Below are 105,338 nucleotides of genomic sequence, written 5' to 3'. Positions count from 1 at the left end.
TAGCAATGTTGATCTTATAATTGTGTAGAATTTTCCTTTTAGGGTCTGTTTGGTTCACGGTCAGAACCGGAATCGGAATTGGAATGGTCTATTCCCAGTCTGTTTGGTTCAGACGGGAATGAGAATGATAATTGGAAAATGGGATTTCCTTCCCAAGGGAGGAGGATGGAATGGTCATTCCCTCAAATGGAGGAATGCCATTCCACCAGGACTGGGAATGGGTTTTCGATTCTGCCCAACCAAATAATTGGAATCAGACCGATTCCAGACCCCTATTCCCACGAACCAAATGGGGGCTTAGTTTTTATTGGTATGTGATAATCAAATTTCACCTCTCCATTTCAACTACCTTACACTAATTCTTTTCATAACATGTTATTCTCCCTCATTGTGAATGGTTGATCCAAGGTACTTGAAGTAGTTAGTTTAGGGTAATTTCCATCATCAATCTTAATTGCACTATCGTTATTACTAATGCTTCTATTAAAATTGCAATATATGTATTTTTAGTTCCACTTTTCTTAAATTGATTCTAAAATATGTCTGCTGGTCTAGCTTTCCATTCAGCTATCTTTATCATCAGCAAACAACATTACCATGAGACCTCCTCTTATAAGTGTTCTCATTCCGGGTAAAGGATGTAACTTTGCTAAATATTAGGCAAATAATGCAAATTAAGGGCCTTATGCTGTCCCTACGAATATTGGAAACATGGGGTCCAACCTTTGCAACTGCAGGCATGGTGAGGTGTTTGGACCTCATATTCACCCTGCTTCATCCCACCCTTCACACCCCCTGATATGTAATACCAAAAAGCAATTTAACGGGCCATGCCGCAAGCAAGCTTAGGCTCGTATTGTTAGTTGAGGCTATTCTTGTGGGGTGTGCCTTGTCTGAATCCAAATGCGCATCACCTGGCTTATTGCTGCGTTTTGATGAATCAAACCTTAAATTTGATGTTGACACATAAGTTACTATAATCGTGATGTACAACTGTGATATCAGAAACAGCTTAGTTTATGTAGGGATTAATGTGCAAGCCCGCAATATGATATGCTAATCAATTGTGTTGATGGGCATTTTTTTAACTACGTTTGTATATTCTTGCATATTATGTTTTTATAAAACTGGTGTTTCACTTATTCGTTCAACACTCATCTTAGAGTTTTTCTCTTTATTTGTGCTTCTTGCTTCGCAGAGATGGCATGGATGATGGAGAATATTTGAAAATCTTGAACTGTATCCAAAAAGATGGTGTTGCCTTGCAGTTGTGTTTTGGGAAAGGTTCGAAATTTTGATATTGGGCTGTATCGGCCAATAAGTATTATATCAGGGGCTTTCTGGTACAGTGTTTTGGGGTTTAACCCGGTTTAGGGGGTATACAGGCCTTAAACCGATCCTTCTGAATCAGGTTTTAAAAAAACTAAAAAAAAAAAAAGAGAGAGAGAAAAATGAGTTTCGATACAGGCCAATACGTCCCTACCAGCATATCGATTGTGTCGATATTTTGAACCTTGGTTTTGGGTTTATCAATACAATTTTGTGAGAAAAATGCATTGCCATGTCATATATGAATGCCATTTCAACTAGAAAAATGCATTCATTAAAAACATCAAAATTTACTTTTGGATAGAAATAGCAAACAATTAAGTCAAAACATTTGAGTAAAAAAATCTCTCACACAAACGCCTCCAAAGTTTATAGTTTCTGTCATACACGATGAGCCTTCTTATTTGTACCATTTTACATGTAAAATGAAGAGATTCCCATGGATTATGCAAGTATATATAAAGGGATACATATCGCCATAGTGTGAAGTGTCCTCGAGTGGGTTACCCATTGCTAAAGTGAGAGCTGACTAGACTCTAGAATGAAGCCGCTAAGATGTTGGTTGCAAAAAAGCATGGTGGTATGTTATAGTCTTAAATGTTAAAGTGTTTGGTTTGACGTGTTCCATCGGTCTTAAGGCTTTTGGCATATTGGTTAACAAAAAAATTCTAATTCAAAGTTTGAAGGTCCATATTGGCTACACCATCAACCCGAGTTTCCCCATTTGCATGATGGTCCACATTGACTGCACCATTTTACTCAAAAGATGCTACTTACCAACATCTGAATTATAAAATTTGACTGCAACCATGGTTTGAAATATTGGAAACGCCAAGTATATTAGAAAATACAATTTTAAGAGTTGTATTATGATATGCCTTGAATATGTATGTATTTGGAGAAAAATTAAGATATGCATGGAAATACTATAAATATTTTAATAAATCATAAAAAAATCAATAACACTAACAATAAGGTCTTAATGAGATATACATACATTAAATTAATATATTTTAATGTGTTTTAAGAAATGCATTGCAGTTAATTATAATTTCATTAAAAACCTTATATTTAACTAAATTTATAAATTATAATTCTTTAGTTTTTAGGGATGGAATAAACCCAACTATCATATCCAACCATAAAGCATGCATTGGCACAACTTTAAGTGAATATATAATTAATATTTTTTTCTTATTTAAATAGTTACTACTTATTTTTTATTTTCCAAAGTTACAAAAAATGAAAACTAAATAAACATTCTATAATATATTCAAACAAATTATTGAAGAAGAAATCTTTAATTTCTCTATGGATATTGTTAATTTTGACTATATAGGGGTATTCTTGTCTTTATGCTTATGTTGAGGTTGCTTTTGTGTAAGATTATGTTAGAACTAGTGTCCCTCATTTAAGCAGGGGCACATGTGTCTTTTTCCATTATGTTAGTAATATAAAATACATATGGTCGAATGGGAGAAGTAATATTTTCTCTCGTTCAAACCATAACTTTCTCCCCCTCTCTTCTCTTCTTTTCTTCTCCTTTCTCTCTTTCTTTATTCTTCCTTCTTCTCTCTTTTCGACTGTTATCAGACTAATAGGACTCAAGGGAAGGCCGGATCATAATATGGTAATAAAGCTCAACTAAGCAATTCATATTTGCTTAGATTTATGTTTTCTATGCACCCAATTTAGGGTTTTCTTTTGGTTTCTTTGCCATCAGTTGGAGATAAGGGAAATGGTTGAAAAAGAGTGGTCACCCTCTTCCCTTCTAGGTTTCTATGCCTCTAGTTGTGTTGTTCGTGGTTGGTTGCTGTCGTTTCTGAGAAGCCCTCCCCTAATGTTCCCAAACCCTTTTGGAGTGATGCGGTGCTTACTTCTTATTCTTGATTAATTGGATGCCCAAGTATATCTTTGATGGTCATTCTCTATTCATTACTTTGTTTCCTACCTTGTCTCTATTCCCTCATTCTCCTTGAGTTTTTTGGTGTGTTTGCTTCATCTATAATTTGGGCCATGGGAGCATCTTCTTTGGCTATTCCCAGACTCATAAAGGGTATAAGTGTTATCATCATAATTCTCGATGTTCCTTTGTGTGTGTTGATGTTATCTTCTTTGAGTTTACTTCGTTTTTCTTGGGGTCTGGTGATGTTTATTCCTCCTCATCACCTCATCATTTTCCTATTCCTCTTCCAGTTGCGGATTTTGTTCATCTTGTTCCAACTGTGACCAAATCCTTGCCTCCGGTGCTACTACATGTTGAACGGCCACTTATTTGTCAAGTGTATACACATCATCGACGGGAGGGACAAGTTAGATCCACCTCCATCAACATCGATTGATCCGGAAGTTATCCCCACACCAGCCCCATCCCCAATATTTGATATTGATATTCCCATTGCCTTGTGGAAAGGTAAATGCATTTGTACCTTTCATCTTATTTCTAATTATGTTTCATTCACTAACATTTCTGTTTCTCATCACTAGTTTATCTCTTTGTTATCCTCTATTGTTGTCTCTAATAATGTCCAATAAGCATTTGCCTCTACAGGATGACACCGTGCAATGGAATATGAACTCTTAGCTCTAATTCATAATCATACTTGGGACCTTACCAATCTTCCTCCCGAGAACCAGGCTGTCGGTTGTAAGCAGGTTTATACTGTTAAATACTTGATGGTAGTGTAGAGCGGTTGAAAGTTAGAATGGTTGCAAAAGAGTACTCCAAAACCTATGGTATTGACTACACAATGACCTTTTCCCCAATTGCTAAGATTGGTTCGGTTCATGTTGTGTTCTCTCTTGCTGCTATGTATGATTGGCCCCTCAATCAGCTCGATATCAATAATGCCTTCTTGCATGGTGATTTACTCAATGAGGTCTATATGGAGCAATCACCAGGGTTTGTTGCTAAGGGGGAGGATGGTAAGGTATGTGGACTAAAGAAGGCAATTTATTGGTTTAAACAGTTTCCTCAAGCATGGTTTGGTAGGTTCAATGAAGTGGTAAAGATGTTTGGTATGAAACAGTGCCAAGTTGACCATTCAGTATTCAGTCATGACTCTTAGGCAGGAAAGATCCTATTGGTAGTGTATGTAGATAATATTGTTATTAATAGGAATGATAAGATGGGCATTGACAGGTTTAACACTTTTTTTGCAGGAACATTTTCAGACAATGGACCTTGGTAAATTAAAATATTTTTGGGAATAGAAGTAGCAATATCTAAGCATGGTATTAACTTGTGTTAGAGGAAATATGTTATTGATTTGCTGAAAGAAACATGTTTGTTAGGTGCTAAATCAACTAAAACACCTATGGAAACAAACACTAAGGTGAATAGTGATATGGGTGGAAGTGTTTGAGGACCCTGGCAGATATCGGCGAATTGTAAGTAAACTGAATTACCTAACCATTACTCGGCTAGACATTTCATTTGCGGTTAATGTGGTAAGTCAGTTCATGCATAAACCTCTAATTCCTCATTATAATGTAGTTCTAAGAATTGCGAGGTATTTAAAGGGGGCTCCTAGTCATGGTTTGATATACAAAAGTGGTAGAAAAATTTAAATATAAGGATATACTGATGCTGATTGGGCCGGTTTTATCTCTGATAGGAGATCTACCATAAGCTATTGCACTTTTCTTGGGGGTAATCTGATGACATGGAAAAGTAAGAAAGCAGACAATTGTAGCAAGAAACAGTGCGGAGACATAATATAGAGCTATGGCACATACTAATTGTGAATTAGTGTGGCTAAGGAATCTTCTACAGGAGATGGGGTACAATGTTAACACTCCAATGAAGCACTACTGTAACAATCATCTGCAATTCATATTTCTTCTAAGTCGGTATTTCTTGGAAGAACCAAGCACATAGAAGTTGACTGTTATTTTGTGAGAGAGAAGATGTTGAGTGGAGTGATAGACATTGCATATGCTAACATAGGGAACCAGTGGGCAAACTTATTTACTAAATGGTTGGGTCGAGGAAAAGTGAACTACATATGTAACAAGATGTGATTATATGATATATATTCCCCAGTTTAAGGGAGAGTGTTAGTGTCGAGTATATAAGGGTATTTATGCCTTTATGCTTATGTGTAAGATTATGTTAGAACTAGTGTCCCACACTTAAGTTGGGGTTCATGTGTCTTTTCCATTATGTTAGTTATATAAAACACATATGGCTGAATGTGAGAGGTAATCTTTTATCTCATTCGAACTAGAACTTTATCTCCCTTTATTCTCTTATTTTCTTATCCTTTCTCTCTCTATCTCTCTCACTCTCTTTCTTCTTCATTATTCTCTCTTACCAACTGTTATCAGACAAATAGGACTCAAGGGCAGGCCGAATCATAATAGATATGATAGATCATCTATAGATTTATAATATATTTGGTCATTGTGCTTAGATCATAAAATAAAATTAATTATTATTATTATTTTATAAATTCTAAAAAAATAAACAAATGAGAATTTATTGAAGAAAAAATTTTAATTACTTTATGGATATGATAGATAATGCATGTATCTAAATAAAAATAGATTTTAGAAATCACAAGATATTATGAAATATTGAAAAAACTTATTTGTATATTTTTTTCCATAGCATATTGATTGATAATACACCCTAAATTCGTGCTTTATAATGCTCTAACATGGTGAAAAAAGGGCAGTGTGATCAATTTTTCCACCGTATCTCATGTTGAATTTTAAAATGTACGGTACGATATCCCTTGGTTGGGTGTATCATTTAAAGGTTTGAAACATTTACTACAACCCCATCCACTAGATCTCATTTGCATGCAACTCGTGTACATTGCCAACCAATCGCTGCCATCATCAGCTTTCACCTCCCAAATATCCCCAACCTTATTTTTCCTTGTATTTTTTGAATGTATTTATAATATGTATATTTGTATTTGCACTTTTTTCCAATTTGAGCCTAAGAGGCACCTTTTTTTCCCACTTGACATTACTATGCTGTTGCAAATCATCCTTCGCACCCACTCCATCATCTTCATCCCCAAATAATCTGAAAATAAGGTTGTCAATGGACCGAATATTGGTTAAATATGATCAATTCCAATACGAGTCTATTACAAATGACCTGGTCAATCCAATTTTGTTGAATTCTTTAGACCACCTTCAACTAGTCCAATTCAATGTCTAAACCGTCCAATAAGTTAAAGATATTTTTGTTTTAGGTTTGTTCCAATTCATACATATTCAAGTGACACTTATATTCTCAAATACTATTAATTAATGGACCAAATATTGGTTCAATCCAACCCAATCCAATCCAATCCAATCAAAACACATTGGACTATTAAGTATATATTGGTCAAATTCAATGCCTTTACAGTCTGTCCAATCTATCCAAATTGATTTTGATTTGAAAGGAGTCCAACTAAAACTAGTGTGTTGACACCCTAATCCAAACGTGTCTGCCAATCTATCATCTTCATTTCCATCATATTCAACCAATTTGTTATCTGATTAGAATACTTGGACAACCAATGACAAAACTTTCATATACAAGGTAGAACAATCTGAACTTGTTTTTACTCAATGGGACTACACAATGAGGGTAGCCCATTCCCCAAAACCATAACTACAACCTAAACACAGACATTGTTTGACCAAACCTCTGCTACAACCAACACGAGACCTTAGCAATTACCAAGTTGTTAAATGATGATATAATTGGATTTTCTTTTCAACCCTAATTATCAACCATCATAAATTAGCCACCTTGTTCCACCCAAAGTGAGTAAGGCCAACTCCCTATTCTTCACCAAACACTCTCAATCAAAAGGAAGGAGAAAAAGAATACATAATTTATTTTATTATTTACTGTTGAGGGCATTAGGAGTGTAAAATGCAAAAAGTAATTTCAAGCCAGATATACATATTTTGTTTCTTTAAAAAAATAAGAAAGTTCTATTTTTTTGGGGGTTTTTAAAAAATAGGAGAATTCCAATTATTAATTGGTATGGTCAATTTCTAACATATTACAAACTTACTCGTGCCATGTTCCAATGAAAGGAGCGGCTTAGGTAAGATGACCGTTAAACTTAAACAAATGCAGTTGGGCCCCTTGTTCATTCCTTTCTGTATACTTCGAAATGAACCCGGGTGATGCCTAACGAATCAGAGGATTTTCCCGCCACTTGCTCGTACCAACAAAGTTAATACCAGTAGAAGCCCGTAAGCCACCAATAGCGCGTCCTTCGTATGGGGTTACTTCGCTGAACTTTACTTGCCCCTTTCCGGGTTGACTCACTTGTGCCGAGCCAACCCGGATTCTACATTTTCTCTAAGGATTGACAAATGTTTATCAAAATTGATTTAAACCTTATTACACCATTAATATAAATTTTGCTTTCTTTGTAGGCACACATAGAAAAAAGAACGTTGGTTTTCGGTTCTTAAGAAATAATTATATTTTGGTTTTAAAGAGGAACGAGTCTGATGAGTGAACTCAGGCGGGTTGATGTGAGTTCACATGAACCGCGTGGTGTAACTTTTGGCGGTAAAGGGGGTTTCACCCGGTGGAAGAGTATGTAGGAGGCCGTTGGTCTTCCCCTCCAATTAGGGCAGCAATGAGTAACGACACAAACACCCTCACCCCCCCAAAAACTCGTTATTCCCAAATCTCTTTCTCTCTTTGCATCCGAGAAGCTTCAGTCACGTCGTTAATGGCGATATCCGAACCCTAACTAGGTAATAGCACGAAACTCGACGAACCCTTTTGATTATTCTACTTTATCGTTTCCGTGGATTTATGTTTCGTGCTGAAGAAGCGGCACTAGGTTAGCAGGCCTTGTTCCCTTTTCGGGAAATTTGATGGTATTTGATTTCCTTGATACTATTAGGGTGTGGTTTTGCTCAGGAGGATCTGCGAAAACCCTAAGTTAAGAGATTTATTCTAGGGTTTTATCTTTTTATATGTATTTTCAGGGAGGCAGGAACATAAAGAGGATTGCTCCGGAAGAAGGGTTGTCTTGAGCACTGGTTATTTCAAGGAAGCGGATTTCAGTTTAAGGCTTTTCGAGTAGCTGAAAATGGAGTCAGAGGAGCCAACAACGGAGGATCGGGCGAGGAAGAGGAGAAAAAAGGGAAACCAATATGATTGTCTTGATAGTAGAGGGAGGGTTGAGACAAGGGCTAAGGCCCTGGTAGGAAGATATGTGAAGAAGTTCTTTGAAGGGAACGGGGTTTTCCTAGGGAAGGTTGTTTCTTATAGTAGTGGATTGTACAGAGTTGATTACGAGGATGGGGATTCTGAGGACCTGGACTGCGGGGAAATTCGCGAGTTCCTTGTTGCAGTGGGTGATTTTGATGACGATCTTAATACCAGGAAGATGAAATTGGACAACTTGATTTCTTCGGGTGATTCAAGGACGCCAAGCAGGATAACTGAGCAGAAGGCAGTGACATCTGCAAACGGATTTGATAGCTATGAAGCACTTACTGCCAGTAAGTTGAATTCTGAACTCGAATCGGGTTCCAGGAAAAGTCTTGAATCAGGAGGGATTCAGCTTCATGAAGATGCTGACTCTTTCAGTGATTCGTGTGAATATGTTCCAGTACGGGAATCTTTCTTAGAGGTGGAGAGCCCTTTTATTCCATCACCATTATTGCCTCCTTCCTCGGGTAATTTAGGTGTTCCAGAGGAGATTGCTTCTCACCTGTTTTCTGTGTACAATTTCTTGCGTTCATTTAGTATACAGCTATTTTTAAGTCCATTCGGACTAGATGATTTTGTTGGTTCGCTTAATTGTGTCGTCCCCAACACTTTGCTGGATGCCATTCATGTTGCCCTTTTGCGTGCATTGAGGCGACATCTTGAGATGCTTTCTTCTGATGGTGCAGAGTGTGCATCAAAATGCTTGAGGTATCTCTCTTTCTCTCTATCATCCAGCCAGGTAGATTGTATAATTTGAACCATCATATTTGGTTTGCTTTTGCAACTCTGGAGCAATCATATGATTGTATGCTACAGTGTGTGTTTTCATTTTCTATCATTCTCTATGTTATTTTTTTTTGAGAAAAGCGTTACTTTCGTTGCCAACAAAAAGAAGAGGGTATTTTTTTCTATATTCCTTTATGATATTTTTATTCATAGATCAATGCTTAGAACTGATGTACCTGCAATATCTATAGGCGCATCAATTGGAGCTTGCTTGACACAATGACATGGCCAGTTTACTTGATTGAGTATCTTCTGGTAATGGGGTATACAAATGGGCCAGAATGGAAAGGATTTTATGCTGATGTCTTAAACAGGGAATACTACACCTTGTCTGTGACTAAGAAGCTGATGATCTTGCAGATTGTGTGTGATGATGTCTTAGAATCTGCAGAACTAAGAACAGAAATTGATATGAGGGAAAGCTTGGAAGTGGGGGCAGAGTTGGGTGAGATTCCGAGCATTACTCCTGAAAATGGGCCAAGAAGGGTCCATCCTAGATATGCCAAGACTTCAGCTTGCAAAGACTTAGAAGCTATGGAGATAATATCTGATAAGCCTCATGATTCAAAGTCACCATCTCATTCAAACCATTTGGGGATTAATGCTCCTGGAGTGGATGCAAATGTCATTGATATTGATCAGGATGGGAATAGTGACGAATGTCGCCTTTGTGGCATGGATGGGACATTGATTTGCTGTGATGGTTGTCCTTCAGCTTACCATTCAAGATGCATTGGTCTGAATAAAATCAATTTACCTGAAGGGTCATGGTTTTGCCCAGAATGTATGATACACAAGGAAGGACCAGATCTCAGAGTAGGAATGGGGTTAAGGGGAGCAGAGTTTTTTGGTATTGATCCATATGAACAGGTCTTTTTGGGCACTTGTAATCACTTACTTGTGTAAGTATCTTAATTATTTGCTTTTTTTTTTTTTGATCCTTAATCTAGTTGACAGTTTGACATAACTGGAATGAAAAATAGCTGTTAGCACTTCTCTCTTCTTTCTTTGAAGATGGTGTTATATCTGATTGTGAAGCCCTATCTCATTTGCTAAAATTTCTCATATCTTTAGCTGCTCTACTAAATTTTGGCTTGCTTATTTATGAACACTTGGAATCAACATTTGCAGGCTCAAGGCCTCAATCCATGCAGGACCAACTTCCAGGTACTACAATAAGAATGATATTCCAAATGTCCTGCGGGTACTTTGTTCATCTGCAGAGCATACTACCATGTACTCAGCAATCTGTAAAAACGTATTAAAATATTGGGAAATCCCAGAAGACAAAAAAGATTTTCTTCCTGAAGGAAGTATGCAAACTATAGGCAAAAAAGAAGATCCCATGTTTTCTACTTTGTCTGACACCCTTTCTCATAAGGGTAATCCAAGTAGTACAACTGAAAGTAACATGGAGAGCAAAGCATTATCAGGATGGGAGAATGATTTCCGAGAAGCTGGGTTTACTTCCTTGGGTGGGGTTAACCATGCAGGACTTCAGAGTCATGGGAGAGGTGATGGTGCTACAAGTGAACAGGTTTGTGAAGTCACAAATACAAAACCCCATGAACAGTCTGCTGGGTCAATCTGCCATCAAGCTGACTCTTCTGAATTGACACACCAAAGCTCAGCTAGTAGGTCAGCTATGCTAGAATTTGCTAACTATAACTCAGGAAGTAAGAAGGGTCCTAAAAAAGATGAAGATGATCTGACTCTGACAACAAGTAATGGTTTTGTGAATGTGTCCTCTGAAATCAAAGAAGAAAAACATAGTGATAGTGGGACAAGGAAAGGAAAAATGACCAATGATTCCCCTTACATGGGCTCTGCATTTAAACCTCAGGCTTACATGAATCTGTATATCCTTGGTGATGTTGCAGCAACTGCAGCTGCAAATCTGGCTGTCCTTTCATCTGAAGAAAAACATGTTTCTGGTTCACAAGTTCCAGTTGTTCCCAGGAATTTTGTTTCTTCAAATGTCTCTCTGCAAGTTAAAGCATTCTCGTCAGCAGTCTTCAGTTTTTGCTGGCCAAATTCTGAAAAGAAACTTACTGAGGTCCAAAGGGGAAGATGTGGTTGGTGTCTTTCATGCAAGGCTCTCACTACATGCAAGAAAGGATGCTTATTGAATTTAGCTGCCTCAAATACTCTCAAAGGACCTGGAAGGATTCTAAGTGGTCTTCGTTCCCTAAAGAATGTAGATGGAAACATTCATGGTATTGCAACATATATCTTATACATGGAGGAGAGTTTACGTGGCCTTCTACTTGGGCCTTTTCTGGCTACAAATTATAGAAAACAGTGGCGCAAACAGGTTGAACAAGCTTCAAGTTGCACTTCAGTAAAGCCTCTCTTGCTGAAAGTAAGCATTTCTTTTCCTGGTTACAATTTTGCGTCTGTTGTGTCAACATTATTTCCATTTTTTTTTTAATTATGAAGAGAGGTACCTGCTCTATTATAGAATTGAGGGGCTAATGGATTTTTCTTGTTAGCCACTTGAACTGTTTCATCACATTTCTATAGACCCATAATACCTTTTCCTCCTTCAGCAACCATCTTATCACCACCTTTGAGTCTCCCTCAATGATTAATTTTTCCGCCTTTATTTCAATATCTTTTTACACCCCATAGACTTCCACCATAAGTTTTTACAATAACAGCATTTAAACAGAGGTGCGAGATACAGCCCCCTTTACATGAACTGAATTACAATTGAGCCACTAACAATTCAGACTTATACACCCCCTGTTTTGCCAAAAAAAAAAACTTATAAAAAAAAACAGCCAAACCCATTTGCTGATCACAGATCACCTTTCTCATTCAACAATGGTTATCTTATCTCTAATTGGCCATTTAAATCTTTTAATAAAATCCCTACATTTCTAAACCAATGTTTCTAGTTCCCTCAGTCACCCTAGTACCAATTTGGAGTCACCTTCAATTACCAATCTGTCATAATTGAAGTCTTTGGCAAATTGTACTCCTTGAAAAACTGCTTTGAATTCAGCATACACCAAATCTCCTTCTCCAGCAGGGCCTAAAAATACAGCAAGAATGTGTCCATCGAAATTTCTAAATACTCTGATGCTAGCTGGCCCTGGGTTTCCAATACAACTGCCATAAAAATTTAGTTTAATAAAACCTTCTTCCAGAGGAGTCCAGGCTACAACCGGTTTATCCTTCATAACAGAACTTCTTGATATTGCTTCCCAACGAATGGCCCTATTTACAATACATTCCCACATTGCCACCTCATTCCTTTCTATACCATTGAAAATTCTGTTGTTCCTCTCCTCCCAAACTGTCCAAATCAATGCATCCCAAACATATCTCCATATAACTCTACCTCTTTTCTTCGGCCAACTGAAGGTCATAGGGTCAAAGAGACTATCCACTTGAAGGGGCAAACTCCACCTAGTACCAAAAAGACCAAAAATCTTTTTCCAGATACCTACAACAAAGGGGTAGAAGATTAGAAGGTGGTAACAACTTTCTCCATTTGCTTTGCAAATTGCAGAGGATACACTGATGTGGGGAAACACACAAGTCAGGCCCTTTTTTTTTGTAGGACATCCAAAGTGTTTATTTTTCCATGAAAAACTTCCCGACACAAAGCCCTTACTTTGGGAGAAATGGGTTTGGACCAAATTTCTTTCACAGGAAAAGGCTAATAGGTAGGGGAAGAGCACAAGGAAGAGAAAAAAAGAGGCACAAGAAAAAACTCCCTTAGTGTGTGGGATTCAAACCCGACTGTCTAGTTTAGAAAAATTTAGAAAGACAATCAAGGATTTGTCGTTGCACTCCCAAGCTTATGGTCTCTCAAATCTCTTGTTAGACCCAAGTTCCAACTAACCCCAATCAATGAGGAGGACACAAATCAGTGACAAGGAGATAGAGAGAGCTTTAAAGGTTGAGTTGGGTCTAGTTGTTTTTATTCTTATTTTAAGTTATTTAGTTAGGAAGTTGTTGGGCTTTAGGCCCATTAGTTTATGTTTTTAAGTTGTCACTGTTTAGCTACATTAGTAGCCGCCCTACTAAGGGCATCCTTGTAATATCTCATCCTTTAAGTTAAGTATAAATTATAATGAGGGGTTGGCGGCTAGGGTTAATTTAAGAATCCTGGTTGATTTCCTACTCTTTTCTCCTCCTCTTTTCTTCTTTGCTGTTGAAATCTTCATCTTCCTCTTCTTTCCCTTCACAAGGAATTCAACTAAATTTGCAATCAGTGATTTCTATTTGGTATTAGAGCAGACTGAAGATTCCTTGAGTTGTTTTCTCATGCAGCCCTAGATTGGCCGACTGCACGGTGATTTAAGAGGCTAATCAAAGATCTTAGGTAAGTCCAATTTTTGGATTTTTTGGTGGATCTGTTTGCCCTGTAGCTGGTCTAGTGTTTCTCAACAAAATCAGGAAAAACTAGAGAAAGGGGAAGTGTCCTATTTCTGTTGGACTCTTCAATTTTGACCTAGGAAGTGGCGCCCTAATATTTTAGGGTTCCTTGGAGTTTTTTGTGAGGGGCGGTTCAAGTCTTGCCTAATTTGGAGGCTTCTAGAGAGAGCGGTTGCCTCTTCTCTCTCTTCTTTCGTCTTGTAGAAAATGAATCTTTTGTGGAAAGACAGTCTAGGACACCAGAAAGGTGTTGTTGGTTCCAGAAGTGTTTTGTTTGATCTTCTTGCATATTTCAGTTATTTTCTTTACACATTTTGAGAAGCATGGAGGGTCACGGAATTGAAAATAAGCCCGAGAGTGAAATGAGACCAATGGGAGGAGGTGCTGGAGACCTTTTTGGGACTGGGATCATTATTATAGTTAGGTTGGATGGTGCAAATTACTTAGAATGGTCACAATTTGCAAAGATGGCCATTGGTGCTCGTGGGAAATTAGGGTATATCATTGGTGAAGAAATGAAACTCGAAACTAGCAACTCCCAGTGGGTACAGGAGAATTATATGGTGATGACTTGGTTGTGTAATTCCATGTTGCCCCATATAAGTAAATTTTTTTATAGGCAAATACAATGAAGGAAATATGAGATGGGGTTGCAGAAACCTATTCACAGAGGGAGAATGTTGCTAGGGCTTATTAGTTGAGAAATCAGATTATTTCTACAAGGCAGGGAGATAAACCTGTTGTAGCTTATTTTTCAGCCCTTAAAATCTTGTGGCAGGAGATTGACCATTTAGAGACATTTGCTTGGGAAACTATCAATGACGCAACTACCTATTAGAAACATCTAGAGAAGTATAGGGTGTTTGAATTTCTTGCTGGCCTTAATCCTGAGTATGATATTGTAAGACAACATCCAAGGACAGTGTTACCCTCTCCTAGGCATATGCTTTTGTGTCAAGGGAGGAGAGTAGGAGAGATGTGATGATGAAAAATCCTATTTTTAATCAGTTTTCCATGGTGAATATTGTGAAACCTAAACAAAGTGGAGATTGGGGTGGTAGTGAAATCAAGAAGGAAGATAAAAAGAGATTTGATTTGTGACTGCTGTAAGAAGCCTAAACACACAAGAGATACTTGCTGGAAGCTTCACCCACATCTTGTGCCGACTAGACTGAAAAATAAGAGGGGAAATGCTCACATGGCAATTACTGGTGACATTTTGACCCCTCCTACTATAGCTGCTCTAGAGTCTGTTGCAACTACTGCAGCAAGGGCTGAACTTGAGAGGTATGGGCAAATTCTGAACCAACGAGATACAGTCAGTTCCAGTTTAGCAGCAAGCGGACAACAAGGTACAAGTGATATTGGTGGAGCCCACTCTACTTCCTTTGCTCAGACAGGTAGTTCACATGTCAATGCGAATAATGTTTCTACTTCAGGTAAGGAGGGACCTTCTTGGATTATAGATTCTGGAGCCTCAGCGCACGTGACCCATAGCTCTACTATTTTTTTCTCTTACTAGCTCTGCTATGGCAGAGATAGGGTCTCCACAGTTGATGGATCCCATGTTCCCATTGCTGGAAGGGATCTGTCAAGATTAGTGATTCTATTTCTCTTCCCTCTGTCCTTCATGTTCTCAGATTGAGAAATAATTTGTTATCTGTTAGTAGTTTGATTAAGAACCTGAACTGCTCAGTCATTTTTTCTCTTGGTCATTGTCTTTTGCAGGATCTGGATTCAAAGAGGACGATTGTCTACCTCTTGAATGTGCTTCCTCCTCATCAAAGTCATCATTGTCAGCAGGGATAGTGAGTCAGGGTCTGTGGGTCAAATTATGCTTTGGCATAATCGTTTGGGCCATTTACCTTTTTCTTCTTTGAGTCTTTTGTTTCCAAAACTTTTTGAGTCTGTTAGTTTGTCAAGTCTGAAGTGTGAAGGTTGTCAACTTGGAAAGCATTGTAGACATTCATTTAAACATAGTAATAAAGTGTGTTCTTTTTCTTTTGATGTTATTCATTCTGATGTGTGGGGACCTTACCATGTTCCTTCTATGGGAGATTATCGATATTTTCTGTTATTTGTGGATGATTTCTCACGATACTCTTGGATTTACCTGATGAGATCTCGCGATGGAGTACCATCCTTGGTGAGGCAATTTCATCAGATGGTGCTAATATAGTTTGGAACAAGAATAAAGGTGTTCAGATTAGACAATGCCATAGAATATTTTGAAAAATACATTGCCTTCTGTTAGAATATGGTGTTGTCCATCAGAGCAGTTGTCCCTACAATCCACAACAGAATGGTGTTGCAGAAAGGAAGAAAAGACATTGTTGAGATTGCAAGAAGCATGATGATTACATCTACAGTTCTAGTTCGGTTTTGGGGTGATGCAGTTCTCACAACAGTATATCTGATTAACAGGGTGCCCTCTCGTATACTTGGATTCAGCACCCCATTTAGTCTCATTTTTCCTGAGGGGGAGATGCTTCATATTCCTCTCAAGGTGTTTGGGTGTGTCTGCTTTGCACATATCCTTGGTCCTCACCGCTCGAAGCTTGATCACAAAGTAAAGAAGTGTGTCTTCCTTGGATATGCAGAAAATCAGAAATGGTACTGTTGCTATGATTCAGTCTCTGGGAGCTGGTGTGTTACCATGGATGTCACCTTTTTTGAATCCACGTACTTCTTATCAAAGAATCCTTCTCAGGGGGAGTGTTTTGGGGAAATGATTCAACAGTCTATTCCTCTCCCAGTTCCAGTACCTGTGTCTACTTCTGTGCTTGACCCTCTTGTGTCACCTACCTTACAACCTCCTTTGCGTCCTGCTTCTCAGCATTACTTACGACAGAGACTTTACAAGGAGGTTGATTCCATTACAACAGAACTCACCTCACTTCCTGTTAGTTCCTTGGAGACTCCAAATTCAGCTGACATGGATTCTGGTATTCTTCTTGGTCTCGCTACTGTTTCAGTTCCCATTGATTCTATTAACCCTGTTACAGATAATCTCGATCTTCCTATTGCTCTTAGAAAAGGGAAGAGAAAGTGTACTGTTCATTGTATTTCACAGTACTTATCCTACAATGGACTTTCTCCTTCTTGCTGTGATTTTCTTTCCCCTCTTGACTCTGTGTCTACACCCAAGGGTGTTAGTGAGGCTATTTCCAAACTTGAGTCGAAGACAACTATGCAGGAAGAGATGGAAATTTTGATAAAAAATCAGACATGGGACATTGTGGATTTACCAGAGGGCTAGGAGGCAGTTGGATGCAGATGGGTTTACACAGTAAAATATAAGGTAGATGGAAGTATAGAAAAGTACAAGGCAAGATTTATTGCAAATGGGAACACACAGACCTATGACATTGATTACTTAAAGACCTTTGCACTAAGTGCAAAGATGACCTCTATTCAGATATTTCTTTCTCTTGCTGCCTTGTACTCTTGGTCATTGTTTCAACTTGATGTGAAGAATGCTTTTCTAATTGGGGATCTGCAAGAGGAAGTGTATATGGATCTTCCTGCTGGCTTTTACAGTGATGCTAAAAAAGGAAAAGTATGCAGGTTTAAGAAGTCACTTTATGGCTTAAAACAATCTTCTAGAGCATGGTTTGATATATTCAGAAAGGCCTTGATTGCTTTTGGCTACACTCAGACTCAATCCGACCATACATTGTTTGTGAAGTGAAGGGGATCTTTGGTGTCAGTCCTAATTGTTTATGTGGATGATATTGTTGTCACGGGGAATGACCTAAGTGAGATTGATTGTCTGAAAAGGAATCTACATAAAGAATTTGAAATTAAGAATCTTGGAGAATTAGGATACTTCTTAGGCATTGAAGTTGTAAGATCAAAACATGGAATTTTTATCTCTTAAATGAAGTATGTCTTGGATCTTCTTCAAGAGATAGGGAAGTTTGGAACAAAGGCAATTAGTACCCCTATTAATCAGAACCATAGAATCAATGCATCAGTAGGTGAGCCAGTAAAGGACATTGGGAGATATCAGAGACTAGTGGGTTGGCTGCTATACTTGTGTATGACAAGACCAGACATTTCCTATGTAGTAAGTGTGGTAAGTCAATACATGCATGCTCCACGAGTCTAGCATTGGGAGGTAGTTGATAGGATTCTTGCTTATCTGAAGGGACACTCAGGCAGAGGTATATTGTTTACTGATCATGGACAGTTGAAACTAGAGTACAGATGCAGATTGGGTAGGATGCCTTGATGATAGGAGATCAACTTCAAGAGTGTGCACCCTTGTTGGGGGTAACCTTGTCTTGTGGAAGAGTAAGAAACAAACAGTGGTGGCAAGATCAAGTGCTGAAGCTGAATACAGGGCCATGGCACATGGAGTTTCAGAACTTCTCTGGATCCGTTTCCAATTAGAAGAAATTGGTGTACAGGCAGAAGAACCTATGATGTTGTACTGCGATAACCATGTAGCAATTAACATTGCCCATAACCCAGTCAAACATAACCGAACTAAGCACATTGAAGTTGATAGACATTTTATCAGAGAAAGAGTGACTTTTGGAGAGGTTTGTCTTCCATACATTGTTTCTGATCTGCACTCGCTGATGTTCTCACAAAAGGTGTTGCAAAGAACAAGCTGGAGCATGATCTACGCAAGTTGGGAATGTGTGACATTTACTCCCAACTTGAGGGGGAGTGTTGAGTTGGGCCTAGTTGTTTTTATTCTTATTTTAAGTTATTTAGTTAGGAAGTTGTTGGGCTTTAGGCCCATTGGTTTATGTTTTTAAGTTGTGATTGTTCAACTACATTAGTAGCCACCCTACTAAGGGCATCCTTGTAATATCGCATCCTTTAAGTTAAGTATAAATTATAATGAGGGGTTGGCGGCTAGGGTTAATCTTAGAATCCTGGTTGACTTCCTACTCTTTTTTCCTTCCCTTTTCTTCTCCACTGCTGAAATCTTCATCTTCCTCTTCTTTCCCTTCACAAGGAATTCACCTAAATATGCAATTAGTGATTTCTACTAGTTGCCTATCCAAAGGTCCTCCCAAAAGAGAAATTTGTCTCTAGAGCAAACATCATACTTGATAAGGCTTAGAAATTGAGGATACACTCCACAAATTGGCTTTCATGGGGAAGCCAAAGTAGCCCTTGAAGAGAGACCTCTTTGTCCTAACCATTGCCTACACTTCCATGAACACTACCAATAACCTCTTGCCAAAGTCTCCCCCTCTCCAAAGGCCAACTCGATAGCCATTTGCTTTTTAGGGATAAACTCTTCCCTAAATGACCAATCCCTAAGCTCCCTGCTCTTTGCTTTTGCACACCAACTCGCATTTAGTCAAGTGAACCTTCCTACCTTCTCCCAACTCCCACAAGAAGTCTCTCATCTGTTTTTCTAAGTTTTTTGGATATCCCTCTATGGCATTTTAAAAACCGACAAGTAATAAATTGGCAAGTTTGCTAAGGTGGATTTTATTAAGGTAATTCTAGCCTCAAAAGAAATGTAGTTCCTCTTCCAAGTTGCCAATTTCTAAGAACAATTCTCTACTATTGGATTCCAAAATCTACTTTCCTTCGGATTGTCTCCTAGGGGCATATGCAGATATCTCAAAGGCTGAAAGGCCAACTAGTAGTTTGGTAGTAGGACAACCTAGGACCTCCCATACCTAGGTATCTACCAATACCCTAGCATTTCTTTCCTCTCATATTGTTGAAACCACTTAGCCCTTATAAACTTCTGCAGTATTCATGCCCTTATAAGCTGGGCACACATGCAGAAAAGTTTGACCTGCATCCAAAAAGAGAAAAGAATGACTCCCAAATGCATATAGCGAAAGGATAGGAGATTAGTAAGTGGTAACAAGACTCACAATTTGATCTACACAATGTAGACAAGTTAGGGGACAAATTCCAATAATGCCTCCTCCTTTGTAGGAGATCACAAGACTCATGAAAATCTTCCCAATAGAACACCCCTATTTTGGGAGGAATAGGTTTACACCACACTTTCACAGGAAAAAATTGCAAATTAGGATTAACCAAGGACAAAGCCTTGAAGAAGGAAGCACAATAGGAGCCCCCATAGGAACGAGGTGTCCTAATATGCAAATCCTTTTTCCCAGTATCAAGGAAAATCCCTTCTAGGGTGTTTAGCAAATTGGTCGTCGGCTGGATTTTCAACGCTCTAAGGTTTCTCCTAAATCCCTAAGGTCCTTTGGATTTTCATCTCTAAAGAAACCTTACATGGTAACAAACAAATCTTTAGAGATGAATTGCCAATCCAAAGGTCCTTCCAAAAATTAATCTTATTTCTAGAAGAAACATCATGCTTTACAAAATTGTTTAAAGTAGGAGGGGTATCGTGAATAGCCTTCCATGGTAAAGCAAGAGTAGCCATGTTGGAGATTTTAGCATCCTATCCATTACCGAAGAGCCCATTTGGCACAATTTATCTTTTCCCCTACATTGCCTAATCCCAACCCTCACTCCTCTTGCAAACCATTTCCCATCTAACTAAATGACCCCTCTTCCTTTCCTTTGATTCCCACAAGAAACCTCTCATAATCTTCTTAACTTTCTTTACGATAGCCTATGGCATATTAAAAATTGAAAAGTAGTACATCGGAAGATTAGCTAGGCTAGGCTTAGGTTGTGTTGGTTTGAAAGAAAGGGTAGGGAAACCTATACAGTGTTGTATAAATTTCACTACCTTTTCTTTCAAACCAAACACAACATTAGTGAGAATCATTCTACCATCGATTGATATGTAATTCATTTTCCATATAGTTTGCTTCTTCATTATCTTTTTCTACAGCATGGTTCCAAAAATTATTGATCCTGGGTTTGTCACCTCAATACTTTATTGACCTAGAGACAATGTTCAATTGTATCAGAAAGACAATTTTAAGGGACATATTGGGATGCGCTTTATGCTTTGGATATGCATAGATATGGATGGAAAATTAAGATACGTATAAATATGCTAGGAAATTCAAATATATCCTAAAAAATATATTACTAACAACAATTACAAGTCTTAAATGATTGTAAATAAGTTATTTAAATGTAAAAATCCATATTTACAATAATTTAATTGTAAATAATTACAATTAATAATTGTTGAAAAATAATGGAATAAATAAAATGTGAGAAAACAAAAAAACTAAAATATGAATGTGTATACATCAATTTTCAAATAAGCAATATAAATGTTAGTTTATATTAATATTTATTAGTATATAAGTTTTAATAATTAATTCTAACATTTATTAATAAATATCCATTAAGAAAATAGAAAATTTACTTAAGAATAATAATGCATACGACCATAACAAGCAAATGGGTATGTCCAAGTGGTGACTTACGGTTGTTAAAACCTAATGACTAAGGTTCGAATTTTGCCATTGTTTAAAGTTTATAGTTTTTATACTAACAAAACGAAATTAATGAGACATGCTCATTAATTAGCGGAATTAGTGAGAGAGTATCATTAATTAGTGGAATTAATAAGAGAATTCGAATTAAGCGCTGAAATTCAAATTTAAATTTAAAGTAGGAGTAATTGACTAATTAATGAAAGAAAAGTTAGAAATAAATATAAAAGCAATTTTTTTTTTTGGATCAATAACACTTTCATTAAATCATAAGTAGAAAGTTCGTAGGAGGAAGACAAACACACTTATCTTCCAAGAGCCACAAAGAGCCTCATAAGTGGAAAAAAAGAAGAAGAAGAGAAACGAAGAAAAGAAGACACTAAAGTTACAGCTTAGCCCAAAACAGTGAATCCCTTTCTGCCCCTTGTTTAGCTAAATTGTCAGCTAGGGAATTTGCCTATCTTTTAACCCAATATGTCTTAACTTCCATCTCCCACGCTAGCCACATGAATTTCCTCCTCTCATTATTGTACTTCCATAAACCATTTTGATCTTTAGTCAGCCACCCTATCACCACCTCTGAATCCCTTTCAATTATGAGTTTCTTGATGTTCAACTCCTTGGCTTTTCGGACTCCTTCCATAACTGCAAAGATCTCAGCTCTAAGGGAGTCACCCACTCCAATTGGGCCTGAGAACATGGCAAAGATGACCCCATTTTCGTCCCTAAAAACACCTCCAATCCCCGATTGCCCTGGATTTCTCCTACTGCATCCATCAAAGTTTAATTTCAAGAATCCACTAGGTGGGGGAGTCCAAGCCACATTCATTACTGACTTGGTTTGTGTGCAATTTGCAATTTCACCCCACTTCCTCAACATGTCATCCACTGTGTAATATGTGATATAGAAGCAATTAAAGAGATTAATGAACGAAGGGCACTAAAAAAATCAAGTGTATCGGGCTTTTTGGGCCCGTATCGACTGATATAGAGCTGAAACAGTCTGATACGGGCCTGTATTTGTTCAATACATACAAAAAGAAACGAAATAGATGATTTTTACATGTTTCGCGTTTTGGGCTCTTGTTGGAACGATACGTATTGGCTGATACGGTCTGATACGTTGTGAAATTTTGAACCTTGCCTAGAGATTGTAGCACATCCCAAAATTTATGCAAAAGAAGCTACCTTCCCTTCCTCCATATTGATTTGACTCTATGTTCACCTTTAAATTTGAAATCTATTTAATCCACAAACCCAAGTTTCTATTGGTTGGTTTCACCCTCAATATTTTTCTATCATTTACAAACTTCAAATGAGCGATTCCCACATTTTTTTGGTAATAAATAAAATTTATTAAAAGAAAAAAGAAAGGTGATCAAGAGTCACTTGAGAGAAGAAACAAACAACCCCCCAAAACCAAGGTTCAAAGTATCGGAAACGCAAGGTGTATCGGAAAGGTACTTTTAAGAAACGTATCGAGATATGCTTTGGAAATGTATAGATACAGACGAAAAATCAAGATTGCATGGATACACTAGAAAATCCAAAAAAACAATCCTTAAAAATATGAACAATAATAAAAATGAGTTTTATGTGAGTATAATTAATTTATTTAAACATAAAAACCATTCTTTAATGATTTATATAAAGTATCGGGATATAGTTAGTAACCATTGAAAAATAATAGAACTAAAATGTGTGTATATATAGTAATATTTATTATATATAGATTTAGATAATATTTATTATGTATACAAGTTAATATATACCTTAATTTTTAATAAATAAATATAACTTGTATTCATCTAATTATTATATAAATATTAATAATCAAATTTATAGCATTTGTTGGGAAACATCCACCAAGGCAAGAAAGATTACTTTAAGTATAAAAAAACATGTCATTCTAATAAGTAATTAAGGTTGGTATAATGGTTAATTAATTATTGTTATAAGCAAATGACTTGGGTTCGAAACTTGTTACCTTTGGTTTGTGATTTTTAACAAGTTATTCACTTAAATAACATTTAATGACATATTAAATGCTGGAATCAAAGGTAACTTAAATGAGCATTTAATTAAATTATATTAGCATTTAGTAACATCTCAAACTTTAAGACTTAATTAAAATTGATATTAATGAGAGAGAGAAGAGATTATTTAAATTTAAAAAGAAGAGGGAAATTAAATTCGGCTGATACATAATGCATATCGGCCCGTTTCGGGTATTTATCAGCACGTTTCGAGTTGTATTGGCCGATACATACCCGAAATGGTCTGATACAAATCCTTATCGGTCCCATACAGATGAAAAAATATAAAACCATGTAATTATACATGTTTCGTGTATCGGAACTCTTCCGAAACGATATGTATTGGCCCGTATTGGTCGATACATTGCGAAATTTAAAACCTTGCCCAAAACAATCCAACTCCAAGCTTACAATTCAATCTCCCAAAGACAAACTCCCCAAACCAGAAAAAACTTGTACCAACAAAAACTTCCAACAAACTTGAAACCATACCAAAGTACCAAACCACCAAAACACAAAACACCTCAAGGGTGTGTTTGGTTTAAGATCAAGATTGGAATTGAAAACCCCTAGAATCAAAATTGGAATCACCTATTCTTTATGCTTGTTTGGTTCAAATGGGAGTCAAGGCTGGATTCCGGATGTTGCTATTTGGTTCATGTGGAACCGAAATTGGAATAAATCAAAATTTTTATGTATCAATTTATTAATATTTTATTATTTATTCTTACTTTTAACAATGTTATATTAATATTGGTATTTAATAATTAATATATTAGTATTTTATATTACATTTTTTATATTTATTAACATTTATTACTATTTTATTTTCACTCTTTAGTTATTTTATTATTAATATGTTATTATTTTATTACTTTAGTTATGTTAATATTATATTAGTAATTATTATTATTATTATTATATTTTATGATTAATATATTTGTAGTTCATTATTAAATTATTAAAATTTTATTACAATACTATTATTATATTACTATTTTACTAGTATTTTATTTATATATGTTACTAATGATTTATTATTTTATTAATTTTTACAAATATTTTATTAAGTTTTCATTATTATTGTATTATTATCATTTTATCATTTACTTATTAATATATTATTATTATTTTATGACCTTATTAATATTCTATTACTATATTATTATTATTTTAATAATATTTTATTAATATAAAGGTTTTTTTGTTAGGAGTTCTTTACTTTTTGAGAAACTCTAGAATGGGAATCCCATCCCCGGGGGCCTGGAATGGTCATTCCCCATATGGGAGAATCCCGTTCTGCCAAGAATGGGAATTGGAATCCCTTTCTGACTAAACAAATGGATGGAATCAGAATTCCAATTTCAGGCACCTATTCCGGGAAATCAAATGGACCCTAAATTCTGACCCCACTTTAAAATCACCCCATACAATTCAAAACTCCACATCGTCAGAGGTTAGTACAATAACCTCATTGGCTGGATTCCATTTTTCATTTTGATGTGAAGGCCAATGAAATAAATCTAAACTTTTCCTATTTTTATGTATTTATATTTGTGAATACTAAGATTGTTGCTTCAAGTATATAGAAGTTATTTTCTTTTTTTTTTTTTTTTTTTGAGCCATTACTCACTTTACTACTTGCATTAGAAGTTAAAGGAATGGTTAAGATTGCACAATGGTTTAAGGTTAGTCTGTAGCCAAAAAAGGTACAAGTTAGTTGACCATTATACTTCCACTTGTATTTTTTAATAAAAGTTTATGTTACTAATAAAAAAAATCTTTGCAAAAAGTGTTTTGAAACCCAGACCAGGCATCAATCTGGAAAGGGGCTCGTTTTGGTTTTCCTGGTTTAATTGGGCAATTCAACTTCACAATGTTTCCTGAACCAACTGTTTTCTGTTGAACCAGTTTTTGGTCAATGCCCTGTTCGTACCTGTTCAACCAGTTGGTCTGGTCCAGTTTTAAAAACATTGATTGTGAAAAGTTTGTAATATCAAGTAACAGTAAACATCAGATGTATGCATATGTATCCATGTTAATATACACGCCATGCTCCTGGCATGTACTGGTATACATACCAAGCTCCATTGATTTTTCTGTTTTGCAGCTTGAGGAAAACATTCGCCCAATTGCCTTTTCTGCTGAGTGGGCTAAACTTGTGGATGATAGGTCAGTTGAGTCTTCTGTTGCCCAAAGTGCAAGTCATCTTGGTGGATCAACTCAGAAGCGTGGACCAGGGAGGCGAAAGAGGAAACAATCTACAGCATCTGAAATCATCACTGATCCTTCCCAGGACAATCTGAGGGATGTAAACAGGTGGCGAGGAGGAAAACTCTCAAAGCTTGTATTTCAGAAAGGAATTTTACCATGTTCTGTAGTTAAAAGGGCAGCTAGGCAGGGTAAAGATTAACTTTAAACATACTTTAAACATTTGACATTGCTTCTCCTGGTTCTCTTGTAAATTTTATTTACATTCGTGTAACATCAGGTGGTTCTCGGAAGATTTCTGGTATTTATTATGCTGAAGGTTCTGAGATCCCTAGAAGAAGCAGGCAGTTTGCTTGGAGAACTGCAGTAGAAATGAGTAAGAATGCATCACAGCTTGCACTTCAGGTTTGTCATTCAATTTTCATTCACGTTCCTGGTTCTAAGTTCATTTGTTCTCTTTCCCTATTCTGCCTCTAGCTATAAATACTGTTTGATTGGTTTCTCTCTGATATTTTTTTTTCTAGCATTTATGCCTGCATATGTGGCTTATACTGCTCAGGGCAATCTAATTTGTGTTCAATTTTGTTATTTGCATCAGGTCAGATACCTTGATCTTCATTTAAGATGGAGTGATCTGGACAAGAACTTTCAAGATGGAAAGGGACCAGAAACTGAAACTTCTGCTTACAGAAATGCAGTCATTTGTGATAAGAAAATTCAGGAAAACAAGATAAGATATGGACTAGCTTTTGGTAACCAGAAGCACCTCCCTTCCCGTGTTTTGAAAAATATTCTAGAAGTAGAGCATGTCCAGGATGGAGAGGACAAGTTTTGGTTTTCTGAAGCTCAGGTCCCGCTATATCTAATTAAAGAATATGAAGAGAAGATGGAAAAGGTTCCTTTGCCATCAGTTAAGGAGGGCTCACATTTATTGTCCATGTTACAAATAAGACAATTAAGAACTTCTCGGAGGGATATATTCACATATCTTGTGTGTAAGGCAGAGAAACTAGAGAAGTGTTCTTGTGCTTCATGTCAACAAGATGTCTTACTCGGGTATTTATTTGTTTACTTATCATCCTTTTCATATTTGGTTTTGTACTGCTTTCATTTTGTAGCCTTTTACCATGTAATTTACTGCCAATTCATCTGATAGCATTTTTCTTGGTTTACAGGAATGCAGTCAAGTGTAGTTCATGTAAAGGTATTAAAATCTCTCAGTTATACTCGTTTCTTCCATATAATAATAGATTAGGGAAACCTTTTCTCTTTCCCTACCATTTCTCCTCTCTTTCCTTCTCTCTATACTTCTCTCCTTCCAACTTTGCAGCCCTACTGCATCAGGGTGGGCTTTTTTTTGAGGTCCTAAAGGGTTGGACATGTACAGCATCACATTGTATAGAGGACCAGGCACTTCTTTATGGTTTTAATACTGATGTACTTTACCTTAAAAAGAAGAGTTGCTTGTTGCTCTGGCAGACATGTGGACAAACAAGAAATTCAGTAGATTGGTTTTTCCCAGTTAATAAGAGTAGATCTTGGTGCATGGGGTCTGAATAAGGTTGAAACCAAGGTTCAAAGTATTGATATGTTACGCCCCGTATCGGGTGTATCGTATCGTATCTTTTGGTCTCGATACACCTATTTACAGGTGTTTCGGGACCCTGGTTTATTTCAGTAAAAAGCCATTAAAAACATCTTTAAAAATCATATTTTGAAAAAAAACTAAAAAAAACCATCGAGTGTGTATTTTTAAGTACCGATACACAGGGGCGTATCGATACTTTGAACCTTGGTTGAAACTCCTACCTGTCTGATGCCTGTCATATACAAGTGGGATCTGCACGATGAACAAGCTGTGAATAAAACCTTATGCTTTTTTTTCCCCCAGTAGTACATGACGTAGCATATATCTCCAAGTACTTAATTCTTTTATAGCAACTAGTGTATATTAACATTTGGACTACTGAAAATAATTTTCTTATTATATTCTAGTGTTTTAAAAGCGCAAGGCGCAGGGGTCAATTTGTGCCTGAGGCACAAGGTGCAAGGCAAGGTGCAAAAATAAAAAAAGGCTAAAAAATAAAAAATGCAAAAAATAAAAAAATATTAAACATGATATTAATAAAAATATACTTTAATTTTAAAATAAATGTTTTAAAAAACCTATTATCTAATATGAAGAAACATAAATATAACATGTAAAGCATATTCGAATGAGAATTTAAAAATAAAATCAAATATATAAAACATTTTCAAGCATATAAAACCCACAATCTCTTTTTTTCTCAACTGCATTACTTCAAGTAGCTAATGTGATGTAAAACATATTACATTCCTAATTCTATGAGCCGCCTTTGTACCACGCCCCTCGAGGCAAATCCAAACAAGTCCATGTTAGGTCTTAATTTCTTAGTTCTCACACAAAAATAATGATTTTATTGCTTTTTAAGAAGACATTTTATTAGGATGAATGAATGAACAACAGAATTAATTTTGAAATCCCTTTTCCAGTTTTGGAAGTTTGGGGTAGACCAATTCCTCCTAGTATTAGTGTTTTTTTGTTGGGAAGTTTTCCTTGAAAAGTGTAACACTTGCGATTTACTTCAAAGAAAAAGGCCTTATTGGTGTTTATCCCCACACTGGTGCATCCTTTGTAAGAAGAATGGTGGGACTTGCTATCACTTATTGGTTTCTTGCCCATTTGTTTCAGAAATCTGGTGTTGGTTTTTCTTTCTTTTTGGTGGCAGGTGGACCCCTCCCCCAAATGTACAAAGCCTATTTCATTCTACTATTGTTAGGGGGGCTGAGAAGAAGAGAGGGAAAATTCTGTGGTGTGTAAGAGCAGCTGTATGTTGGACAGTCTGGGAGGAAAGGAATCAACTGACCTTTCATGGGAAAGAAAGAAATAAGGGTGTAATCATTGAACTGATTTTTATAAGGGTGATCCATTGGATTAAAACTTTGCAAATTTTTGAAAATTATTTAGAAGGAGATCCAGGTCTGTCAGGTATAGGGGAGCCTTCAGGGATGATGAAGGTCGAATTATTGCATTGTATTCTGGTTCTATTGGATGGGGGGACTCTCTTAGAGCTGAAATATTGGCTGTCTTGGAAGGGTTAAAAAGAGCTCAAGAGTTAACTATCAGAAAATTGATAGTGGAAGGTGACTCTAAGTTGGCTGTAAATTGGTTAATGAAGGATACTTCTAGTCTGTGGAAGTTTCTGAATGAAAAAAAGAAAGTTAGACATCCCACCCAAAATATGGAAGTCAAGTTTCAATGGATAAAGAGGTGCGCCAACTCCTTGGCAGATTCATTGGCCAAACAAGGGGTGGGAAGAGTTAATTTTTTCTGGGCAACATTGTAATCTGAATTGCTTTCTTGGGAGGGTTAAGAATTTTTACCCCTCCTTTTGTACCTTTTCTATTATTATCTTTTAATAAAAGTCTGTTATTTATCAAAAAAAAAAAAAGAACAACAGTACCAAATAGGGGGTTCTCGAATCTCCGGTTGTGTGAGAACTAAGAATTTAAGACCTAATGTGGATTTGTTTGGGCTTGCCTTGAGGGGCGTGGCACAGGGGTCCGGGGGCGGAGCCCCTGGCCCAGCCACTAGACACAAAAAAAGCAAAACAGCGGCAAAGTTTCAAAGGGTGCATGCCTGAGCTGAGGTGCAAGGTGCACCAGGCGAGGCACCTACCCTGAAATGCGCCTCGCCTGTGCGCCTAGGCGTGCCTTTTAAATCACTGTTATATTCTTTTGGATGGACATACCATCATATTGGTTTAAATGTCAGTCCAGCTCTATGAACTCTCTTGCTGCTGCATTTCTGGTCAGGTTATTGTCACAAGGATTGTGTCGTATCTTCGACAGTTCATGCAAAAGATGAGGTGGAATTTTTGATCACATGCAACAAGTGTTACCGTGCCGAAATTGTCACTTTGAATGAGGTTAGTAAGAAGTCCCTGATCACTCAAGTGTCACTGCAAGCACAAGAAAAGCAGGAGTTTACAATCACAGAAGGCACAAAGCAAAATGGTTATCTTCAGCCATTTCTGTTCACTGGAAATATGGACACCCATCAAGAGATGAAGGCACCTACTCCTAAGTCTAAGTCAGCAACCAAAGTTCGACGTATGACTAATCCTACCTATGGTCTTATATGGAGGAAGAAGAATGCCGAGGACACTGGTACCAACTTCAGGTTAAGCAACATTTTGTGTAAAGGGAATTCACACATGGACCCACCAAGGGCACCCATTTGTCGTCTCTGCCGCACGCCATATAATCCTGATCTGATGTATATCTGCTGTGAAACTTGCAGAAGTAAGCCTCTGCCTCTACAAGATTTTTCACCCTGGAATTTCTTTCTTTTCATTTTTTTTTTGTGTTGACACACTGGATTTGTTTTTCTTTGCAGATTGGTATCATGCTGATGCCCTCCAGCTGGAGGAGTCCAAAATATTTGATGTTGTGGGGTTTCGGTGCTGCAAGTGCCGTAGGAATCGTGCACCCATATGCCCCTATATGGTTCAAGAATGCAGGAAGCCACCACGTATGAGAGCTTCAAAGCAATCAAGTACAGGAATGGGCCGTGTCTCTGGAAGCAGCTGTGGGCAAATTGGAGAATGTGAAATTAATAGACCAGACACAAAGATGGAAGAGGTAATCATAGAGGAGAATGATCCACTTGGTTTCTCTATTGAAATGGTTGAGCCGACCGCAGAACCTTCATTAGAAGTTGGCCCTGAATGGAGTAGTGCTGGACCACAGAAACTCCCAGTCAGAAGACAAAAACATGAGAAGGATGCAGATGTTCTTAATCCGAGCCCAGTTCCATCGTATGTGGTGTCCACTTTTCTTGAACCAAGCAACCATTTAAATGCTACTGAGAAAGCATCATCTCCTCGAGTGGAAAACGTTGAGTGGGAGTTCTCTGCTGATGGCTTAACAAGTGAGATGATCAACTATGGAGGCTTGAACTATGAGGACATGGAATTTGAACCTCAGACATACTTCTCTTTTACTGAGTTGCTGGCATCAGATGATGACCAATTGGATCTATTTGATGCGCCAATGGACATTTCGGGGGGTTTGGGAAATTCTTCTGGTAGTGGTGCATTGACATCCTACAATCCACCTGAACAATATAGAACTGATACCGTAGAGGGTAATCATGATTTAGCCACAGCTTTGGAACCCACTGTTAACAAGATACCTTGTGATATATGTTCTAACACAGAGCCAGCTACAGACCTTTCTTGTGAGGTTTGTGGGATGTGGATACATAGCCATTGTTCACCGTGGGTGGAGCCTTCTTGGGGAGATAGATGGAAGTGTGGTAACTGCCGGGATTGGCGATAGTTGAGATGCCTGTCTGTTTTGCAATTTGGGGTTTGACTACTCTGTCCTTTTGCGGCTTGAGGTATAGAAACAGGCCATAACTGATCCTTAAGCAATGACAAACCAAGGCTTTGAGTTATTACTCTGGCAGCAACGGTGGGGATGAACAAAATTGAAAGATAAGTTGTCCTTTGCTTGGCACCAACAAGTTTCAGAAGAGTACCTCATGGATAACTATTGGTTCCAAGGGTCCTTTAGGGCCATTACCAAATGTTGGTCCTGGTTATCTGGGGTTTTGGGAGGGGTGGACTGGATTTGGGCCTAGCCTTCAACATTTTTTTTTTTTTGCATGAAGTGGCCATTTTTCAGACTCAAATCTGCGTCTCATGCTTGTCAGCTAGATATTTTACTACTGCACCAAGCAGTTTCCCCTCTTCAGAGGTCCCTTCATTTTTCTGAATAAATCAGAGCTTCAAGTACTCAGGTGCATGCCAAGGTGATTCTTACTGCTTGAAAATAACCTATTTTTTGGGGCCTATCTATTGTTTTTGTTTTTGTTTCCTGTTAATGGGGACGTGGGAATTTACCAACCGGTCTAAAAGTTTGATCTACAAGAACTAGCAGTGATTCTTATCCTGCATTTGCTAATTGGTGGCATTGAATCATATACATGGGGAATTGAATTGATATTTGATTTACCATGATCTTGATTTCAGTGTCAAAGGATAAGCAGGTTTTTTGGTGCTTATCCCATATGAATTATGTGAATCAATTCTTTTACAGTTTTGTTAGGTTAGTGGGAGTTGGTGATCTGAAGGGTTTTTTTCTTTTTTTTTTTTGGGGGGGGGGGGGGGGTAGGGTCGTAGGGATCTGTTATATGGCATCACTTGGCCTTAATAGATGTATCAGTTGTTGCAAAAACAGTTCATCCTACAAGAGTGTTAGCTATTTTAAAAACGCTTGTGTGCAACTGAAGCCACTACGGACAGTTTCTCCTCAAATGTCCTATCGCAGGTCTACATGCTAGTACGGCAATACCTGGGTGTGGTGTAACCGTGTAGGATATGATAGCCCTTACCTTCTTTTCCCAGAGTAAGGATCTTTAGGCTTAGTTTAATTGTACCGAATTTATAAATTCATTGCTTGATCTCTCTTTGCATAATCATCGCGTTCTTCCGGAGGGGATGGAGTCATTCGAGCCACGTGCCTGTATCAATGCCTTTACACTGTTGATACGAAGAAAATGAGATAAAAGAAATATAAGGGGAGAGCTTGTCATATAGGACCCAGTTTTGGTTCTTACCATTCACTCTCTTTCTAGAAAAACCCTTTTCTTCCTTCCCCTACCAAAACTACCGCTGCAAACGGATCGGATCGAGACTAGGCATTCCAAATTTGATTTGTTAACATTTGGATTTGAATGGGATCATATCTATCGAATATTTGGTGGATTCAAATCGAATTTGGATTATAATCGGATATTAAATAGTGTAAATAAGTTAAATTAAAAATAATTAAAATATTATATATTATCAATAAGATGAGCTAAAAATGACTAATAATATCTTTCATGAACAAAATGGATTGAAAATTACTTGTATAAAACTTGAGCATATGACAATTTAGTGAAAATTCAACATTAAGAACAACTTCAATGATAAATATAATATATATATATGATATATATATATATATATCCAACTATGAATGGAGTGAATTTGGATCTTGCTTAATAGGATTGAATTTAAATTTGGAATCGGATAATCGGATACTGTTTGCAGCCCTACCCAAAACATTTTACCGGATCTACTTGAAATGGTTATCGAAAACCATTTTCACTTTTTTCCTTTAACCAAGGGCTCTTTTGGCACTTCCCTATTCTCTACTTCTTCCTCCAACCTATTTTTCGCCTTGTAAGAATTTTACTGCATCATAAAGGTTAATGAGATGACCAAATTGAGTGATTTCCAACCTTGGGCCTCCACATTCTACTGGGTGTTAGATTCCTGAATGATATCTATCTATACTGATTGGAGGGCCCGTGTGATGCACAGGGAAACCCTATATCCAATATGATGACAGAAGGGATTAAAAGGAAATGTAAACCCTATATCATTTGCCCTAAAAATAAATAATGGAAAAATCATAAATTAATGTAATAATGTATTTTAAATTTGAAATCAATGCAAGTCAGGTTACATTGCTCTTGGAAAGAAATGATGTATTTCAAATGCATATGATTTTTTTTGTTATTTACTTTTTATTATTTATAAAGTTATATTTAATAATTATTATTTTTAAATAATAAAAAAGAAATTATTTTTATAATAAGATTATTATTTAGAAGAATAATATAATAGTTTTTATATGGATTGTAAATGGGTTGTTTTTATTTGACTTGGCTTGGCCTGCGCAATGGAATGTCTTGTTAAATAAAATTGAAGTAGAAAGGATCTTATAACATCTTTATTATTTTCGAATTCAATATAAATGTGCTATAATTTTATTTTATTAAATAAATTTAAAATTTTATAAATGTTAGTTATTTTTAAATGGATTTTAATTTTAATTTATGAATTGCTATTTTTATTGATTCCTTATTCTTTAATTATTGGTAGATAAAACTTAGTTATTTTTTAATCATTTTAACTTGGTAATATTTCTAAGTGGAATTTAAATTATTTTTTTCATATTTAATTAAATTTTATTCTATTTTAATTAATACTTTTATTGGTTATTGTTAGACAAATATTTACTAATTTTTATTTGGGTCATTTACAAAAACACCCTCTATATTAATTCGTAACTGATTTACTTAATTGACCACCTAAACCACCTGAATATCGAGCTTTTAGAAAAACCCTCTCCCCACAACAAAACTTGGATGGAGGACATTAGATGTGTTTGGTCTTTGATCAAGGCATCATGTTTTAGGTAGAGGTAATTTCAAAATGATTCTCAACTCGTGTCATAATAAAAGACTACAAAATTGGTCATGGTTATAATGATAAGTTAACAAATGAGAATTACTGTTATCAATGACGGAAATGGCTAAAAATAAAAAGAAAAAAGCACATACAAAAATTGCAAATAAAACAAATGAGTTTTGTTTTACACTAACAATTCTAAGCTTGCACAAAGGAGAATGGTTGGATTAGGTAGGTTGGTAGTTGGTACTTGATGAGGGCAAATTTGGCCTTCCACTGACATAGCATATCAGAATAGTTGGACTACATCCCAACATCACCTAGGCAACAATTTGCCTTAGCCAAAATGGGGTCCTAGTTGGCGATCTGCCTCTGCCGCTGACCTACTTCTACTATCGACCTGGCGACCTGCCTCTGCCGTCGACTTGGCGACCTACGTCTGTTGCCGACCTGGTGACCTAACTCTGCCATTGACTTGGCGATCTGCCTCTGTCGCCAACCTGGTGACCTACCTCTCTAGAAGCTTGCCAGTTGTCTCCGAACCTTTCGGGATCACGTCGCATAACCGTAGGCCTTATCCTCATCTTGCCCAAATTGGAGGGAAACAGTAAGCCTTATTAACTGGCAAGTTATCCTCATTCCAAAGCGGAACGGACCCCTACGTCGTGGGCCGAGGATTTTGGGAGCATTTTGTGAGACCCATGGTAGTCCAACTATATAAGGGCATCAGCCCCTGAGACCCAGTAGATGCGCAATTTTTAGTTGTCGCAGCTCTCCAGGTCTCTCACATTTAACTATCTTAAAATCTCTGATTCACATCACAACCACCTCTCCAGTTCGTCACCATTCAGCTAGACATTAGAGCCACCTCTCCAATTCGTCACCACTTAGTTAGGCATCAGAACCACCTCTCCAGCTCGTCACCATTCAGTTAGGCATCAGAGCCACATCTCCAACTCGTCACTATTCAGCTAAGCATCCAAGCCACATTTCCAACCCGTCACCACTCAGTTAGGCATCAGAGCCACTTCTCCATATTGTCACAATTCAGCTAGGCATCAGAGCCACCTCTCCAGTTCGTCACCATTCAGCTAGGTGAAAGAATGGTAGGATCCATCTAATGGACGCCATGAAGGGTGCGGAATGAGTGGGCGAATTTCAAAAAAAAATTCCTACATTCTTCCAACTGGGAACCATATTCCCTAAATTTAGAATACGTTATTCAAGGATTCTACTTGAACCATAATCAAACCAGATCTGAACCAAAAGGAAACATGAAGGATTATACCTGATCCAGAGAAACAATATCTCCCAAAGTTGGTGTTCATGCCCAAAAAAGAAACCAAGATCCGCTCCTGCTGAAGATGACACAACTGTGGATGGAACGGAACCAGCAGGGTGCGTCCTACACACTGGATTCTTCGCAAGAACCCTCTGGAAACACCGAATTTTTTTGGTCTTTCTAGCAAGACTGTTGTCAAGAACTGATTTCTTGACTTCCTATTGCCGTAAAGATCCAATATTGCAACAGGGAATGGCGGTTGCTGGAGGAGGAGAAATCCAGGGACCAAGAGGGCTGAACTGTCTCTTCTCTCTGGAATCTGTGAGAGATCAAATCTCAATTTGCAAGAGGTATCTCTTGCATACAAACTCTAGTTCGAAATTTGATATTTTTGTTAGGGTTTCTCCTCTTTCTTCTTGATTAACAAATCTCCTAATTTTTGGGAGTTATCCCAATCCAAATCAGTATTTAGATAGGGGATAATCTTAATTCTATCTGTAGATTAAGTTAGCTGACTCCTAATTTTATCTGGAGGTTACCAGATTCAAATCTAATTTGAATTTGGTCTCTTAGAGTGGATGAGGTTAAAGACCCAATCATTTTACTAACACTAATCTCAGATTCGCCCCATGAATAGGTGATCATATCAGCCCAGTTCGAGATGGGCTTTTGGCCCATTAAGTGTTCAGTGTTTAACTAGTTTTCAATCTGCTGCCCAGTTGGGCTTCTTTGTATGGCGTGGGACCCAAGCATTGATCTACACAGCAGCCACATGGGTTCGGCCCAACCTTTATTACAAGGCTCAACCGAATTCACTGAAAAACTCAGTGACCCCCTTGAGCCCATCACATGGACCCTATGGGCCCAACACTTACATTAAGTGGTCCCTAGGCCAAGCCATCTTGTAAAAACCTAGGGACTGTGGGTAGGTGCAAGATTAGCCCATCAACTATTATCCTAAATGGTCTTACACTTAACCTTTCAGCCCTTAATGATCAAGCACTACCCGACAAGAGAAGAACTCTCCCTTGGCTGCAAGGAACAGTGCCACACTCTCTACTCACATGGATCCCGAGAATTAAAACCTTTCGCAAATCTTTTGAAACCGTACATATGCATATATATTAATTTTGCGAAACAAAATTCCAACGATTGAAATCAACTATCGATAGTTTGGTTTCCATCAGAGAGTGCATTCCCGATCATTACCATTGTCCAACAAAGGGGCTGATCTTGTCACTATGATCACTCACTCAGATGAATTCTCAGACTGCTCCAACATGTCCAGGTTTTGTCCCCTACTAAGGATCTCACTGATTGACACATCAGAGACAGTCCGATCCGACACCTAGTGATGTGTCATAATCGAGTCTAGGGGTCAGGTGTAACTTTTCAGTTTTGTCCATCTGTCTACAAGGTCTAGGGCAATACTGAAAATCTGGTCTGGTTCAAGGGTTCAAGCAATCCCATACTGCATATGCCTTGGGTCTTACCCTAATGGCCGAAACAAACCATCCCAACACTTGGTGGTACATCAGTATCAGCCTTGGCAGGATAAATCTCCCCAGACTTATCCAATGGTTGTGAACATTTAAAACTAACACAAGTTTCTATAAGTGTCCAGTTTTAGGGTCTTACACAGAATTATACCAAATAACATGAATCAAACATGTACTTTATTTATTTACACTAAATGTCAAAAGTACATCAAAATGGATTGAAGCTAAGGGCATACAAAACTGTCTAACACTAGGCATCAGAGCCACCTCTTCAGCTCGTTACCATTTAGCTAGGCGTCCAAGCCACATTCCAGGTAGGAATCATTCAGGTAGGCATCTAAACTACTTTCCAGGTATGGATTATTCGACCAAGTATCTAAATCACTAGCTAGTCGGAAAATGCCAAAACGCCCATAATCAATACTAAAAACTTTTGTCAAACCATGATCATGGATGGGATGAAGGTAGTTGAAATTAAAAATAGAGGATATCTTATGATTGAAAAGAAAGAGGTTTAATGTGCAACCTATGACCTATTGATTTATTGGAATTGCTTCATGGTTCAACCACATGGATGATTATCAGCTGGTCAAGTCAATATTTTATATAGAAAATTGGTTTAGGGGTGAATGGATTCGACGCTAGAGCCGTCAATGGTTCGTGTCTGATTGAGAACAGGGTGTATTAAGTCCCAAACCGATTCTTTATGATAGATATGAAACCATCCCTATTATTAATTGGGGCAATCGGGTTTGACTTTATTAGACCCAATTATACTTAAAGATCTATAATTACCTATATAATCATCATCATCATCATCCAAGCCTTATACAAATTGAATTAACATCAGAATCCATGTCATGACAGTTTGACAAGTATTAGTACAAGCTGCCAATTGACACAATTCTCCTCCTTTGACCTAGCAGTTCATACTAGTAGAGTTAATTACCTATAATAATAACAATATAAAACTTTATTTTTGATAACCTTGAGGCATCGTGCATGTGAGGCCGGGCTGGCAATCGAATGTGTTCTTAGGCATTGTTGCTTTTAGTGCATGAAGAGGGGTTTGGGAAATGACTTTTTGTTCATTTCCCACATACGACGCCAATCTGATGCTATTTGATCTGAGGTATTCCAAACCGATGTTACAATCAGATAGTCTTGTCAACCAGACGAGGCCGAGGTGGAAGGGTGAAGCTACGTACTGAGATCTACAACCAAGAAGGATGTGGCTGGGCCGAACATGTTGAAATAGCATTGGTTTGGGCCGAAGAGATAGTGCAAAGAGGTATTCAAAGAGTGTAGTTTTAAAAGTCCCTTACCTCGAGTGGGGGATACTTATTTATAGTTGGGTGTCTGTGTCCTAAATGGATAGGGCTCCCGGGGGTTGTCAAGATGAAGGCATCCCGCTGAGGTCTTTGGGAGGTTTCCTTTTCCTCGGACTTCCTTGTCTGTGTGGAACACTCCTTCTTAGTCATGCTCTTTCGTTACACATGGTGTTGACGTGGCTTGATAGGGGAACAACTACGAAGATAGCCATGTGACATCCTTGGCCGGCTCAACCATCACCCGAACATTTTTGATAACCTTAATAGAAATGGTTATAAAATAATAATCTGCTTATATGATGATAAAAAGTGATTTAACCAAAATTATCTTATATACTTTATATCAAATTTATCTTTTTGGATAAAAATTCAAAAAAAAACCAGATGGCCTTTATATATTATTAATTATATAATTGGTTCGAGTTAACAACAAAACCCGGTCCCAATCCAATTATTAATTGGGAAAAAGCCATACTGTGGGTAGACCTAATCCATAGAATGGAATCAAAATCTTCGCTGGGTGATGGGCCAATTGGCCCGACCGGCCAGATAAATGACGGGTTAATAACGTTGGAAAAACTTACTCAGCCTTAAGGCCCTTAACCCAAGTATTTGGAAATTGGAATCACTAATCAGTAATATCGTGTTGTCCGTGTTCCAATCAGGCGAGATACGCCGCCAGGAGGTGAGGGGAAGAAATGGCGGGAGACAAGGGGAAGTTGGTATACATGGTGTACAGAGCAGTGAGCTACGGCCTCTCTCCTTTGCTATATCTTCACCTTCAATGGCGAAGACTTCGAGCGCTTGAACACCCTCTGAGATGGCGGGAGCGCTTCGGTCGTCCTTCGCTCCCTCGCCCTCCAGGCCCTCTCCTCTGGTTCCACGCCGTTTCGTTAGGTTTGTTCTATCGGTTCTTCTTGTTCTTTTTGATTTGTCTTCCTGGAAGAGCTCCTGTTGTGGGTGGTTAAGAAGTAAGTTGTTTCGGTTAATTATGGCTTGTATTCTGGTACCCATCTCATAATCAGGTGAAGGAATGGCTGCTATCCCAGTTATCAAGCATTGTATTCAGCAACGACCCGATCTCACCATTTTGATGACGACCACCACAACCTCAGCATTGTAAGATGAAATCAGGCTCCTTTTTTTTTTTTTTTTTTTTCCCGTCACGTAGGAACAAATGAAGATCTAAATGGCATTGCAAAACGAGGAAACTCGTCTCTTAGTCCTAATTTACAGATGGAATAAGTTTAAGTTCCATTGTATGAATTGGATACTCTTTATTTGATAATATTTCCTTCTTGCTTGCTTGCTGTCTTTTATTTTCATGGTTGATGATGCCATGTCGAGTAGATTCATTTATTCTCATATGAATTGGATACTCTTTATTTGATAATAGTGGTGCATTCTTCGTGTTTGCAGTAAAGTAATAAAGGACGATCTTCCGGTTGGTGTCATATATCAGGTACCTTTTTAATGAATTGGTGGTAATGGCCATTGTGTGAAGGGCTTTCACTGCAGAACTGCCTGTGGTTGAACTTTCAAATCATGGTCGAGCATTGAAAAACTAGGATAACCTTTTTTTTTAACGTTTTCTTTGATAAATAAAAGATAAAGATGTACTTTTTTCTTGTTTTTTAAATTTGCACAATAAAGAAAGACAATTAGAGTCAGTACTTTTAATTGTATTTTATGTCATTCCTTATTGTAGTGACATTCATGTACTCTTTTGGGCCCTTAATATCCCACCTTACAGTTCCTTGTACAATTCAGAATATCTTTTCAGTACCATGGGGATCACCTGTTGATTGAAGTCACATAACACCATCACTTTCCACCAGTGTAATGTTTGCTTAGATTTACTGATCATACAGTATTATAACTTCATATTAACTTAATCCAATCTTGTTGGCTTTTGGTTGATGAATAAACCTTCTTGTTTGGATTATCATCCCCTGCTCTGCTAAAATATTTTGAGTCCTAGAAAAAAGAATTATTTGGACCGAAGGGGTTAGCTTCTTATCCTTGATAAGACTTGACCTTCCATGTTATAGTGACCTAGTAATGTTATTTTGCCAGTTTTCCTAATATAGTGTGTTTGGGTTCTGCAGTTTGCCCCTATTGATACTCCTGCTGCTATGGATGCTTTCCTTGGTTATTGGAACCCAAATGCAATATTTCTCATTGAAAGTGAACTCTGGCCAAATCTTATATTGGGAGCTTCAAGAAAAGGAGTAAGTGATTCTTTTCACAGTGACCAGTTTCCATTATATGGAGCATGCAGTTGAGAATAAGGCCAAAATAGTCTGCTTCCAAAAGGAGTAGCTAATTCTTTCACAATGACCACTTTACTTCTTTATAGGAAGCATGTATTTGAGAACAAGGTAACTATATATAGTCTGCTTCCAAAAGGATAAGTGATTTTTTTCACAACGACCTACTTACTTTTATAGGGATCATGCATTTCAGTTTGCTATATGTGGTGTGTTTCCAGTTAGAAGATATTTCCTCTAAGTTAATGGTAGTTGAATGCTTCAAGTCATTTTATAATTTTTTGTTGCCTGTATTGAACTTCTTAGCATTAGTATATTACCTATCATGCAGCCATTTGGCTCCTACTTTCTGACCGTTGTTCTTTGTATATATGTATATATCTTTTATTGCTCTTACTGTGTGCTCTTTAGTATTTCTTATTTCTGGCTCCATGTGACTTTCATTCTTTCAAATTCTCTTCAGATCACATTGGCATTGTTAAATGCACGGATGTCTTCTAAATCCTTCAAGTGCTGGTCAGGACCAGTGACACTGCCCTTGATTTCATTGATGCTTTCAAAATTTTCATTGATTGCCCCATTAGTATGGACCTTCACTCTCCTGCCATAGTTGTATATCATGCATCGGCTTTTGCTGATCTTTTTCTATGTTGCAGAGCACATTAGAGGCTATCCATTTTCAGCTGCTGCAGGCCCCACCATTTTGCATCAACTTTGCTGGTGATTTGAAATATGGTACAGTGGTTTATTTGGATGAATAATTATTAGTGAATGTTATCATGAAGGTGCTTACATGTTGCTTTAAAGTTCAGAAATGGCTTGCAACCAGCTTCATCTTGTATTTGAAGGTTTTACTTCATGGAACAAAGTGCCCTTAGACTTTCGTTAATTCACTCATGGTGAGGGCATTTTGGCTTTTCAAAATGAAACTTTAGAACAAGACAGTTGCACTTCATTTCTTGAGTTAGAGGTAGCTCAAATCAATAACTTTGTAACAAGAAGCAGATGGTAGTTATACTGTACAGCCTTGTGCACAAAGGCTCCCGTAAATGTGGGTCTAGGGAGGGACAGATGTACGCAGCCTTACCCCTTAACATACAGAGAGGCTGTTTCCAAGATTTGAACCTTGGTCCTCTAGGTCACGATGGAGTAACCCAACCATTGCGCCTAGAGATGTAAAATGGGCTGTGCCAGCCTGTGCCTCCCTCCCTTGGGATATTTTGGGGGGTCGGCCCGGCATGGCCCATGGCCCGAGTCCGTGCGGGCTCGTGCCGGGCCACTGGCTGGTCTGGTCTGTGGGCTGAGCCTTGGGCCAGGCCAGGCTGTGGACCAGATCAAAGTTATTTATTTAAAAAAACTTAAAAAATTAATTTTATATGAATTTTGATGTATACAATTGCTTATATATGCAATAATTTAATAAATTAGTATAATAAAATTGGAAAAAATTGTTTATTTTATTAATATATTATATACTATATAATATAATATAATATATGGGCCGACACGACAGTGTAGGTTGTGCCGGCCAGGCTTGCTGACCTGAAACCCCAAGCCCAACACAGCCAATGGCCCATAAAATTGTGCCGGGCCGTGGGCGGCACAGCCCAGTTTACACCTCTAATTGCGCCAAGGTCCACCCTCAAGCAGATGGTAGTTTTACTGATCCAAAAAAAGCAGATGGTAATTTCCCTGCTTATCATTTTCTAGCTTCAAAAAACTCCCCTGCTTATCATGAAAAGAAGGGACAAAGGAAATATTGGTGCTTAATGTGGAGATGAGAACAAATTTGTCCTTTTTGCATTCTTATCCCAAACTATACAAGTTTAGTTGCACAATCCTGCTTCTCCACTCCACTTTTTCAATTGATTTCTTACCACATCCTGCTGTCAATGTGGTGCATCACTTGCAAGGAATGCCCTAGCATGAACTTGATACAACAATTCAGGACTTATGTTCACAAGTTAGTGTTTGGCAAATTATTTCCCCCAGCTGCCAGCCTGACACAAGCCTTCCTTTATCTGGGTTTGGGCTTTGGCAGTGCATGACAAGAATGTTTGAATTTTCAAGCATGGGGTACAGGAGTAGTTCCCAAATCCCATGGATCTATAGACATGCTTTTTGGGAAATAGAGATCATAACAAGGGAGCTAAATGTTGTCTTTAAATGGGTGGGAAGATCAGCAAATGGGATGGTGGATGTCTTGGCTAAACAAGTGACATCTAGGCACCAAATGTTTTGGGAAAAATTATAAACGAAAAAGTTGCCTCTAGGGTGCAAAAAACCCCACCTAATTTGTAATACTTGAACTTGATATTAATGAAATCTCTTTTTTACTGATAAAAAAATGCATGTGGTACAGCAGTTGCCTTCCAGTTCTAGTCATGGAAGAAGGGTCAAGAAACAAATAGTGTCTTCAAACACACGTGTTGTCTGCTATCTAGAGCTGTATCTTCTTTGTGTTAGTAGTGTCTTCAAACACACATGTTGTCTGCTATCTAGAGCTGTATCTTCTTTGTGTTTATCTTCTTAATATACAATATTTGAACAGTTTTCAAAGAAGATAAATGGCTTTATAGTGATTTATTTTTAATGGAGATCTTCAAATATTATGTTAATATTCTCTTCTATGCAGCTGTTGGAGATGTATGTTTCTCCAAGAAAGAGATTAGAAATGTGGAAGATTTACAACTAAAGCTTGTTAATAGGCCAGTTTGGATGGCTGCCTCTATACATAAGGGTGAAGAAGAAGGTTGCCACTTGGTACTTTACAGCTTGTTAATGTTAAGTTGTTCTTTATAGATATGGCATTGCCTCTGCTTTTGAGTATTGTTATTCCTATTTGGTTTGTTTATAAGTTGCATCTTTTTCTTAATACCTTGTATTGAACCTCCTTAAACTTCTGATGCCAGTTGCTTTTCTGCATCATCTGCATTTAAGGAATAATGAATATCAAGCTTTCTCTTAATTATTTCTTGGTTTAGTATTGTATGAATGAAGAGAATTTCCTTAATGAGGAGGTTTATTTGAACTTCCTTGTTTTCTCTTTTCTATGTAGCTTGCGAGAGTTTGAAAGTTTCCTAGTTTTCTCTTTTCCTGTTAAGGAGGTTTGCTTTAAACCTATTCCTCCAAGGATTATAGGCTTTTGTTGGGAGGTCTTCTTGGAAAGAATAAATACTTGTGATCTACTCCAAATTAAAAGACCCAATTGGTGCTTATCCCCACACTGGTGTGTTCTATGTGCGGCTAATGGAGAAATTTGTTTCCACTTATTAGTCTCCTGCCCCTGTGTTAAATCTGTTTAAGAATGGTTTTTGTCTTTGTTTGGGTGTAGGTGGACTCCCCCACCTAATGTTCAAAGCCTGTTTACCTCTTCTTTGTTTAGGTGGCCTAAGAATAGGGGAAGAGTGTTTTGGAGATGTATAAGAGCTGTGGTAAGCTGGACCATTTGGGAAAAAAAGAAATTCCAGATTTTTCTCAAACAAGGAAAGAAGCAAAGAGGGAATTATTGAAACCATTCTGATTAGAGTGGTTCACTGGGTGAAGGCTTTGGAGCTGTTTGCTGACTTCTCTTCAGGTGATATTTGAATAACTGAAGGAAGTGGCTAGTTCAGATTGTCATAAGACTGATGTAAAACCTCTTTAGACTACCAGATAATGCTTTTATCAAGTTAAATTTCGATGGGAGTAGTGCAAGTAACCCAGATCCTGGTATTGGTGGGGCATTTAGGAATAAGGATGGAAAGGTTATCGGGTTATTATCAGGTCCAATTGGTGTGGGAGGCTCACTAAGAGCTGAGATTCTGGCTGTTATAGAAGGTGTGCAAAAGGCAAAAGATATGAATGTGAGAAGCTGATTATAGAAGATGACTCAAAACTAGTATTGTATTGGTTGAAAAAGGGAGGAAATGGCTTCTGGATATTCAATAGCAAGAGGAATAAATTCAAGTGGATGACACAAAATATGGAAGTGGAATTAAGTTGGGTTAAAAGGACTGCTAATGCTTTTGCTGACGTACTAGCAAAGCAAGGGGTGAGAAGAAATTAAATATTTTGGGCACAATTGTAATCTGTACTATGCTTATAATTCTGGTGAGGAGAGGTAAGAAAGATTACCTCTCCTCTGTTGTATAACTTTCCTCTATTTTAGTGAAGTTCTGTTATCAATAAAAAAAAAGCATGCATAAGCAGAGCTGAGGGCTTTTCATTTTAAAGAGGTTTGGGATAATGTGGTTCCTTCTAAAATTAAGTTCTCCACTTGGTGGTGGTGCTGGATAACTATCAGACTAAAGATTATTTGAGGAGGAAAGGCATGGGTCTGGACAACTTTGCATGTAGCCTATGTGACGAGCACATGGAATCGTCTAGCCATTTGTTCATTCACTGCAAATTCATGAGCAGATTGTGGGCTCACTTTCAGAATGCAGTTCATTGGAAAGGGTGTCATCCTAATTCTGTGGCAGATCTTTTAAGAGGATGACATGTCCAGAACATGAGTAAGAAAGGCAGATCAGCTTGGGCGGTAATCCCTTTGGCCATAATATGGAAGGAAAGAAATTCTCGGCTTTTTGACAACAAGAACTCAGTGGAATCTGTAATTAGTTCAATTTTTGGCATGACTGGGGACTGTCTCTCCACTAGCAATATTTACAGCAGAGTTTTGTCATTCTTTTTTTTGGGCCTTCGTAATACCCTTTGTTATGATGCACAGAATCTCATTGTACAGGGGTGTTCACAGTGGTTATTAGTACTGTTTTCTTGGTAAACACGCAGCAGGATCTCAGAATAGTGAGAGAAGAGGAGGGAGAAGAGAGAAGAGAGAAGAGAGAAAAGAGAAAAAAGGTTTTGGAGAGAAAAACATCAGCTGGCGGCACCAGCCTTTTTTATATTTATATTAGGGTGACCATTCAAATAATAAAACAATGTAAAATTACATATGTGCCCTTGCAGCACTAAACTAAAGTTAGACCAGCTTATTCAACAAGTACATAATGAGAGCCTTCAATCTAAACTTTCGGTAGAAAGCTTTGTTATCACTGTGTCTTGAGGCTTTTGTTGGATTTTGGCATTCGTTTACTATCAGTTAGATGGTTAAAATCTGTTGCACTGTCATATGATACATCATTTTTTTTTTCTTTTTTCTCTTTTTTTCTATGGCATCTGGTTTCTTCTGTTAATGAGGTTCCAATATATTTCAATTGCAGTCATGCTAGGGGTTCATAAAGTACTAATGCGGATGTACCCTAACATGTTAACAATTATTGTACCTAGACATCCACGACAAGGACAACAAATTGCCATTGTATGGTTCTTATCCTTTTCATTTGATCTTCCAGTATGATTATATTTTTCTGCTTCCAGTATTTAATTTGTCTCTTGTATTTCTATCATTTTGATGTGTATAAAATGATTATCTGATTTCTGCTATCATGTCAATGCCAACCTACCTGCTAAGGGCATGGACACGTGCCATGTGAATTTGTCAAGCTTCTTTCAGTGGGGGGAAGTATATGGAAAAAGGACTCTTAATCTGGTCAAGAAGGGAAGTTCCCTACATGACTTATCCTCTTTCTGCCACATAGAGGGATGATGTGGCTAATCAAAACCATCCACAAGGTACAGGGTCCTTTGGAGTATGGATTGTCACATGTTCATTTTTTCTGTTTATGTCCACCCTATATCCTACCTTGTATTGGTGTTTTTCCCAACTAATATTAACCATTCAAAGTTTTATTATTTATTACAAAATTTGACCACTCAAAAATGCCTATTTTGGACATATAGGCTATAGTGAGGGATTTTTGGTTGAAAATTTCCTTGTAAATGGAGGGAAAACACCAATTCAAGTTGGGGTATAGGTTGATGCGGAATGGAGGATTAAACATGTGGTCAGTGGAAGAATTGGGGTAAATTGCGAAGAGAATCTCCCTAGTCCCTACATGACCCAATTAGAAAACCTTTTTCCTATTTACCTTATATTTAATATTATAGATTTTGTTAGTTGGTGTATGATCTACCCATGGAGACATGGCATCACATCTTGCATCCAACTTCATAAATACTTGTGCAAAATCAGTACACTTGCCTAATACTATTAGAATCATTCGTCATACATAAACTGCATGGCATGTCTGGTTCCTTGCTGACCACATTTCATGGGTAGCTTTATATCTTATTAGCTTTTGAATTTTAATATTTTCTTATTTGTGCAGGAAGTGCAGAAAGAAGGATTAAATGTTTCCTTGAGGTCTCGTGATGAAAGGATATGCCAAAGGACAAATATCTATGTGGTTGATACATTAGGTCCATATTTTCTTGAAGTGCACATTGTAGTTTCTGGCTTTGAACTACTGGCATCTTTAGATTTGAGGATTATTAGTGACACTTCTTTCCTATGCATCCAAATTCATGCAACATACATCAATGACATATATAGTAGCCAGTGATTTAAAAGGCATGCCTAGGTGCTCAGGCGAGGTGCATTTCGCTTAGGCCCTAGGTGCAACACTTTCAAAAGGGAGCATTTGGTGTGCCTAGGTGAGAACCCCCTATTTGCCAATGTTGTTCATTCCTTAATCCTAATAAAATATCTTCTTAAAAGGCAATTAAAATTATAAATCATTTTTTTTTGCGTAAGGATTAAGAATTTAAGACCCTAACATGGATTTCTTTGGGTTTGCCTCAAGGGGCTTGGTACAAAGGCGGCTCGTAGAATCAGGAATGCAAGATGTTTTACATCACATTAGCTATTTGAAGTAATGCAATTGAAGAAAAAAAAAGATTGTGGGTTTTACATGCTTGAAAATGTTTTATATGTTTGATTTTATTTTTAAATTTTAATTTGAATACGCTTTATGTGTTATTTTTATTTATTTTAATGTTAGATAATAGGCTTTTTAAAACTTAACAATAAAAAATATTATGAGGAATATATTATGGTAGACTTGTTTACAAAGTTGTAACAATCAAAAATACCAGTTGACAATTGTACAGGAGCCGGATCTTAGAGGTATTTCTTTTCAGTCAATTTTTTGTTTTTAGTCCTATTGATGGGGATAATGCCCCAACCTTGTGGGAATGGATCTGACCTTATATATACCCTTAATGATCTTATTCTTTATTTGGGCTATAGTTTGGATAAGTCCTTGCTGGTGAATCGCCTATTATCATGGGTAAGGATCACTCAAAGCTCTCTCTTTATGATGGATTTCTGATACTCTTTTCAATCATAAATGGTGGTACTTCAATGATGGTGAAAGAAAGTGGGTATTTCCGGATGACTTAGCTTTATTTATTCGAGCATGGCAAGAGAAAGATTATAGAAAGCATGGACATGTTTACAGAACTTATCTCCTCATATATTAGAGTTAATGAAGGAAATGAAATAGACCCCACCTTTGAAGATGGAATTAGCATGCACACTATTCCTGCTTTTGTGGAAATATATCTGTCATCATTGACTCTCTCTCAACCCTCTTATAGGTGAACTAAGGAGTTTGTATAAGTTGACTCCAATAGCTGTTATAGGTGGTTCTTTCCTGCCTGGTTTAGCTGGACATAATATTTCAGAGGCTGCTGCAGCTGGTTGTGCTGTTTTGACTGGTAATTATTTGCTACATCTGCTTGCTCACTTCATGTGGTCTACCTTTTTCTTCTGTAAATTTGTAATTTATGATTGTGATTTGCTGCATGGGGCTAATTTTCAGGTCATTATGTTGGACATTTCTCTCACATGGTAGTGAAAATGCAACAATCTAATCCTTTATCAGTTTTGAAGGTGAGGTGAAACTCTTTTTATATTCCTTTTGGTGAGCTTTATTTTGTTGCCGTTTCTTGGTGTTTTTTTCATCCACTCTGGCATAATGTTTGCACCACACTATGATGCCATGTGCTTGAACCTTCTTGACCATCTCAAGGTCACATGGTTCTTGTTCTTGTACAAAACAGTAATTATGGATTTTCCTATTCAAACCCTCTAGTACCTGTAATTTATGCTTAATCTCTAAACTATGGTGAGCCTGGTATTGGACACTTTGGTTTCATCTCTTTTTTTTTTGGTAGGATATATACCATGTCCTGGAGCCTGAGGCTTTAAATTATAATTGGTCTTAGTTAAATTGCTAGACAATTATAGGGTCTTCCTTTATTATTATTATTATTATTATTATTATTTATTTTGGGTCTGAAAGAAGTGGAGATTTCCCGAGGTTTCTTGCTTGAGCTCTTGGTTCAAAATTTGGTCTATTATTCCCCTTGTTGGTAGAGGACCATAGCTCACCTCTGCAAAAATGTTAAAGCATTTTTTTTCAAAAGTGAATATTAAAGCAATATTAAGCATACAGATTCAATTTATTATATGCCTTAGATATGCATTGTGCACCACTCTAGAACATCATTTCAAGTGACTTGTCCAACTGTCAGTACAGGTTGGTCCCACACAGTATTAAGGCCTACAAGAAAAAAAAAAGTTTGTATTTCAAGTTGACTTTTAGTGATATTTATACAGCAGTATGTTTTCGTTAGGAGCCTTTGACATGGAACTCTAGTACCAGATGTTGTGGTAATGTTTGGAAAGTTTTAGAAGTTCAGTTGGTTGAATTTGATATTATGGGATAATTAATAGAAATTTATCAGCTGATTCAGATCAACATTGGCTTAGAACATAGAAAGCAGGTTCAGTGCAATAACTTAATAGGGTATTTGGTTACTAAACATTCACTCAAATAAGTCCTTATATCCACTCTTCCTATTAACTATAACCTTCTTCTGAACTTTTATTTCACATATTTAAGATTTACCTTAACTAGGACTAGTTCAATCCTGTTTCTGGAGCTTTTAATGCCATATCTCTTGCAGGTTTCTGGAGAAGGAGAGCTCATTGAAGCCCTCAGTGAACTATTTGATGATGCTGAAGTCTTGGGAGCACATCGCATGGCTGCAAAACAAGCATTTCTTTCTCTATCAAGTAGGGTTCTTACAAATATTTGGAATCTAATAAATTCCTATGTTCTTGAAAAGACATTTTGCCCTGAAATTAGATGAACGCGTGCACCAAAACTAATGCAATGCCAAGTTGGGAAACCCCACGCATCAGAGTCCTTGAAAATTGACAGCATTTCGGCATGAGTAATGCCTTTAAATTACACCCACCCTTCACCCGGCATAGACATCCCCCTTGTTCACCAGGTGAACCCCTCTGGTTCAGTTACGAACCAGCTTCCATGATTGAAAGATCCAAAGGGGTAAAATCTTGCCAATAGTTGCATCTTGATTACCTATAAGATTCAGACAACTGGGTCATTTCAGGGATTTGATAGGACATATTTTCTTATTCATTTGGTGTATGGTACCTCATCCCAACCCCAAATAGTTGGGTTTTCAGGGGTCTGTCATTACCCCAAAAGTACAAGGTGGCAATCTGCAAGGTAAAGTACCTTCGTTTTGTAATTTGAAGTTAGTCCAGGCATTAGATCAGCACGCAAGATTTAAAGTGGGCCTCACAGTGATAACTGAAAGTAACCTGTGCTTCTTGATTGTCATATAAAGTTTCAGTTTTCGAAGTTTGGCAATCAAAACATGAATCACAAAACCAAAACTGCCATACTGATTTTGTATGTGTTTGGTATAGCTTCTGTTTATAAAATAAACGTTTGCACTTGATTTTTTTCAAAACTGAAAAAAGTGCTTGATAAACCATTCATTGACAACTAGACACCACATCAGCAAGACAATGAATAAACACTCAACCATTGGGGGAAACGTTAAAATGAAGGTTCCCCCAACGATTGATGCACATGTAAATTAAGACCAGTTTTTGTGAATATCAATACATATAAATGAACATAAGAGATACTGATTTGGCAATGACATGGTGGAATTGCTCCTTTTAAAATAAAATCATGTACATTGGTAAAAACCCCCTAACGATAACAAAACCACTCCGAGCATTTGGACTGCCATGCTTCCATGACTACAATGAAATTAGCAACCAAGAGTACAATCAAGGGCTCACCGCTCATGGCAACATTTCCTCTTATCTATGCTTTTCCATTTTGTCGCTTTTATTATTATTGATTGAATTATTAAATAAACATATGGATTATCAAAACTTTCGTGCATGTTCCAACTTCCAATATAAGAAGCTGCAATATCAAAACATTTTCTTACTTTTTCCTGTTCTTATTCAATATATAAATATGCATAGATCACAAATGAAAACTTTTACAATGACTTCATCCATTGGCTTATACATTTCTATTATCAGATTACAGAAACCAGCGAAACATACAAAAGAAAAAGAAGAGGAAAAAAAAATTATCACCCAACATATCATCATCTCACCAATAGGCACCAAGAAAATGCCCTGAAAGAATCTAGAATTCCCGACCGAACTCGGAAAAAAAAATACACTCAGATACTAAGCTAATCACAATGAGCTCTGATTCCCGCCAGCCCTTGCATTGTACCATGCCCCTAACCCTACCTCAAAATCCGAGGCACCGATGGGTAGGTTTTGTAAATCAGGTACAACCGAAGTAAGCAAATTTGCGAATCTGCACAATCACATATGTTCCAATTTTCAAAGCAAACCAGCAAGCATGGCACCAGGATCCAGAGAACCCGCAGCTGGACTGACTGGCTGCACCTGGGGCGGCGCTGGGGCAGGTGCAATGGATGGTTTGGGAATGCTAACTAATTGTTCCTTGATGAACTCCTTCAACCTGTCCAGATATGGTCATAGAAGCTCCTTAAGCTAGGCATATAAAAGCTTAAAACGAATAAACTTGAAAAAAGTCAAAGACTTACTCAAAAGTTAGTACTGGATCTCCCGAGGCAACTGTCATTCGAAGTTGGGTTCTGTCCGATGGATCTGTTTCAATCCTAATCTGAGATGCACAGACACAAACAAAGTGGGTTTTTTGGTACTGTGGTGTTTTACATCTTAACATTTGAATTTAAATAATTACTTTGGGAATCAAGGATGTTTTTCCACAAACATTGCAGAGTAGTTTATTATGGTTTCAAATACGCATAAGACAATCAAAGAGGGAATATGCCTCCCAAATAATGAAGCATCTTTATGGCGGTTCCCCCAACACTCCCATTAACATAACCAATCTAAAAAGTGGTGCAGCCATCTGAAGTTAAATCTGCCCACCAAATATGTTTTTCATATGTTAAAAGTCAAATTTTCTATGCGGCACTTATGTGGATTCAAAATGAGAGTGGGCACCATGGTTCCAAACACCACTGAAGTTTATATCAATCTACAACGGAGACACAAAGTCTTTTAGGTTATTAATTTGACAGATTAACCTGGCCAAGCAATGAGAGTTTGTTAATCATCAGCCTCGTTCACCGGAACTAACTGAACAGTCTGGTTAGATGAGAAGTTGGATCACGTAAACTTAAAAGTGAGATTTATGAGTGGTGCAAGGTTTTCAGAGCCAACTGGCATGATGTTTCTGTCACAAGTATATTATGAGATAGCAGGGGGATCATCTCGATGACAAACTTATTATCTCTTACCAAGCAAAGCATGGCACGAGTGCTCTCGGAGTAGAACATTGTGCTTGCAACCAGATTGTTTGGATTTGGATCCTGGAAAAAAAAGAGAGAAATAAAAACACCCAAAAGGGACGATTGATAGGGAGAAGATGAAGGCACAGCAATAATAGTAACTTACAAGTCCTGGTGCAACCATCAACTGAAAGCTCTTGAACAAGTTGGCCATTTCTGGAAGAAATAATGGTCTTACTCCTCTAACCTGATCATGTCATGAACAATAAAAGGCAATCAAAATAAAAATAGATATTCTCTTCAGTATAAAAACTAGTTTGTTATCTATCAAAAATTAAATAAAAACATGTCTGACAGCAAAAATATAACGAGTGATATGTTACCACTTCTTGAAGCTTCAAAGGGGGTCCAGAAAGTGATCTCCATTGGGAAAAGAATTCTTCTGCAGTCACAGATATAGGCTGAAGAAATTTATTCAAGACAGCTGGAAGGCGAAGCTTGGCATTGACCTATAGAAATGAGAGAGAAAAAAAAACAATGATACAAGGAATCATAGAGAAAACATCCCATTAAAGATCATAAAGTTGATAAAAAAGGGATGCAGATCTAGAATCACACCATTGTAGTTCCAAACTTATAAGAGAAATCGAGAACAGCTACATCTCTGCTGGGGCGAAGATTCACAACTTCTAGCGGGCATTGCACCTATATAAAAGAAGAGAAACAACCAGAAATAAAGTAGTCTAGAGATTATCATAAAACCAAAGAATAAACATTTGCACAAAATGCATAGAAGTCTCAACCTGTGCCCTTGGAGGAATAGTTTCAGGTACTAATGAGAGCTCCATCTTCAAATGGGAAGCTGGCAATATTAGAGCTTGAGCTGAAACAAGAGGGGATGTATTTTTATTCCCCAAGAAAAGCACGAGACGTCCATGGTGGGCCCGCCATTCAGCTTTTATTCCAATCTAAGAAAGTGAATTGCAAACACATCACTGAATGTGTAAGAAAGCCCAGAAAGAGAGTAAAATAAAATCAACTTAAGAAGCTTGAAAATTTTTGCCACGGATGTAAAGGCCCTTGACGAGGTAAAACCTGAATATAAGGGTCTTCATATAGTACACCACTATCCTTCAGGCATAAAGCATGAAACCTTTCAGCAATATTTCCTATGGGCTGCAAACATGTTAACAGAATTAGTTCCTCGAACACATAATTTTATAAAAAGGAAAGTGCATCTCATTTTCTCCCAAAGCATGGCAGCCGAGCCTAACCTTTTAAATAAGGAAAACCAGAAATACTAGCAATACTAATATGTTGGGCTAGCAGTATTTATATGTCAGAGAGACATGCAACTTATAATCAGACCTATGTTATTCTGTGGTATTACTCTCATTCCCAGTTGTTATTGCCAAAATGGAATATTAGATGTGAAAAAGCTAAATTTGCAAGTATAAGAAGATAACATCCTTTACATACTCCTCACAAAAGTTATAGAATTAACATCCTGTTCATTGAACAGCATGCACCATTCCCTAGGAAAGAACCTACATGTGCACAAACCCTCGGAAACATCCATAATCCACCCTGTCTTCAAAAATTATTCTGTCCTCTTTTTCATACACATATTATCAACATCAGATTCAAGCGTAATATTTCTGTAAATTACCAAAAAAGAAAAAAGTACATTATTTCCATCCATGATTTGCAGCTAGGCAGCCCCTGAAAAGTTTCAAAGATACCTATAATTTTTGTGGTAAGTATATGAAATTCATCCAATTCACACACAAACGGCAGTGAAAATTGAGAATGTGTGTAAAATATTCCAATCCCTGGTTTTAGTTCATCAATAAAATGATAAATATAACCTAATAGTTATAGCCACCTATGTTGCAGTCTGAAAAAAGAGAAGAAAAACAGAATTACACTATAGACATGAATACGAGTAAAAAATAGACATGAAATATGATTACAAAAAGAAGCACCTGAACTGAATTTGACTGCTCTTCAACAGGAGCAAGAGCTAAGGCATCCATTGCATTTGAAACACCCTCTAATCCTGATCCTGAAATAAGATTTTGTTCAGAAGGGGCTACAGCACTGGGAGGACCTTCAATGGCCAGTGGACCCAAAAGATCGCCAAGGAGATCTGCTGAAGGTGTGGCAGGTTGGGGATCTGCAATGCTTAAGGTTCCATTTGTGTTGGTCAACCCTTGGCCCGCTACATTAGCATCCTACATGTTTAATCAATTTCCATATCATAAACTGAGTGTAAACTAACGAACTACAATATATGCAATACAAAGAAGGGGAAACGGGCTTATACCACATTACTGCTCATACTAGGCATCTTGACAAGACTAAGTTGACCAACAGGTAAAGATCCATTGGCAGGACGTTGGTCAGTAACAACCAAAGCATTCGAAGCCTGCTGCTGCTGCTGGGCACGCAACTTGATTGCACTTTGCTCCGCAGTATCAAGTTCGGTATCTTCAGCTTTTTTCAGCAAGGAAGACTAATTTTGATAGAAGTTAGTAATGGTTACAATCAAGGACCTAGAAAATTTTTCTTCAGAAAAGAAACCCAAGCTTTTGAATACTTTCACATGATAAAACTAGAGCCTTCTTCTTCCTCTGTTTTTCTCCTTGAAGGAGTGAACCTCTTTGAAGATTAAACAAGAGGAAAAGCTTTATTTGATGAGGTGATCCAACATTCCTATGATGAAATGAATTATTTTCAAATGAGATTTTAATAAATCCACACATACATACCTGACGCTCAGGGAACTTGGGTTTTTCAGCCAATATATCCATTAAAGCCACACCCTTCCTACTTAATGAAAAATATTCAACAGCTCGCTGTTGTATCTCAGCATCAATGCAACTCTCGTATCTGAAAGAATGCAAAAATAAATTAAGAACTCCACAAGTAGTTACTAACAATGTAATAGAAATACCACCTTAAAAAGTCAAGGAAAAAGATAATATATGCATGCATAAACATATTAATGTGTAAATCTCACTTGTTGAATATTGCCCAGATTTGGTTCTGTAATTCTGGGTCAGGTGGTTGAGTGTGCATCAAAATCTTAGCATATGTCGAAAGAAGAATGGCAACAGTAGAAGTCCTGGAAAGCATGCCATTTTAGTTATTGGAATTAAAAGAATAATATTTCCATCAAAGTAAAAATAAATAAACAAAGTAATAAACAAACAACTGATATCAGTAAGCTACTGCCTGCGATTCAAAGGTGAAGAAATCTTACGATACAGTAGGTAGCTTCTCATGTATGATGCTAAAGATTTCTTTAGGGCTACAACCAGGCCGTCTTGCCAAAAGATGGCTGTACTCCCCAAGGATGTATGCACTGACCTGCCACACACTTCGCAATTTGATCAGCAACAGTTGAATTTTATTAATTTTGAAAGAAATAATAAATTACATACAGAAAATTGCCCAAGCACTCCTTTGTTTCAGATGAGTATATGTTGTTACTGCTCTTAACTTTTTTTAACATCTACATATCATGCTTTGATTGGACAAACCAAGTTTTGGGATGGATCTATAATAAATAATATGCCCGGATGCTGCTACTCAGGGACATAGAACATACAAATAAAAGAGAAAACATTGCTAGGAATTAAGAAATTGAAATCCTCTTTCCTCCTTATCCAAAAAAAAACTTTTTTTATAAGCAACTACTGATTTCATTGATTAATGATAAAAAAGATCACAGATCTACTGGATAGGTCAATTCAGGCACCCATAAGCTCAATAACAGAAATTACAATTCAGCCCAAAACAATTGATCTTTGTGCACTCCATGTTTAGCCATATAATCAGCCAATCCATTTTCTGATCCCCTAACCATATTGAAGGTAGCTCCTACATCCTTAGCTATAGACTGAATTTCCTTCATTGTCTGCCCAAACCCCATACTCCTGGGATACTACTGCTCAAAAAAGTAATTTTTGATAATAGATAAAAAATCATTAAAGATTCAAAAGAAAATTACAATATACTATGGTGATGACCGATGACAGATCGTCCAAAGGAAAAGACAAAATTACAATTCAGCACCTGTCTTGTTCTATAACTATCCAAAACCCACATAAAAACTTCTTTAGTAAACCCACAAATTCAGATAATAGCAAGATCCACTCCAAAACCTTATTTCCCATTTCTGAACCGAGCTTCTCCTTGCTTTTTTTTATGGGTAACTATCAAAAGTACAAAGGTTATCTTAGACCTCAAAAAAAGGTGGTTAGCCTCGGCTAACACTACCCAAGAAAACAAAAACAATTACTAGGACAGAAACATTTACATTACTTGGCCCTAAAAATATACTGTCCCACATGTCCCCTTGTTTTATCCACTCATTGCTACTCTCAATTCCCCCATCATCTTTTTGATTTCTCAAAATAGCATATTTGTATTTCAATGAGATCATGTAGGTTCCACTTAGCCATATCCAATTAACCCTTGAATCTCCTTCAATAAACAGATGTCGGAAGCTCATGGATTTTGTCCTTCCTGTACCATGAATGATTGTTCAAGTTTCTGCCTTAATTGAGTCTCCAATCCATATAGCTATAGGTCCCAAAATGCCCACCATACTTGGAATTCCTAGGTTACAGCCATACAAAATGTAGCTTTATAATATAGCCTGTTCTAGAAGAACCCATCTAGCTATGGACTGATCTAGAGGAAGACCAATCAGCCATCTGTTTCCAATTCCTAATGATATTTTCTGTTGTAAAAGGCTAGAATATATCCAATGCCTTCACCCAATGAGTAAATTTGATAGAGATATCATCAATGAATTCCTCAACAAACCTCCCCTTATTGCTGAACAGATGGGCATTTCTTTCTTCCCAGATGCTCCATAAAGTAGCAGGCTCATGCACCCTAAGAGAATCTTACCTTGCTTCTTTGGTGGAGAGAAAACCCATTGTTTTTTTTTTTTTTTTTTGATCAGCAAGAAAACCTTATTAATTGTATTAAAATGTGAAACAAGTAATTACAGTGGAAAATCGAAAGAGTTACAATAATGCCCAGAACAACTGCTGCCTATAGACCCCCTGTTTGCTAATATATCAGCCAACCCATTTGCAGTCCTTTAAACCCAATATTACTTCAAGTTTAACATTAAAGGTGACATTTTCATTCTTATTTCCCTTGATAAAAATTTTCGGTTATACATAACATAGTTGTCAACACAACGCCTCACTTAATCATTTAGCTATTTCGTACATGACGCTACTATATTCTTTTATATTCTTAACTTTTGAGATCATAATAATAGAACAAACATTATTAAACGAAATTATTCAGTTAATCGGTTTGTGAGTTAAAACAGTAGTTTCCTTTTATTATTTTCTTATTTGTTAGAATACTGCAAGAGGCATCGCAGCCCCAGCAAAAACAAACAAATGGATATACAACTTTAGAACAAACCCCAAAAATAAAACATGCACCCAAGAACCAGAATAAATAAGAGCTTACAGCTATTCAGCCCCAACACTCCTGATTAAACCCAATAACTCCAAGAGGCATTAGAAACCCTGTCTTTTGCCTCAGTTATCACTTACCAGTACACCTACCTCTTGTGCTTTTGACAGACCCCTCAAATGCTTGGACCCCACTTCCTTGTACAAGCCCCTTCTTTCTTTTCCCTATCCCTTTCTATTTCTATTTCTGGATGGGACCATCAACCTTAACAATTGCAGCTTCCCACTCATCCATATCCGTAGGCTCCATCTCCAAATCAGTATTCGGAAGGCTTGAATCCTTAAGCTATTAAATTTGAGCCTTCTCCTTTTGTACTTCCTACCAGAATAAATCAAAATTAATTACAATAGCAGCTCGGATTTACTTTTGTGTATATGTAACTTCTGAGAGGGGGAAGGATGTTGCAGATAAAAGTAGTTTCTCTGCAGCCTGCAACAAACTGACAACTTCATGTCCACCATGCATATGGCCTATCCAAGACAGTCTAGGTTTGGGATCTCTCTGTCAGTTGCAGTACAGTCAGCTTGATTTTGGTTCTATATCACAAGTCCTATAATCCATACTATCCAATATGAACACCAGTGCCAAGACAATTATAGCACACATACTTTTCAACAAAGGAAAAGTTTGATGTAAATTATAGGCAAAATCACACCTTAACCATTGTCTCGTGTACAGCAGGCTTGTCAAGATAATCTCTTGCCTTTGCAGCTGCATAAGGCTGAAATAACACAATAAGGGTCAGCAAGCGTGTTAATGTATGATATTTTTCAAAACGGATTTCAAAAAGATCAAATGCAGCATATGATAGAAGATCAGAAACACCTGAAGATCCTCGTTGTTTGTAACGAACTGAACAACACGATACCATATGTCATCACTTACAAAATCTCCTGCCTTGTCAATCAGCTGAAGAATCACATCCACATACCTATGCAACAAAAGAAGGATGAAGTATTCATCAGCAATTCAGGGTAGATTCAGGTCTATACCTATGAAATTATGAACATGATTAATAACAGGAAGATCAATATGTGAATGCATCACAGCTAACTAAAACAAGATGCCATGAAGCAAAGATACATACACAAAACAAGCAATCAACCCAACAAAAAGCCCCTTACAGTAGACCCACCTTCAATACTCAAAACAAAAAGCCAACCACATGCAATGCTCCATCTTTTTCACTAAGAAAAATCCTTTAAGGCCAAACCCAGGTCCATGTAACTAGCATCAACACAAATATACAAGCAAGGTATCTCAGACAAAGATCCAATTCTGTTCATCTCTTTCCAATTACTCCAGTAAACAACCCTAAGCTACTGAACAACATTTTGAAGCTCAGATTGATCTAAGTAACATTATCAGATCAGAAGATATCAAAAGACTCATCATTGGCATCTTAGGATTCATGGATTATCCAGTAATCATGGCCAATGTATGAAGAGAAAGATGGAAGAAGGGAACACAAAAGAGCATAAAAAACCCCTAGATGAACCCAAAGGAATTCTGGAGCTTGACCTTAAGAATGGACATAGGAATGGCATATGAGCATATAAGAGTATTTATTTATTGTGTCTTCTCAATGTATAAATGAATCTAAAGGGAAATGATGGCATGAATATTGATTCCAACAATTATTTAGACACAAAGCAATAGAAGAGTGCATAAAGATACAAGCAGCATGCATGATTGAGAATCATGTCTACTTTCTGATTCCCCAGAACAAAATAAATCATCACTCGCCAAGAGAATTTATGCTCACCATGATAGATCAGGGGCAAATTTCTCAGCAAGAATAGCAGCTTTCAATGCCAATTCCTCACGCATTGCGAAATCTGCTGTGCTCAGATACTGAAAAAATGTAAAGATATCAGTAGCATGTCCATTTCATTACTCAGAGTGTTCTTTTTCTTTTTTTTTTTTTAGTTACCTGTAACAACTCTTCAACTATGTCCTTTGCATTTGTAACATCACACATACCATATAGCAAATCAAGAGCACGTCTCCGAATGCTGCAAAAAGAAGTGGTAGTGACTCCATTAAGGATATTTTCATATGAATTGTTATATAGTTGGAAACATAAACCATGCAGTCCGTAGAAGATGATGTAATTATACAGCTCACGAACAAGGGCCAAATCACAATTTGCAATATTAACCATCATGAGCAGCTACCGATAGATATTTGACAAACCATTGATAGACCAGTATACCTAATGACATTTTAATTAGTAAAGCCAATTCGCCAGGGAATAGTTGCTTATTTCCCAGATTAATGTGTTTCTTTTCATTTCTACCCCTGTTACATCTGTGGAACATAGGGTGCTCATTTGGGCACATCACATTTTGATAAACAGAGAACATCCCCAGTGAAAAGACACAAGGAATCTTGTAAGGATAAAGTTAAATACATGGGGGCTCTTGTCTTTTACAACATCAAAGTTAGACTAGCAATTAGGGATATGTCCCCCTTTATCAAAAATTAGATGTGCCTCAATTAAACCCTTGGTATATATCACAAGATGAACATTTTGTGATTAGGTGAAGTCACATTCAGGCATCACATTTACCATATGCCTTCCTGCATAAGCTTATCTTAGCAAATATTCCTTTGCTTTGCTTGTTTCTCATTTGCTGCATGCATAGAGTAAATATTTAATTGATAACTTAAAAGGTGCAAAAGATTAAGACTTCCTGGTACACGCCCTCTCTCCCATTCTAAAGGCCTCAATGGGAAATTAAAAAGGGCAGCCCAGTGCACAAGGCTCCCTCAATGGGAAATTCTATTGCAGAAAAATAAAATAAACAGAAACATAGAAACAGAAGGGTGGATTTGAGTGCGTGATATTTTTTTAATTAATGGAGCATTCCCAGTGAAAAACAATAATTAAGTACTCTTCAACATAAAAGTTCTTTTCACTACTTAGTTAGGGGCATAACCGCTTTATCAAAAACAAGTGCCAAAAGCACATCCCAATAGGAACAGAAAATCACAGCACCCAAGCGTCTAATATCTCATGGGATATCATAGATGAAGTACACTATAAGCATGAAGAGAAGCCAGAATGCAATTAAGGGAGGGATAAAATTATTTGAAATTTATGAGTGACAAATTAGAACACAAGGCAACTGAGCTTAACCTGATATCAGGATCCTTCAATGAGGTGATGATCTGAGCTTGATGTCTCTTAATAATGTCCTGCACATCTGTTACCATCAACATCCTAGTCATGTTCTCCTGCACCAGAGCAACAGGGCATTAAACAACAAGAACTGTATCTGAAATACATAATTCAACAATGTATGCTTGCCATGCAGTTTCCAGTTTCCACTTATCTGGCAGTCAAAAGAACACTTACAAGACCAAGATATCGAATATTTGGTTCACGAACAGCAATAAATTTCCCAAGCAATGCAACACATTGAGACATCATCTCCTTTTCAGCATCAAGATGCATGACCTATAATAGGACATTTAGAACACACAACCATAAGAATAAGGGAAACTACAAAGATCAATATTTACATCCCAGGCATTTTAGTGTATTATATTACAAGAAAACAGGTGGGATACAAGATAATTATCTAATCGGTGTACCATCAACCTCAAAAGCCTTTTCAAATCCAGTCCAATAGGAAGATGAAAATATAGTGTCCATAGATGTTTGTGTATGTGTATCTGTTGCGGTGATTCTTGCTTCTACACAATTTTGACACATAGGAGACGAGATGGCATCACAAAATGGGGTCACATGTTCCGACATGACATTTAATGTGACTAGCTAAAGCTAGAACAAACCTCTCTGCTACATGGCAAAATGACTCAACTTTTCTATTCAAAATTTTGAGATAATTTAAGGGCTACTACTCAAGGAAAAGAGTGGGGGAAATGTGGGATATAAGCTGATGTAGACAAGGACACTATACACTTAAAACATTCAGAGGGTTGTCATAGGATGTACAATCTGGATATGCCACATCATACATCAAAGTAGCTAAAACCCCCGAAACCACAAAACAAAGCTTTCACTTAACAACATGTATTCTCTGTATTTATAGGCTATAATAAGGAGTATATATATATTTTTTAATATACTTGTTTGGGAATAGAGAAATAAATAGAAGACTGTTCAAGAGAAAAAGGAGTATTGAGACAATATGTGCTAATATTGGAAACATGATCATGGGCTGAATTATGACTTCAACAAATCTTTCCAGTATGCCCAGATCATCCTTGGGTTCTAGCATTAGGATACTCTTGAAATGGCTTCATGTTATATACAGAGGGTTTTATCTGAAAGTTTTGTATCTCTTCTATTTTGTAATTTTTGGTGGATTGGGGCGTTATCTCATCACCCTACCTGGCATTATATTCTTTTATTTTATTTTAATGAAGTTCCACTTTGATTATTCTCAAAAAATATATATTCACTTTCTTGCCAACTCCACTTCCAAAAAAAGATTGTTCCTTAAAAGACCAAATATATTGTAAGGAAGCCCCATTTACTTTTTACAACAGAGCTCATTTGGACTTGGAAATCCAGTCACCAATTTTCAGCATCTCCAGAGACATGTTTGATTGAAAACCTGCATTTCTGAAATAATCCTTCTGGATGGTGGTCATCAATTTAAATATTCTTTCATTTCTTTTAGATTTGTGTTCCCCCTTGATCCTTAAAAATCAATTTACTACAAATCTGGCTGCAACTTCCATACACAACGCAGGAGAAGGAATCCAAGCGCCAAACTAACCAGTGCAAGGGCCTCAAAAAGAACAGCATGTGATGCATTGTTCTTGTTGACATTTTTCACAACATCAGTTCCCATTAGAATACGTTGTAAAACCTGCAGTCACCAATGAAGTAGATAATCAGAATCTTCAAAAAGAATAAGTTTTTTATCAGCAAAATAAATAAGTTCAAAATGTTCTTCCAGTCAGTAGTGCATTTCATCATTATCATATGAGAAAAGAGATACCTCAAACAATGATCTTCTAGTATTTGGATCTTCAATGGTAGGAAAATACTGAAGAGCCCTCATTGTCTTAACCTGCAACAGCCAATTTTTTACAACTTATTTAGAACATCAAGAAGTAAACAAGTACACAAGGATATCACCTCCAAATGATCTGTTTGGATGGATCGACTAACCAATGTGTAAATATAAGGGCAATCGCTAACTAGGAACACTCAGTTAACAAGTTCAAGAGGAAAGAATCAAGTGTCACACCAATTATTCCATTGTGAATTCACCACTAAGGTTCACTCTTCCTTTATATTAGAAACCTTACTGTTCCCATTAAGTCTAGACAGAGGATAGATGCATTTTTTTTTCCTTTTGAGAAGAGGTAAAGTAAGAATTTCATTAAAAAGACGGGAGATGTGGGAGGAATTGGGGGACATTAGTGGACTTTGGGACAGATCATGGTGTATAGGTGGAGACTATAATGTAATCAGATTCATAGAAGAGACTATAAGGTGAGACAATGTGTCAACACAAGCATGAGGAAATTCAATGACTTTATCAATAATTTTGAGTTAAAAGAAGTGTTTCTCTTGCAATAATAACTATACCTGGTCTAACCTTCAGGCAAGTCCTATATGTTCTAAACTTGACAGATTTTTGTTCACTACCAAATGAGAGAAACATTGGGGAGATGTAATTTCCAAGGCTTTGCCTAGGGTCTAATCATTGGCCTATTACTATGGATAAAGAAGAGTTGAGTAATAGAGGTCCAGCCCCTTTTAGATTTGAGAATATGTGGTTGTCTCACCCTGGATTTGTTGATAAGGTGAAGAATTGGTGGAATGATAGTAATCCAAGGGTAAATTGGGAGGGTATGAAATTCCATTGGAAATTAAAGGAATTAAAAGCCAAGTCAAAGACTAGAACATTCAACAATTTGGAAGGATTGAAGAGAGGAAACATGAGATTATTAGTCAAATTGGGGATTTGGATGTGTTGAAAATTAATTAGTTTTATGATGTTTTTCTGAGTAGATGTTTCATGTTAGTTGTTAGATAGGAGGTGGGGACCACAATAGTTATGTGAGTCCAAATTTTATTATGTTTTTGAGTGTTACTTATGCTGTTTTATGTTTTGCTGCCCTATAAGGGCATAGTTGTCTTTGTACTATTCTATTATTTTAGTATAAATAATAAGTGAAGGGGGCGGCCAGATCATTGCTCTCTTTTCTTTCCATCTCTTCTTCCCCTTCTCTCTTCAAGAAACTATTTTTCTTTTATATTTTTTTAATTCAGCAGATTTCTAGTTGGTATCAGAGCACCGGCTAGGGTTTCTTGAAGCATTCTCATGGAGCCCTAGATCAGCCGGCTGCATGAAGTAGTAAAGGGTTGATCAATCTGCTATAAATTGCCCAGCTCTTGGAGTTTTTGTGGGATCTACTCATCAGGAAAGTGATCTACTGTTCGGCATCAAAATCAGGAAGAACTAGAATACGGGGAAGAGTCCCAGAAAAGTTGGACTCTTTGTTTTTGATCTGATCTTGGGCGCCCAGGTATTGTTAGAAATCAGGTGATAAGTATGAAACAGGGAGAAAAACCTTTTGCGGTGTATTTCTCCATGCTGGAAACCCTATGGCAGGAAATAGATCACTTAGAAACTGTGGTATGGGAAAGTGTAAATGATGCAGCAACTTATCGCAAACTGGTAGAGAGGAATAGGGTTTTTGAGCTCTTGACAGGGCTGAACCCTGAACTTGACATTGCTAGGCATCATATTTTTTCTATGGAGGGTGTGTCACTCTCTCAGGCCTATGCCTTTGTCTCTGGAGAGGAGAGTAGGAGGATTGTAATGCTGAGACAGCCTAGGATTGACCAGTTAGCTATGGTTGGTACAACGAAACCTAAGCCGAATGGAATTTCATTCATAAATTGGAGATTGACGGTGTGACACTCAGGATTGTTGGGTCCATATGGATAGATCTAAAAGGCATTGGGTCCATATGGATTTACAATGGCCTTCTATCAGGATTGTTGGGACTTTCTTAAGCTGGACATTCAAAAGGTTTTTAATGAGTTTTTTGAGAGAGGGATGACCAATCCAGGGCTGAATTCTACTTTTGTTGCATTGATCCCTAAGAAATCTGATGCAAGTCATCCAAAGAAGTTCAGGCATATTAGTTTGGTGAATAGTGTAAAAATCATTGCCAATGTGCTATCTCGAAGAATTAGAGTTGTGATGAATAGACAAATAGTTGATGATTGTCGCACCGAGTGTCTCATAATCAAGATGCCTTTGTGATGAATAGAAAAATAGTTGATCAGATCCTGGTCGGAAATGAGAGTGTGGAGGATTTAAAGAGAACTAGAAACAAGGGGGTTAGTGTATAAGTTGGATTTGGAAAAGGCATAAGATATGGTGAATTGGTCTTTCCTAATACAAGTGATGGAGACTTGGTTTTGGGGAGGGATGGTGTAAATGGATACAGGGGTGTATTGAAACTTGCCATTGCTCAATTCTAGAAAATAGAACAGCGGTAAATCACTTCTTGGTAGTTAGGGGGATTAGGCAAGCCCCCCCCCCCCCTCACTCTAATTGCTAAAGTGTTGGGCAAACTAATAGAGAGGGCAGATTCCAGAAGTCTAGTGAGGGGGTTGGTGGGTTTGTAAGGATAGGATATCTCTTACTCACAGTCTGTCTATGACACTATTTTGTTCTATGTGGGTCAAGAATTTGAAGTTGGCGGTGTAGTTATTTGAGAAGATGTCTAACTTGAAAGTGAATTTTGATAAAAGTTGTGTTATGAGGATAAATATGGATGAGAGGGAGACGACAGAGAGGGCTGAAGTTATGGGATGTGTGGTTTCTCTATGGGCTTTGAATTATTTGGGGATGCCTTTAGGGGATAATCCAAGAAATAAGAATTTTTGGGACCTAGAGGTTTACTAACATGTTAGCTTCTTGGAAGAAAAATTATTTGTACATGTCTGGGAGGATCACATTGATAAAATTTATATTGGCAAACTTGTCTGTCTACTTTTTATCTATTTTTGGGATCCCAGAGAAAGTGGGTAGAATATTGGAGAAATTGATGAGAGATTTCTTGTGGGAACCAAGGGAATGAAAAGAGATCATAGAGTTAATTGGGAGATGGTCACTAAACACATGACTAATGATGGATTAGGCTTTGGAAACATTCAAAAGAGAAATCAGGCATTATTCGAGAAATGGTTGTGGAAACTAGTAGAGGATAAGGACAAGTTGTGGGCCAAGGTAATTTTGAGCATTAGTGAGCAAGCAACTAATGGTTGGGGCGTGGGAATATTGGCAAGAACCACAAATAGCTTCTCCATGGAAATCCATTCATGCCTTTCTTCCTTCCTCCATGCCTTTTATCAAGTATGACCTTTGCTCTAGTTTAGGTGTAAAATTCTGGGAACATATATGGGTGGGGGATGTGCCTTTGAAAGATCAATTCCCTTCCTTGTACTCTCTCATGACTCAAAAAGGAGCCTGTGAATACTTTCTTGGCCCCTTCAGAATTAGGGTACGGATTTGATAGGGATTTGGGCCTCAAGAGTGGTCTTAGGGACTCTAAAGCTGAGAATGTCTTGGCTATGCTTCAGATACTGGGTGAGGTGGCTTTGGATCCTTCAAATGAAGATAGAAGGATTTGGACTTTGAGTTTGGCTAGTGAGTTCTCTTGTGCCTCTTTCTTCAAAACATTGGTCCAATCCTCTGCTAGTAATGGCCAAACTTTTCCTTCTCTTGAGATATGAGGTAAACCAATTCCTCCTAGGGTTGGAGCTTTTTGTTGGGAAGCCTAATGTGCAATAACTGTGTTTTGCTTCAAAGGAAAAGACCTACTTGGTGCTTATCCCTTAGTTGATGCATACTTTGCAAGGCCAATGGTTATCACTTATTAATCTCCTGCACTTTTGCTTCTGTTATTTGGGATTGGTTCTGTTCTTTGTTTGGTTGCAAGTGGACTCCATCGCCAAATATACAAGGTTGGTTTGCTTCTTCCATTGCTAGGTGGTCAAAGAAAAGGGGCAGAGTAATGTGGAGATGTGCATGGGTTACCATTTGTTGGACAATCTGGGAAGAAAGGAACTCATGGATTTTTACTGAAAAGGAAAGAAATAAAGAGGCAATAATTGAAGTTGTAACCATCAGAGTGGTGCAGTAGGTAAAATCTTCAGAGCTGTTTCAAGATATATCTACAAATGTATTGATGGGAAACTGGAAGGAAGTAGCTAATTCAGCTCCAGTCCAAGTGAATTCCAGCCCCATCTGGTCTACACAGGCTCCTAGATTTATTAAACTAAACTTTGATGGGAGCAATAATGGTAATCCAAGACCTTTAGGAATTGGAGGAACATTCAAAGATGAGGAAGGGGAAGTTATTGTGTTGTATTCCTGACCTATTGTAGTAGGGGATTCTCTTAGAGCTGAAATCATGGCAGCAGCATTGGAAGGTTAAGGTGAAAGAATTGAATCTGCATAAGATTATTGTTGAGGGAGTAGAGGTTGAGATAGTGCCAACTCATTCGTGGATGCTCTTGCTAAGCAAGGAGTGGGAAGGGAATAAATGTTCTGGGCAGTGTTGTAACCTGTTTTTTATTTCTTGGGGAGGGTTAAGAGAATTTACCTCTCCCCAAAACTAACTGTTGTACCCTGCTTAATATTATCATTAATAAAACGTTCTATTATTGATCTATATATATATATATATATATATATATATATATATAGCAAGCTAAAATAAGTTACCTCAAGGGACTGCTAAGGGGTTCAACAAGAAGGGACACAACACACTGTCTGGAACTTGGCTCCCTTTGCCATCTCTACAAGTCAACAGGCAGGAGGGAAAAGCCATATCTTTGGATACAAGGTGTGTCCCTAATTGACTGTATTCAGAAAAATGGAGCAGTTGAACACTTGAACTACCTTCAGTAATTCATTTTGGTGAAGTTCGGTAGCTTCAATTTCTCTCATTTTTGTCAAAACTGAATTGATATCATATTTTCTAGTTCTTGTGGATAATGATGTAAATCCTATATGTAACGCTGAAACAATTTAAAAAAAATCAAAAACAAAAAAAAATCCTCTTGCAAACCCCTATTCACACCACTTTGAGTCTGGCAGTCTGACTAAACAAGGTAGATGAGATATCTATAAGCCAAAAACAAAACCTATTTGTCTTTATGCTTCTCCTAAAGATTCAGAACATTTGATGAGCACACATGCAGGAGCACAAAGACGAGATTTGTAAAGAGGAAAGGACATTTGAAATTTTCAAGCTCGGTATAGTGAGATCAGAACTTGTCATTGACATTACATCCTCAATCTACCATGTTTTTGCGAAGTAATGTGGCAATGAACACCTTGGAAAAGAAAGGAACCTAGTGCTTTCATCAGTATTTCACACTCGTCTCCTTTCTCCCTGATAGAGTTGCCAGTAGCTCATGAGAGAGAGAAAATGGGAAACAAAAAAAGCACAAACCTGTAGCCAGGGAGATGGGATGCCATAGTAGGTGTAATCTTGTGGAACATCTTGGTTCCTAGCAAGCCTCTCCAAAATCCTTACACATTTTGGAAGACAACTCCAATATGCATCATGGTTAGTTGATACTAATGCAACAAGGAGGCTCGTAACAGATGTCAGAACACCCAAATCACGTTCATCTAGAAGTTGTGACATGCGATCAGACCTGAAAAAGTATAGGGAAAAACCAAGGTTAACCAGAAGAACACCTAGAACTGAATCTAGGAAATGAGTAAAATAGAAAGTGTAATCTAAACTTACCAGCCATCCACATTGACAACATCAGGACTTTTCCTATACAAGCGTAATAGACATAAAGCAGCCTTCTTTCTCACAAGTGGTCTACAGCTACTGGAAATCTGATGCAGAAAATGCAATTCATGTCATCTATGTTCTGCTTAATGCTAAGAAAGAAAAAGCTTTTTTTTTCTCTTACAAGTAATTTTTGGACATCAGGTGCCAATGACTCTGCGAACTCTCTCCCACCAATATTGCCAACCTGTAAATAGTAAAGGATAACAAAGGCTTTGAAAATGTACTTCGGCAATAACCAGCAACCAGATTCCAAGTCCTAACATTTATCTCTTGCCATATGCAGCAAAATACCACTGGTGGAACCATGTTCCAGACCAACCTTCCACTTCTTATCATGAACCAGACCACCAAACTAAATATACTCAACTATTTTTGAAGTAGCCTACCAGCTTACAGAAGTGTCTAAAATACAGGAAATGCAACTTAGGCTGCTTAAGCATGAATGCAATAGGAAAGTATTGAATAGTGAATATAAATTTTATTGAAAACCCATATGCAGACGAAAAAACATTGTACTCTAGGTAACTATGTATGAATCTAATTACAAATTCAAAAACTCTATTAGGAATAGGATTTGGTTTAAAATAGCATAACAAATTGGAATTTAAAATTAAAGCATTTATCCGGATGGCATACCATCGTCAAGGCCAAACACTGGAAAGTTTCATTACGCCCAATAATATCATTGCGCACAGTATTTATCACCAATCTTAGAAAGTCATGGTTCTCATTTAGCAAGCACGATGTAACTATGTATCCAACCTGCATTGAGATGTAGTAAAGAAACTAGTTAGATGGTAATAGCAGTCACATGCCATTGTTTCCCAACACAGAAATTAGAGCATGATGGGTATGCACGTCTTCCACAAGTGCTGCATTTGGTAAAATCATAGTTTTCAATATAGAAGAATATCATATCACAGATTTAGTATAATTTTCACTATAGAAGGGATACCATATTTCAGTTCAAGTACTTTTAATATATAAAATATTAAAATAAATTACAAAAAAAGAAGCAACTGTCAAGCATCCAAGCCCAAACAAAATCAGATGCCCAAAATAAGAGATGAATGAATTCAAAATCCCATAAGTGCTTACCCAGTAACCACTAACATTAAATCCCAGACATAAAATGAAAATACTAATCTTTTCAATAACCAGATTAAAGATAACTATTGAAATGAAGGGAAATATTCACACAAACAATAGATTCATCATAAAAAAAAATGTTGATTTCTGACCCCATAATCCCAGCATTCTGGAAACAATGCCCCATTCCTTTCTTTTACATAAAAATTCTGTCAATTTGTTAGTCATGCAAAAAAAATCATCAAAAAAATTGTTTAGGGAAAAAATAGGTACTGATAGAAGCTGACCTAGTAAGTTTAAAACACAGGCTCAGAGACAAAACAAAGGACCTGGAAACCTTCCCAAGTAGTGTTGGCAATCTTGGATTGATGTCTTCTAGATGGGAGTGAGACTTCCTCCAATTAAAATTTTCTCAGATCCTTTATTGAATCGTGCAGTGAATTTCAAACCAAGTCACCAAACTCCCCCAAGACTTCTAAAATCAAGTCTTGCATAGAGGGTTTAACTAGCAACGAAACCTCTATTAAAGATGCATAAAGAATACAAGATTTGTATACCTTAAAATAGAAATAAGAAGAGATTAATACTGTTAAAAGAACAAATGTCAAGCACCAAAAATAACACAACAAAGCTGGTGACCCTCCTCTTATGTCTTCATCCCATGCTTGAAGAGTGGAGATGTAAATACCTATTCATCTACTTGATTTTCACTTTGAGAGGTAAGGAACCACTTCCCCCTCATTGGTGCTACTTGGAATCCTCCATTGGATATCATGGACTTGTTCTCATCTCACTTGATCCTCTTGCCTTTTTTTTATCAATAAAGGAACTCATTTATTAATTTAAATCGGAATTTAAATTAGCTCATCTATTAGCTCCCTGGTTGCCTAACATATCTGCTAACCCATTAGCTTCCCTTTTAACCCAATTGAAAGTAGAGTTAAATCTCTTTGCAAGTTGATCAATCTCTTGGCAAGTTGATCAATCTGTCAATTTCCAGCTCTCTTGCCCCTCACTGTTCAGCAAGCTTCAGTCCTTGCCATAGATAGAGCCTTTGACTCAGCTTGAATCAAGTCCGCAAACCCAATTGGTCCTCAGAACAAGGCCAGCACTACTCCATGATGGTCTTGAAAGACTCCCCCTACTCCTGCTCTTCCCGGGTTTCCAAATGAACTCCCATCGAAGTTTAGTTTCAGTTTATTTGCCCCATTCCACTCTTATAGTTTCTCTTTGTGGTTCTGAGAATGCCACTTCTGTCCAATTTCTTAAGAAGTCATCCGTGGGAATACCTTTGAACAATTCCAAGGCTTTGACCCAATTGGTCCACTCTTATATTTTGATGGCTTCAATCATCTCGTCTAAGGACTTACTTTTTCAATTGAAGATCCTCTGATTTCTCTCTTCCCAAATAGACCAAACGACAGTACCATGTACTGTCTTCCACATGCATCTACCCCTTTTCTCCTGTTGCCTTAGGAAGGTAAACTCATGTTGTGTTGCAAAAGCACCAGTTTTGTGGAGTATTCATTATGAAAGGAATGCTAAAATATTTGAGAACAAGATGCATAAAGTTAAAATCATCATCAACCTCAACATGGTAAGAGTTGCAATTAGCTGGTGACTAGAGATAAAATCAAAGGGGGAAGTGGATTCTATCCTGAGATTTTGATAGATGGCTGGTTTGGCTTCCTACAAGAGGGCAGATATCCGTAGATTGGGTAATTCCTGGTATGGGCAAGATCAAAATGAACTTTGATAGATGCTGCCAGCATAACCCCAGGGCTTTGGGGACTGGTGGCATATTCAAAGACAATTCTGGTTCAAACTGAAAGAGTCAACATGTCCTCTCCCATTCGGCCAGTAAGAATTTATATTAATATTAAAACATAACTGAAAAGACCTATGTGCCCTTACTTAAGTTAAGAGCACATATTTCAACACAACATTACAGATCAGCAACATCAATCAAGGTATAAAGACATAAATACCCCTACGCTAACACTCCCCCTCAAGCTGGTGAGTATATATATCATATACTCCCAGCTTGTTACATATGTAGTCCACTCTTCCCCGACTCAAACCTTTTGTAAATAAGTCAGCCCATTGATTTCCTGTATTAACATGTGTAGTGTCTAGCTCTCCATTCAGCACCTTCTCCCTCACAAAGTGACAGTCAACCTCAATATGCTCGGTTCTTTCATGAAACACAGGATTCGAGGAGATATGAACTGCAGCCTGATTATCACAGTGGAGCTTCATTGGAGTGTTAATGTTGTACCCTACTTCCTGTAGAAAGTTCCTTAGCCACACTAACTCACAAGCGGTATGCGCCATAGCCCTATATTCTGCCTCTGCACTGCTTCTTGCCACAACCGTCTGCTTCTTACTTTTCCATGTCACCAGGTTACCTCCGAGAAACGTGCAATAACCTATAGTAGACCGCCTATCAGACATAGAACCGGCCCAATCAGCATCAGAATACCCTTCTATTTCAATTTTTCCCCCACTCTTGTATATTAGACCGCGACCCGGGGCCCCTTTTAGATACTTCACAATTCTAAGAACCACATTCTAGTGAGGAGTCAGAGGTTTTTGCATGAACTGGCTTACCACACTAACTGCAAATGAGATGTCTGGTCTAGTAATGGTTAGGTAGTTCAGTTTGCCCACAAGTCGTCGATATCTGCCAGGGCCTTCAAACACTTCACCCATATCACTGCTTAGCTTGGTATTTGTGTCCATGGGTGTTTCAGCTAGTTTGGCACCCAACAAGCCTGTTTCATCTAGCAAATCAAGCACATACTTCCTCTGGCACAGATTAATCCCATACTTGGATCTCGCTACCTCTATCCCCAAGAAGTATTTTAGTTTACCCAGATCCTTTGTCTGAAAGTGATCCTGCAAATAAGTCTTCAGCCTATCAATACCAATGTTATCATTCCCAGTAATAACAATATCATCTACATACACCACCTGTGTATTTTTCCTCCCGAAGAGTCATGACTAAATACAGAATGCTCAACCTTGCACTGTTTCATGCCAAACTTCTTTACCACCTCACTGAACCTACCAAACTATGCTCGAGGAGACTATTTAAGCCCATATATAGCCTTCCTTAGTCGGCACACCTTACCATCCTCCCCCTGAGCAACAAACCCTGGAGGTTGCTCCATGTAGACCTCCTCGAGTAAGTCACCATGCAAAAAGGCATTCTTGATATCAAGTTGATATAGTGGCCACTCATACATGGCTGCAAGAGAGATCACAACACGAACTGACCCGATCTTAGCAACCGGTGAGAAGGTCTCTGTGTAGTCAATGCCATAGGTTTGAGAATACCCTTTTGCAACTAATCACGCTTTCAGGCGTTCAACACTACCATCAGGCAAGTACTTAACCGTATAAACCCACTTACAACCAACAGCTTGCTTCCCAGGAGGAAGAGCAGCGAGGTCCCAAGTATGATTATGATGAAGGGCTGAGAGTTCTTCTTCCATGGCACGGCACCACCCTGGAGAGGCAAGGGCTTCCTGGACATCTTTAGGAACAATAACTGATGATAACAAACTGGCGATGGGAAGCGGAAAGGTGAGTAAGAGAAACATAATTAGAAATGGGATGAAGGGTGCAAGTACGTTTACCTTTCCGCAAAGCAATGGGTAGATCAATCTCAAATGCCAAGTGGGGTTCTGGTGCCGGATCCGTCGACAGAGATATAGCTGGAGGAGGAGGAGTAGCCGGTGCACGTGGGCGATGTGTATACACATGACGAATAGGTGGGCGTTCAACAGGTGGTGGCACCGGAGGCAAGGATTTGGTCATAACTGGAACAAACTGAGGATCGACAACGGGAAGTGGAAGGGGAGGAGGTGATGAGAAGGAAGAAGCATCACGAGACCCCAAAAAGAACGGAGTAGACTCAAAGAAACTAACACCAGCACACACAAAGGACCGTCGAGAACCAGGATGGTAACACCTATACCCTTTCTGGGTCCAAGAATAGCCAAGGAAGATGCACTTGAGAGAACGGGCATCAAACTTGTTGTTCCCAGGACCCAGATGATGGACAAAACAGACACACCCAAAAACTCTTGCGTAAGAGGGAATGGAGACAAAGAGGGAAACAAGACCTGAAACGGAGACTGACCATCAAGGATGAACGTGGGCATCCGATTAATCAGAAAACAAGAGGTAAGCATTGCATCACTCCAAAAAGGTTTGGGAACATGCATGTGATGCATTAGGGATCTTGTTGTTTCAAGGAGATGGCGATTCTTTCTCTCAGCCACCCCGTTTTGTTGTGGGGTGTAGGTACACGAGGTCTGATGTATAATGTCGTGTTGGTCCAGGTATTCCTAAAATGATGAGGATAAATATTCGCGACCATTATCAGAACGAAAAACTTTGATATGGGTACCAAATTGGTTACGAATTTCAGCATAAAATTTTTGGAAAATGGTAAACAATTCACTTCTTTCTTTCATTAAATAGAGCCACGTCATCCTTGAAAACTCATCCACAAAAATGACAAAATATTTGTATCCATTATATGACATTACTTTATAAGGACCTCAAACATCTGAATGAACTAAAGAAAAAGGACTCGACACACGGTTATCAACCCTAGAACTAAATGGAACACGATGGTGTTTCCCAAACTGACACGACTCACAATCCAAAACAGAAAGCTGACTCAAGGACGGAACCAAGGACTTCAAGACTTTGAGCGACGGATGACCAAATCGGCAATGCCACTAGAGAGGAGAAAGAGATGATTGGAGAGCTGTTGAAGTTCTACCACCACCACCGCCAAGATAATACAGTCCACCTGCTTCATGCCGTCCACCAATCTTCATCCCCGTCTTGAGATCCTGAAAGACACACATAGAAGGATAAAAGGTAATGGAGCAGCTAAGTGATTTGGTCAGCTTACTAACAGACATAAGGTTAAAAGGCAATTTAGGAACATACAAAACTGATGAGAGGTATACAGGATCTAGGTCAACATTACCAACACCACAAATTGAGGATGTGGAACCATTAGCAAGGGTGACAGATTGTGATGTTGAGCAATGAGACAAGGAGGAAAACACACCTGGAGTTCCAGTCATGTGATCGGAGGCTCCAGAGTCAATGATCCAGGAATTGGGTGTAGATGCCAAACAAGCCATACCTGAGTGAGCAAAAGTTGTCGTGTTCTATTGTGATTGGATAAACCTCTCATATTCATCACGGGGAACACTCACCATCTCCTTCATGGGACCATATGTGGATGTAGGAGGCAACTAGTCAGATGAATGATTCTCTTGTTTAAAGCTGGAACTTAAGTCACCGGTCGCGGCATGATTGGCCCAGGTTGAGGGAGGACCATGTAAATCATAACAACAGTTGATGCTATGTCCATCCATACCACAATGAGTGCACTTCCTCGGGCCTGAGCTACGTCCTCTACCACGGGCTCCCCTGAATCTCCTGCTCCCAGTACAACCACCACCACAATTATAAGTAGACCCACCATTGCCACTTCGGCCATATTAGAGTTCTCAGTAGATCCGATAGAAATCCTCCGAAGTCGAGCAAATACCTCTTCGAGGGACGGAAGAGCTGATCCCCCTAATATCTGACCCCGTACTGGTTCATATTCAGACATTAGTCCCACAAAAAATCTAGTCACATCAAGTTGCTCTCTCTGTTGTTGCTGAATCTTGACATCAGAAGTGAGAGGATGATAGACATTCAACTCATTACGTATGTTCCTCATGTTGGCATAGTACTCCTCAAGACTCTGATTGCCCTGTTGCAGATTAAAGTACTATTGATAAAGCTGATAAACTCTGGTTGTATTGTCCTGCCCCGAATACAATTTTTTCGCATGGTCCCACACGTCTTTGGCAGTATCAAGGAACATGAAGTTCACACTAATCCTGGGTTCCATACTGTTCCACAACCATGTGATGATCTGAGCGTCCTCTTGCTCCCAATCTTCATACTCGTGAGAGTCAGAGGAAGGTTTCTCCTCTCTGATATGTTTTACCTTCTTCTTTGTCTTTAGAAAGACTTCAACGGATTTAGTCCAAGGCACATAATTCTCTTCATTTAACTTAATGGAGGTCATCTGAACATTCAAGTAGTCTGTAGGCACCATCACACTAGGTTTATAATCATTACTGTCTCCCATTATGTTATCACCAATACTGCACATTTGCTGAATTCTATTATCACTAAGATCTGCACACTACACACCACTAGGTCACACCTGTCACACTGATTGCAGCACTAATTGTTGTTGGAATGTGTGTGCTCTTTACACCACAAACCCTGCTCCTACAACTACCTGAAATCTCACCACTATATGATCATATCTCTTCCTTCAACATGCGCAAAGAAACTAGCATAAACCCTAGCACTGACTGGCCGAAACACTAGCAAATGATCTGAAACACACCTCCTATTAAATCCATAAACCAGAACTGAAATCTCTTACCTTATCGCTGAAGTAACACACATGCGAGCAGGAGAGCAGTCCACACACAACAGCCGCTTCACACACAACAGCCACACACTGTTTGGCCCTCTATTCCTCCTCTACTAGGAGAGGGCAATCTCAGAAATCACAGCAACCGAATAGAGACCCCCAAGGGAAGAGGGCGATCACTCCTTTTCAGCCATTTCCCTTATCTCCAATCGAACACAGAAAAAAAAGGAAAACCCTAGATAGGGTGCACAGAGAATGAACCCTAGGCAAGCAGAAATCTAGGCAGATTTAACCTGCTTTGATACCATGATAGAATTCAGGTCTGCCTTAGAGTTTGGCCTGACTGAGTTCAGTTATGTTGAAAGAGAAAGAGAGAAAGAGAGAAAGAGAGAAGAGAGAATTCTGGTCCAAACTGAAAGAGTCAACCTGTCCTCTCCCATTCGGCCAGTAAGAATTTATATTAATATTAAAACATAACTGAAAAGACCTATGTGCCCTTACTTAAGTTAAGAGCACATATTTCAACACAACATTACAGATCAGCAACATCAATCAAGGTATAAAGACAGAAATACCCCTACGCTAACAGAGATAAAGGTTTTCACTGAAATATCAAACTACTCATTCAGGTTAATTGCAAGAGCAGCAAACAGTACAGAAGACGCTCTAGCAAGTTGAGAAGCCACAGCCAACAAGAAAATGAAGCACATCTTCCTCTGCACTTCCACAAAAGTATCTTCTCTGCTAACCAATTGAATTCCTCTGCTTTTCAAATCACCATGGTTGGGTAAGAATACTGTCCAGCGCAACAAGCCAAGCAAAGTACTCAATCCTAAACCAGATTTCCCCACACACCTTCAGTTTGGGTTCTTCCCACCTGGTTTCTTGCCAAGACTATAAAAGAATTTTACCATAAAAATGCCATTCCTGCACTCTTTCCACCATCTTGAATCAGTTCTGTCAACCTGCATGACAACAGCATGTAACTTAGACAACTGCCTTAAGCATTCATCCACCTCCCTATCTAACGGTAATCTTCTAAAAATAGGACACCAAACAACAGCACCTTGATTAACTTCAAAACTTTGGGAAATTGAAGTATTCTTCTCACTCAACCTATACAACCTGAGGCAAATATTACATAGCCTCCCAATCTCTATACAGTCATCCTCCCAAAATGTTATCCTTGCACCATCCCCAACCTGAAAAATCACATAATTTAAGAATGCTAAACGAAAACTCATAATTCCCTTCACACACAAACCCCATAAGATGACCTCACCTCCTCCGACTCCCACCCAAGACTTGCCACACCATATTTTCAGAGGTTTAAGCCCCAACCTTGGGAAGGGTGACAGGCTGTCCTTCTGGAAAGATCCCTGGTGTGGAACACTCCTCTTTCAGAGTTATTCCCACATCTATTTCAGTTAGCAGATCATCAAGATGCAATGATTGCTGAATGTTTTGGGGTGGTGGGGAACTCAGTAGCCTGGTGCCCTTCTTTCAGAAGAAACTTTCAGGATTGGGAAATTCCTGCCCTGGCTGATCTACTTGATCTGCTCTCCCTTCAACCCCTAAATCTGCTCAAAGAAGACAGCTGGTCCTGGATTTGGAGTACAGATGGCCTCTTCTCAGTTAACTCATTTGCCACTCACCTGACAATGAGTGCTTCAGAAGACATGCCTACTTCCAGAATCTGGAATCCAACCTCTTCCTCAAAAATCAATGCTCTAGTGTGGGCTGCAGTTCTAGACAGGTGTTTAACTAAAGCCCACCTTTGTAAGAGAGGAGTTCATATTCATAATCAGAATTGTGTGCTATGTGGTCAAGGAGTGGAAGATAACAGTCATCTGTTTCTGCACTGCTCAATATCTGCTAGAATTTGGAATCATTTTCTTGGTTCAGTGGGTCTTGCCTGGTCAGTGCCGGCTTTGGTGAAGGAAATGTTGTGGAGCTGGGGATTACAGGGATTGTCAAAGCTTGCTTCAGCTGTGCGGATGTCCATTCCAGCTGCGGTCATCAGTACCATTTGGGCAGAATGGAACAAAAGACTATTTCAGAATATCTATAAGGATCCGGAAGACCTGATATCTATTTCTTTTGGAAAGCTGACTTCATGGGTCTCAGCTTCGAAGGGAATTCAGGCTGCTCAGTTGGGGGCTAGGCTAAATTCTAGGAGCCTATGGCATCTGCAATTTTGCTATGTTTGGGTTGTTTCCCCATCTAAAGTGCTTAGTTGGGGGGGCCTTTGTACTAGTATTTCCTATCAATAAAGATTACGATACCTTTTCTCAAAAAAAAAAAAAAAAAATCTTCTCCACAAATACTGCCTCTCTGTTTTTTTATCAGCAAAAAGATTTTATTTGTTAATTTAAAAACAGATAACAAGTGCTTAGCTACACTGCTGTCCACAGTATAGCAATATACAATTTGTCCCAGATTACAAGGATCATCATCTCTCTGTTTTGCTACAACCAGCTATAGTCTTGCCCAAAATAGAATAGGCCTATCAACTCCCTGTTTTGCTAGGGTATCTGCCAATCCCTTTACTGTTCTTTTAACACACCCAAATTACTCTTAGCAAGAAGGTCAATCTCCCTAGTGCTTCTATTAAGCTAATATCATCAGCTGCAGTGAAAGAAATGGGGTGGGGCAATTAAAAGTTCCTTCCCACCATCAGATGTAACTAGAAATTTTTTTAATAAAAAACAGAAAAGATGCAGAAAAGAGAAAAGTTTAAAATAAAAATGCTAGGGAGATTAGATTCCCGCCTTATTTCTGTCTTCAAATTTAACATGCATCCAATCCAAAAAAAAAAAAAAAACTTCAGCTGAAAAACCAAGATGGGAATGCATGTAGTATACTGAGACCCCATTTCAAGGGTAAAACCTGATTATGTGCAAAGCTTTTACCATAGTAAAGAAAAATTATATTAAAAGCAAAAGATGTACTCGATTCATACAGAGTATTGCAACCTAAGCAAGGAAAAAAGAATAAAAGGAATATTTACTGTTTAAAAGCAACAGATGTACAGGTTATGAGATAGGCTCCTTGCTGGTGTCCATCTTGTACATCATTTTTGTCTCTTTGGTCACATAGTACAGAAATATTTAGTGTTTAGAATGATACAAAAATAAATAAATAATACAAACTTGTCAACCAAAACTATGTCATCTGCCAAAGAAATGCAACACAAGAATCCTCCAGCATGTACCAAATTACCCATCCAAAAAGACATTTGCACAAAACTGATCCTTCTTTTGTATAGGACCATTATCTATGGAAACTAAATTCTCACTCAACTATTTGCTCTACACACACACACACACACACACACACAGCCTACATCCAAGTAAAAAAGGCTAGGAACAACCTACCTACTTCAACCAATAAAATAAAGGGTAAATTACAGATAGGTACCCTGAACTTTCAATTGCAACACTTGACTATCCTGAACTTTCAAAAATAGGCGCTTAGGTCCATCCGTTAGTATTCCGTCAGTTAAACATTACATAATACCAAAAATTCCCTTCCCATAGATATCTGAGATCATTCTCAGGTAACCAAATGTCTCCCCATGATGACGTTCTCACATGGACAGTAAATTACATATTCAAATTTTCCGATGATGGCATTCTCCGGTGATGATTTTACTCTGTATAATGATCTCAATAATACACAAGAAGGGTATTTTTTACATTGTGTAATGTTTAACTGACAGAATACTAACAGATGGACCCAAGTGAATATTTTTTAGAGCTAAAGGTACTCAATTGTTGCAATTGAAAGTTCAGGGTACCTGTCAGTCACTACCCCCAAGTACAGGGCACCTATATGTAATTTACCCTAAAATAAACTACTAGTGGCCATCAAGTATTTGATGCAGTGCTGTTTGTTGACACCATCACCTAATAGTAATCAATTGAGTGATCAAGCACAGAAACTGGTATTTCAGTTATGGCTCTCCTGATGGTTTATGTTTCCTCACATGAAAGATTTAGGTAAATTAAAGATAGGTACCCTGTATTTTGGGGGTAACGACAGATAGGTACCCTGAACTTTCAATTCCAACACTTGAGTACCCTGAACTCTCAAAAATAGACACTTGGGTCCATCCGTTAGTATTCCGTCAGTTAAACATTATATAATGCCAAAAATACCCTTCTCGTGTATTTCCGAGATCATTCTAAGATAACTGAACATCTCCCCACAATGACATTCTCACATAGACAGCAAATAACAGATTCAAAATTTCCAACAACGTCATTCTTTGGTGATGTTTTACTCCGTAGAATGATCTAAAAAATACACGAGAAAGGTATTTTTGACATTATATAACATTTAACTGAGAGAATACTAACAGAGGGACCCAAGTGTTCTATTTTGGAGAGTTCAGGGTACTCAAGTGTTGCAATTGAAAGTTCAGGGTACCTATCTATCACTACCCCCAAAGTACAGGATACCTATCTGTAATTTACCCAAAGATTTAATACTATGTAACTTCTATCAAATGCTTGATCAAGCACTGGTAATACAGGGCCATTGGCTCTGGACATCATGCTCTTCTCTAATAATATAATTCTTGGGTTATTAACTTTCTTCCACCCAGATAGTATGGAAGAAATTTACCCTTTATCCTCAAAATCATATGAAACGAAGACCTGATTGTGGTGAAATGCGAAATATAGAGGGAAAGAGAAAAGAGAATTTTCTTCATTCATAATAAAAACATGTTGAGCATACAACTTGAATAAGAAAAGATAGGAAAGGCAGACCCCTAGAATCTCTCGCAATCAGGGATTGACTAAATCTTTCCCTTAATCCTAGGATATGACTTTCCTAAAATTATTCAAATCTAATCCTTCCTAAATTTATTCAAATCTCTTAATCAATCAAATACTATCTTTCTTACTTTCCCGACACTCCCCCTCAAGTTGGTGCAAAAATATCTATCATTACCAACTTGCTAACTTGAAGCTCAAATGGCTGCCTCAACAAGCCCTTAGTCAAGACATCTGCAACTTGTTGCGTGGTTGGCACAAACGGAGTGCAAATTAATCCTTCTTCAAGCTTCTCCTTTATAAAGTGTCTATCAATCTCAACAAGTTTAGTCCTGTCATGTAGAACTGGATTATGAGCAATGTTGATAGCTGCCTTGTTATCACAATACAATTTCATAGGAAAACTCACAGGTCTCTTAAGATCCATTTGAACCCTCTTTAGCCAAAGAACCTCACATACTCCTTGGGCCATTGATCTGAATTCAGCCTCAGCACTACTTCTAGTAACTACACTTTGCTTCTTGCTTCTCCAAGTAACTAAATTGCCCCAAAGAAATGTGTAGTACCTCGAAGTTAACCTTCTATCAGTAATCGAACCTGCCCAATCCGCATCTGTATACACCTCAACCCCTCTCTTCTCATTTTTCTTGAAGAAGAGTCATTTTCCTAGTGTGCCTTTTAGATACTTAAGTATTCGATACACAGCTTCAAGATGTTCTTCGTATGGGGAGTGCATAAATTGACTCACCATGCTCACAGCGAAGGCAATATCAGGACGTGTATGTGACAAGTAAATCAATCTTCCAACCAGCCTTTGGTATCTATTCATATCTACTGGAACCCCATCTTTAACTTCTCCAAGCTTAGCATTAACTTCTATCGGAGTGTCTGAAGGTTTGCAACCACTCATTCCAGTTTCTTTCAAGAGATCTAGAATATACTTTTGTCGCAAAACCACAATGCCCTTCTTTGATCTTGCCACTTCCATTTCAAGAAAGTACCTTAGCTGGCCTAAGGCTTTAATCTCGAATTCCTTGGCTAAGCTCTGCTTCAATCTGCTCATCTCTTCAATATCATCTCCAATCAAGATTATGTCATCAACGTAGACAATCAGAACCGAAACCTTGTCTTTGGTGGATCTCTTTGTGAAAAGAGTATGATCAGATTGTCCTTGACTATATCCTTGACTTTTAACGAACCTTGTGAATCTTTCAAATCAGGCTCTGGGAGACAGTTTAAGTCCATATAGAGACTTTTTTAGCTTGCATACCTTAGTTCCAAACTTCTCAGTGAAACCAAGTGGAGGCTCCATGTATACTTCCTCCAGGTCTCCATTCAAAAAAGCATTCTTCACATCCAACTAATTCAGTGGCCAGTCAAGATTAACTGCAACAGATAAGAGTACTCGAATTGTATCTCTCCAAGGATCCATCTGAGTTGTACTTCAGAGTAAACACCCATTTACAACCAACAACTGTCTTTCCAATCGGCAGATCCACCTTCTCCCAAGTAGCACTCTTTTCCAAAGCTCTAATCTCCTCAAAAATAGCTTCTTTCCACTCAGGAACATTTAGAGCCTCCTAGATACTGTTAGGAATGGATACACTAGACACTTGTGAAATAAAGGCACAATATGAAAGTGAAATATTTTTGTAAGATACAAAATTTGACAGAGGATGTTGTGTACAAGACCTAACACCTTTCCTAAGAGCAATCGAAAGATCAAGCTGACTAGAAGAATCAGAATTACTTGGAGGAATATTTTCAAGAATCTTTGAAGAATTATCATGAATTTCATGATCCAACCTCTGATCAGATTTTTGTTGATACTGCGGAATAGTGCCTCTCCTTTTCTGTGCCAGATATTCCCTTGAATATACAAGGCCTTTATACTGTTTCGCACGCATCTCTGTTGTTTCAGCTTTTTCATTTTGAGATGGCATTACCAAAGGTTGTTCATTGGTAGACTCAACATTTTCAATATTTAATTCATCTGTTTCCACTAATTTTGTATTTTCTGCTTCACTTTCTTTCAGTGACCGGTTGTGAGGAACATCATTATGGACAAATTCAAACATTAAATCAGAACTATCTAAAAAACCATTTTTACTAGTGTTGTTCTCCCCCTGAAGATGGGAGTTGTTGTAGTACGAGGTTCCTTCAAAGAAGGTGACATCCATAGACACAAACATCTTTTTCAAAACTGGATCAAAGCATTTGTAGCCTCTCTGATTAGTGGGATAGGCTACAAAAATACATTTATGTGATTTTGGATCAAGTTTTGAACGTTTGGGATCATGGTTATGAACAAAGGCCACACTTCCAAAAATTTTTAAGGGAATGTTTGTCACTAGCCGAGAGTTTGGAAAACAGTTAGTGAAAACCTGTATGGGTGTTTTAAAATCCAAAATTCGTGAAGTCAGTCAGTTAATCAAATAAGTGGATGTTAAAACAGCTTCTCCCCAAAGATACTTAGGAACCTTAGTTTTAAAACTTAGAACTCTAACAACTTCAAAGAGATGTTTGTTTTTCCTTTTAGCCACCCCATTTTGTTGAGGTGTATTATTACACGAACTTTGGTGTATAATTCCTTTCTCAGCAAAAAAAATCCCTAACACATTGTTAAAAAATTCATTTCCATTATCGCTTCGAAAATTTTTAATCTGAGTTTGAAATTGTGTTTGAACCATGTTGTAGAAATTTTTAAACACAGTTTCAGCATCAGATTTCTCTTTTAAAAGAAAACCCACGTGACCCTAGTATGATCATCAACAAAAGTAATGAACCAACGTTTTCCAGAAAGAGTTGTCACTCTAGAAGGACCCCAAACATCACAGTGAATCATGGTAAATGGTTTTGATTTTTTATATGGTTGAGAGGGAGAAACAACACGATGATGTTTTGCTGATTCACAAAACTCACACTGAAAAACTGAATGACTTTTATTCATGAATAACTTGGGAAATAGATGCTTTAAATATTGAAAGCTAAGATGTCCTAATCGATAATGCCATAACAAAATTTCACTATCACTAGAAACAGAGATAGAACTGAAACAAGTCTGCCGGTCTTGCCTTCCAAAGGTTGATCATTTATTAAAGAGGTAGAGGCCACCATCCTGTTTAGCACCCCCAATCATCTCCCCCGAGGTTAAATCCTGAAATTCACAACGAGAATACCAAAAATTAACTCGACAATTATGATCAAAGGTTAGTTTACTGACAGACAAGAGATTGTATGATAGGTTAGGAACATGCAGAACATCTTTAAGGTTTAGAGAAGGAGAAATAGACATTGTTCCTTTCCCAACAAAAGTAGTAAAGGACCATCTGCAATTTTAACCTTTTGATTCCCTGCACAGGATGTATATGAAGAAAAGAATTGTGAAGTGTCGTCATATGATCAGTGGCACCTGAATCTAATATCCAGGAGCCATTAGATTTGGTACAAACAATGGTTGCTGTGAAAAAATTACCTGACTGAGCTAGAGAACAAAATGGGTTAGAATTTCCTAACGATTGAGATTGAAACATTTTATACAAATGCTCTATTTGTTCCTTTGTAAAAAGAAGAGACTCTGAGGATGTTTGCTGCCCTGGATCCGAATTGCTTACTTGAAACATAACATAACATGAAATGACAGTCTATGAGCCATTCGGCCAATCTTCTCTACACTCTCCCTCAAACTGAGCATAGATGTTAATCATGCCCAGCTTGCCAGTGTCATGTTGAAACATTGCCTTGGAAATGCCCTTGGTGACGAAATCTGTCAATTGTCCTTCAAAAGTAATGAATGGAAGACACACTTCACCGGAGGAGACTCTTTCACGAATAAAGTGTCTATCAACCTCAATATGTTTGGTTCTATCATGTTGTACCGGGTTGTGAGCAATGTTGATGGCAGCCGGATTATCACAGTACAACATCATGGGTTTGTCATGATCTACCCCAAGTTCTTCCATTAAGGACCTTAGCCACAACAATTCCGAGACTCCATGTGCCATGGCTCTATATTCTGCTTCTGCAGAGGATCGAGCAACAACTGTTTGTTTCTTACTCCTCCAAGAGACAACATTACCAGCCACTAAACTGCAATACCCTGAAGTAGATCTTCTATCATCAATATTTCCAGCCCAATCAGCATCAGTATAGGCATCAAGTTTCAGATGACCATGTTTGGCAAATAAAATTACTTTTCCTGTAGAGACTTTCAGATAGCACAAAATCCGTTTTGCTGCAGCCATATGGGTATCTTTAGGAGCATGCATGAACTGACTAATGCAACTGACAGCATACGCAATATCTGGCCTAATCATGCACAAGTACAAAAGCTCCCCAAAAGTATCTGAAAGACCCCTTTGTCTTCCAACAAAGTTCCATCCGAAATTGAAAATTTGTGACTCATATCAATAGGAGTTGCAGCTGGTCTTGCACCCAATTTTCCAGTTTCAGACAACAAATCAATGACATATTTCCTCTGGGAAATAAGAATCATTTCCCTGGATCTGGCAACTTCTATGCCAAGGAAATATCTCAACTCCCCCAGATCCTTAATCTCAAATTCTGTACGAAAAAAAGACTTAAGGGCCAGAATGCCTGAGGCATCATCACCCAGTCACTATAATGTCATCAACATACACAATGAGATACACTGCTAGAGACCCACTTTTCTTCACAAAAAGAGTATGATCTGACTATGTCTGAACATAGCCGAATTTAACAAGTGCAGCTCTAAATCTCTCAAACCAGGCTTTAGGAGATTGTTTGAGGCCATAAAGAGATTTCTTCAGTTTACATACCTTTCCTTGCATATCTTTCCCATACATTCCTGGAGGAAGACACATGTAGACCTCCTCATGTAAATCACCATTCAGAAATGCATTCTTTACATCTAACTAATAGAGAGGCCAATCAAAGTGAGTTGCCAGAGATAAAAGTACCCTCACAAATGTCATCTTAGCACCAGGGGCAAAAGTCTCCAGATAGTAAATCCCATATGTCTATGTGTAGCCTTTTGCAACAAGTCTGGCCTTGTACGTCTCAACAGTCCCATATGCCCTGTATTTAATGGTAAAAACCCACTTGCATCCAACTGGATCATTCCCTTCAAACAAATCCACCACCTCCCAAGAGCTTCTGATACAGACCTAGGAATGGGGTTATAAGCAATTGAAGAGAGGTAAGCACAATATGAGGGGGAAAGTAGGTCATAAAAAAAGTGTTTGGAAATGCAATGTGCAGTACACTTTCGCTTTCCTTTCCTAACAACAATGGGGACATCAAAATCTGGGAAGGATGATTCCAAAGGAGCTGAAACAGTACCTGTTATCTCATCTGTGATTGTGAGTGTATGATCCTCATCTGTTGTAAGAGAAACCACTTGCTCATTCCTGAATCTCTGCCTTTGATACACTTTGGAATTATGGGTAGGACGAGGAGGTAAAAAAATAGGAGCACTAGGACAAGAGGAATGAAGTGGTTGATCCTCCTTTGATTCATTTGGTGAGGATACAGATTTGTCAAGAAACTCAACTGGGACAGGAAGGGGAAGAGCAAAAACTTGTGACAGACTCTCCCCCTGTTGACAATGTCCTTCCCGAGAGGAACCATAAAAAGGAGAAAGTTCATCAAAGGTAACATCCATAGAGACATGTTGGGTGCCAGTCTTTGGATTAAAACAACAATAACCCTTTTGTGTGGGGGAGTAACCGAGGAAGATGCATTTGTGGGCTTTTGGTTCAAACTTGTGTCTCTGCACACTTGGAATGTGAACATAACAGGTACAACCAAATACACGAAGAGGAATTGGTAAGAGATCCTTATCTGGATGAAGAAGACTGAAGGGGGATTTAAACCCTAAAACCCTGGATGGCATATTATTTATGAGATAGGTAGCAGTAATTACAGCATCACCCCAAAATCTTGTGGGAACATGTGAGGCAAATAAAAAGCTCCTTGCAACTTCAACAATATGTCTATTTTTCCTCTCAGCAACTCCATTTTGTTCAGGGGTTCTAACACAGGAGCTTTGGTGAATAACCCCCATGTCAGAGAGATACAAAGATAAACTCTTCTCAAAATACTCTTTTGCATTGTCATATCTGAAAACCTTAATTCTGGTATCAAATTGAGTTAAAACAAACTCATGAAATTGCCTCACAAGTCTTGGGATTTCATTAAGTATATCCAAGTGAATCTAGAAAAATCATCAATAAATAGGATAAAGTATCTGTAACCCCCCATAGGGGATAAGTGGTAAAGCCCCCACACATCAAAGTGTACAATATGAAAAGGAAAAGAAGATCTTTTATTGTTCACAGGGTAATTATTTCTACAATGCTTTGACAACTAACATGACTCACAATTGAGACTGGACACACTGACTCCCTTAAACAGTTTGGGAAGCAAATGACTTAAAGCAGAAAAAGGCAACTGACCCAACCGACAATGACTCAACATAATTTGACAGACTGACTCTAAAAGTGTAGAACCAAAAGCAACATTCTTGGGATGATCAAAGCATTGGCCAGGGGTGTCGAGCAAGTATATTCCATTCGCTTCATGGCCACTCCCAATCACCTTTCGAGACTTCAGGTCTTGAAACATACAGTGAGAAGGGAAAAAGGTTACACAACAATTCAATGACTTGGCCAAACTACTTACAGATAACAAGTTGGTATTTAACTTAGGTACATGAAGAGTGGAAGATAAGAGTAAAGAGCATGTAGGCTTGACAGTTCCCTTGCCAGAAATAGGGGCAAGAGAACCATCAGTTAAGATGATTTTGTCACGACCAGGAAGCAAATCATATGACACAAACAAAGTGGAAAGGTTGGTCATGTGATCAGAAGCACCTGAGTCAATGATCCAAGGGGTCTTGGGGTGGATGCATAGTTAGCAGAAGCCCTTATACCTGAGTGAGCAAATGCGGTGGTGGTTGGACTTCCAAAAGGATTGGATGATGAAGTTACACCTTCAAGCTGGTTGATCATCTTTCCAAATTTCTCATATTCAGCTTTCATGGCTGTCAATTGTGCACTGGCAGACTCAACCTCTGTATTTGTACTTGTGGCAGCATGTGCACTTCCTGTCTTTCTACTGTCATTCTTCTTCTAGAATCGGATAGGGACAAGACTGGGATGCAATTTCCAGCACTTGTCCTTGGTGTGTTTCGGCTTCTTGCAATATTCACACACCACCTCCTTCTTTCATGTGCCACTGGGAGCTCCTGTAACCCCTTTGGGTTTAATTCCCATATTTGCAAAATGATCATTGGTACTGACTCCTTGAACTTGCACTTGCCTCCTACTTTCTTCACTGCTGACCAAAGCATATGCTTGAGACAATGAAACATCTTCCTTAGACAAGATGTTTTGCTTTATAATGTCATATTCAGAATTCAGCCCTGTCAAGAACTCAAAGACCCTATTCCTTTCATCCAATTTCCTATATGTTTCAGCATCCTTAGGGGTATCCCATGTCACAGCCTCTATCAAATCAATCTCTTGCCATATAGATTTTAGGGCTGAGAAGTATGCTGCAAGTGACTTCTCCCCCTGTCTTAGATTCTTCACATCACTTCTCAGTTTGTAAGCTCTGGCAACATTCAACTTCTGTGAGTAAGTTTCTGCAACACTATCCCAGATTTCCTTAGTCGAGTTCATCCACAGATAATGCTGACTAATCTGTGGCTGCATTGAGTTCACAAACCACCCAATCACTGTGTAGTTTTCTTGCACCCATCTCTCATAAGATGGATCATCCTCTGGATGAGTTTTCTTGCTCCCAGAAATAAAACCTCATTTTCCTTTGCCACAAATATGGATTTTCACTGATTGTGACCAAGCCAAGTAGTTGGTCCCATCAAGCTTAACTGTAGTTACAGCCAGCATAGAATCGATTGGGGTTCCCAAAATCTATCCATATTCAGCAACATTCTTGTTTTCAAGGCTTGAGAAATCCATCATGTAAAGGCTCCAATTAGGATTTTCAATAAGTTTCCCAAGGTACTAGGGTCTTCATGAGTTTAGTTTAAGCTGAATAGGCAACAACAACTAGCTCACATAATCAGTTCAATCTTGATAACTGTGACAGTCCAGTTCGGTGGTAGTTCTTTCTTTACTGTTTCAGCTTTCAAATGACACCCAACAAACCTCCAATCACAAGGTATTTCAGGTTCCCAACAGTCGTTGTCCCAAAGAAAAAAAAAAGGCCATAGTCCTTAAGAGACCTTTTGTCGAACACTCAGTGTGCAGTAGTTAACAGCCTACTGTTAACTAGAAGAAACCACTTCAAAGTGTTCAGTATAGGTCCAAGAAGAGGCTAGGATGAAGATGAGACTAGTACCACTTAGTTTTAGATCAGTTTCAGTAGCTTGGCAGTCCAATAATCAGCCGAATAACACTTCCAAAACAACCCAAAAATTTTGAGTAGACTCAGTCTAGTAACAGTGGGCCAAATGGAGGTGGGCTTTGAATGCTTTAACAGTCCTCCCAAACAACAAAAAATAACCCAGCAAAGAACTGAGAAAAGGCTTACAGCAAGAGAGTCTCTGATTTGAACTAGAAACCAGGCCAAACACGTGTTCTCTGAGATAACTTTGAAATTCTTTTTCTCTAATTTCAAATCAGGCCAAACAACTTGCTCTCTGATTCTTCCTTGTCGCCGAACCCTTCTCCAAGTGTATAGAAACTTGGGCACCCTCCAATGACCTCCAAGAACCAGGCGGATGACTGTAAACTTTCAGCCCTAGAGCCTCCTCATGTAGTTGGTTGAACTAGAACTACATGAAAGACACGTCAAGCAATGGCCCGCCTTGATACCAAGTTGAGAAACAACCCACTTGCTGTATGGAACTGTTTGAGATTAGATGCAAACCAGAAAATAAACAAACAAGAGAGGAAGAGAAGAGAGAGATGGCGGCATTGAGTGTTAGAGAATAAGAGGTTCGAACATTACCTCTCTCTAACACTCTAAACATCTTATTAATAAGTTAATCTTTGACAAATTACAGAGAGGCCCTTGAGTGGGCAGGAAAATACAAAAAACAAAACATTACAGAGTATGGGCCCAGAATAAGGCCCACAACAGAGAAAAACATAACATAACATGAAATGACAGTCTATGGGCCATTCGGCCCATCTTCTATACAAAATCTAATCCTTCCTAAATTTATTCAAATCTCTTAATCAATCAAATCCTATCTTTCTTACTTTCTCGACATTGATCAAACATGAAACTTTCTCTACCCAGAGGCCAAGTGCTCTCCCTCAGAGCTCTAGAATGGTTCATCAACCAGTAAAATACAGAATTATTATTATGCAGGCCTAAGACCGACCCCCTGATCAATTTTAAGGGGAAAACTTGCAAAAAAAAAAAACAAAACAAAATTATGGTCAGTTGAAATACCCAATAAGCAGGTTCAGGCATATCAGGTATATCGATACTTTGAACCTTGTTTCCACCTTCCAAATCATATTTTTGGACCCCCTAAAATGCAGCACTATCATTCAGAGCAAAAAACAATTAGGTAAACTCACAACAAAAACTCAAACTACTCTTATTATTTTTATTTCCTTAATCAATACTTTTTCATTATCTTTAAGTAACAAAATGATCATGTGAACAAATTGAAATGAAGACTATTATTATGGCTAAAATGCAATGAATGAGGGATCAAATTTATACCTGCTTTTCAGGATACTTTGGTGCAGATATTAAAGAGACAGCTTCCATGTGACCAAAGTCTACATCATATCCAAGCATGTATATGTAAAGCATCTTCCAAACATATTTCTTCTTCTCATACGGTGATAAACCCTGTAAAAAGAATACAAAGCCACAAATCATTAGGAATCCCGTCATAATCCAAATGAAGTCTCACATAGATTTGTAGAATGGAGAATATGAATATGTTGGAAGCCAGATAGTAGGAATTTCAAAGTTGTATGTCCATTAAAAGTTGGAGTTGTTAATTTTCTTTTATCCCCCAGGGCCAGGAGTAAACATTTAACAAAAGTAAACCTGGAGAAAAAAGCAAATAATGAAATCTAGATTTTCCAGATGAAGTTCAAGCAAACTCTGCCACTCTTATACAAACAAGGAACGAATGGCAGGTTCTATTTACATGGAAATTATTCAAAATTTCAAGTTTTAGGATACAATTGAATGTAACCACCTCATTTAGAAACACAAAAATGATACTGACAAATTATTTACAAAGTCTATCACAAGAGGCATACCGCATATGTTATAAACTAAAGGGCACTCAGAATTATAGACAAATGTTTAACCAATTAAAATATGGCACCTGAAAATTACACCAACTAATCATTTGCTAGATGTATGACAAGCGACACATTTCATAGACCAAATACCAATCAGAATTCAATTCATCATCATCATCTAAGCCTTGTCCCAACTATATGGATTCAGCTACATGAATACTGTTTCACCATTCCATTCTGTTTAGTGCCATATCCATCACAATCAGAGCTTGAACATAGATGAAAATTTAACCAGCTAAAAAAATGATTCTAGCTCCCACCTATGATACCCAGATATCTGTACAAGCCTACAACAGTAACCTATCACGTCGGATACTTCAATTTTTAGTGCAAATTCCACATCCAATCATGTATTAGCTACATCTGGGTAATATAGGTTCCCACACATGTATACAATCTTAGCCTATTTTGCTATAGATAGCCCATGTAATGAGATCCTACATATACTTTATTTTAGTGATGACACGACTAAGGGCCAGTTCAAGCTGATAAATTGATTATCAACTGAAATTTAATTAATCAAACTCCTAAAAAAGGAGAGAAGCACATGATCATGCCATTGGTAACATCAGGTATATAGATTTGCCCTATGACTTAGTATTCCAAGATCCCCCCAAGATGGTAAATCAAATCAGAGAAAAATAGAACAGAAACATCTTTCCAAGACATTTTCAATGGGAAAAACAACAAGAGAAAAATAAGGAAATATAGCCTTTTTTGTGTTCCAATGCTGATTTGGCCCCTAGAGAAGTGAGATGCTATAAACTAGACTTAGTTACAAGGTTAGTGGGACTAGAAAGGGTGCACACAGAACCCACTGGCAATAATACAGAGAGCCTGCCCATCCACAAGGTTTGAACCTGCACCTCCTCATTATACAGGAAGCTACAAGACCAACTCAACCACAGGATTGTTAGCAAGGATAATAATAGCCTATGACGTCACATGCAGACAAGAGTCTCTAAATACAAAGCATGGACTCTACCTACAAGTCACTCAAAACTTTATCCATTAAATGTGCGTATTCCTTGGTTTGATTAGATTCCATCACTATTCTTCTCTTGTCAACCTTCTCAGTCTTCTTCACCTTCTTTAGAGGACCCATCCCAAATAAGCCCCCTTCAATAGAGCAAAAACTTTTGAAACCTCGATGGGTCTTGATTTTTTTCACATTTAAAGTGTCTGACTGCATTGGGCATCTTTTTTTTTTTCGAGAAGAAGTATCAATTCATTAAAATGAAGGTACAACCAGAGGCGGTACAATTGAGATACAAAACAACACTCAAACCACTATCCCATTGGGAGATACAAACAGATTTTCAAAGTCCAAAAGAGAACTATAATAAGAACTGTCAACTTTAAACTGAGTCGAAGACCAAGAAAACAGCTTCCCCACGATCCTCTGCCACACTTCATCTTCTTGACAGCTTTTGTTTTGAAATATCCTTGAGTTTTTTTCTTGCCATATCGACCATAACACAGCACCTGGAATCAGATGCCAAAGAATTTTCTCTTTCTTGCTTAGGCCTTGAACTCTCCAGCTGTTGATGAAAGCAGCCATTGATTCTGGGTAGCTACTTCTGACTGCAAAAATTCGGAGAATCCTTACCCAGATTTTGTGAGTGAAGTCACAGTGCAGTAACAGGTGGTCAACAGACTCATTGGCACTGTTGCACAAGACACATCTTAGAGTCAATCAACAAACCCCTACAAACCAAGTTATCTCTTGTAGGAATCTTATTCAGGTAAGCAGTCCAAATGAAGAAAGGCGCCTCCGATGGAATGTATCTGCACTAAATAAAGGAAGAACTAGCACAGGCCAGTTCTCAGTCTCAACCTCCCCCTGGATTTTATCCTTAGATTTATCTCGCTTTTCCTTTTTTTTTTATAAAAGGTTAACTGTCATTCAAAAATATAGGGGAGGATATATGCAAATCCAAGTAAGATGGTTAGGAGGTCTGCAAATGACAAATGGTTTGGCTAAGCAAGGAACTCACAGACAGCATTTGTTTTGGGCTCGATGTTAAATGTGTGGGGGATTTTTTGCTGTAAAGGATCTTTGGCCTAACAACTTCTTGTTGTACCTTTTTGTTCCTTAATCTTAATAAAATTTTCTTGAGCTTCTGATCAATATATATACATAGGGGAGGATCTACATGAGAAAATGTACAAACTGGGCTTCCAAACAAAAAATAAAATAAAATAAAAACCAAAAGCCCACTCAAGAGTAGGACTAAGATTTTGCACTATATAATGTATCCCTTCCCACCCCATTCTTTGCTAAAGCATCTGCCAAAACATTTAAATTTCTGGGAATCCATCTAAAGCTGCAATGGATCAGATCTAAGATGTCAAAAATTTCTTGCAAGAAATGAGCAAGCCTCTCAGGACCTGCACTTCTCTTATTTGCTCATCCAACAGTGATTCTAGAGTCACCCTCAACTAACAAAGAGTCAACCTGGTATGATTTAGCTGAACATAGGCCCACCAACAAAGCATTAACCTCTGCCTCTGAGGCATCTTAAGCAGAAATGAGGCCACTAAAAACCAAAGCAATTTTTTTTATCAGCAGAAGAAATTATTTTATTAGAATTAAAGAAAACTGTAGCAGTACAATGTGATGACAGGGATGTCATCCCCAAGTGCTTTTCCAGTTACAGTTACAAAGAAATCCCAAAAAGGCTAATAAGTTCCCAGCAGACCAAAATACATCAGATTACGATTTTGCCTCAAAAATAAAGCAATGTTCCCATCAGAGTTGTAAATGACTCCCCCAATTGCAGCTGGAAAAAGGTCAGGGACCCTTCTTAAGATATCCCATCAAAGTTGTAAATAACTCTCCAACCTCTCTTCTTTCTTTCCTCAGAAGAACTTGAACAAACCCCATAAAAGGAGTTCTCTTAGTCATTGCCTTCTCCAGAAGAAAATACTCCTTGTCCATTCTCAAAGTTTTTGTTTTCCAACTCAAGGTTCAAAGTATCGATACACCTCTGTGTTTTGGCAGAGGTGTATCGGTACTTGGAACAATACTCATGTTATTTTTTTAGTTTTTTTCAAGTTTCAGTGTCAAATATATTTTGACATATATTATTTTAAAAAATGGGTCCCCGAAAACACCTGTAAACAGGTGTATCGGGGACCAAAAGATACGATACGATACGCCCAATACAGGGCATATCATATTGATACTTTGAACCTTGTTCCAACTCTTGAAAAGCCCTCCTTGCAAACTCTTCCCCACCGAAAAAGTATAAAGCCAATGTTCCACTCACCTCAACCTCTATGTTCACTACTTCCTCAACATCAATAGATCAATCTATTGTGTGGGTTTCATCCATTTTAATTTCTTCTATTTGACCATTTCTATCATCCTCCTCTTTGTCATCATCATCATTATCTTCTAGTGGTCTAGTCTATATCTCCTCTTTCTTTTATAGGCCCGCAATGCTCTTCTATGTCAGCCCCCCTCCTTCAAACCACAGTACCTCATTTTTTTGGTAGTAAATAAAAAGAAAACTTATTAAGCAGAAAAAAGGATTACATCAAGAGTACAACAGATGATGAGAAATCACCCTAAAACAGAAAAAAGCAAAAGACAACTATTTCAAGCTTTTACATCAGAACCAAACTATCTGCTGTTTCCCAAAACTTTTCTTCAAGAGGATCTCTTGAAACATCTCTGAAATTTGGTAAGATAAGTATCCAATCCTCTAGCACATCTTCATTTTGTTGCATGCTTTTCCTTCAAAGATCCCTCTATTCATTTCTTACGAAACTTGCCAACATACCACAAATGGAATGCAGCTCCAAAAATTTTAGCTTTTTTGCTTCCATTTAGAATAAACCAGCACAAAGATCAAGAATATCTTCTTCCATTGACTCGCAAAGAACACATCTTTTAGCAAAAGGGAATCCTCTACTCTTGATATGATTTTGTGCAAGAATACTGTCAAGCGAGACCAGCTATACAAAGGCCTCCACCCTTGGGAGAACTGGGGTTTTTTATTTTTTTTATCAATAACAGAAACGTTATTAAGAAATATGAAGCTTTAGGTACAAAAAGGGGGGAGACAAAGAGTCTTATCTCCCCATCAGAAAATTACAATGAAAGAAGATTAAAAATTAACCCAAAAAATTGCCTCCCTATTCACCCCTTGCTTGGCCAACCCATCTGCAAAAGAATTAGCAGTCCTTTTCACCCAGCTGTATTGTATCTCAATGCCTCTACATAGCCAATCCCCCAACTTTGTATGGATTGGGGAAACTGGGTTTTCCCCAATCTCCTTTCAATCCGGGACGAACCACCTGATTTCTGATAGAGCCTTGTAGAAAGATTATCTACCATTTCTGCACTCTTTCCACCATCTTCCATCCGGCCTATTCACATCAATTTCTGCTTCATGTAATTTGGACAGCAGCTGAATAAATCCCCCCACCTCTCTATCCAACAAAGGCCTTTTAAACTTTGGGGTCCAATTTCCGAACCACTGAACCCTGGTATAATTCATAATGCTGTGAAATTACTATATTCTTCTCACTCAAATTGTAAAGCCTAGGACAAATCTCACATAGCTTCCCCACACCCAACCAATCATCCTCCCAAAACCAAATGTATTTACCCAATCCCACCCTCCAACCTGTTAAATTGACCATTAAAGAATGAAACTTCACGATCCCCTTCCACATCCCCCCCCACTCCATACAAAGTTGAAACTTCCCTAGAATCCCACCTAAAGCTAATCAGCCCGAATTTCCCCTCCACTACCCTTCTCCAATGAGCTTCCCTCTCCACCCCAAACCTCCAAACCCACTTACCCAGCAACGCCTTCTCCAATAACCTCCTTTTTGGTCCTACACACCCGATCCCATTTCACCAAATGAAACTTCTTGACTTCAGAATTAAAGTTCTGAAGAAACTCCCTCTGAATCCTCTCTAACTCATCAGCCACCACAGCTGGAATCTTAATAACGGAAAGGTAATACACAGGTAAATTGGACATCACACTCTTAAGTGTGATCCTTCCTCCCAATGATAAATACCTCCCCCTCCACCCTGCTAGCTTTTGATCAATCCTATCTATCACCAGCTGCCATGTTGAAAGCTCAGAAGCTTTTGCACCAACGGAAGTCCCAAATAAGTAAAAGGGAATGCTCCCACCAAACAACCCATGGCTTTTGCACACTCTTCCAGCACAGAAGACCCCACTACCTCATCTCCCAACTAAAACATTTCCTCTTTTTCCTGCACTCTGTCATTCAGCTCCTCCTCGACCCCTCTACATTCTTTTGATTCACCACCGACAAGCCCCTTGCTAGAATTAATCCCAATCTCTGTAGTGCCACCCAATCTCTACTTTCTTTTTATTTTGATCAGTAACAATGAATTTTATTAAGAAAACTGAGATTACATATACAATTATGGTCTCCCGATTGGGAGGATTCCTCCCCCCATGAATCATTTATATATTACAAAGAAGCCCAATACAATCAACCTCTAGTAACTCCTTGTTTATCCAAAGCATCTGCCATACTATTTTCTGGCCTTTCCAGCCATTGTATACATGCATATTCCTTTCCAGCCATTTAAACATTTTCATCTCATTTTCATAAATCCACCTTATCCTATCACTACTCTTCAACCATCTAATCACTATTTTTGAGTCCCCTTCAATGATCACATTGTTCAAATTCATGTCTCTTGTGTGTTGCACTGCTTAGATAACAACAAATAGTTCTCCAATCCACCCAATTACAACTTGAAAATCCTCTAAAATATCCAATCTAGCTAACAAGAATACTGTCACACGTCATTATTTCCAGCCCTTGTATATCATATAACAATATAATGGCAATATAATAATTCTTTAAACATTAAACTTTATTCGAGTAGCAGTAAGAGGTCATGTTGAATATTATGTAATCATTAAACGATATAGTCCTTTGAATGATGATGTCAAATTATCATTATAAAGCAGTATTTTCAACCCATCGTTGACCTAGACGGTTGAACCATTCGAACTGTCACCCAGCCATGATTCTGGGTCCGGTTCTCCTAAAACCTGAACTTTGGTCAAAAAATGTTAACCTGGTCAAAACCTGTCCAACCCGAACAGTTAAATTGTTGACCCATTCAACCCGGTCATCGGGCCATGGGTTGCACACTCAATGTATGTGAAAAATTCCATAGGCCATTATGCTTGATTGTCTGATTTGGGTGATCTTTATATCGATTTAGGGTAACTTTTTTTATCAATAACAGATTTTCATTAGAATTATAAGAAACAGGTATAGCAATCCAGAGAGAGTTAAAAAGGCTTAACTCTCTACAAGAGAGCAAAACAACATCTCGCAATACAGCACAATACAATTGATCCTTTCCCACCCCCTGCTTTGCCAAAGCATCTACAAATGCATTTGTTGTTCTTTTCACCCATCACTACTCCCATCAAAATTTAACTTTATAAATCCATTGCCAGGTGGTGTCCACACAAGAGCAGTAGAAAAACGAATCAATGCAGAACTAGTCACTTCCATCCAGTTGTTCAACAACATATCCGTAGAAGCATCATCAAATAGCTTTATAGATTTTATCCAATGCATCACCCTAACTGTTATGGCCTCAATACTACCTTCTTTACTTCTTTCCTTTTAAAAAAAAAATCTGGAATTCCTTTCTTCCCATAGAGTCCAGCAAGTAGTCACCCTCGCACATCTCCACATAATCCTTCCCTTTCTCTTTGGCCATCTATGGAACAAGGAGATAAACAAGCTTTGGATGTTTGACGAGGGGGGAGGGGTCCACCTACAACCAAAAAGAGAAAGAAACCATTTCCAAATAACAGAAGCAAGAGGGCAAGAAATTAATAAATGCTAGGAGCTTTCACCATTAGCCTTACAGAGAATGCACCAACTAGGAGATAAGCACCAATAAGGCCTTTTCCTTTGGAGTACATCACATGTATTGCGTATTTCCAAGAAGACTTCCCAACAGAAAGCTCCAACCCTTGGAGGAATCAGCTCACCCCAAATTTCCTTAACTAGGAAAATTTGTGCAAAATTGCCGGTAGAATGCAAAAGGAAATAAAAGAAGGAAGCACAAGAGAATGTCCCGGATGGAGTTAGAGTCCATAGTCTCTTATCCCTCTCAAAGGGATCCAACACCACCCCATTCAGGATTTGAATCAACTTCATTACATTTTCCGCTTCTGCCCTTACGCCTCTCCTAAATCCCAAGTCCCAATCAAACCCAAAATTGGACTGAGAAGGAACCAGAGCTAGACACAAACTTGCCCTTGTATCGGGAAAGTGAGAAAAGGGAGAGAAATTGGTCTTTCTAAGGTAAATCGCCTACCCAAATGTGCTCCCAAAATTTTACCCGATTCCCACAACAAAGATCATACCTGATGTGCTGTAGAAATGAAGGTAGAATGGCATGAATGGATTTCCAAGGGGAGCCACCCGTTGACCTTGCCAAAGACCTTGTATCCTAGCCATCCTCTGTTTGACCATAAATACTGGAAATAACTCTCGTCCACAGCTTTCCCCTCTCACCTTCCAACCTCCACATCCATTTCCCCAACAAAGCCTCATTTTTCTTCCGAATATTGCCTATTCCTAATCCGCCATCATCCCTACTTTTAGAGACCAAATCCCAATTTACCCTTTGATCCTTCTTTTCCTTTTTTTTGGCCTCAAATTGCAATTTCTAGCATTTTTACAAATAAAAAATTAAAAACCAAATTAAAAATATAAACTAAACATAAAATAATACGTACATATACAATATAATATAAATAAAATTAATTATACATTATTTGAATGATAAAATAATGTAGCAGTATTTATATAGTTCTAAAATTTTACAACAATTCAATACAAAATTTCCAATATTGCTGGCATGTTTCTTATTTTTTAATTATTTGACATTTTCACCAAAATCCACATTTTAAACCTTACCCATGACCGTGATATGTATTGGGACGGTGTTGCCCAGTGGAGGTTTTTGTCTTCTCTGTATGAATTTCTATGTATGACAATGATAATACCATTTTCCCCTTTCAGAGTAACTCCTTGAAGTAGGGGGATATCTCTGGTGCTTTTTCTCCATTTCAGTATATTTAGTAAACTCTTTATTGCTGGTGCTTGACAAAAATTTAAAATTAAAACAAAAAAAAAAAAAACTAAGAAGGGTAAATACAAGACTTATAATGGCTTTGGTGATTTGAATATCTGTATTTACATAGAAAGCTATGCAACCAAATATTAAGTTCTTAAGATGGGTTTTCGCATGACCATCAATTTAGTTATAAGGTTTTTGTGTCCACCACTTCTAATTTATCCCGCAGTATGATGGAGGAAATCTTATTATTATTACGCGAGACAATTAACAGATATCCATTCCACAAGGCTGAAGGCAACTTGTCCTCTGTGGCTCTTTTGGTGCTGTCAAGTGGAGTAGCCCATGGCCGGCCAAAAATAAATACATAAATCCTTTTTCTCGATGCAATAGTTCACTTGCGTGTTAAGGAGTTGGTTCAAAAAGACGATACTTCGAACCCATGCCCTTGGCAACAGCTCATAGACTTACCAACTTAGCCCGTTCCCATTTTCTACTTATAGTAACTTGTACTGTTACCAGGAAAAAAAAATGTCTCGCGCCAATTCTACTCAAAATTCATGTTTTTCAAACTTTATCCTCATGCTATCAATAAAACAAATGCCAGTTAGATTAGCCAATAATGGACCTAATACCATCAAAACTGCAACTTTTCCTGTTCACGAATTGGAAAGGCCTACTAACTACGAAGTAAATATTAGGTTTAAATGCCTCCTAACAACAAATTCTTACCCCAAATGGCTTCTTATGGTGCACTCCCAGAGACATTTAAAAAGCAAAAGGCCGGAATCACTCTGTTGGATGACCGACAATCTCATTGAAGACTATAAAAAATCAAAACGGAACAAAAAAAAAAAAAAAAACATTGCCGTTGCCTCGAGGCCTTCAACTAACGTAATAGTTAATACAATCAACGGTAGCTTAAACCCCATAAACCAAGGACTCAGAGCACTAAATTTATCTTCGACTACCTCTTACAGAGGTGATTGATCAACAGTCAGAGATATGATGGAACCACGTAGAGAGTGAGAGAACCGGATAGAGGCGACAGAAACCCTAACCTTTTCATTTTTGAAACGAGTCCTGATGTTGCCAAGTTCCTTATCAACTCTGAGTCGCTCCTGCTCTTTGTTCTGGCAGTTCCTCACGTCGCTAATGAAGACGGAGAGACCTCTCATTCCAGACAAGGCCATCTCCTCCCAGATCCAGTAACGGAACCCAAGTCCTCGATTCTCCTTTCGATCCTCTCAACTTCTTGGTCAGATCCGACTGCAGAAAAACGAGATCTTGCGAGTGGGTGGCCACCAACCGCCGACGAGATGCCCTGCAAGTGTGTACAGTCGGGGTGACGACGCGAAGAGCCGAAGAGAAGAGTCAGAAGACTAATCACCGGTGCGAAGAACCCCTTGGCGAGAGGAAGAGAGCTGGACTCGGAAATTTGGAAAAGCCGCCAGCCCCTCGAGAAGACGACTTTTACCAAGACACATCATTTCCACCAACGCTCCACTTTTCTTCGTCTATTTCTAATTTCTATTTTGTTTGTTTATTAATTTTCTGTTGCCGTTGTACTTTTCTCAGTTCTCTTCTTTAAAATTACTGGCTGGCGACGGTAATTTGACTACTTAATAACTATTTACCGGCTGCCAGTTGTTTTTGTCTATGTGTATTCATTATTCAGCGAATGCCCCTTTTTTTACATAATCGTTTTAAATTTTTAATAATTAGGGTTACGTTTGGATAATCTCCAAAATTTATGATTTCAGAGGCGGAAAAACAAAGCGCCAAGTTTGAGGGATGTTTGGGAGAAGTCAGCTGGTTCAACTGCTTTTACCAGAAGTCCAGGAAGATTCATCTGTTTCGGATAAGTTATTTAAAGAGGCGGTAAAATACAGTTCCTTAAATAACTAGGGTAGTGTTTGATCCTATTACATTTTTTATAAAAACAGCAATGCAATAGTATATTATTTTTCAAGAAAACGGCAATACATGGTACTGTTGACAGTGGAAACAAACACCACCTAAATGACGACTGGTTTCTCTAGGTTTTCATTAAACATCTCCTTCCATGTGGGCACGGTGCTCCCATCAAAAGGCCAACGCTGCTATGTTTCAGCACTCCCAAGCACACTCAATCTTTGTGCTTTAGTTCTTACCAAAAAAAGAAAAAAAAATCTTTTTGCTTTAATGATTAGACCAAGTTTAGGAATTGGGAGTGATTATTTGAAAGGCTAGCAGTAGGGGTGATCATGGGTCGGACTTGCAAAAAAATCTTTTTGCACTTATGAAAAGGGTTATAGTTTAGGCTCGGGCCTGACTCGGTTCGAGGTTTCGGGCCTAATTCCGAACCAATATCACTCATATATAAAGTATTAAATATCTATATCTATATATTAAATGGCATAACATGCATATAAACTTATTTTATACATTATATTATATAAAATATTACATATAATATAAATTATACATGTTATGTTATAATATTTATATATAAAATATAAAATATAATGTAAAACAACATCTATACATATGCATATATTATACACAAAATATGTAAGTTTAAATATATATATATATATGCGGGTCGGGTCGGGCCCAGGTCAGGCTTGAAGTATGAAGCCCAAGCCGGGCCCTAAAATTTGCAAGCCTGATGTGGGCCTGGGCCTGGGCCTGGGCCGAGCCTGAACACAAAACTCAGGCCCAAACTCAGAATTTCCGGGTCATCCTTGTGCAGGCCAGGCCAGTCCGGGCCGGGCTGAAATGATCACCCCTAGGCCCTAGTTAGAACCCTTCCATAACCTCCCATGGCGGTCGTTGTTTGGTACACTAACTTTCACTCCCCCTTTTACTTCATCAATTCAGTCTATTTCCCTCCAATGCGTACTTCACTCTTTATTTATTTATTTATTTGAATAAATCAGGAGAGCACGTACAAAACCAGGAATAGTGCGTCTCCAAAAGTCAGCAAAGGAGAGAAGGGAATGAGGAAGAGAGACTGATCCTCATGAGCAAGTCAATCAGCTGCCTGATTTACCTCTTTAAATGATGGTAAACCACGTAACGCTAGCCCTTGCATGAACAAATCTCACATCCACATGCAGTTTGAAATCGTGTCCCTAAGCTTCCAATGAGTCTTCATCTTGTGCTTGAGACATAAATTGACCAATTTCGAATCGCCCTCAATGATGTTTGGATGATTCCTGATATTCAAAGCCATGGTATGGGCTTTCCAACAGCCTAAGCTCTTGCTTAATTAATAGTGCATAAGCCAAGTTTATAAGTTTTAGTGTCGAGAATTTGACCCAAAGGCTCAATTTAGAAGGAATACATTAAATACAAATTTGTAGAGTATAAACTTTATATTTTATATTATTTTTTATATATTTGTATTTGTACTCATTCCAAACTGAGCCAAATGATCGCGTGCTATGCTTGCAACCACTTTCCTTCACTATTGCAAGACACGTCAAGCCAAATTTTGGACATTTCGATATGATAGGCTTCCAAGTCAAGTCCACTACTAGGTTCTTTGACCCTTCAAAATGTTCCAATAACATGTTAAGTGCCTTTTTCAAAAGCATCGGTGGGGGGACCGTTGCATTGTTGAACATCTTGAGGTTTCGATTCCTCCAAACACCCCATAAAATAAAGGCAAATTTATCTCTCACTATATGCCTATTACTTTCCCTTTCTATCTCCTAAACTAGTCCACCAATCAGCAAGGGAGTGATCATTATCAGTTGGGCACTCTAACGTGGTATTAAGTGTTAATCATATTTGTTTTGTATGCGTACTTCACTCTGATCATAAACCTTCATACATTCCTGATCTAATGCACACATCGTGGAGCCTCAAGTTCATAACTATTTGTATCCAACAGTAACACGAATTCGAATTTTCTCCTCATATAGTGTTACTTTCATCAATCTCACAGCATGTCTCAACGCGCACATGGGAAGCATTTTCTGTACTTGTATGCTATTATTCATTATTGTCCAATTGTTTGGCTTTTGTAACCAAACACTCTAATGTTATTCATTATTATCCATTATTGCCTAGAATGAGCCACCATCACTATCAATAGTCACAACCACCACCTTGCCAATCTACTGTTAAAGTGTATATCTTCTTTACAGGGGGCGCTTTTATTAAATATATTAGGGCCTGATTGGTTTGCAAAATAGGGTCTGGATTTGGAATGGGCCCAATTGTTTGGCTGAGTGGAATTAGAATCTCATTCCTCTCGCTCCTAGTGGAATGACATTTGTTCATTTAAGGAAATGGCCCATTCCCTCTCCCTTCATTAGGAATGAAATATCATTTTAATTAATTTCAATTCTCATTCTAATTTTTGTCTGAACCAAACAAATTATGAGAATAGATCATTCGATTCCAATTCCGGATATGAATCAAGTGAACCCACACAATGGACTAAGGGTATTTGAAAATCCGAATTCGAATATGAGATTTGTTTTAATCGATTCGAATCAAATATTTAGTTGAATTCGGATATACATTGATCTGATATGATAAATATTCAAACTAATTATATATATATTATAAAAGTTAAAAAATGAAAATGAAAAATAGCATTAGTTTGAAAATCTCAAAATTGAGCATTACATTTGAACTCTTTCAGTTTTATCTCTCAAAACCCTAATCCTTTGTCACTTCCTTCATCGTCACCGGTTGTCACCAAAGCAACCACCATCGGTCCATCACCGGTCACAGCCCCTCATCATCCTACCAACCACCACCTTTTGTCGGAGTTCGGACGCCATTGTCGCTCATCTCATCTTTCCTCTTAGGCTCTTACCTCTACCTCTCTTCTCTTAGTATGTGACTCGCCACCCAAGCAACCACCACCACCGATGGTAGTGTTAGTGACAGCGGTCGAGCACCAGTCACTGGCCATAGCTCAAGATCAACGTTGTCTCTTTCTCCCAATCGCCCGTTCGCCGCTGCTCAAGCTCAAGCAACCCTCAAGCCTCGACCGTCTAGCATCACTGGCTTTGTGCTGCAACCCACAACTACCGCTAGGAACCCATCGCATTCGCACCGCTATGAACCCACGCCATCACACACTCACATTTGCCCACTGCCGGGAATCCACGCTTGCTGCCATCCCTTGCCTCTTTTCTCAAGGTGATTACAGTCTTACAATTACAAATTGGTTCCTATGCTAAAATATTCAAATCACAAGTTTTTGTTAGTGTTGAGCATTGTTCCAAAGTTCATACCAGGAAGAAAAGTAATGTGCGCCAACAACTACCCTTCTGCACCCTTTGAAGTTCTACTACATCCATCGCTCTCCCTCATTTCTTTGCAGGTTCACACATATACTCACGGGTTTTTTATGTTTTTGTGTTATTTTATTGCTCATCCTCCTCCTTCTCTCTTTCTCTATCCATCTCTCTATCTCTTCTTCTTCTTCTTTTTTAGGGGGACTATGGTTAATGGCTGTTGGTGTCAACGGTTGAAGGCTTATGAAGTCAAGAATGTGAAGTCTAACAACTTTAATTTCCTCACAATTCCATCTGAAAATGAAGATCTTAGTGTCTCACTTTTGATTGGAAAAAAAAACTTTATCCTTTGGGTTGGAGTTCGGATATTGCTGGCAACCTCTCTTTTATGTATCCTGGTTTTCCTTGTTATGTAAGCACACTGTCCCTCTTTATTCTATCCTTGTTCACCACCTTGGAACTTAATGCCATATGTGGTTACTAAGCTCAAGTGTATCATCTTTTTAAAGTTTTCATATTCATGTTATTCTTATTGGTAATAGTAACTATCAGAAGTTCACTAGATTAATACTCGATTCATATGATGGCTTCTTTGAAATTGTTTTTGTTGGTTAGAATGATGCATCATGTTGATACTTCTTTATCAATTTGGAAAGAGATGAAAGTAAACACAGAATGCCTTGTAAGGGGATGAATAACAGTTGAAGGCTACAAATGTAATGCATCAAGTCCAGTAGATGAAGCAATATCGGGTGTAGGTGGGGTATTGATTGTAAAACTGGAACTAATCTAATCAGATTCGAATTAATCTAATCCCTAACTTGCAAAATCTTTCTGTTGCAAAATCGGATTCAAATATATTCGAAAAGTCAATCGGTCGAATTCGAATTCGAATTTGAATCGAATCGAATATTTGATTTAATAATCAAAATCTATTTCAAATTGATGGATTTTCGGATATCAAATCAAAATCGAATATCAATATCTACAATCGGTTTCGAATTCAAAACTAGCCTCATTTGATCCGTTTACTGGCCTTCATTCAACTTACCAAATTCATCGACAAATATATACAACATTCAAACTAACTTTACTAAAAAATAAATATTATTTTCATACAAATATGAATACATGTTTGAACATAATAAATTTGAAGGAAAATTACATATAGGTATCTTATACTTTTAGGGTAATGACACTTAAGGGTCTTAACTTTAAAGTGCGACCAAATACCCACAAATTTCAAAAATCAACACTCAAATCCAATAGTTAGCACTCTACCAATTGTGTGCATCATGTGACATGTGATGTCACGTGCGTTTTGAAACATTTCAAAATCTCAAGACTACCATTCACATATTTTATGAAACCATATTGCGATGGAAATTTCAAGTTCTACCAAAATAACCTTGCATCAAAATCGATCATTCTCCAAGACCAGCTCAACAAATTCATTATCAACATTGCTTAAAAATGAATTTAAATGGGCAATTTGGTAATTTTATCGTTTACCATAATGTTGGTTAATAGTATT

General features: G+C 38.0%; 3 protein-coding genes across 6 annotated transcripts; 2 read left to right on the top strand and 1 right to left on the bottom strand.

Moving 5' to 3' along the window:
- The first annotated feature begins 7,898 nt into the window (after positions 1 to 7,898).
- LOC148847279 (DDT domain-containing protein PTM-like) lies at positions 7,899 to 31,183 on the top strand. The gene is made up of 10 exons (XM_088948554.1): positions 7,899 to 8,058; positions 8,296 to 9,232; positions 9,502 to 10,212; positions 10,442 to 11,672; positions 25,204 to 25,495; positions 25,585 to 25,709; positions 25,903 to 26,360; positions 26,480 to 26,508; positions 29,142 to 29,630; positions 29,725 to 31,183. Exons 2-10 carry the CDS (start codon positions 8,400 to 8,402, stop codon positions 30,666 to 30,668), a joined length of 5,112 nt encoding a protein of 1,703 aa, XP_088804680.1. The 5' UTR covers positions 7,899 to 8,058; positions 8,296 to 8,399; the 3' UTR covers positions 30,669 to 31,183.
- Positions 31,184 to 38,304: 7,121 nt separating this feature from the next.
- On the top strand, positions 38,305 to 49,037 carry KDTA (KDO transferase A). Of its 3 annotated transcripts, none has more exons than XM_088948552.1 (12): positions 38,305 to 38,583; positions 38,712 to 38,805; positions 39,106 to 39,148; positions 39,795 to 39,917; positions 40,420 to 40,539; positions 40,613 to 40,691; positions 42,592 to 42,708; positions 45,161 to 45,258; positions 46,169 to 46,259; positions 47,439 to 47,558; positions 47,663 to 47,733; positions 48,813 to 49,037. In XM_088948552.1, exons 1-12 carry the CDS (start codon positions 38,385 to 38,387, stop codon positions 48,996 to 48,998), a joined length of 1,341 nt encoding a protein of 446 aa, XP_088804678.1. In that variant the 5' UTR covers positions 38,305 to 38,384; the 3' UTR covers positions 48,999 to 49,037. The 3 variants fall into 3 exon arrangements, 2 of the variants coding, with proteins under 2 accessions (XP_088804678.1, XP_088804679.1); XR_016100395.1 differs by having other exon boundaries at positions 38,306 to 38,583; positions 46,169 to 46,493; XM_088948553.1 differs by lacking the exon at positions 40,420 to 40,539 and having other exon boundaries at positions 38,310 to 38,583.
- A 1,067-nt stretch (positions 49,038 to 50,104) lies between these two features.
- LOC148847277 (AP-2 complex subunit alpha-1-like) lies at positions 50,105 to 100,106 on the bottom strand. 2 transcript variants are annotated; one of them, XM_088948551.1, is made up of 28 exons: positions 99,623 to 100,058; positions 89,847 to 89,978; positions 83,234 to 83,316; positions 68,451 to 68,576; positions 67,936 to 67,998; positions 67,761 to 67,858; positions 67,458 to 67,665; positions 61,967 to 62,038; positions 61,742 to 61,834; positions 60,349 to 60,450; positions 60,130 to 60,227; positions 58,921 to 59,002; positions 58,753 to 58,841; positions 57,813 to 57,918; positions 57,643 to 57,708; positions 54,742 to 54,848; positions 54,499 to 54,603; positions 54,248 to 54,368; positions 53,803 to 53,991; positions 53,462 to 53,710; positions 52,572 to 52,652; positions 52,280 to 52,444; positions 52,095 to 52,181; positions 51,860 to 51,985; positions 51,643 to 51,723; positions 51,486 to 51,557; positions 50,763 to 50,842; positions 50,105 to 50,677 (listed from the first exon to the last, which is right to left on the bottom strand). In XM_088948551.1, the coding sequence occupies exons 3-28, from the start codon at positions 83,249 to 83,251 to the stop codon at positions 50,536 to 50,538; spliced, it is 2,826 nt and encodes a 941-aa protein (XP_088804677.1). In that variant the 5' UTR covers positions 83,252 to 83,316; positions 89,847 to 89,978; positions 99,623 to 100,058; the 3' UTR covers positions 50,105 to 50,535. The 2 variants fall into 2 exon arrangements, with proteins under 2 accessions (XP_088804677.1, XP_088804676.1); XM_088948550.1 differs by lacking the exon at positions 83,234 to 83,316 and having other exon boundaries at positions 99,623 to 100,106.
- Positions 100,107 to 105,338: the final 5,232 nt, after the last annotated feature.

This window comes from Nelumbo lutea, chromosome 6, assembly GCF_056320005.1.
Source record: "Nelumbo lutea isolate HS-2025 chromosome 6, American lotus-T2T, whole genome shotgun sequence".
NCBI lineage: Eukaryota > Viridiplantae > Streptophyta > Magnoliopsida > Proteales > Nelumbonaceae > Nelumbo > Nelumbo lutea.
The sequence above is the reverse complement of the archived record's forward strand: the minus strand, read 5'-3'. Positions and strand labels throughout refer to the sequence as shown.

Excerpts from the sequence above, each read along its gene's own strand:
- LOC148847279 (XM_088948554.1), top strand. The coding sequence starts at position 8,400 with ATGGAGTCAGAGGAGCCAACAACGGAGGATCGGGCGAGGAAGAGGAGA. Across the intron at positions 9,233-9,501 it reads TGTGCATCAAAATGCTTGAG|GCGCATCAATTGGAGCTTGC; the intron begins GTATCTCTCTTT and ends CAATATCTATAG. Across the intron at positions 25,496-25,584 it reads TAAAAGGGCAGCTAGGCAGG|GTGGTTCTCGGAAGATTTCT; the intron begins GTAAAGATTAAC and ends GTGTAACATCAG.
- KDTA (XM_088948552.1), top strand. The coding sequence starts at position 38,385 with ATGGCGGGAGACAAGGGGAAGTTGGTATACATGGTGTACAGAGCAGTG. Across the intron at positions 42,709-45,160 it reads ACATAAGGGTGAAGAAGAAG|TCATGCTAGGGGTTCATAAA; the intron begins GTTGCCACTTGG and ends TTTCAATTGCAG. Across the intron at positions 47,734-48,812 it reads ATCCTTTATCAGTTTTGAAG|GTTTCTGGAGAAGGAGAGCT; the intron begins GTGAGGTGAAAC and ends TATCTCTTGCAG.
- LOC148847277 (XM_088948550.1), bottom strand. The coding sequence starts at position 99,754 with ATGGCCTTGTCTGGAATGAGAGGTCTCTCCGTCTTCATTAGCGACGTG. Across the intron at positions 67,999-68,450 it reads AGTGTTTGGCCTTGACGATG|GTTGGCAATATTGGTGGGAG; the intron begins GTATGCCATCCG and ends TACTATTTACAG. Across the intron at positions 53,711-53,802 it reads CTAGTATGAGCAGTAATGTG|GATGCTAATGTAGCGGGCCA; the intron begins GTATAAGCCCGT and ends TTAAACATGTAG.